The 125,530-nt window shown below is 44.2% G+C and overlaps 6 protein-coding genes and 1 long non-coding RNA gene across 31 annotated transcripts; 5 read left to right on the plus strand and 2 right to left on the minus strand.

The window, feature by feature from the left end:
- The first annotated feature begins 737 nt into the window (after positions 1-737).
- Positions 738-6,925, plus strand: LOC310852270 (olfactory receptor 10Q1-like). 3 transcript variants are annotated; one of them, XM_083755524.1, is made up of 2 exons: positions 738-943; positions 4,609-6,925. In XM_083755524.1, exon 2 carries the CDS (start codon positions 4,620-4,622, stop codon positions 5,577-5,579), a length of 960 nt encoding a protein of 319 aa, XP_083611650.1. In that variant the 5' UTR covers positions 738-943; positions 4,609-4,619; the 3' UTR covers positions 5,580-6,925. The 3 variants fall into 3 exon arrangements, with proteins under 3 accessions (XP_083611650.1, XP_083611651.1, XP_083611649.1); XM_083755525.1 differs by lacking the exon at positions 738-943 and adding an exon at positions 4,242-4,271; XM_083755523.1 differs by lacking the exon at positions 738-943 and adding an exon at positions 4,274-4,316.
- Positions 6,926-11,280: 4,355 nt separating this feature from the next.
- LOC310838777 (olfactory receptor 10Q1-like) lies at positions 11,281-12,441 on the plus strand (the record flags this gene model as incomplete). The annotated part of the gene is made up of 1 exon (XM_083726453.1): positions 11,281-12,441. The coding sequence occupies one exon, from the start codon at positions 11,281-11,283 to the stop codon at positions 12,241-12,243; it is 963 nt and encodes a 320-aa protein (XP_083582579.1). The 3' UTR covers positions 12,244-12,441.
- A 3,870-nt stretch (positions 12,442-16,311) lies between these two features.
- LOC310852247 (olfactory receptor 10W1-like) lies at positions 16,312-17,265 on the plus strand (the record flags this gene model as incomplete). Its single annotated transcript, XM_083755414.1, has 1 exon — positions 16,312-17,265. The coding sequence occupies one exon, from the start codon at positions 16,312-16,314 to the stop codon at positions 17,263-17,265; it is 954 nt and encodes a 317-aa protein (XP_083611540.1).
- Positions 17,266-25,347: 8,082 nt separating this feature from the next.
- On the plus strand, positions 25,348-34,684 carry LOC310852253 (extracellular calcium-sensing receptor-like; the record flags this gene model as incomplete). The annotated part of the gene is made up of 6 exons (XM_083755426.1): positions 25,348-25,466; positions 26,525-26,816; positions 28,890-29,711; positions 31,296-31,517; positions 32,310-32,433; positions 33,753-34,684. 6 exons carry the CDS (start codon positions 25,348-25,350, stop codon positions 34,682-34,684), a joined length of 2,511 nt encoding a protein of 836 aa, XP_083611552.1.
- A 5,129-nt stretch (positions 34,685-39,813) lies between these two features.
- OR6Q1 (olfactory receptor family 6 subfamily Q member 1) lies at positions 39,814-47,073 on the minus strand (the record flags this gene model as incomplete). The annotated part of the gene is made up of 2 exons (XM_083755444.1): positions 45,889-47,073; positions 39,814-40,764 (listed from the first exon to the last, which is right to left on the minus strand). The coding sequence occupies exons 1-2, from the start codon at positions 47,011-47,013 to the stop codon at positions 39,814-39,816; spliced, it is 2,076 nt and encodes a 691-aa protein (XP_083611570.1). The 5' UTR covers positions 47,014-47,073.
- An 8,273-nt stretch (positions 47,074-55,346) lies between these two features.
- On the minus strand, positions 55,347-112,780 carry CTNND1 (catenin delta 1). 22 transcript variants are annotated; one of them, XM_083700616.1, is made up of 21 exons: positions 112,166-112,761; positions 86,406-86,519; positions 83,644-83,954; positions 81,472-81,543; positions 80,820-80,978; positions 79,371-79,903; positions 68,483-68,946; positions 68,205-68,388; positions 67,283-67,400; positions 66,187-66,340; positions 65,808-65,825; positions 64,014-64,082; positions 62,975-63,102; positions 62,207-62,357; positions 61,164-61,356; positions 60,916-61,030; positions 59,880-59,967; positions 59,402-59,449; positions 58,302-58,393; positions 57,820-57,876; positions 55,347-57,543 (listed from the first exon to the last, which is right to left on the minus strand). In XM_083700616.1, the coding sequence occupies exons 3-21, from the start codon at positions 83,836-83,838 to the stop codon at positions 57,535-57,537; spliced, it is 2,847 nt and encodes a 948-aa protein (XP_083556742.1). In that variant the 5' UTR covers positions 83,839-83,954; positions 86,406-86,519; positions 112,166-112,761; the 3' UTR covers positions 55,347-57,534. The 22 variants fall into 22 exon arrangements, with proteins under 22 accessions (XP_083556742.1, XP_083556726.1, XP_083556737.1 ...); XM_083700600.1 differs by having other exon boundaries at positions 55,347-57,546; positions 112,166-112,760; XM_083700611.1 differs by lacking the exon at positions 112,166-112,761 and adding an exon at positions 111,835-111,968 and having other exon boundaries at positions 55,347-57,546.
- Positions 69,161-82,219, plus strand: LOC310826242. Of its 2 annotated transcripts, none has more exons than XR_014555660.1 (3): positions 69,161-69,603; positions 76,865-76,986; positions 81,774-82,219. It is a non-coding gene; the product is annotated as an uncharacterized lncRNA (long non-coding RNA). The 2 variants fall into 2 exon arrangements; XR_014555661.1 differs by lacking the exon at positions 69,161-69,603 and adding an exon at positions 72,950-74,202.
- Positions 112,781-125,530: the final 12,750 nt, after the last annotated feature.

The following is a 125,530-nucleotide window of genomic DNA, read 5'->3' on the forward strand; positions in this document are numbered from 1 at the left end:
ACAGCACAGGAACATATACTGAGGAAATTTCTTACTATTTATAGGCTACCTCTAGTGGTGAACAGATGGCTGGGAAATGTAGTTCATTGTTATCATTCTTTTACGGTGATACCATTATCTCTATCCCTATTCCCACTCCACTTCCAGATGTTGATTCCTTAAATGTATTGTGCTGAATCTATAAGATGCACTTTTTGTGGAATGAGTATGGGGAAAGTGCAAAGATAATGTAGTTTTTAGCTCCCCAAATTTCCTGATATCTATATATTGTTGGGGGATAGAGCACGCTAAAAAATATTCAAGATGGTGTCATTGTCAGCAGGGAAGTTTACAAGCATTAGGTCTACTACAAAAAACTGGTCAATTAGTCATTGAATACCTTGGCTGGGATCAGTCCAAAGTTTGTGACAGTTAGATATTTCCTCTATAGTGGATAAGTACTGTTTGGGACAGGAAGGCTGTAATGAGCTTATCATAAGTTCATTGACCTTTGGGGTTTGTTTGATAAATATATTTGTAACAGAAATTATGAAGAAGTGGGTGATGTTCCCTCTAAACAAAAATCAACAGATATCTGACAACTCTATTGGGGATAATTTGCTTCTTCTGGAAAAAAGCTAAGTGATACCCTGTCTGGAGGATTAGGTGGTGGCAATGCATGGATGGTTGATGTTGCTTTGATTCTGTTGATATTTCAGTGGTGGGAGAAGGTCTCTGCATATCTTTCCACTCTAGCAAATAAACCAGAATACCCTAAGATGCTTTGCTATACTGCATAAGAAATGGTGACAGAGTTGAGTGGGGTGAAAATAACGCTGGACATATCACTCGCTTGCTGATACTTGCCTTCCTTTTTGGGAACCAATATCTCAGCAAAAGGAGATCGCCAGAAGGAGCACTCACTTTTGACTGTCATCCTGTGAGTTTGAAGAAACTTAGTAAGGTAAGAAGAGCCCCTTGCAGGCATAGCCAGTTACAAAGCCAGCTGTTTCCATGTTATTCTTAAACGGGTTACATGCAATCAATCAAATCATGCCTAATCCACTTCTTATCCTTTGCTAAAGGGATGGGAGCCAGTGACCCTCCAGATACTGATAGGTAGCCGTGTTGGTCTGCCATAGTCAAAACAAAAAAAATCCTTCCAGTAGCACCTTAAAGACCAACTAAGTTAGTTCTTGGTATGAGCTTTCGTGTGCATGCACACTTCTTCAGATACACAGATCTTCAGATCTGGAGGAAGATACACTTCCTTCAGATATTGTTAGACTTCAACTTCCCTCAGCCCCAACCAGCATGCAGTTAACAATATCTAAAGAGCCACAGGCTACTCTCCATCCCTGCTTGACAGAACACTCATGAAAAATCATTTACTCAATTGTGCAATGGATAGGGAGGGTGCTGGGGATAAAAGGCTATCCATTATCTTCATGCCCTGCTTGTGAGCTCTCCAAGGTATCTGGTTGGTTATTGTTGGAAACTGAATGTTGGGCCAAATGGACTTTTTCTGGAACCAGAAAGGCAAGTGTTTTTGCACACAATGGTCCTCTCTCTCACTATGCTGATACTCACTGATTGTTCCTGTGGACTGAAAAGTTGGGGGGCGGTTGTACTGCAATTGAGCATGCTTGCTAATGCAGCTTTGCATTAGTGCTGCAGATCTCAGTGAAGTACTACGTATTTATTAATAACATTTTATCATCATGCAAGGTTCTCTCTCCCTCTCCGTTTTACTCTTGCAACAATCTTGTGGAAATCCTTTATGTTCTGTGGGTGGACAGCTGCATCTGGATTCATCTTGTCCCTGTTTAAAGTGCATTATCTGGATTCATCTTGTCCCTGTTTAAAGTGCATTAATTTTATTTATTTATGTTTATTCCATAATTGCTCTGAAGAGATAATATACCTTCTCCCTCTTCCACTCCCAGTGTTATCTAGTAACCTTCATGCCCTGGTAGTGAATTGAACCCAGGTCTAAGGGATTATCCACACTTAGTTTTTGCCCCACTTTTCCCAAGCAGAGGTCTGTGATATAACCTTCAGTGTCTGAGCATTTGGGGGGTCTTTCTTCCCCACAAAACCCCACTTTTTAAAGCTGAATTGGAGGAAACTCAATTTGCATTTTCTGCAGATTGATATTTGCTCTGACTGAGCTTTAAAGAATGGCTTTTTACAGGGTAAGTCCAGAGCAAAAAAAAAAGGGGGGATGCTCAGACACAGAGTTTAAATCATGGACTGTACCTGGAAAGAGCGGAGAAAAGGTAAGTGTGCATATAAGCCCTATATTTACTCTCCAGTCCCCTACACTGCACTGACTCTCACTCTCACTACTTAAGAGGTGAAATATGCAGCCTCTAAAAGCTCTGGCCAAATGGATGAGGGAACTGCAGTCAACAGAAGAGAAACTTAGCAAAACAATGTCCTGAGGGGGCAGCTGTCAGTGTGTTGCAGGAAAAACAGCAGGGAATCTTGTGGTACCATTAAGAATAAAGCATTTTTAATGGCATAGGCTATCTTGGACTCAGAAAAACACTTGATGCATCTGATGCAGTGGGGCATACTCCACAAAAACTTATGCCAGAAGAGTCTTTTTAAAAACACAACAGCACTTGTTAGTTTTACAACCAAAGCAAGCCAGAATGGGCAAAAGGTTTCTTTAGGTGCCTCTTCCACAAATGCCGACTCTCCTTTAATCTATGTTGTATCCATTTTGCACTAGCTATTGGAACTGGGGCCTCTTCCTCTTGTGTCTGTGAGCACACATCTAACTGATTTATTAAAGTAAAAAAGATAAACAGCAGCGTAATATTTTACCACTCTGCACACTCAGGCCGAGTGTATATATCCCACTCTTATACCTGACAGTGAGTGAAGATCTGAAGAGCTGAAGTGCTTTGAGAGAGGCTTTCAGTTCTCAGTGTCCACACATTTCCTTTGTGCCATTGTTGAATCTGGTCAAACAGACTTGGCAAGTTTTTGAAACCTGCTTGCCTGAGGTAAAAGCTGGATAAGTGTATATGTATATGAGCAGTAATTCCTCTTTTGCTCCACCTTCAACTTTATGGAAACAGGGGACCCAATATTTTCACAACTGAAGCATTAAGGGCAGACCAGCAGTGAGAGATACTCTTTAAAAAGCAGCAACATGAGGGGGGACAAGCCCTGCCGGATTGGACCAAAGGGATAATTCATCATCCTGCTTCCCACAGTGGCCAATCACCTATTTACTTAGGGGCAAAGTGTAGGTTGCCCTTTCGCGCTCACCTCTTTTCTGTTTCCAGTCACTCTCCCTGGCCTAGTTGCTCTCCCCCAACCCCACCAATATCAATTATGCTGGACCGGCAGCAGACTCTTAATTCAACACCAGCAAAGGAACAGTGTCTGTCACTGCACCTGAGGCCAACAGGCTATTTTATGTGGCACAGGACAGGCAGTGAGGCATGCACAGCTTGTTAAGTATAATTGTTTAAGGGGACGCGGGTGGCGCTGTGGTCTAAAACCACTGAGCCTCTTGGGCTTGCCAGTCAGAAGGTTGGCGATTCGAATCCCCACAATGGGGTGAGCTCCCGTTGCTCTGTCCCAGCTTCTGCCAGCCTTGCAGTTCAAAAGCACACCAGTGCAAGTAAATAAATAGGTACTGCTGCACCGGAGAGGTAAACGGCGTATCCATGCATTCTGGCTTCCATCACGGTGTCCTGTTGCTCCAGAAGCGGTTTAGTCATGCTGGCCACATGACCCAGAAAGCTGTCTGTGGACAAATGCCGGCTCCCTTGGCCTGAAAGTGATATGAGCGCCACACCCCATAATCGCCTTTGACTGGACTTTAATGTCCACGGGTCCTTTACCTTTTTACCTTTAGCTTCTTACCTTTACCTAATTGTTTAATGTATATTGAAATGGGAAATAAATATATAATGTGCCAGTATTGTATATGGAGTTTCATGACTGGAAATTTCCATTGAAAAGAGCTTACCGGATTAATCATTAATGGGACTGTATCTTTGTAGCTCATTCACAAGGTTTTTAGCTCACAGTCACATGAAAGAGATAGTATTACAGGTCTATGCATATGCTAATCAGCAAGGCAACCATGTTGGGTGTGTGGTTTTTGAGGCTGAGGAAGAGAATGCACGTGTTAATCTCTGTGTTGAGCACAAAGCCTGAGGCTAAAAGAGGCTGCAATGGAGAAGAGACCGGGTTTTGATTTTAGCTCTGAATACAATATATTTGTAATCTAAATTATTATGCCTTATGCTGGAAAGTTATTCTACTAGGTGAATGTAACTTTATTTGTTTTAAGATGTTTGGAGTTAAATTCTGTAAGTAAAGCTTTTGAACAGATTAGAAACTTGCATGCTTTTTTTCAATAAATATTTTATAATTATTAGTAATATTTCATAATGATTCACGGACATTTGCATGGGAGGTATTGTATGGGATCTAAAACCAATTCAGTCTGTATTCATGTGGTATTTACATGGTAAATTAGATGCATAGGAGTGAAAAGTCTGAGGCTGATAATCAAGATTCCAGGTATTTGAATCCCACATGCTCCAGTGAGATAACTATGAATTATGTATTAATGTTTAACCCACTGTTTCTTTTGTACAGTGACTGATGAGATGTATTTGGCACTTGCAAACCAGAGCAACCAATCCATTGCCTATGAGTTTATCTTCCGGGCGTTCTCCACCATTCCTGAGATCCAGGCTCTCCTCTTCACGTTCTTCCTTCTGCTCTATGTCACCATCCTCTTTGGCAATGTCTCCATCATCTGGGTGGCCTGCACAGATCATTCCCTACACGTCCCCATGTATTTCTTCCTGGGCAACCTCTCTTTTCTGGAGATCTGTTACACCACTGTAACAGTGCCTCAACTGCTGTCCAGCATCTTAGATGCCCACAGACCAATCCCAGTTGCAAGCTGCGGCATACAGATGTTCTTCTTTGTTGCACTCGGCAGCACAGACTGTTTCCTGCTGGCTGTCATGGCATATGACCGTTATGTTGCCATTTGCCACCCACTTCGCTACAGCCTCATCATGACCTGGGAGGTATGCACATGGCTCGTGGTTGGCTCACTAATCCTTGCACTTGTGTTGTCATTGGAGCTGACTGTGTTGATCTTCAACTTGCCTTTCTGTGGCCACCAGCCCGAAATCAACCATTTCCTGTGTGACGTGCCACCTGTGTTGCGCCTGGCATGTGCCGACACTCGTGTCCACCAGACTGTGCTGTACAGTGTTGGTGTCATGGTCCTAACTATTCCCTTCATTCTAATATGCATCTCCTACATCTACATTGTGACTGCCATCTTGCGGATCCGCTCAACAACTGGGCGGCAACAGGCCTTCTCCACCTGCTCCTCCCACTTGACAGTGGTGATCATCCAGTATGGGTGCTGCAGCCTTGTCTACCTGCGTCCCAAGACAGATTCGTCAGAGGATGACGACCGCCATCTTGCTCTCATATACACTTTTGTCACTCCACTGCTAAACCCCCTCATCTACAGCCTGAGGAACAAGGATGTTAAGCAGGCTCTAAAGAAGGCCATGGTGGGAACTAATGACTCTCAGGTCTGATTCCTGTTCATATGGGAAATCCAGTACCAAACATTCCATAGAACCATCTACCATGTCTAAGAAACAGGAGGCAGAATGAGGTTATGCAACGAAGGGAAAACGAGCGAGGTCCCAAATAAAGAAGAATGGCAACTTAAGCTGATGGAATATGTGCAGCTTGTGGACTTAACCTATAGAATAAGAGAACAAGAAGAACATACATTCAGAGTGTACACTTGAAAACATTGACAGCATTGAGATAAATTCAACAGTGTAAATAAGTTTTGATGGGTGTAATAATGGAATACTGAATGGTTTAGTTTGTATAAAATATACAGGGATTTATGATATGCAAAATGAACAATGGAAAGAGAAGGGATGTTTAAATGAGTATTCTAAATTGTAAAACAGAAAATTTAATTACATATATAATGACTGCTCTCAGCTGTTCTTACACAATAAATAAGATGAGCAAATTCCGTGCAAAGGGTCATTTGGAAAGGAATTGAAATTAAAATTGCCAGGATCATAATGTCATTACAGTGGTACCTCTGGTTGCGAATGGGATCCATTCTGGAGGCCTGTTCGCAACCTGAAAAGAACGCAACCCACATCTGGGCACACATGAGTCGCAATTCGCCACTTCTGCACATGCGTGTGATGTCATTTTGTGAGCATGTGCGAGTGGTGAAACCCAAAAGTAACCCTTTCCGGTACTTCCGAGTCGTCACAGGACACAACCTGAAAATGCGCAACCAGAAGCAAACATAACATGAGGTATGACTGTATACAGCATTGAGAATGCTCTGTACAGTTTGGTCACTTCACCTCAAATAATGTTCTGAAAATGTTCTGAAACGGGCGACCAAAATGATAATGGAGGTGGAATAACTCCCCTCTGAGGAAAGGTCACAGCATTTGCAGCCTTTCATTTCAGAGTGAGACCTTGTCAACAAAGAACGCTTGTGCTCTGAAATCTTCACCGGTCGCCAATTTGCTCCCGGACCAAGTTCAAGGTGTTACTATTCGTATATAAAGCCCTGAAGAATTTCGGATCAGTTTACCTGCAAGATTGCCTTACCCCATATATGCCCACTCAACCTCTCCAATCTGCAGAACTGGCACTGTTACAGGTGCCAAGTGGTATTTGTTCCACATTAGTAAGAAATAAATCTTTCAACGTGGCATCACCCACATGCTGGAAGTCCTTGCCTATTGACATTAGACGGGCACCATCACTGCACTCTTTTCAGCACCTGCTGAAAACATTTTGGTTTAGATAAGCCTACTCAGATATGTAGAAAGTTGATGTGTCTTCTAATGTTTTTAGTTTATCGCTGATTTAATCTTTTGAATGTTTTAAAGTTTTCCCTTATCTGTTTTTATCAACAATCTTATTCTTTTATTCTTTTTGAGCTTTGAGATTTTCTATGATATGTATACATTTTATGAAATAAAAAAATTAAAAAGAGAAATAACTGTTCCATTAATTATGGAATACCTTGCCTGAGATCTGTCTAAAGTTTGCAACAATTAGCTATTACCTCCATTGTGGGAAAGTTGGGACAGAAAGGTTGTAATGAGCTTATCATAAGTTATTGGCCTTCGGGAGTTTATTTGTTTGTTTAATATACTTCCAACTGTAGGATTCTGAAGTGGAGGCTGATGTTCTCCTAAAACAATGAACAAAAAATATCAGGCAACCCTACTGGGGATAATTCACTTCTTTCAGAGAAAAATAAATAGTACCCTAATTGACTTGAGAATTAGATGGTGACAGGACATGGAAGAAGAGGCTGCTTTGATTCCACTGTAATTTCAGTGAAGGGAGAAGGTTTAAATACCTCTTCCCACCCTAGCACACAAATCAGATTCATGCTAAGTACCATTGCTATTCTGGATTTAAAAATGGACAAAGCTGAGTGGGGCAAAATAATACTGTCCCTCCCGCACACTAATATTTAATGGGACTGCACTTAACTCATTCCTGTTTGGTACCAAAATCCCAAGAAAGGACATTGCAAGTAGGTGCACCGCATCCGACTTTTGACTGTGGTTGTGTGAGTCCGAAGAAACCTAACCAGGTAAGAAGAGATTATGTTACAGATGTAGTCAGTAACAGACAGGTTCTTTCCATGTTGGTCTCAAAGTCAGATTCATGGCTGAACAAGGGTTTGAACCCAGTTTTGAGCCCACCATCCCATCTGGTTCTCACTACAGGGGAGATGAACTATGCAGCCCCCAAAGCTCTGAGGATTGGGAAATAGAAAGCTGAAGTTGAGAGATGAGGAACCTCCCTCTTGTTCAGAACTGTGTTAGTACGTCATGGAGGGGGGGGAACAAAGAGTTTTTTGACACCTTAAAGGATAATAAATTTATCATAAGTTTCGTGGACTCAGGATAACATGGGATGTCTCTGATGAAGTGGTCTGTACTCCATGGAAGCTTATGTCATGATACCTTTGTTACTCTTCAGAGTACCACAAGACTGCTTTCGTTACTTTTTAAAAAGCACAATAGCACTTGTCCATTTCACAGTGGAGAAAGGGTCCATTCCACAAACACTGGCTCTCCCTTACATTGGTTCATTCATTTTTCCAAGGCTTTGGAAACAACATTCTCTTCCTGCAATGTTGTGGAGCTACAAATCCGGCTAGCTTATTAAAGGGAAAAGATGAAGATGAGCAGTAGCCTGGCAACTCACCTTCTGAACATTCGCACCAACAGCATTATGGATGAAGACCTGAAGCTAGAGATAGACAGTGGGAGAAGGGCCATAGCTCAGTGGTAAAACATCTGGTCTGCATGCAGAAGGTCTGCATTCAAACCCTCACATCTCCAGCATGTGGTGGAGAAAGAAGGGACAGTATCAGGCAGAGTCCTATGTTCCTACACTTGGGGTTTTTTTTAGTGCTTTGCGTGAGATACACGTCTCATGGCTGAAATATGAAGGGCAGACCAGCAGAGATGGATAATCTTTCCAAAACCGCAATGTGAGGGAATTTCCTTAAGAACATAAGAAGACCCTTACTGGATGAGACCAAAGGCATCATCCAACATCCTGTTTCCCACAGTGGTCAACCAAACACCTATGGGAAGCCCAGAAGTACCTCTTGCTATTGTGCCCCCAGTGACTGGCATTGGGAGGCCCACTCCTCTGATCCTGAAGACAGCATATCTAGCCATCATCACAAGTAGCAGGCACTGATTGCCTTGACCTCCACGAATTTGTCTAATCCTTTTTCAGTTGGTGACCTTTAGCACACCTAATGGTAGTGATTCCCCTTGTTTGAAAAAACTGTATGAAGTCCTTCCCCCACCCCAACCCGTCCTGAATCTCTTGCTTTTTTGCTTCACTGGATGACCTGGGCAGCTACAATGATGAAGGAGGGAATAATTAAGACTTCTTTCTGGGCTCATTCACACTTCTGTTTGGCCTGTGAATTCTGAGCGTGGGTTGGGGAGGTTTTTATTTCATCCCACTGCTTTCCCTGGGTAGGAAAACCCACAGTTTACTGCTGAATCTAAACAAATGGCAATCAAATTTTCTGCAGATGGATGTTTGTTCTGATTCAGCAATAAACAGTGGGTTTTCCCAGGGAAAGTGACAGGATGGGGAAAAAACAACCTCTCAGACCTGTGCCTAGAATTCACAGGAAAAATGGACATCAGAGAACAAAGGGAAGTGTGGATGAGCCTTAAGTCCACTCTCTCCAGACCAATCACAATTGTATCACACTCGTCCCCCCACCAAAAACCCCCACATCTTTTGCAAATTACTTTTTTTAGCCCAGATACCACAGTAGTAGCAGGATGCCTATATAAAATGAACAGCTTGTGCTGCTGGGGAAATCGTCTGACTATGAGAAAACACCGAGCAAAACTATTCGCTTGTGAGACTAAGGGGAGACTGCTGGCTGCCCTGATTTCTCCCTGTGGTTCTCACTCGTGGACTTGCGTAGTGGAACCAATGCAATGGGTTGCTGCCAGGACTGAAAAAGGAAGGCTGGCCACTTCAGTAATGCCACCAGGGGCTGGGGGTCCTGGTCAATACTGGGTGTGTTGAGATGTCTATTGACCTGAGTTTGGTCGGCAGTGGGGTCACCGCAGTGTGGGACCTGTGCACAAATTAGTTATCAAGATAGGAAGATGATGAAAGGAAATGCAACATGAACACAGGTCTTGAAGTAACTTTACTACATTATCGACTATATTATTACATTCAGTTTTAGGGTCTCAAATCCTGCTTATTAAACAAAGTAGGGATGCAGGTGATTACTACACTGCTGACAACAGCAATTCAGTGTATTATACAAAAATGGAAAAATAAAAATCCCCCTGCCATAACCGACTGGTTAGGGCAAACCTGGCAAACTATCTTAATGATTAAACTTACATAAAAGGGAAATACAACCCCTCCTAGTGGTGCAGCAATAAAACTGCCAGGATATTTGCTAAGCTAAGCAGGGTCCAGTATGGTTTCAAATTGAGAACACATTAATTTATAATATGGGAATTTAATTCAGTGTGTGGTGCATGGGTTCTGTGTTGCAGCCCTCTTGGCCTGAGAGGTTGGACAGCCCTGAGGTAAATGATGATATTTTCCCTCTTAATTTATTCACAGTACTATAGAGGGTTGGGTTTTTTTGTGTTTTGTTTTTTTTTTTGCTATTTTGTCTCTCTCCCCAATCACATGTCATGTTCTTTCTTTCTTCCTTTCTATGCCATTTGCTTTCATTTTATTCTTCACTAGGAAGAATGTTTAATGCATAATGGTTTTGGCTACAAACTATAAAAAATATAACATGAATAAAATTATTTAACATAAAATAAGGCAGGGATAAGGAACCTGTGGCTTTCCATGTGTTGTTGTACCCCAGTTTCCATAACCCCCAGGCAGCATGGCCAACAATCAGGGATGATGGGAGTTGTAGTCCAGCAATATCTGGAGAACTACAAGTTCTGTATTCCTGAAATAAGTGGTGATCATAATGACTTAAGCATTAAGTATGCTGTGAGGGGAAAACACAGATTAATCGCATGATGTTTAAAATAGTACTAATAATTACAAAGCATCTATTTCATATTCATGCAGTGGCATTCTATATTGTTGTTGTTGTTACTTTTATTATTACCTGCCTTTTCCCTAGAACTCAAGGTGTACATATAAAGTATAATAGTTAAAAAGAAATTCAATTATAATCCTATAAAAACAGTATAAGAACAAATTGTTAAAACACAGATAGTAAAAACAACAACAGAACCACACTATTAAAAGCCCTTTCCTTAAAAACAATCATTTCCCCAAAACGTGCTGGAATTGAATATTCTTCACCTGCAGATGGAAGGACAACAAGGAGGGAGCCCGTTTAACTTCTCTAGGAAGGGAGTTCCAAAGTCTGGGAGCCGCCGCCAAAAAAGGTCTTCTCTCTTCTCCTCACTAAGCATGTCTGTGAGGGTGACGGGACTGGAAGAAGGCCTCTCCCAAAGATCTTAGAGCCCGGGCAGGTTCATATGGGAGGATATTGTCCTTCAGACACCCTGCATTTGTGGTGATTGCCACATTTACAGTACAGTGTAACATAGTTGTATGGAGAAAGCAGTGAAACATCTGAGGTTGATAATCATGCCAAGAATTTGAGTACCACACATTCCAGTGAAATAACTGAGAACAGCATATTGATGTTTAACCCACTGTTTCTTTTGTACAGTGACTGATGAGATGTACTTGGCACTTGCGAAACAGAGCAACCAATCCATTGCCTATGAGTTTATCTTCCGGGCATTCTCCACTGTTCCTGAGATCCAGGGTCTCCTCTTCACGTTCTTCCTTCTGCTCTACCTCATCATCCTCTTTGGCAATGTCTCCATCATCTGGGTGGCCTGCACAGATCATTCCCTACACGTCCCCATGTATTTCTTCCTGGGCAACCTCTCTTTTCTGGAGATCTGTTACACCACTGTAACAGTGCCTCAACTGCTGTCCAGCATCTTAGATGCCCATAGACCAATCCCAGTTGCAAATTGTGGCATACAGATGTTCTTCTTTCTGGCACTAGGGGGCACAGACTGTTTCATGTTGGCTGTCATGGCATATGACCGTTACGTTGCCATTTGCCACCCACTTCGCTACAGCCTCATCATGACCTGGCAGATATGCACATGGCTTGTGGTTGGCTCACTAATGCTTGGTATTGTGGTTTCATTGGAGCTGACAGTGCTGATCTTCACCTTGCCTTTCTGTGGCCACCAGCCCGAAATCAACCATTTCCTGTGTGACGTGCCACCTGTGTTGCGCCTGGCGTGTGCCAACACCCATATCCACCAGACTGTGTTGTACAGTGTTGCTGTCACAGTCCTGACTATTCCCTTTATTATAATATGCATCTCCTACATCTACATTGTGACTGCCATCTTGCGGATCCGCTCAACAACTGGGCGGCAACAGGCCTTCTCCACCTGCTCCTCCCACTTGACAGTGGTGATCATCCAGTATGGGTGCTGCAGCCTTGTCTACCTGCGTCCCAAGACAGATTCGTCAGAGGATGACGACCGCCATCTTGCTCTCATATACACTTTTGTCACTCCACTGCTAAACCCCCTCATCTACAGCCTGAGGAACAAGGATGTCAAGCAGGCTCTAAAGAAGGTGATTAGGACCAGAGCTGGAACTAGGGTGGGGTAAGCAGGGTCCTTGCCATGGGTGCCTGATTCAAGAGAGGAGCCACACTGAGAACAAATGTTTTTAGAACTGGGACTTTACCAGAGGCCAGTGGGATTGCTATTATTGACATGTGGGCATGTTTGTAGACCTAATGTTCTCCCTGAACCTCAGGTCATAGCTTTGACCAGCATACACAATAATTGGCGGTGTACAGCAAGATTTACAGGATAAATATAATACCATTAATCACAAAATTGAATAATGATAAAAATGGCTGGTTCGTCTTAAAAGTTTAAACCACAGAACAGGCCTGTTGACAGCATTCCCACGGAGATTCAGCAGGTGTCTCCTACCTGCACTTTACAAAAATGAATACTTTTTTGTTTAGGCAAGCTTTCCTAGATGGAAGTCTCTGCCACAGGTGACCATTTTGCATAGTGTTTGAATTTATTTTCTGTTACTCTTGTGTTGTTTCATCACTGTGTTTTAGTTGGTCCGCTCTATTTTTACATAGCCTTGAGGGAAAGTGATCAATAAATAAAAACAACAGCCACCACAATAATAATACAAACAACTGCTCAATTAGTTTTTGTCTACCTTGGATGGAAGCTTCTTTTCTACTGCTCTGGAAGGTAGAACTTGAACCAATGGATTCAACTTACAAGAAAGGAGATTCTGACTATCAGAAAGAACTTTCTGGTGTATGAGCTGCTCAATAGTGGAATGGTCCCCCTCGGGAGGTTGTGGACTCCAGGGGTGTGGTGGGGGCCCGTGGCACCCCCATGACAGGCTCCCTCAGTTGTCAAGCCATGCCCAGGCTGCGCATTCAGGGCTAGGGCAGCAGCAGGGGCACCTCTTTCTCCTCATGGCCAGCGAAGGGATGTCCACACACCCGCCACCCTTGGGCAGTCGACAGAGAGGGAGGCAGTGGGTGCCACCACCACCGCCCACCAAGGAGAGGCAAGAGGCTCTCGCGGCCTCCTCCTTTGCAAATGGGGTGCCCCTTCGAGCCCCCTTCTCCCTCCCCTCGTCTCCCTTGTCTCTGGCTCAGGCTGCTGAGGTTTGGTCTGTGGTGAGGACTTGGGGCTGGCATGGCCATCCTCCACTCCCCACCCCATCCTGGTGCATGCATACATGCTCCAGGTGCAGAGAACCCACACTACGCCACGTGGACTCTCCTTCATTGGAGGTTCTAAGGCAGAGATTGAATAGCCATCTGTCACTGATGCTTTAGCTGGGGGTCAGACTAAAGGACTGTCAGGAGCTTGTCCTACTCTTGAGTAGGACCCTGGCAGAGACACATGTCTGACTGGCATGTTCCCTCCCTTCTGGTTGATTGTTCGGGAGCTTCAGAAGCTGTCTTCTGCCCGAACATCACTGCGACCGATGCCAACAGACATTGGCACACTTAGGGATCCGTAGAGTCTTCGCAGTTTGTGTAACAGACCTCAGCAACTCAGCATTTGGCTAATCTACTTTATTTACGTACAGTGGTGCCCCGCAAGACGAATGCCTCGCAAGACGAAAAACCCGGTAGACGAAAGGGTTTTCCTTTTTGGAGGCGCTTCGCAAAACGAATTTCCCTATGGGCTTGCTTCGCAAGACGAAGTGTCTTGCGAGTTTTTCCGACTTTTTTTCCCCCCCCCCTTTTTCTAAGCTGCTAAACCGCTTATCTGCTTATCCACTAAGCTGATAAGCTGCTAAAAGCCGCTAAAAGCCGCTAAGCCACTAATAGCGCTAATCCGCTAAGCCGTCAATGGGCTTGCTTCGCAAGACGAAAAAACCGCTAGATGAAGAGAATCGCGGAACGGATTCCTTTCGTCTTGCGAGGCACCACTGTATTAACACACACGGAGCACTGCAACATGGCTCTTTGTCTCTCTAGCATCAGACAGCAAACAACCTGTCTCCATCACTTCCCACTCCATGCAGTAAAAACATACACTGTCATGTGAAAGACAAGAATCCCATGACTACAATCATGGAGCAGGAATTCTAACATTGGCCCCTGGAGTCCCTTCCAGCTCTACAATTCTACAATTCTATTTAACTTGTATGGCATTTAATTAATGTCGTATCAAGAAGACCGATATCTCAAATCTGCAATTTATTCTCTTTGCCATTCCATATTGGTTCACAGGTGAGTAATAATGCTTAGGAGATGTATTATCCTTCCCAATTCAAACAGTAGGCACATCACTTTTTACATGAAAGTGCAAGCAACAGAAGGCACTTATGTAAATGGAAGTCATAACTTAAAACAAAAACCAAAAACAAATGTGATGGCTTAGTTGGTAACCTACACAACCATTTTAGAGCAGTTCCCTAAACGGAGAAGGAAACCATTCGGGTATTTCATGGAGGTAAGTTAGCTGGATCCCATGTGTCACAAGGCAAATATATTAAACTTGATCACTTTGGGGATATCATGGAGGATGCAGTAGGAAAACTTCTTCACCCATAGATCTACAAAGCTTTACAGGCAGGAGGACATATCTGCGCATTGGAAAACCTCCTAGCCTCTCTCTTGAAAGAAAGCACATCACAAGAAGCTTCTCGTTTTAGCAGTGAAAAGAAGGAACCAGTACACCAGCACTGTCCTTCCCAGTTCTGCATCCTGTGGGGGTGAGTTGTGAGCTTTGCAGTAATTCAGTGTGATCCTGCTGCCAAATGCTTACATCATAACCTGCATAGGAAAGTGGGAAAATAGGATTTTTAAAAGAATTTTTATTTATTTAAACAAGAACATGTATTCCAATAACACACAAGGATACAGAAATAAAGAAAAACAATACAGTTGAATTAAAATGTAGCTTACACACACAACGTATAAATTCAGGACATTTTATTCACATTACTTGGAAAAAATTATATAATTGGTGTTGAGGGAGTAGTATTTTTAAACTATATATATATATATATATATATATATATATATATATATATATGCTTTCGTAGCATATATATATATATATATATATATGGTATTGTCATCTAAGTCTTGTGATAGTCTCACTTAAAGCTGAAATGTTATTAAGAATTCCAAATAACAGCATATTTCATAGAGGAGGCATGTGAACATAATTGAAAAGGGATCTTGTTTTGTTTGTCCTCCTAGTATATCTTAATTATTTTTGAGTTAGTTTTTCAGCTTTCACTATGAACCAGATTTGATTATGCCACAACTCCTTATTGAATCCTTCTACATATTTCTTTTTTTCTTGCAATAACCATATTGTCAGCTTAAAAGTACAAAATCAATTCTTCATCCAAACCATCATCACTTAGCCCATCCCATACCACCAGTAATGCTAATGAAGAGATTGGTATCAATTCTTGCTTTGTTATAAAATTGATTTCTAGAAGACCATTTGCCTCTGGGCAAGACTCCCACCATAAGAGAAAATGCATTCCTTTGTGGGGGGGGGGGTTCTTCAATGCTAACATTTCAGGGACAGATTGGGGTTCATGTGTGATAAAATTACCAGTGACTAAATATTACTTTATTCTTGAATCTTCGCTGAGATTGATTTCATATGCACCTTGTTCCATAGTATTTCCCATTTAATTGGCTCAATAGCATAACACAAATCTTATTCCCAACATTTTTGTAATCCTGTTACGTATCTAACTTTGTCAATATTCTCTAAATTTGGGTGATCTGTCAAAAAAAATAATGAAACACATTCTTTACAAATAATTTATATTTAATTTATTTCCTGTTACTCAAATTCTGGATTATAAATATTTAGCAATGAACTACAGTTTATCTCTAAATTTTGAGGGCTAGAAACTGAAGCATAAAACTGGGGCTCCCATTAAGCTCTGATAATCAAAGGACTTGTAATCAAAACACAAAGCTGACCATTACAGTTTATTAATGAAATCATTTGTGCTTGGTATGAACACCTGAGTCCTGGCCTTGATGTTCTCATTAGTCAGTGGACTTGATGTTCTTCCAGGTAGTATGTTTCCTTTCCTGTTGGAGCCTATTTTTCAATATCAGATACATCCAGGCTCTCTAATTAGCACTGGTGCTATCTTATTTTTCATCCTCATTACTCTGTAGAACGGGAGCTAGTCGGTTGGATGCTCCAGGGGAACTGCACTGCAGTGCTGGACTTCATGCTGTTGGCTTTCCCCACCCAGCCAGAGTGTCAGATCTTACTTTTCCTGGGCATCAGCGTGATCTATGCAGCCATAATCACAGGTAACGTACTCATTATGGTAGCTATCTGGGGCAACCCTCACCTACACACTCCCATGTACTTCTTCCTGGGGAATCTCTCTATGGTTGAGCTCTGCTACACAGCAGCTGTAGTCCCACAGATGCTGCTGACCAGCTTGCAGGAGAGGAAGTCCATCACTTTTAGAGGTTGCTGTGCTCAGATGTTCTTCTTCATTGGACTGGGCAGTGCCGACTGCTTCTTACTGGCCATCATGGCATACGACCGCTATCTGGCCATTTGCAAACCCTTATACTATACCCTCATCATGACGCAGCAGCTGTGCATTCAGCTAGTGGCTGCCTCCCTGCTGATTGGTTTCTTGATTTCATTCATGCTGGTGTGGCTGGTCTTCCACCTCCCCTTCTGTGGCGAGCATGGAATTGAACACTTCTTCTGCGATGTGCCACCTGTATCACAGCTCACCAGTAACAAGACCAAGCTCGATGAGGTTGGTGTGTTCCTCACTGGGATTACGGCCATTGCTGTACCCTTCATATTGATCTGCGCCTCTTACCTTTTCATCGCTGTTACAGTGTTGCGGATCCATTCTGCAGACAGTCGCCGAAAAACCATCTCCACTTGCTCCTCCCACTTAGCTGTAGTGGCCCTGCAGTATGGTTGCTGCAGCTTCATGTACCTGCGTCCAAGCTCCAGCTTTTCTCCAAAGCAGGACCAGATGCTATCAATGGTGTACACTCTGGGTACACCGCTACTTAACCCCATCATATACAGCCTGAGGAACAGAGAGATGAAAGTAGCCCTGAGGAAAGTCATCAGACACCAAATCTTCCAAAGGGAATCTGAATGCCACTAAACTTCATGCATTGTGGGCTGGTGGTCACAAGTATGCTTGACCTCTTTCATGGAGAAATCACTTCTAGGCCCCAGAGGAGGACCAACATGTGTTATCTCAGCCAGCCTAAGCAACTTCTGGGTAACTTAGAGCAATATCTTGATGGGTGCTTCCAGACAGAGGCTTAATGATGCAAATGGACCATTCCAATATTGCAAATAGGTTGTTGGCAATTGTCTGTTGTTGTTGTTTTAACTTATCAGATTTCCCCCCAAAAAAGAGTAAATCTGAATTAAAGGGCACTTTGGTGCTGATAATGTCATGTGATCTCTACAAAATACTTAACATGCATGAGCTGTACCCAACCCACAGTTAACACCCATCTGTGTGCTCTCAAGATAGAAATATACTAGGATGAATTTTGTATGCTGGACTAAAAAGGTCTTCAGTCAGATCTAGCAGAACTCAACTTGAATTCAATTAGAAACAAAGAGGCTATCCGTGTGGGCTGCCCCAAGGCAGTAACTGAAAGAGTGTTGAAACCCCACGACACTGCTGTATCCCAATAATAATAATAATAATAATTTATTTGTACCCCACCCATCTGGCTGGGTTTCCCCAGCCACTCTGGGCAGCTTTCAACAGAACATTAAAAACAGAATAAAACTTCAAACATTAAAAACTTTGCTAATCAAGGCTGCCTTCAGATGTCTTCTAAAAGTCAGATAGATGGGAGGGCGTTCCACAGAGCAGGCGCCACTACCGGGAAGGCTCTCTGCCTAGTTCTAAGAAACCTAGAAGATGGTCAGAAGGGGCGACTCATCTGCATATGGTATCCCCCTTCTAGCCAGAGGGCAAAGCACTTCTGTGTGTGAAAAGAACAATAGACTACAGCTGAGACAAAGAGCTTGGTTGGGGGTATACTTGGTTGTAAGTATATAAAAATCTGAGGGCATTGGCTGTCTTTCCTGGAGATCTGCAAGGTTCAGTTCTCTGTCAGAGTGTTTAATCTGTCTGGCTCCACCTGTGCTCAACATGTATATTTGTAACTAAACACAAATATTACAAAATGTCAAATAAATAAGCTTTCAGTGGCCCCCTTCCCAAGTAAACCAAACCCAGATAAAATCTGAACCTTTAGTACTACTCATTGTTCAGGGAAATGGAGTGAACATAACAATCTATCAGTCAGTAGGGCATGATACTCTTAATCTCAGAGTTGTGGATTTGACCCCCATGTTGGGTGAAAGCGTCCTACATTTCATGGGGTTTAGCTAGATTATTCTTGTGGTCCCTTCCAACTCTATGATTCTATGAAAGACACAAAGTTCCCCATTCTGCATTTTCCTCATAAGGCAAGCACATCATTTTTGTTGGTTCAAGAGGGGAAAAAGTAGTATAAAAAATGAGAATTCCTGGATTCTAAGATCCAAGTTTGGGGCATGACTAATTGGCACCTCTGTGTCAATTATAGTGTCTTGTTTGCCCCTTAGGCAAAGCTCTCTCACTAGGCTACTCTCAGCTGAAAATAAAATTGTGTATTTGTGAGTCCTACAGAGCCCATGGGATAGGGTAGGAAAGAAATAGTTATGAATTAGAAGTTATTTAAATTGCTCCCATCAGCAATAGCTTTCTATAGTGAAGATGATCTAGGTCGAAGTGATACGTTTAAGTCAAGAAAACAGTATTAAAGAATTCCCAGGAGCAGCTAAGATTAAAAAACAAACCTATTTGTAGTTCTTTGTTATTATCTTCCTTCACTTCCTACTCACTGCAAAAAGTGCTAATTTAGGTGGAAGGGATGTTGATGTGCAAATGTGGTCTGGGACCACTGGTGAAAAGAAGGATCACATCACATGCAGAGCACCAACAACATATTTCATCCTTATTTACACACATCCAAAAACATCCTGAGAGTTCTGGCAAAATGTGTGGTTACTTCCACTATGGAAGTAATATTGAGCTCTATGGGTGAAGTCAAGCATAGAAGGCAGAGGACAGACTTGCACATTGTGGAAATAGCAGGCAACCTCTGCAGCAAGGGAAGAAGCAATAGCCTTTCCAACTGGCAGCATGACATTTCTTGGGAAGAGATTGGCACTGCAGCTCAACCCGTGCTTAGCAGCACTTCCAACATAACACTTCAGAGATAAGCCTCTGAAAACCCATGTCTTACTTTGCGTACAAGTGTTACTTAAGAATGTTACAGATAGGTAGCCGTGTTGGTCTGCCATAGTCAAAACAAAAAAAATTCCTTCCAGTAGCACCTTAAAGACCAACTAAGTCAGTTCTTGGTATGAGCTTTCGTGTGCATGCACACTTCTTCAGATACACTGAAACAGAAGTTTCCAGACCCTTCTATATAGTGAGAAGGTGGGGAGGGGTATTACTCAGAAGGGTGGTGGGAATGGGTGGTTGGCAGATAGCTGTGATGAGCCTGTTGACGACTCTTAACGACTGCAATAGGTCTTACAGGGAGAAGCAAGGGGTGAGAAGGTGAAAAATGGCTTTGTCATGTATAATGAGATAAGAATCCAAGGTCTTTGTTCAGGCCAGGTTTCTCCATGGTTTTAAGTTTGGTGATAAGTTGTAATTCAGCAGCTTCTCTTTCCAGTCTATAGACTGGAGTCGTTAAGAGTCGTCAACAGGCTCATCACAGCTATCTGCCAACCACCCATTCCCACCACCCTTCTGAGTAATACCCCTCCCCACCTTCTCACTATATAGAAGGGTCTGGAAACTTCTGTTTCAGTGTATCTGAAGAAGTGTGCATGCACACGAAAGCTCATACCAAGAACTGACTTAGTTGGTCTTTAAGATGCTACTGGAAGGAATTTTTTTTGTTTTTACTTAAGAATGGTTATATCTCCATCTGTCTCATTGCAAAGAAAAAGAAAAAAGGAACTCATATAACCTGTGGTTGGTTTCTGAATTCACCTCTGCAGTGATACCAATGTAGATATTGTTTTTAAGTGACACTTTCATACATAACACATATTTAAAGTAATATAAGAAGCCTCTATGAGTGTACTTGGGGAAAACAGAACATATTTCTCTCAAAAGAAAGCACTCCCTGACCAGGGACTTGGCCTTTCTTCTCCTAGGAAATAAGCACTGGAGAAAGACAAGACGCAAGAATCACACAGGATTGGGCCCAAGGGGCACACGTTGAAGTAAGAATAATAAGATGAGATAATAACAGCTATTCTTTTAAATTACAATAATCTCTATGCAAAGGTCTAACTTGTTGAGAAATAGAGGGCTAGAATGGTGCTATAGGGTGCACCATATAACTTCAAAAGAAGTCCTTGAATATTTTCATCTTGAAGTTCAGAGCGGGCAACATTAGCACAAGAGGAGGTGATATGTATAATAAAGTGTTCAGGAAACCTAGGGGTGACAAAAACGTAGGTGTCTGTATAGCAACGGTGCCTTGATGATAAAAGATGTCTTGAATGCAACTGTCTTACCTGTGCCAGGCCAGAATGGTTTACCTGCTAAGCTACTCATGGACACCAATTGTGAAAGTTTCTCTTCAAACTTCCACCTGTTCTGTTTTCATAAATGCCAGCTGCATGCCTATCTCAATCTCAAACCTTGCTCAAGACAGAGGTGACTTCACTGTCCAGGAGCATAATATGGTGCTCTCATGAGCTTCTACTACTATTACATATTTTGCCCCAACATATGACATTTTACACACATCCTTTCCTATGTCACTTCTTTATTTTCTTGTATACTTAATTTTCGTTCTCGCTTTCCTAAATAAATTTTACTTTCAGCTTTTCCCTTCGTTATTACTGAATCTCATGGCAACCTTTCTACCTTCTATGTACACATCTAGGGATGAGCAACAAGTTCAATTCAGTTAACATTTAAAGGTGAAGCTATGTCATCTGCGTGCTCCAAAAACCATACAAGAACCAAAACACCCTTCAAAATTCAAATTTCTCTGAATTTTGCAGTGCAGTTCCCCAGCCAAATAATGTGTCCCAAAATGCATAGACTGGGATAGAATGCCCTCAAAACAGACATATTTTGTTGAAAATAACATACAAGAATGCATTATTTTAGGCCTTGCAAAAATGTGCTTGTTCAGCCATATTTAATACAAGCAGGTGTGTATTAGGAGAAGGTTGCGCAAAGATGCTGTTGAATTTTCATGAGGACTTTACAAACACATAGGAATAGGGTGGTCAACTGAACTGCATGGTTGCATCCAGTGCCACTTCAATCAAGTCTGAATTGAGAAAACCAGCTGTGAAGGATATATAGTATTCCACTCACTAATATAATGAGCACCAAGGGAAAGCTGGGCCCGGCATGAATACAGGAATACCACTACTTACATGCATTCCACTCACGTTCCACTGCATTTATGTGAGTTGCTGTGAAATAAATAAATTGGCCTTACCTCAGGATTGCTGCCCAAGCAAGGGAAGGCAGCCTTTGATTGACCAGTGACACGGGCCAGGAGGTGCCTTCTCCCTGCCTCCACCACACGTTTGCGCCCCCATCCTGGCACCAGTTCTGCTGGGTGCCCTTCTTGGCCCTCGCCCTCTGGGGCCAGCCACCACCACCATGTGCACTCGCTGCCCTCAGGTAGGCAGACAGGCAGGCTCAGGGCAGGACAGTCAGCATCCCCAAGCAATTTCCGGGGTTTGTGTCAGGCTTCAGGGAATTGGCTTCCTCCCCCGTGGCAGTAGATAGGCAGAACAAAGGAAAAGGAGTCTTCTTACCAGTTAGAAACTTTAATAATCCCAGCAAGAGAACAAAGAACACATCTCCTAGACATGGTGGTGCTCCCAATTAAGGATCCCATCCCCTTAGGTAAAGGGACCCCTGACCTTTAGGTCCAGTCGTGGCCGACTCTGGGGTTGCGGCGCTCATCTCGCTTTATTGGCCGAGGGAGCTGGTGTACAGCTTCCGGATCATGTGGCCAGCAGGACTAAGCAGCTTCTGCAAAACAGAGCAGCGCACGGAAATGGTGTTTACCTTCCCGCCAGAGCAGTACCTATTTATCTACTTGCACTTTGACGTGCTTTCGAACTGCTAGGTTGGCAGGAGCTGGGACCAAGCAACAGGAGCTCACCCCGCCGCGGGGATTCGAACCGCTGACTTTCTGATCGGCAAGTCCTAGGCTCTGTGGTTTAACCCACAGCGCCACCCGCGTCCCCTTACGTCCCTATTAATGTACCTCATTTCTATGTCTTGCAATCGGAGCTTATACCCTCTGTGCTTTGTGTGCTTTCTGTTCTGTCACTTTCTGAGCTCTTCTTGACCTTGGGGAGGGTGGAGGAATGCTTTCCAGAGACAGTGAATCTGTTAAGCCTCTCTCTTCCAGTGTTTCTTCTCCGAGCTGTTCCACATCCAGTATTTCCCAGCTTCTGCCTTCTGGACTATGTCCCTCTGCAAACCACTGTTCCCTGACAGTCTCTCTCTCTATTCCCCATGTGCCCCCAAACCAGTCCATTATTACTATCCTAATGCTAAAGATATACCCCAATGCTAATGACATTTTTAAATTAATACATTTTATAATTTGATGGTGTGGTAAGAATTTACTTCTACACCACCTTGTTCTTACCTAGATGAGGGAATGCCTTTATATAAGACACAGAACCAACAGAATAACAACCATTTCAGCATCCTGTAGGAACCTGGTTTACTAGAGCTATTGCAGTAGGACACCATTGCCAATCAGCTACTCAGCTGCTAGTTAGAAGGGCGAGCTGTGATTTCCTTTTCTCCTTTTCAGATCCTGATGGCCGTCTGTGATTATTATAAAACACAACCAGGTATAAATAGCAGCCTTGTACCCGCATTGCTTGGGAATTCTAGGAAAATAAAAAATTAGTGCAGATCTGCCATCTTGTTTTTTTTTTAAAAAAGGCACCCAGTTGTATCCAAGCATAAGCAAAAGCCTGCTCCTTAATCTCATGAACTGTGAAGCAAAATTTTGTTAAAATCACTGCAGTTTTTAAAGGTGCGGTCTGCTATCTTGATTCAAAATGGCACCCAGTTGTATCCAAACCTGCTCCTTGATCTCAGGAACCATCATGCAAAAGTTGTCTTTGATATCTTTTTTTTTAATAATATATTTATTAGCAGTTTTTTAATTTAGTTACAGTTCCAATAAACAATACAATATAACATATCTTTTAACATAGTCTTCTTAACTTCTTTGGACTCCCTCACATCTCCCGCTCCTGCGTTCCTAGCCAAGAAAATTTTTCCAGCAAATTTATCCCCTTATTTCGATTCTTATTATCTAATTTTCCAATATTATATCTCTAATTTTTGATATCCTTTATTCAAATCTTAAAGAATTAAATATAACTTAAAATTTTTCCAAAAATTTGTCTTTTCTGAAATTTAACTTATCTTCATATATCACTTCCTCTATCTCAATGGTGCCCAGTTGTTTATATTCTAGCATCCTCCTTAACATTCATATAATTTACAATATTTTTGTAGATAAATCTTAAATTTCTTCCAGTCTTCTTCCAACGTCTCTTCTCCCAGGTCTCAGATTCTGCCAGTCATTTCAGCCAATTCCATATACTCTGTCAGTTGCATCTGCCATTCTTCCAGCGTGGGTAGATCTTGGGTTTTCCAATGCTTAGCGACGAGTATCCTTGCTGCTGTTGTTGCGTACATAAAAAATGTTCGGTCCTTCTTTAACACCTTCTGGCCGACAATACCCAAAAGGAAGGCCTCTGGTTTCTTAGGGAAGGTATACTTAAATACCTTTTTCAGCTCATTATATATCATTTCCCAGAAAACCTTCACTCTAGGGCAGGTCCACCAGAGGTGAAAGAATGTTCCTTCATTTTCCTTACACTTCCAACATTTGTTGTCAGACAAGTGGTATATTTTTGCAAGTTTGACTGGGGTCATATACCATCTATATATCATTTTCATAACATTTTCTCTCAAAGCATTGCATGCAGTGAAATTCAGCCCAGTAGTCCACAACCTCTCCCAGTCTTCAAACATGATGTTATAACCAATGTCCTGTGCCCACTTTATCATAGCCGATTTGACCGTTTCATCTTGTGTATTCCATTTTAACAGCAAGTTATACATTCTAGAAAGTACCTTAGTCTTAGGCTCGAGTAGTTCAGTTTCTAACTTTGATTTTTCCACCTGGAATCCTAACTTTTTGTCAAGTTTAAAAACTTCTTTGATCTGAGTGTAATGCAACCAGTCTCGCACTTTATCTTTCATTTTCTCCTGACTCTGCAATTTCAAATTATCTCCATCTTTTTCTAAAATTTCCCAATACTTCGGCCATTTGGCCTCCATATTGAGTCTTTTCCGGGCCTTAGCTTCCAATGGTGAAAGCCACCTTGGAGTTTTACTTTCCAATAAGTCTTTGTATTTTGTCCAGACATTAAACACGAAAGTTGTCTTTGATATCTTAAGAGGTATTCAAATGCAGAGCAAACAAACAGTTTTCCAAATATATAGTAAATAGAGGAAGATTGACTCAAAGTTATAATTAGTTTGGGAGGGGGGTATATAGATATATAATTAGTTTAATTATAGACTTTTCATTGATTATGCTATGCCCCAAAGAGGTAAGTTTGATGTTTTGGAAGAAGTTGCTTTCGTAAAGAAGCACAGAAGAAATACAATATCCTGGAGACATATATGTACTATATGTCATGACTGTGTTCACTGCACACTTTGAACACAGGAATCAAGGGTAATGTACGAAGAAGGACACACATAGCGCAACAAAGAAGTTAATTGAATTCACTATCCAGAGACTGGGTATTTCCTCTCTGTGTGCCTTCTTGTGGAAAGCTCAGCTATTATCTTCAAGGAAGGCCAGTGCGCTCAGCTTTTATGAAGCTTCTCAGTGGACCGATGATCAACAACTGAGAGAGGATTTGCTCACCTTGTGTAGCATTTCAAGGGGAGCACAGACCTGGCCTCCATGTGGAACACTTTCTCCCAGTGCTGATCCTATACACTGCCATCCACTGGAAAATGAATACCATAGGCTTCCTTGCACTCGCTTTTACTGTTCTGCTCTGGGAAGCTTCTTCAGTAAACAACAAATGGCTTAAAGGCCACCCTCAGATGTCTGCTGCCATGCCAGATTTCTCAGTTCAAGGAGATGTGGTAATTGGGGTAGTCTCCCCTGTCCATGCAAGTGTGCACTCCACAATAACACATCTCAAAAGTCTGCCACAGGCAGCTAGCTGCAAGGGGTAAGTCTCACTTCCAATACATTTCTTAAGATGGAGGAAATTAACGGATATAAAGAAGAATTAATGGGAGAAAAACCTGTAGCTATTACAAAAAGTAAAGGAAACACTGCTTCTACTGCCAGAAAGACTAAGGCTGCAATCCAATGCATGCTTGTCTGAGAGCAGTTCCCATTGAATTCAGTGGGTCTTACTTCTGAGTAATCAGGTTATGCTGTAAGATTACATTTATGTCTCAGTCTAAGAATGGGATGGGGAACCTGTTGTTGGACTATAACTCCCATCATCCATGTCCCTGACGATTGGCTATGCTGACTGGGGGCGATGGTATTTGGAGTCTAACAACATATGGAGGGCCAGAGAGCACTTTAGTGCTCTAAGGTGACCTTTGTAGGAGCTATCCCATTTTATCTTCAAAGCAGCTCTGTGAAGGTTTAGGCTGAGGGTCTCATCCAGACTGCCTTTTGGGTTGCATTGCCATTTGTGGTAGTGTGGGATTTTTTTGGAGAAAGCATGGGGACAAAACAAAGAAAAACAATCCTCAGTCATGGAGCTTTAAAGTTTGGACCTGTGCCTAGAAATGCAGCACAAATAAGATGTCTGGATGAGCCTTGTGACTGGCCCAAGTCACAGATGAACTGGGAGTATAATGCAGGCTACTTTGTCAAAGTCCAACACTTGGTCCAATACACTCGACATTCTCCACACACGTCATTATGCTGGCTATCATTAACCTTAGAGCTCAAATTGAGGTTCTAGAAAGTGACTTTTTGTGCTCCCTTTCTTCAGCTTGGACGGGAGTCTCAGAGCAGGAGCATTATAACTGCACACTGCACACATGAGTAAGCTCGCCCATGCCTTCTCTCAAACATTTTCTCATTTGAAAGGGAGAAAGTCACAAGTTTACTAGGATCAAATTCATGCTAGACCTATAGAAGGAGGTTGCATTGAAGAATAATTCTTGTGCTTAAATGACCATTTCTTCTGTGGGGGGTGGGGTGGATCTTCTGATAAACATCTGCTCAGAGAAATACCAACTGTGCTCAAAACTTCCTTTTCAGATTCCGCATTCGGTTTTTCCAGCACACTCTGGCCATTCTCTTTGCCCTTTCAGAAGCAAATAAGGACCCCGGCTTAGTACAGAATATCACCCTGGGCCTCCAGCTTTATGACTCATGCATCTCACCAGCCAAAGCACTGAAAGGTGCCCTTTCTTTTTTATCAGGCCCACAAGAACTGGTGCCAAACTTCAGCTGCAGCTCTCGGCCTTTGCTTCTCGGTATCATTGGCGCAATGACTTCCCCAGAGTCAGAGCCCATAGCACATGTGCTTTCCCTCTACAGAGTCCCTCAGGTAAGCAGCGTACCTAGGAAGATCAATTATATATCCTGCTAGATGGTCTCAGTTTACAAAAAGTAATCAAATGGGTTTGACAGGGTAATTGTAAGAATTGCTGTAGACATATAGAATCATAGAATCATAGAGTTAGAAGAGACCACAAGGGCCATCGAGTCCAACCCCCTGCCAAGCGGGAAACACCATCAGAGCACTCCTGACATATGGTTGTCAAGCCTCTGCTTAAAGACCTCCATATACACATGCACACACATTTGTGTGCTTCCCCAGCTTTCATTCTGTCTCTACAGCTGGAATGTGTTAAGTTAGCAGGAAGTTTTGTCTGATAGAGACCTTGGACTTTCTTATCAAAATCTTCTTCCAACTTCAAAATGAAATCTCCATCTCTCATTCTAAGAACTGGGAAAGTGTCCTTGCTAACTAATTTCATCATACCCTGGGTGCTAAATATAAGGAACATTTCGTCAGTACTGTCTGTGGCACAGGTGGAGGCTGCTGAGCTGCTCAGGGTACTCCAACTCTTAATTCCAAGCTCTCTGAACATCTCCACGCTCTGGTCAGCAGAGAGAGAGAGAGGGAAGATACTGGCAACTCACACAGTTGAACAGAGAATGTAAATAAAGCAACTCAGTGCTGCAGGAATTACTGGATGAATGGAAACAGAAGACAGATTTCAGCTGGCCAGCCTTGGCTTCTGTATTATGGTGCTTCCTGGTTATGTAGGGATGCAGATGACAGATTTTTAAGAAGTTTGTTAGGTGTACCATGCTGCAATCTATATACCTGCCTGTCTGTAATGTCAGTCAACATAATATTGTTACCTGATGCTGTCCTAGTATAGCTGCTGACATGTTTCATCCTAAATGTGTGCAACGCAGTTCTATTAATATTTACTCAGAAGGCTCACAGAATTCAAGGGGAGCTCCTTCCTCAGTAGTTGTGCTTAGGAGTGCAACTTAACAGCTTAATCCTTTGACTTATTTTGCTAGCATCTAACATTCCCAACCTATTTTTCCTCTAACTTCATCAAGTTCCTTCTCCATCTTTGCAGTCACTATACAATATTTATTCTTCCTTTTACATCTCTCCTACTTATCTTCTTTCAATTTTCTTTTTCACCCTCTTCATTCTCCTGGAACTTAATAATCTTATACAAACCCCATCTTCTGTCAGGCTTTTCCCATACCCATCTACCGGTATTTTAACACTTTATTAATGTCATTACGTTCCCTTTGACTTTACATTACATGCAAACACAGATAACAGAGCACAAGCAGGAGGGGGAAAAGTAGTGGGCAGGAAAATGATTAAGAATATTCTCTCTCTCTCTCTCTCTCTCTCTCTCTCTCTCTCTCATACACACACACACACACACACACTTTCCTGCTCCAAAACAATTTTCCTAAAGAACGAAAGAAGAGGGAGAAGGCTTGGTGGATTCCATTGCATATCTGTGTGTGTAATGTGTAGTTCAGCTCTGATATTTGCACTGCTTTCATCTCAACACTTTTAAAAAAACTGCTGGGAAGTTTCCTTTTTCAAAAGTGCTACTTTTTGTCATCTTACTTTCTTTTGACTCAGTGCTTTATATTCTGTTTTCCCTTTCTCTAACTCTGTAGCCTCTACTTTTCTCAGCCATCATATCTCCTTTGAGGAAGGACAGTGCCCATTTGCTCCATGTGCCATATTTACCTACTGTAGTCACTTAGCAACACAAGAATCTGCCTTATATTGTGTCAGACCATTGGTCCATATAGCTCAGTATTGTCAACAATGACTGGAGTTGCCTGGAATTAAAAGTGGGACCTTCTGCAGGCAAAGCAGATGCTCTACCACTGAGCTACATGGAAACATTATTCATTTTATTACTGGGAATGATGGTGATGTTCAACTACTGTGTATCTCCTTTCCTTGTGCAGTCTTTAAAAACACTGTTATGAAAAGGATGCTTTATTAAAAATCCATGACAGAATGGCAAGTTATGACAGATAGGTCTGAAGAGAGCAGGCAGTAAGGAATAAGGTACAAAATACTGAAAGAGAATCAATGATTCCCTCTTTTATCCCTCAGATCAGCCATGGTTCTCAAGATCCCAAGTTTTCTGACCACTTCCATTTCCCATCATTCCTTCGCACCGTGCCTTCCAGCGACCACCAGCCCTCTATGCTCTGCCAGCTTCTGCAGCACTTCAACTGGACATGGGTGGGTGTGGTGAGTTTTGGCAGCGATGCTGCTCAGATGGAGACTGTTTTGAAGAAGGAGTTGGGACAGACAGGAGGCTGCCTTGCCCTGTCCAAAACAATCCATGACCCCTATTCCCGGCTGGAGATGATTGCAGCTGCTAGGGACATTGGGAACTCACTAGCAAGTGTTTTCGTGTGCCACTGCTACAACATCCACTTCCAGCTGCTTGCTGGGGCTCTACAAGCACAGAACGTTACCGGTAAGACGTGGATCTTGACAACGAGCCTTGCTGTGATCCCAGAAATGTTCACCAAGGAGGCGTTACAGCTCCTGAATGGGAGCCTGGATCTGAGGATTCATTCGGATAAAATCTCAAGTTTTGATCATTTCCTGACCACACTTAGCCCTGCTGCTTATCCCAACAGCCATTTGGTGAAAGTGCTCTGGCAAAATCTGTTTGACTGTGTTTGGCCAGGTTTAGAAAAAACTGATGGAAAAAACACCCCCCGACTCTGCACTGGGGTAGAGCATGTGGGTGCCAGCCACTTGCTCCTCTTCGATCTAGAGAATTGGGCTGCCACATATCAGGCCTATCTTGCAGCCAGGGCCTTCATCACAGCCTACCACAACATGATCTCCTGCATATGGGACAAAGGACCCTTCACCCATGGAAGGTGTGCCACAACGAAGAATTTCCAGCCATGGCAAGTGAGTCAGTTGTTCCTCTCCTTGTCCAGACTCAGTTGCTGCTTGTGTAGAGTTAAGCAGAACTGGGTTCTAGGTTGGAAGAACTTTAGAAGTCTTAAATGTCCTAAAAGTTACAAGAAAACATTGCTAGCAAGGAGCAATATTCTTGGCAGAGTCAGGGCCAGAGAGAGGACATGGGGCAAGAACTCGAACCAAGCCACCCTGCCCACTTAGTGGAAATGTCCAACACATGCACACTGGGATCAGCTATAATATAACCGGAGAGAAAACCAGTCCATCCATCCATTCCACTTGTCTCAGTTAGATATCTTCCTATCCAGTCTGCACCACTTAATACAGCTCAGGACTGGGATCTTCCATATGGATGAGTGCAACATATGCCCAGATCTTAAGGTGGCTTCGGGTTGGGCCATTTGACTTTTCCATGCTGCACCAATAAATCTCATATTGAGGGATCAGGAAGCAGAAGGGAGAAAGAACTCCAAGGCCACTGGTTCTTACTGAGTGACTTGGGTAAACCAAGCAACTTCCAGACGTGTAGAAGTTACATGTGCTTCAATCTGTTTTTAGCCCACTGTTGATTTTAATTAGTTTTGAATGTTTTTAAAATACCTGTTTTTGACTGTCTTTTATTAATAATTTTATTTCCCCGCTTTTATTGTGTAAACTGCTTTGATGCTCTATTACAATCAAGTAGCGTATAACTGTTGTTAAGTAAATAAATGGTAAGCCACACCTGATTGATACTAGAGTTGTGTGAAAATGGCCTTCTGAAATCCTCCAGCCTGTTTATCAGTTTCTAGAGATCTCCATAACCCCTGCCCGCCACCTGACCTGGGTTGACTTGGGGAACATCCAATCAGGATTCAGCCTCAAATCAGTTAGGGTCTTCAGAAACCTATATGGTAGGAAGCAGGGAGAAGGAAGGAGGTGCTGTGTCTCCTTCTCCTCCTCCGGACCACACTGCAGAAAACAGGAGACTTCTGGGTCCTACTTTGCCAATGTAACCTGCAGGGAATGTGATGGCAAGGCAGACCCCTTCAGCTAGTAGGATTACACCCTTGGTGGGTGCCTCCTGCAATACCATTGTTCCAAAATGGGTGGCAATATCTTCAGAGGTGTCCAAACTGGTGAAGTTTGAGATGTTTTGGTCCAACGTATTGACTCAGCACCTGAATTCCAAATGTAAACCAAAACAGGTGCCTGCATCTTGGGAATAACCATGTCAAATTTGGCAACAATATCTCAAGAGGTGTTCAGATGAATAGAAAACAGATGGGCAGAAAGACAAACCACTTTCTAAAATATATAGTAGGATAAAAAACATGTAATGCTTTCCCTGTAGGAAAACACATTTCTGTTGGTTCCCTGATGCCTGTTCCTGTCAAGACTATTTAATGTTTCGTGTTTTACTATGTTTTCATATGTGCTGTGAGTCTCCCAGAGTGGATGGGGAAGAGTATAAATAATAAAATTATTATTATTATCATCATCTTCTGAATTAATCAGGTTATTTAAGCAAACACACACACAATCAGCTTCATATAGAAACAGCCACTTCTTCCCTTTCTCCTGATATTTTAGGTCCATCATTACCTAAAGAATATCAACTTTACCTCTTCATCAGAGGAGATTTTTTTCAAGAATGGCGAGATTCCAGCTACATTTGATATTATGAACTTGCAGATTTTGCCCAATGGCTCTTACACGGCTGAAAAAGTTGGAGTTCTTCGTTCCAGACCTCAGCTGAGGAAAGAGCTTCTGATTCATGACAATGGCATTAGGTGGGCAGGGGGCCTTGCTCAGGTAAGTTCCTTACTTGTATTGACCCTCTCCCTATCTCCCTTCTCTAATGAGGTAACATCAGGCCTAGAAATTATGGAGCAAACAAAAGCATTTCTGCTTACTAGGCAGACTGTTCTCCCTTCTCCACCCTGCATGTTCTGTTTGAGGGGGTTCTCTTTGTGGGATGGGTTTTAATGGGCAGGAAAGGGTATGTTAATTGCAATTTATCCCTCCAGGCTCCTACAGAGGTTGATCAGAGTTTTAAAATCCTACCCTTGCCAACAAAAACTTAAAGCTTAGAAATTAGGCTGTAAAACCTTGTTTTGAGCAAGTCCAGCTTCAAACCAAAGGCATCCCCCTTCTTACCCCACATAATAAATAATAAGGCAGCAACTTGGGAAATAAGTTTAAAAATATGATTTACTTACTTTATAATCATGCATTGGTTGACACTTGATAAGGTTTGATTTATTACTATGTTGATTGACTGAGTGATTGAATCTAATGGCAAAGTGGCTGAGAAGGCTGGAGGAAGGCTGCTTTATATTCCCACAGAGCAGACCCAAGTGAAGCCTACAAGCTGAGTTGGGTCTGCCTCCTGTAAATGGCCTTTCCCTGTAGCCTGCCTATGATAGGCCAATTTGTGGGCAGGCTTGAATCCATAGCTCTAGCCAGTGAGGAAGGCTTGCTGACCTCCCCTGCCAGCCATGCACTGATCCATCATCTGATCTTGTCATGTGAGACAGTGTCGGTCCCGCAATGTCACTGCACCTGGGGAAGGTAAGCAGTCTTCCATTTCCTTTTTCCTCCTAGGTGCCTCTTTCAATCTGTTCAGAAAGCTGCCTGCCTGGATATAGGAAGCTGCCTTTGCAGGGGAAGCCACACTGCTGCTACAGCTGTCTGCAGTGCCCCCATGGTCAGTTTGCCAGTGGAACAGGTAAACACCACTTTAAGAGACATTGGGTTTTCAATGGCTGATGATTACCACTGGGCGGGCACCCTCCCCAGTCACATCCCCACCCCAAGTACCCAAGACAGTAACAAGATGCATCCATTAGAGGTCACACTCTGGACAGCAGTGGTAAAAAGGACCACTTCTTATATATGGGACAATGTCCTATATCTGGCCCAGGCCCAAGAGAAGGCTTCTGATGCAGGGGCAGGAACATGTAGCCTTCTAGATATTCTGGATGCCAACCTAACAAACCCAGCCAGTAGAGCCAATTATCAGGAATTGTGGAAGTTGTAATCCAACAAAATCTGGAGGATCACATGTTCCCTACCCCTTCTTTCAGACTGGCACAGAAGGCATTATTTTGCTCACGGTGCTGCTTTTCCACATCAAAGTCCTACAGTGACAGGACCAGCAAAACGGCACATGGTGCAAGTTTCCTTTTGAGGGGGGCTGCTTTCTCCCCACTGGATTTCCACTAAAGCAATGGGTCTTAATGCTTATAACAGATGTGGGCAACACTCCTGAATTGTTTCCAGCACCAGTTAACCGGGGAGGCATGCAAGGGGCTCAGAGATTGTGATTGTGTATGCGTGTGTGAAGCACAGGCTGTATACACATGAAAGTGTGTGTGCAGGCTGGGGAGGGGGAAGAGGCACACTGGCCCCACCCACAGCTAGATCTAGTCCTGCCCATAACTGGCATGCAACCCTGACCCACTGCCACATGCAGCCAAAAATGTGCCTTATAGGAAATGAAGGCTCCCTCACCAAGTCCTTCTGAGTGGCGGAGGCGGCAAGTAACTAAATTACCAATGCGATCACTGTAGCCACTGCATGACTCTATCCCCAATATTATTGTGTGTGATTGCCATGCCCTCAAACAGAGGTGGGAGAACATGTGGCCCTCCAGATGTTACTGGGCAACAGCTTCCATTCACCTCAGTATGACCAATGATCAGGGATGCTGTGGGTTGTAGCCAATCAGCATCTGCAGGGCCACAGACAATGGTGGAGGAAGAGGAGTGCAGGGGGAGTGCACCGCCCCCAGCAATGTGCTCCTGGTGGGGTGCCATCGCAGCTGCCCCCCCCACCTGTGCTGGGTGCCACACCCCCACAGGCTGTGTGCTACGCCCCCGGGACGCACGCCAGCCTCGCCCCTGCCTGCTCTTTGCCCCCCGGTGCCGGAGCATGAAGCTCCGCCACTGGTCACAGATTCTCCATCCCTGCCTTTAAAAGAAAACCTGTCTTATTTAATACACCAGAACAGTGAACACCCCTGTTCTGCATGCTCCTCCCTTCCAGACAGTGCCACCTGTTGGGAGTGCCTTCCAGGACAATGGCCCAATGAGCAGCAAGACAGATGCATCCCAACCATCGTTGACTTCTTGTCCTACACGGAAACTTTGGGTGTGGTGCTGGCAACCTGCAGTTCCTTGTTCTTCTTGCTCTCGCTGTCAGTCTTGGGTATCTTCATACAGCATCACCACACCCCAGTTGTCAAGGCCAACAACCGCAAGCTCAGCTACCTCCTCTTGACCTCCCTGGCTCTCTGCTTCCTCTGCCCTCTGATGTACCTTGGGCACCCATCCCAGCTCACTTGTTCCTTCCGCCAGGCTGCCTTTGGCCTGGTCTTTGCCATTTGCCTCTCTGCAACCCTGGCCAAGACGGTGACTGTGGTGATGGCCTTCGGAGCTTCTAAGCCTGGCAGCTGCCTCCAGAAGTGGGTGGGTTACAAGCTCCCTGGCGCCATCACTCTGGGCTGCTCCCTTGTCCAAGCTGCTGTATGTGTCTGCTGGATAACGGTTTGCCCCCCATTCCCATCACAGAACCCACTACATGGGGGACCTCTCGTGACCCTGGAGTGTGACAAAGGCTCAGTTGAGTTTTTCTACACCATGCTGGGGTACCTGGGCTTTCTAGCCGCCATTAGCTTAGGGGTGGCCTTCGCAGCCCGCCGGCTGCCAACAGCTTTCAACGAGGCCCAGCACATTGCCATCAGCATGCTGGTCTTCACTTTCGTCTGGGTCTCCTTTGTGCCCTCGTATCTCAGTGCCACAGGGAAGTACACGGTGGCCGTGGAGATCTTCGCCATCCTGGCTTCTGGAGCTGGTTTGCTGGCTTGCCTCTTTTTCCCCAAATGCTACATCATTATCTTGCACCCTCAGAAGAATAACAGGGACCACCTTATGGGCAGACAACTTCCACGCAAAGGAGACTTTGCTTATGCTCCATGAGCTACAAATGGACAGCATGTACCGGTATATTTAGGAAAAGCGTTTCTGACCCACTTTTCTGTTTATCTACACCAGGCCTGGGGAGCCAGAAAGAGCCCCTTGTAAAGAGCACAACACCTAGAAGCACCGATGGTCAGCTGATCTCTGCTTCAGAAGCCCCTGTTGGCCCAGCCCAGCGATCTTTTTACCTGTCCACACTTGATGTCATGTATGACATCAGCTGTAGAGGCAAGTGAGCATGTCTTGGCAAAAAAAAGGGGGGGACCTAGTGTTTAGGGAAGCTTTTGTTATTTAAAAAAATAATTTTTATTAACAGGCCAATCACATCACATTATCCAAATCACATTAGTTCCAAATTATATAGCCAAAGTTTAAATTTTGTTGGGGGTACCCATAAATCAAGCTCCGCACAAGTCCAAAACTCCGAACGAGTCCAAACATCACTTATATTACTGCTTTAATTAGACAGTTCTATCCAGTTCAATCCAGATAGTCCTTTATTACTTTCTTTCTCTTCTTGTTGTTATCGTATATTCCTTTCTTTGCGTTCTCTGCTAATTTTCACAAGCAGATTGAAAACAGGCATCCTCTGAGTGGGTTTTTTAAAAAAAAAATATTTATTAAAGTTTTCAATAGTAATACAATAAAAATCAAAAGGAAAAAAGAAAAGAAAAATAACAAAAATACAAAAATGAAAATAATTAAAAGCACACAAAATTTCCATTACTTATTTCCATTAACTTATTTCCTGGGCCTCCTTATACCTCCCTTTTTTGTATTCCAATTCAAATTGTTAGTTCAGCAAATCCTTATCAATAAATTTTAACCTAATTCTAAACCTTATTTTCCATATTCTCTTAAGGCATTACAGCTGGAAACCACTTAGTTTCTATCCAACATCATTCTAACATTCATTAATTTTGCAATATTTCTGTAAGTAATCTTTAAATTTCTTCCAATCTTCTTCCGCCGACTCTTCTCCCTGGTCTTGGATTCTGCCAGTCATTTCTGTCAATCCCATATAGTCCATCACCTTCATCTGCCATTCTTCCAGAGTGGGTAGATCCTGTGTCTACCAGTACTTTGCAATGAGTATTCTTGCTACTGTTGTAGCATACATAAAGAAAGTTCTGTCCTTCTTTGGCACCAATTGGCCGACCATGCCCAGGAGAAAGGCCTCTGGTTTCTTCAGAAAGGTATATTTAAATACCTTTTTCATTTCATTATATATCATTTCCCAGAAAGCCTTAATCCTTGGGCACGTCCACCAAAGGTGAAAGAATGTACCTTCATTTTCTTTGCATTTCCAACATTTATTATCGGGCAAATGATAAATTTTTGCAAGCTTGACTGGGGTCATGTACCACCTGTAAATCATTTTCATAATATTCTCTCTTAAGGCATTACATGCCATAAACTTCATACCTGTGGTCCATAACTGTTCCCAGTCAGCAAACATAATGTTATGTCCAACATCTTGTGCCCATTTGATCATAGCAGATTTCACCGTTTCATCCTGAGTGTTCCATTTCAGCAGCAAGTTATACATCTTTGACAAAATCTTAGTTTTAGGTTCTAACAACTCTGTTTCTAATTTTGATTTTTCCACCTGGAAGCCAATTTTCTTGTCCAATTTATATGCCTCCATTATCTGGTAATAATGAAGCCAATCTCGCACTTTATTTTTTAATTTCTCAAAACTCTGCAGTTTCAATCTATCTTCTTCTTGTTCCAAAATTTCCCAATACTTTGGCCATTTGGCCTCCATATTGAGCTTTTTCTGAGGTTTTGCTTCCATTGGTGACAACCACCTTGGGGTTTTATTTTCCAATAAATCCTTATATCTTATCCAAACATTAAACAATGCTTTTCTGACAATATGGTTTTTAAATGCTTTATGAGCTTTAACCTTGTCGTACCACAAATATGCATGCCAGCCAAAAACATTATTAAAACCTTCTAAATCCAGAATGTCTGTGTTCTCAAGAAGCAACCATTCTTTCAGCCAATAAAATGCGGCTGATTCATAATAAAGTTTAAGGTCTGGCAGGGCAAATCCACCTCTTTCTTTTGCGTCAGTTAATATCTTAAATTTTATTCTGGGCTTCTTGCCCTGTCAGACAAATCTAGAAATATCTTTCTGCCACTTCTTGAAACAGTCCATCTTATCCACAATTTGCAGAGTTTGAAACAAAAACAACATTCTAGGCAATACATTCATTTTTATAGCTGCAATTCGACCCAACAAGGAAAGCTTCAAATTTGACCAAATTTCTAAATCTTTTTTCACCTCTGAGTGGGATTTGTACTCTTCAAAGATCATATCGCTCAGGGACAGGCTCTGTTCAACGCTTCCATAAAAAAAAATTAATCTTCGGTCTGTCCTTTACTTTTCTCAGGCTTGCCAAATAAATCAAAAGAATCAGGAGGCTCTGTCAGGTCAAGCTTGCGTTCCAACATTCCTTCTCTTTCGAACGATCCTGATTCTCCTCCCCCTGTCCTTCTTTCTCCGGCAAGCCTGTCTTGGCGAGACGCCATTTTTAAACTGCGTCATAAAAAATTTCCTCTTTCTCACCGTTCACCAATCCTCTCTCCTGTTATAATCCATCCCACACAGTTCTTGAATTCCTGCTTGTGATTAATAAAAACGCAACGATCTTATTTCTTTCTGGGGTGAAGGGTTATTAATATCACATTGTGCAAAGAAAAAAAAAATTTTCCTCCACCCCACCCTTCATTCCAAACATACAGTCTCCTAGTGGTGATTCATCAGAAGATTTACTTATCCATCCGTCACTCCCAGTCACAGAGATCCATTAATCAGCAGTCTTATCTCTCGAACATTACTTGATGTATGTGCTTCAGCTTCATTCCAATCATGTTTCCAATTATAATTCCGAGCTGAAGCTAACCAGCATGCGCTAATTGGAATTGGCGTCAGGAAGATCTGACTTCACCGAGGGCTCGTGCCAAGTGTTCGGCACCCCCATCTCTCGGATCAGGGGGTGCATTGTGAACACCGCTGGCAAGGCAGCGCCCCCCCCCATCTCCTGAGGGGGTAGGAAGACTGCATACTTCCCATAGCAGCCCCTTAATTACCTCGTATGGGTCAGAGAGATGTTATTGTCGGCCATCTTCCAACGCGCAACCTGGTGGCCCCGTTTAGGGAAGCTTTTAATGTTTGACAAACTATTGTATTTTAATATTTTGCTCGAAGCTGCCCAGAGTGGCTGGGGAAACCCAGCCAGATGGGCAGGGTATAAATAAATTATTATTATTATTATTATTATTAGTGGGCCACATGGGAGGAGGGGCCTTGGTTCTCAGCCAGGAGATTTCTCACTGGTGATCTACACCCAAGGCAGCTTACAAGCAGGGCGGGATTTAGGTTTGATGGGACCCTAAGAGCTACTGAAGGTAATGGGGCCCTTTATATGTCCAGCTATCCTTTGTCAACAACAAATTGTCACTGTTTTTTGTGTTGAATATATGCTATATGGTAATTTATGGACCTAATAGGTATCTAAAGCCATTTGCACATAACAAAATATGTATTTTATCAAAGTAATTGTTGAACGGAAATACAATTAAGGAGTAGTATATTAATAGTGAAATAATTATTAAGCTCTAACGTAAAATGATTTTTTATTCATAACAAACTGAATAATGCAAACACATTGGCATTTGGCAATAACAAAAGTTCCTTCAAAAATCAGCAAACCAGTGATATTTTAGGGAGCAGGCTAGCAGGCGGGGCCCATTACTTACATCATAGGAGCCTGCACAACACAAAACACTGTTGCTGTATGTAGGTTTTATTCCATTTGTTTTTTCTTATATTTTGCAAATGTACATCCAGATGTTTTTTTCTTTAATATTTTTTGGGGGCCCCAAGAGAGTGGGGCCCTAAGCTATAGCTTGTTTAGCTTATACCTTAATCCAGCACTGCTTACAAAATCAACAATTAAACTACAAACAATGAGCATACTAAAAATTAAAGGTGACATTCAATTAAATGAGTCCTGGCAACAAAAGCCCTGCACAAAGACTTCTGCTTATGCAACAGGGCTTTCTCTTCTCTCCTCCCTCTGCACCCCTTGAAATTGGCTGGGAGTGGGTCCAGGATAAGCCCAGAACAACACACAGTGGGAGGAGAGAGGGGGCCATTGAATCAGGCAAGCAGAAATGGAAAGAAGGGAAGAGTGCAATGTTGAATTCCACTCTAAGCAGTTCGTAGTGGCGGGGACAGCAGCACATAAATGCACAAATATCTTAGGGGAAAAGAATGGAGTTCTCATCTTCTTTGGACTGTTTCCACTCCTTTTTGAGCGGGGTTCATGTGGAAAGGAGCAGAACTCCTTCCACCAATACCCAGTATAATAAAAGTGTTTTCACAGGGACTTCATGGCTTACCGTGCCCCGTGCTGAAAGGGAGGAAATGCTGCCATGTACGTAAATATATTCTTGTTAAACTTAAATTGTATTAATGTTTAAATGTCCAAACTGAAAACCAGGTCTAGTCAGTAAGATGTAGGGCTAAGAAAGCTGTATTGTCAGCGGTTTCACAGATACATGCCTTTCTCTGGGAAGGGATTTACTTATTTAGATTTCTAGGACTGTTATATCACTCCTCAGAGCAAGCAGCAATGGAGCTGAAGTGACAGAGAAGAATGTGATGTAGTGTTGATAGGAGTTCAGTACAGCTATTTTTGTTTAATCAGTTGAAATATCATTAACTGTTATTTTGATACAGATGTATGGATTTTTTAATTTTATTTTTAATATTAGCTGTTGTACATTTTCTTCAGAAAATAAAATGGGAGGGGCATAAATATACAGTTAAATTTCTCCCTGCCCATAACTCTAGAACAGATTCGCATTTGGATCAGTTACCGTGCCAACAGCAATCTTGCACCAACAGCAATTCTGTAAGATAGTTTTCCATCTACAAAAATTCCAACCCAAGGTTAAAAGGTGACAGCTTATCTGTGATCCCTCAGCTAAACTGGGATTGGAACAAGAAGAGTGGAGCAAAGGGAGCTATTAAGGATGGTTCTCCGGTAGATAGGAATGGCTTATGGTGCAAAATATCCCTCCAACCCCCCAGAAGAAATCAGGTTGTGTTCTTGTCACGTTGCAAGCTGCTTTGTCTTGGAAATAACCCTGTATAAGGCGCCCTTCACTTCTGCATTCCGTAGGCTATAGATGAGAGGGTTGAGCACAGGGGTGACTATTGCATAAAACACTGACACCACCTTGTTGAGGTTGATCGATGAGGCCACCTTAGTACGTACATACATGAAGAAGAGTGTCCCATAGAAGATGGACACCACTGTCAGGTGGGCAGTACACGTGGAAAAGGCACGGCGGCGCCCTCCAACGGAATGAATCTTCAGCACTGTGGAGATAATGCGGACATACGATACTACAATGACAACAGAGGAAACCAGGAGCACCATCAGCGAGACCAGGAAGTCAACTGTCTCCTTCAGGGAGACATCAGTGCATGAGAGGATGATGAGTGGAGAAGCATCACAGAAGAAGTGGTCTATAACATTGGGGCCACAGAAAGTCAACTGGGACATGAAGTAGATGGGCAGTGCTGGGGTGATGAACCCCACTAGCCACGAGCCAGCAGCCAGAAGCATGCAAGCATCTCGGCCTACCATCTCCTGGTAACGCAGAGGCACACAAATAGCCACATAGCGGTCATAGGCCATGGCTGCCAGCAAGAAGCACTCAGTGCTGCCCAAGAAGGTAAAGAGGTAAAGTTGGGCCAAACAGGCAGAATAGGAGATAATTCGACCACCAGGAGATCCAAAGCTGGCCAGCATCTTGGGCACAGTGAGGGAGGTGTACCACATGTCCAGGCATGAAAGGTGGAGGAGGAAGAAATACATGGGGGTGTGCAAGCGCCTTTCTGTTGCCACCACCAGGACCAGGATGGCATTTTCGGTCAGGGTCAGCAAATACATGACCAGGAAGAAGGCAAAAAGAGGCAGGCGCCCCTCATTGATGCCTGTGAAGCCCACCAAGACAAACTCTTCCACAAGGGTCCAGTTCTCATGTTGAGGCTGCATCTAAGAGGACTGGCACAGCATTGTTAGGCTATTGTGCCCCATGGATAAAAACAGAAGGTTAATTCTAAACATTCAGATCTTGTATAGATATTATTTTTAAAATAAGGTATATTCTGTCTCTCTTTCACACACACACATCATTTATTTTCTCTCTGTTTTTCTAAGCCCCCTTTGCACCAAGAAGTGACCAAGGCAATGTGGCTAAAGAGCCAATGTGGATCAAGTATGTAGCACATGGAACAACCAACAGCTGCTAACCAATCAACAGCCACTAGCCATTATCCCTTTGTTCTACCTGCTGAGAAATGCAAGTGGAGAGGGCGTTCAGCACTGTTGTGCTCAGGCCTTCCTACAGGCTTCCCATAGGCATCTGGCCGACCGTTGTGAGAACCAAATGCTGGACTAGATGGGCTTTTAGTCTGATCCAGCATTGCTCTCCTTATGCTAAACAGAAGCTCTGCCACTGAGCTAATGTTAAGTCCTTGTGTTAACTCTGGGCCACTTACAACAACCCCGTAGTAAGGATTAAAACTAAGGGAACAATCCAAGTGATCTATGGACGCTTCTCTGAAAGCTTTTCTGCACAACAACGGTGGGGTCTTAGAAAATGGAGGTTCCTATTCTCACAAGGTTAAAGGGAATTATTCCTATAGACTTTAAATCACCCCTAAGAATGGGATGACTTCCAGACTGTCATTATTATGCAGGAGGAATTCAAGACATACTACAAAGTTAGGTTTGGATTCAAGTTCTCTGTCATCCTAGCACAACAAAGAGGGTCACGCACATTCTAGGGTTCTGTTATGGCAGAAGTCAGTCATCTGATGGTTTATTTGTAGCACCTTTGGTGTAAAGTGAGATCCATTAACAGGATAATCCTACACATGTCTACTCACGGTTGAAGTCAATGGGGCTCACTCCCAGGAAACCAGTTATAGGATTCAAGACACAATCTTACTTTGTTTCATGGGCTCACTTCGTAGCCATTAATGGTGTGCAGCTGGTATGGGGAAGCAGTGGACCTCCAAATGTTGCTGTACTTTAACTCCCATCATACCTGAGCATTGGCTGTGCTGGCTGAGGCTGATGGGGGGTTGGAGTCCAATAGTGTCTGGAGGGTCAAAGGCTCCCCACTCCTTGCCTCAAGCAACTCTCCCCTAGCCAGAGCTCATGGATAACTTTTTCAAGTTACAGTAGGAAAAAATGTCTAAATCTAAGGGCTGATTCATATGGAAACAAGTGGGGGAAAGATGTGTGCTCCTCATCCCAAGGGGCAAAACTGATCTAGATGTAAGGTAGAATAATCAGAGAGCTGTATGGCCAGTAAGAATGCATTTTGAGTTCAGAAAGTGCAATCCCCGCCTCCAAACACACACATATCCAAATCAGCTCTAAAGAAGGCTGGGCGGATGCTTTCTTTTCCAGCATGGACAATTCAGTCTGGCTCAAGCTAATAACCCCAGAACACAGCATGAAAAAAGCATGTCAAAGGGATCTGGAATCATCTGAGAAGGCAACAGTGCTTATCAAGCAAGCTTGATTGAAACATAATAGCTGTGAATGCACCATTGTTGCCTTGAGGTGGCGGGGGGGGGGGCAGTGGTGGTTAGATTAAATGGATTGGTACCTTCCAACCCATAGGTTATGTGATATTATATTTTTTCTGCTTTTGATTGTCCACACTCTGCAAAAATTAATTCCAGCCCTTTGTCAATGTGACTGATGACAGGCATGTGTTTTTCCCTATACCCAAAGCATCAGTAACCCATAGGTTGTGAATATGACCTCATCAAGGTCAAGTACTTAATAAGGTTGACAGGTGTTTCAGGGATGGGTATACCTAAAAACTACGTGTTCTTATTAGCAGTCAATTGTATGTATGAGATTTCAGTGGGATAGATGATATTCTCATGTTTAGCTGACTTTGAAGACTAGGAAGACATACCCTTGGTTTTCCTCATTCCTGTCTAATGCACAGTTTCAGGTGACCTTCTCCTAAGCATTTGGATGTTCCCCATACCCATTTTCGGGGGCAGTGTCCAGTGGCCAAGTGGACTAATTCAATGGACTTCCATTTAGTGGCCACAACACACCCAACCAGGTCTTAAAATCAAGAGTCCAGAAGAAGCTGGACCACAGACTTCATTCAGTGTGGCAGTTCTTTAAAAGCAGTTGCCCTAGAGTACTCACCATCTATGCTTCTAAAGACAAAGTTGTCCAGCTCTGCTTGTCTTTAAATTCTCCTTGTATAGTGAAGAGATACTGCTTGGGATGGTCTCTCCTCCTTAGATCATATCACTTCCTCACAGTCATGCTTGCTGGATGACTCTAAACCCCCAGGAAGAACTGCCCTCTAAAAATGACTCACAATATAGTTGCATGAACCTTCTTCTTACTGCAACACCAGGGAATGGACTCTCTAATGAGTAGCTAGGGAACACCAAGGCACATAGGTGAGACACGTGTGTGTGTGTTTGCAAAGTTCTGGTATTTTTTAAATAAAAATAAACATCTGCAGATGGAGCTCAAAGTACAAAGCAGCAGATGTGTATTGTAGAGAGCACGTCTTTTATGCCCAGTCATTAGCACTATGCAGTGATTTTTCTTCCAAATCCATTATTATTATTATTATTATTATTATTATTATTATTATTTATTTTTATTCCTTTATTATTATTTTCTTCCAAATCTTTTATTATTTTATTCACATAATATACATTCCTTACAACAAACAACTCCAAAATAAACAGACAACTCCAAAATAAAATCGTATGTAACAAAACCATAATTCTCATGTTTTCATTTACACTGATCTCCTCTCCGATACCTTTACTTGATATTTCTTGCTGCTTGCTGCTTTTCTTATGGAATCTTTATAAAATTTAAATCTCTTAAATCCTATACCAATCTTTAACAATTTCAATTAATCCCTTCACCTCCCTCCCCCACAGCCCAGTACCTCCCTCCACCCGGGTGCAATCTTCTTTACCTACTATTATTTTTGTTATTGTTGCGTTATTCACTTTATTTTCCATCCTTAATATATTATTATCCTATCTCCTTGTGCCTTTAAAACTTTTGCATATTAATTATTAAGCTCCAGCACTGACTTTTTTCATGTATTCCTTAACGCATTCCCACTCTTTATTAATTTTTTGATTAGAGTAGCCTCTAATTGATGCTGTTAATTTTGCCATCTCCGCGAATTCAAGAAATTTGGTTCTCCATTCTAATAATCCTGGTATTTTATCAGTGTTTTTCATTGTTCTACAGAAAGCTCCAAGCCTTTGACTCAAAAAGATGAGTGCATAGGAATTTACAGTCAGATCATTGGTCCACCCACCCCAGCATTGCCTACTTTGACCAGCAGTAGCCCTTGATGATTTCAGGCAGATCTCTCTCTCAGCCTGCTTTGGAAAAGCTTTGGAAGTGGGATATGCCAGGAATTGAATCTTGGATCCTTGTGCATGCACTGAGCTAAATTGTTCACTGTACATTTGACAACTAGCAGCTGAATGTGTGAACTGACTCAGTCAAAAAGCAGCACACTAGGCAGAAGTCTGGGTATCATATCTACAGTGGCTGATTCACCCTTGCATGTCCCCATTTGATGCTAAAGTGAATGAATGTGGATTTGTGAATTGACCCAAAGCATGCTCCCAACTTCTTTTTAACCTTTGATGGGGCTTCTCGTGGAAGCAAGTGAAGCCATATTCTACAATGGCAGGCAAAAACAAGCCATTCAGAGGCACTAACCAGAGTGATCTGGATGGACAATGCTTTCCAACCACAAGCTGACAACAAAAATAAAGACCCTGAGCATGGGCACAACCCAGTTAAAAGGGTCAGGGAGAAAGTTATGGGGTGAAGACTTCACTCTGGCAACCATTAATTCACCTTATTGCCATGAGTTTAAAGAACATCACATTTCACCTCCATTACAGGAGCTAAGAAAGGAATGGAAATAGACATGGGGTCCCTGTGGTTGACCCAGGACTAAAGTGATCCCTGCATTGGGATTAGAAATCAAAATTCCAGCTTCTCCTTATAAAATATGGTGGCTACAAATGACCACTTATGCCAGGTATGACATGTGTACCCCACTCTCACCAAGTGGGAAGCCAGTTCCGACAGCATCCAGACTAGAGATGGGAAGGCCTGGGGGGAAACCAGAAAAATGGGGTGGGGACCTGGTTCCCCCCCCCATTTTCCCAGTTTTTTTCCAGGCCTTCCCATCTCTAATCCAGACACAATGTGAGAAAAATACTACCAGCAGTTGTACGAAATTTGCCAAATACTACAGAGAACCAGCTCATGACTGTAGTCATCCATAGCCACCTTGCAAGCTAAGTTCCGTGATCAGCAGAAACAAGTGCTGCTTCTGGTGGAATTTACCACTTCAGGTGGCAGAGGATAGTACTGTATGACTGAATATAAAGAAAACTCCAGAGAAGAGAAAATGGGCATGCCTGCAAGAAGACTATGATAGAACCCTTCTCCCTGATAAGGTGTGTGTGTGTATGTGTTCATGGTGGTGAGGCTATGCATGGGAGAACATTCAAATGTGTGGTTTCTACATGCTGAAGTGCAAAGGCAACAGCAGCTGCTTCTCTTGAATGTGTATTTCAAATTCTCAGCTCTAATATTTTTCACTCAGTCATGCTCACCATCACTTCTAGTATTCTGTCCTAATAGTTGGACTGTTCTGCTTGGAGCATTTATCATGCCCATGTGGAACACCTAGCAAATGTTGGCTCAGGGTTACTGTAATGTAAATATATCAGAAAATGACAGTTGCATAGATAAGAAATGTCCTGAACTTTGGAAAGATCTCGCTAACCTGGCTTTAGTGCATGAGGTTTTTTATGTCTGTCACTGAAAGAATAATGGACCCCGACAACAAAAGACCCCTGCAAACAAGTGCTCAGCACAAATTGTGTGTTGATAATATATTGCTTGTAATTATTTTTAGATGACTCTTTTGGGATGCCGCCATGTCCTTGAAATGTAGTTTTAATATAAACTAAAATGCATTTAACAAATACCTGTCTTTTTACAAAATTCTCAGTGCAAATTCACAGCAAAGCACAAACAACTTGAGTATGCCGAGGTTCATGACAATACAATAAGGGCAGTTCTCTGTGTGTTCTTCAGACATGTGTTCTTTACTCGGCTGAGGACTTTTCCCAAGGCTTTTTTCACATCTTTGTTCCTGAGGGTATAGATGATGGGATTCAGCACTGGGGTGATGACAGTATAGAACACAGATACCACTTTTTCCAGTTCAGAAGTCTGACCGGAATGTGGACAGAGGTACATGAAGATGACAGTGCTGTAGAAGATGGTGACCACCGTGAGATGGCTGGCACATGTGGAAAAGGTCTTGTGCCTTCCAGAAGCAGATGGGAGATCCAAGATGGTAGAAACAATCAGGGTATAAGAAGTCAAAGTCAGGAGAAAGGACACAAGCACAATCACTGCAGAGACAAGAAAGACCATTGTGTCAGCCATGAAGGTGTCTCCAGTCGATAAGTTAATTAAGGGGCTTGTGTCACAGAAGAAGTGGTTGATCTGGTTGCTGCCATTGAAGGGGAGCTGGGAGATGAAGGCTATGGGCAAGAAGGGGGTCAGGAAGCCCCCCAGCCAGCAACTGCAGGCTAGGCAAGCACAGACACAGCTGTTCATGAGCACAGGATACTGCAGTGGCTGGCAAATGGCTAAGTACCTGTCATAGGCCATAATAGCCAAGAGGAAAAATTCTGTGGTACCAAGCGAGAAGAAGAAATACATCTGGGTGATGCAAGCCTGCAAGGAGATGGCTTGGGGGCCATTGAGAAAGTCCCCCAGCAGCTGGGGAACTGTGACTGAGGTGTAGCACATCTCTAGGAATGAGAAATTGCTCAGGAAGAAGTACATGGGGACATGTAGAGCCACATCCATATTTGAGAGGAAAATGATCAAGGCATTGCCAAGGAGAATGAAGAGGTAGACTACCAAGAAACTGATGAACAGCAGGATCTGGAACTCCTGGAATCCAGAGAAGCCCAGTAGAATGAATTCAGGGGCCGAGGTGTTGTTCAGCATAGTCTTGGTGTTGCATGTACAGCCAGCATCAAAAACAGGAGGAGGGGGAGAGAAACAGACAAAGATGTGTTGGTGATAAAGAGATACCAAATGGAAAATCCCAACATTTGCTGTTCTAAGGACATCTGAGTCCACTTTCATTATCTTTGGTTTGAACAAAGCCATAATTCTGTCTCATGATGATACAAGTAAGTTTCAGGTTTCATTCATAGACATTTACATATACTGAAGCAAACCCGATTTGGCTTTTTGGTCATTTAGGATGTGTAACGGACATTGTATATTTTTTCCAAAATCACAATTCACCCTATTATTGACGTTTTTCCAAGGATGGGTTAAGCCTGGTTGTAGTGACTCACAAAGTGGACAAGTGTTGAATCATTCACAAAACCTATTCAACAGCATTTTGAAACCACCGGGATATAGTTATGTGAATCACCTTCTGAGATTGGTTCAACAATTCAAAATCTTACTTTGGTGGAACCCAAGTTCCTAATAGGCACGACTCAATCAAGCCTCCATCTCCAACCTCTTAGTTGGAGTATTAGCATGGTCGCAGTGGAAGTTGCCTTATATTGAGTCAGACCATCTTCCCCTCTAGCTCAGTTTTGTCTACACTGACTGGAAGTGGTTCTTCAGAGTTTCAGGAAGGATTACCAGTATCTTGCAGCCCTACTTGGAGATACTGGGGAAAGAAACTCCTATTGCTCCTTGTCGAACAGAAATTATTCCTTCCCCAGTCTTGACATTTGATTTCAAGTTGCAAGACTTCACAGAGAGAACTTAACCTCCTGCCCCTCATGTCTTGAAGAATCAAAGCATAAACAAAATATTAAAAGGTACTATATTCTTTTCCATGAACTACATTGATAAAAGTATGAGACAAAACAATATTAATCAGAAAACTAAAAAGAAGATGGGACACCAGTTAAAAAACCATTGCAACTGCTCAATTATTTATTTATTTATTTGTTTTTCCAATTTTATTTTTTTCAGCTGTCCTTGGAAGGAGAGAGAAAATCCAACACCTGAGGAGAGTTTATGCTTTTGGTCCTAGGGACCCTTAGTTATATTTTCTTTGTCCTAAGAAAGACAGAAAAATATATGAGGCTGAAGAAACTGAAATGTGGCAATTAGTCAACAGAATTGTGTAAAAGACCCTGGGTGGAGTGTAAGAAAAATCTGGGACAGCATATACTTTTAAAACAATATATAAAGAAAACCAGGAGGGATAGCTCTGATAAGCAACAAATAGCGTAGTTGCCTTTTGTTCATGCAACATTCACGGGCAACATTTAATGGGAATTAGTTCTTGTACAATCCATTGAAACTACAAATTAAGTTAATTAAGATTCACTTAATATTCAGATAGTTAAAAGCTGGAGTCATCACTCATTTTCTTGAAGACTTTATTTGGGAGAGGACCATAGCTTGGTGACAGAGCACATGCTGTGCATGTAGAAGTCTAGGACTCAATTCCTGACATCTGGGAACAACTCCTGCCTGAAGCCCACTGCCAGTCAGCAAAAACAATATTGAGCTACATGAACTCGTAATTTGATTCATTATAAAGGCAACTTCCTGTTTTGCTCAGTAAAGCATATTGCTGCAACCCAAAGCAGAATCAAGCCCAGTAAATAATATTTGTAGATGTGCTTAACTCTGTAAGATCGTGAACAGAAAAACAAATATTCCGGTGTCACACTCAGTGGGGATCTAAACATAATATGTAACTTTGTTAAAGGAATGCAAATGAGAAGAGGGATCAAATCATCTTAAAGATGGAACCATATTCTTTTCCGTGTATATAACATAAACTACATTGATAAAAGTACGAGACAAAACAATATTAATCAGAAAACTACAATTTGGAAGTCAATCCAACTCCATCTTCTGTATTAATCCATGCTTGATTCAATGGCTAACCTTTCCAGAACAAATGCAAGCAGATTCTTCTATGTTATACAATGCACACTTACACCATATTTTGTTCTGATCATCTGAGTCAAAGAAAGAACATAAGCCTGGAATGCCAAATGAAAGTGAAATTCAAATGATACAAACAAAAGTTGATAACAGCATTCTGCTGCTGAAGCACATTACACATGTGTTCCTAATACACATGCTTATTCCTATAGCATCTCTTTTCAGAAATTGTCTTTGGTTTTGTCAATTACCAGGAGTGGTATTGGGAGCTAACCAATTTCTGCAGGTAGACACAGGCTTGGGTAGCCATGGGAAAGGACAGAAAAATGTTAACTTCCCTGCCTTTAAATTTCAGGCAACCATTTTTGGGTGTCATGGAAGGAGTGTGAATTATTAGGCTTTTAATTTTTTATCATTATATTTTCAATCACAGGAAAACCAGTCTTCAGTACTATGTACACATGACTTTACATGGGGAAAGTGTTTGCATGTTTCTGCCTCCCACAGCAAAATGCCTTGAAAGGCTCTGATAAGAAATAAAACTAAGCTTGTGTCCTCATAGCAAACTGGGATCAGAGAGGAGAGAATACATACCTTAAATCACAAGGCCAATCTTGCAGTCACTGAGATGTAGTCTCTGCAGAAATAAAGCACAAAACCCCTTCCTCTACTTACCAGCCAAGCTGACTTCAGGTCAAGAGCAAGGAATCAGTCAAAATGGTTTTTCTCCTGTTTTACTGCGGGCTGTTTGCATGCAGAGAAGGATTCTGCTTACAGACTCCATGAGCCCAATCCTTAAGTAGAATCAGGATCTAGCTTGACAAAAACTGGCCCACTCAGCTTTTCTTTTCTAACTGCTCAGAGCATCAGTCACACGCCACAAATTACAACCCCCAAGACCTGACTATGCATAGCTATGCCTTTGGCCATCTCAGCAGGCAAACTGAACAGGGGAGCTGCTGGCTTTATATAAGATCAGCTGGGGGGCCAAGAGATTCACACTTTGTTTCTTATGGGTGAAAGATTCACAGCCCAATTATCCCTTGATGAGCTACTTGGAAAACAGATCAGGCATTTAAGTATAAAAAATTCTGGAGTAGAGAGACGTCACTTTATAAGGGCACCTGAGGCCTTTGAATCCTCTTGAGAGAGTGACATTTCTATAGGGACTGATCCAGATGATTGGCTGCTGCACCTACACAACTCTGGTATTCAACAGACAAACTGCAGCCCAGTGGGATCCCACTGTGGAAAGTGGTTCTCCTGCAGCAGCAGGTGTCTGTGTCGGTGGAAAGGGGCATGCAGGGAAGACAGAAATTGGTGATCTTCAAACTCCTCACTAGGCTCACTGTCAATCCATTCATATGTATAATAAATGCAGGCTACACCAGCAAGATGAGCAATAGCTAGTTTAACTTCTTGGTTTCTGTTACACAGTTTTTAGCATACCTTTGCCTTTTGGCCACTAGGTGGCAACCACATAAATATTACAAGATGATCTGCAAACCGTCTCAGTCCTCCATAATCAGCCTGGGGTGACCCTAATGAAGAGGCTGGTCTTGCCTGTCTTAAGGAGGACAAACCATCTGGGGGGGAGGCCTTCTGTTATAGGCCTTGTGTGCAGGCTCCCCTGAAGGCTGCAAACATGCAGGGAAATTCCTGTGGGGAGAATTAAATAGGTCTTAGAATCGTAGAAATGTAGAGTTGGAAAGAACCATGAAGGTCATCTTGTTCCACCCCCTGCAATGCAGGGAGCTTCTGCCGAAGTTGGGCTCAAATTTAAGACCCTGAGATTAAGAGAGTCATGCTCTACGGACTAAGCTATATGAATCCTTGTGGGCCCACCTGTGTGGGTGAGCAACAAAATTAACCAGCTGGGTACTTGGATTCAAAATGTGGAGCATTATGCACTCTCCTACAGAGAGAACGCCCCAGTAGCAGAGTTAAGCTGTAGTATAATGTTAGGAAGGGACGCGGGTGGCGCTGTGGGTAAAACCTCAGCGCCTAGGACTTGCCGATCGCATGGTCGGCGGTTCGAATCCCCGTGGCGGGGTGCGCTCCCGTCGTTCGGTCCCAGCGCCTGCCAACCTAGCAGTTCGAAAGCACCTCCGGGTGCAAGTAGATAAATAGGGACCGCTTACCAGCGGGAAGGTAAACGGCGTTCCGTGTGCTGCACTGGTTTGCTAGATGCAGCTTGTCACACTGGCCACGTGACCCGGAAGTGTCTGCGGACAGAGCTGGCTCCCGGCCTATAGAGTGAGATGAGCGCACAACCCTAGAGTCTGTCAAGACTGGCCCATACGGGCAGGGGTACCTTTACCTTTATAATGTTAGGAATATAGGTTGTTGCACCATTTTTATTCTGTTTAGCTGCACACAGCAGCTGACCACATTCTACTCCTCCTGCAATCAGCAGACTACACACTGCTAAGTTTAAAATGCCTTACTTACAGATTCAAGGTCTCAATAATGCATTGTACCATGCAGCAGCAAGGCTAATACAGGCATATAACACTCTTGGGTAGAAAGTACAGAATAGAGTTCCAAGCATGTGCTATAAGTTTGGGAGCAAGCTTACACATGTCCATATTGTTGCATGATAGAGACTTCACTTTCTCCCTCTCCAGAAGAGAGGGGTGTGTGACCTAACCAAGTCTATTTAGCAATATAACTCTGTGGTCCTTTACCCCTTCATGCACTAACTAGCCCTATGCTTGCTAGTTGTATTTTTTTGCAATTTCCTACCCATCCTGAATGCTGCATACCATTGCTGCCCTTCAACAGGATGGACAGATAGAGGTTGGTCCAGTCTCTTTCCACCCCACAACCCACCCACCCCACACTATGCAGTTGCTGGCACGCATTGAAGGGCCCTTAGTGAAGTTATTGTCTTCCTATGCTCCTTTCCTCTTTCTACACAGTGATCATCACAGTGATAAACTCCAGGACCTTGTTTACTGAAGAAACAAAAACTTAACAAGTCCCCCGAGTAATAATCTGGGTTCTGAGTAATAATCATCCAAGTAATCATCTGGAGAAATGCCCCCATCCCATTTTCAATTCTGAGATGTGGAAAGGATGTACATGGTCCTGTTTTCTCTCTTTCAGTGAATAGAAAGAAATTAGACACCACCTCTGTAGTTTTATGCATGATATTTTCTGATATAACAATACCACCACACTGTGGCCCGACGATGGAGATACAATTATTGCTTCCATAGTGCAATGCCTCCCTTATGACCTTGGTGGTCTTAGTTCTGATCATGCTTTGGGTAGATTGAAAGTCATGGAAATGGAACAACAGAGTGAAGGAGGAATATGGCTCACTGATTTACACAGGGGGGCATACATTTCCAAAAAGAAAATGTTCCTGATGTGAAAGGATATTGATATGAGAAAGTGGATAGCTCAAAGTTGGTTCTTCTTTTTTTTTAAGGGGAAAAAGGGAAAGCAGGGATCTACCTAAGTAGTTCTGAAATAAATATTCATCTTTTCACAGACTTTTGAAAACAGTAACAAAGACCATAAAGCACTTTCTGAACTGCTTTGTGTATTTAAATAAGAGGGTAGATATTATTCCTTACTGGCACTATCCAATATAGAGGTTTTTATACTTTTAATATTTGCTTTTATATTGTTACACACATAAATCATCCATCCATGCATGCAGCAGTAATACAGGGAAAAAATAATGTAACAAAAAACAATATGCATAGGAGTATTGCGCCAGAGGGTATATGATAAAAAGGGCCACAAGTTCATGATAAAACACAGGACAACAGTCAGATATTAAAATAATAGGTGCCTTGGTGATAAGTCCAGACTAATCACATAATGCAAAAAAGGAGCCAAATTGATGCAAGAGCAGTGTGCTCTCCTCTAAGAGCACAGTGGCTTTGTGTTAATTTTCCAGCTAGTGCCATGAACCGTCCTGAGAGCTACTGATGAAGAGCGGTATAAAAATTTTTAAAAATAAAAGAACCACCCACCAGCACCTTACAATCAACTTGGTGAACAATTCCCAGTCCTGTGGCAGCTAGTAGAAAATGAATTATATCTTTGCATGACAGCCCAGATGTAGACCTTGAGCCCTGGGTCCAAAAAACCCCCACCTATCTGGTTCAGAATAGCAGTGATATCTTGAAAGATTCTTTGTCAGAATCTTTGCCAGTATCCTGGAACACCACATATGATACTCTGTGCTCAAATGGTCACATTCACACCAACACAATAGATTCAAAGTGGTGTTTTATACTGTTTTATTTGCTTTTTGGTAAGTCAATTTGAGTTTCAATTTTGTAAAAACAACAACTAATTAGGGCCAGCCCACCCATTAGGCAAGGTGAAGTGACCACCTGAGGTAACAGGATCCACCTGGGCAGCAGATCCCAATGTTGATATTTCTTCCCCACTTGTTCCTGATGTAGATCTTCCTTCACTCCTCCTTCCCTGGCAGGGAGGGGGACCGCCATTTGGGGGCCTGCCTCAGGTGCCAAAATATTTTGGGCCAGCCCTGCAACTAATAAATATAATAAATAATAGATGCTTCATGTCACATCAATATGTACATACATGTATCACTGCAGCAGTGGTTTTTCTTTTCCAGGGCACTGCTTCACACACAATGTAATCCTAATTAATACACTTTTGATGGTACTATTCCTGTAGAATCTGCAGTGAAAGTTCTCTATGCTTCTGGGACATTCCATCTGGATTTTCACATATCTGGTGGGTCGCCTCCAGATACCTAAAAGGTTAGGACCTTTTACATCTGCAGCGGAACTACTACTTCGCTGAGAAAAGAGGACATCCACCCAAGTATCATTCTTAGAGTGCATTACTGAATCCTAGGAGGTAATTTTAAAAAAAGCATTTATCCAAATTTGATCCCACTTATGTTCTTCAATCTGACATTTGAAGTCACCCTCCCAGGATATCCTAAGACCTTAGGAGGAGCCCATTGCCTGGCTTGTAAATACAGTGGTACCTCGGGTTACAGACGCTTCAGGTTACAGACACTTCAGGTTACAGACTTCGCTAACGCAGAAATAGTACCTCAGGTTAAGAACTTTGCTTCAGGATGAGAACAGAAATTGTGCGGCGGCAGTGGGAGGCCCCATTAGCTAAAGTGGTACCTCAGGTTAAGAACAGTTTCAGGTTAAGAACAGACCTAACCCGAGGTACCACTGTATTGAATATCAAGCCTTTAAGAATTCATATATTTGAGCAGTTAAGGATCCAAAAGTTTAGAGAACATAAACAATCCCCCTGACAAACTAAAGATTTAGCAAATGTTGTAAACTGAATTGATGGAATACATTTATGTGCTTTATTTCCAATTATTTAGGAGGTGTATTGTGAAGTGGGCAAACAAACCAGCCCTCTCATGTTAAAAGTTCTCATCTCCACTACAGAAACAGCAAGCGGGAAGAAACAAGATTTCTTCGCTGATCCCTCTTCTCCTAGCTTGGTTTCTTAATTGGCTTTTCGCCCCATCATAGGTTCATTGCTTTTGATCTCAAACCTCTGCCTTTTTCCCCCTCTGGTTGCAAGAGACAGCAAATGTTGGCAAAACTCCTGTTTTCATCTTTTGAAGAACTAAACAAAACTCCAATTCATTGTTTTCATTCAAACGAGGCTTCTCTTTCTGTGTTTTTCATGTTCATATTATCCATCAAAGTTGCAGCATCTGTTGGGGGGGGGGGGAATGGTGGCAAGGAAGGAAGGGAGGAAACACTGGTTTTCAGAAGCTTGGACCTTCCATTGCATTTCATGGCAAGTGGGCAGTCAGTGGGCTTTCTCTAGTGATCCTGCAATACTGCTGCCCCTTCAGTTTGTATTATTGGGGGCAGCAAGAATGTCAATAGCCAGTCAATGGAAATCTTTTTCACCTCCCTCGGTTGTTTGGCTTGGTAGAGTCTGAGGTATAGCTCTCTCTGAGAATCTCACATATTTTAAAAAGTTAAGTAACTAGAGACAGAACATAGACCACTAATGGTCCAATTAAGTTTGTGGAGAAGATATATTTTAGCATACTGAGATAAAGTGATTTCTTGATGTTGCTTGTGATGATAAAAGATGCATGAATTAATATAAGGTATTGTTTTCCATTTTCTTCCCTTCCCTGTAATCCATCCTAGTATTTCTCTTTCCCCCACCCTTTGAATCAGTATGTTTGATGTTACAGTAGTTGTATTTTGTCTTTAATTTAAAAATTAATAGTTTATTTTTTTAAAAAAACAAACCTCCTAACTCTTGGCTCAGAGGGAAGAAGAACAAGGCACTCTCAAAACAGGAAATCATCCTACTGACAAGTTTGCTGGGTAGGTTTAAAAGTTTAGTTTGTTGCAACGTAGATGGAGGTGGACGATTCCCACTATACTGTGGATGGCCTGTGTAAAATCTTCACTGGGAAGACATTTCAGGGTCTCTGGTTAACTTTATAGGTACAATTCACCTGAAGAAGCCTGACTGACTCTTGCCAAGTGAATCCAGTCTGATTTGGTGAATATTCATCTGCAGCACATATGTAGACAATAAATGACAGTCTCAACAATATTTGGAGAAGGCAATTCCATTTTAACAAATACACACTTTAAAACTTTATTTATATAAAAATCATTTCACTTTAAAAGCATTACAGAGTGAGCACAGGACTCAAGGAACAGCAGGATGTTCCCCTCCCCCCGGGGTGCAAAGGAAAAGCAAAACAAAAGAAGTCAGTGAATTATTAGTCCCTCTTACAGCATTGAATTGGTCAGTGGGGAAGGGGCTTTTTTTGGTTCATCTGGAAATAAAAAAGGAAATAGTGTTTTACATTAGAAAAAGTCAAGTGACTCCTCCCTCAGAAGGCTGATTTGCATGTTTGATCCCTCCCACTCCCCCCAAAAAGGAAAGAAAAACTGGGATAGGAGCATATCAGAGGCACCGAAAAATCTTCCACTTTAGGCCTTCCCCCACCCCCTCTTGTGCAATGTGGATTGTTAGTGTGGAGAGAATCCCAGGAGTTGAGGGCAACAGAGTTCCTTCCAGTTACTAAGCAGAGGCAGAGCTTGGGAGGCTGGGAGGGAGGAGGGAGGGATATGCTGCAGTCATCTTCCGTAGAAAAAAAGAAAGGTGGGAGTCACCAATATGGTGCCCAGAGCTAGTCACTATTGTCCCCTTTACTGCTGCTTTGCAGATTAGGACAAAGATTGTAAGCAGACCCTCTAAGTTCCTCTTGCTCCCCCAAACAGGTGAGCTATTAAGGTGCACAGCGTAACCCTCGCCTAACCATGCTTTCACACCTCTCCCCAACCCATGAGCCCTTTAGGTGGTTGACAGATTCATTCCTAATCTCTCTCACTCAACTAGGATGCACCACGGCAATTACAATTAGGATTCTGGTTCTAGTTCGGGGGGGGGGGAGAGGGAGGGAGGGAGAGAGAGAGAGAGAGAGAGAGAGAGAGAGAGAGAGAGAGAGAGAGAGAGAGAAGAAGAAGAAGAAGAAGCAGGAGCGCAACTCTGTGCCAAAATATCCATCTCCCCAGCCCAAGCCCTTTTGCCTTTCTCACACAAAACTACCAAGGGCACAAAGCTTTTTCACAGTGGCGAAGAAAGGCACGTGTACATAGTGACAGATTTAAGAGTTTTCATTCCCCTGCCTGCATGGGAGGATTTGGGCAATATTTACAGACAAGTCTTCCCTCCCTCACAAACTTTCCACATCACCCAGCTTCCCAACTTCAACAGCCTTCTGCACTTTTTGCAGCCCAACCCAGGCACCCACTGCTTAAGCCAAAACTACCCACCGGCAACCCCAAAACCAGAGACAGCCAATGTGGTTCCCCTGCTCTCGACAGCCAACATCACTGCTTCTAGGTAGGGAGACTTCCGTCCCTTTCACCAACTTTCACTTAACATACTCTGGTCCGATTCCACCTTTCCCTCAACCCCCCTGCACCCCAAATTGCTCTTCTCCCACAAATAAATAGCTTCCTAGGCGCTGATTTAATCCCTCTCAGATTAAAACTACCAAGAAGCAAGAAAACGGGAGGAAACAGATGCAAACCCACACATTCTTCCTCAGCCTATGAGGATACAGAGGGCTGTCATCTCAAAGAGATATTCTTTAAGGCCATCTTGCACCCAGATGGCAGTCACCCACAAGCTGTCCCTCCTTTGTCATCCCCTCCCCCTTCCCTCCCTCCCAAGCCACCACCACTACCACCACCAGGAATGTTCCAGTACTTCCAGCATCCTTTGTTGCAAGAAAAAAAAAAGAATCACACACAAAAATATATTCTATAGGCTAAGAGAAGGAGGAGACTGGTCCTCTGAGTTCTTCTCCATGGAGAGAGAAGACACTGCATTTAAGAAAACAAAAAAAAACCTAGTTCCAGTATGGTAGGTTTTCAGCTGAGATCCATCTGCACCACGGGGCTTCCATCATCTGCTGCAGATGAGAAGCTTGTAATTTTAGAGTGTTCTGCCTTAGTCGCTTGAGTGAGATCCATCGGGAGTATTTGGTCTTCAGGAATTGCTGCACTTTTGAAAAATACAGACAAAAAGTAGTGTCCAGGGAATTGGATGGGCGCAGCCATCTACAGGGAGGTGTGAGGCCCTGTGGGCTCAGGCGGGGCCAGTCATTTGGCGCTGGGTGGCTGGACTTGTGTGCCCAAGAGATTTTTTTAAAAAGAGAGAGAGTCAGTCCATTTCACCACAAAGTGTTATACAAAGTATGTTATAAACCCAAAACAGAGAAGGCAGATGGTGGCAGCTCTAGATCTTCTGCTGTGGAGAGAGACAAGAAAGCCAAGGTTAACATAGCCACAAGTCCAACGGCAACAAGGAGAAGATTTATATAGAGCAAGCAGGCATGGAATCAAGCAAGCCAAACTCCAAGTGTCCTCAGTGAGGCAGGTCTCTGAAAAGTGGATTGTTAAGCAGCGTCCCAGATTTTGCCCCTGCGAATGCTTGATTTATTGATTTGAGGAACAGGCCAGATTTTCCTCTCCCCTGCTTTTGGATACAGAAGCAGAAGAGCACCAAAGCCACGGGACATACCATAGGAGGATAAAGCAACGCATCACTCTCCGCATAGGATTCCTGCCCTTCCTCCTGCTGTAGACACACACATTGTTAGTAAGGACGGGTTGTTATGTAGGAAGGGGAGAAAAGGGAGCAAGAAGTCTAACTGAGAAGTCACTGGGGAAAATGAAAGAGAGGCTGAGTTGAAGGTGTGAATAGTCAACAAAGACATGGGTTAGGTGTTTAGTTAACAATTCTGCAGGCCCCAAAAAAACATTGGTGGGGGGCGGGAATGGTTTGTACCAACACTATTCCCAGTGCATTATTCAGTTCTGGAAATCCTTGGCTTTCTAAGCTTTGAGAGTTTTTTCTCTTTAAACCTGTCAAGGGATATATAAACTACAAAATAAGCTTGGACAGCAAGCTTCTCTTGTTCACTCCCCAACTTTTTTGCTACCCGTGCCCAGAAACACCTATGCCCCAGAGGTCTCCCTCAATGGGCATATCCCAGTCTTTACCATCAGTGGGGCTCCCTTCATAGATTCCATTTCTTCTCCAGATCGTTCCAATGTCCTATTATGGTCCCGCTCGTTCAGTGTAGAGTAATTGTCTGAAATGAAGAGGAAGGCTTGATATGAGGAAACGTCACATGGGCCCAAGGTAAGCAAGGACACACTCTTCCCTTCCTCTGCGTCAAGAGTCAATTTACATTTCCCCAGCCAGCCAGGGAACAAGCATCATCTTCTCCTTCTTTGCTGATTTACAGATGAGAAGTCGTGTGCACACAGAGCACTGACCATCATTCCCTCTGCATTCTTCTCTTCACTCGGTATTCTCCCTACTAGCTAGCTCAATGGAACTGGGGGGGAAAGAGGACTCACCACAATGCTGCCTAGCCCTGGGACACCCTAGAGTGCAATAAGCCCGCTAATTTAAGGGAGACATATGCCAGCCTTAGTTTCTGGAAAAGCTGTGTCAACCTGAAGATAACGAGAATGTATTAGCTGTAAGCATCTAGAGGGGAAAGATGAATCCTGTTTCATTTTGGAAAGGCTAGAAGGGATCTATCATTGGCTGATTGCCTACATAAAAGCAAGGCTATCTCCCTAATGCACTTACCTACTGCATTTTATTAGCAGGATGCAAGCGCACTGAAGCCAGAGAAACTATACTCAACTTACCTTACCAGTAACAGCACTGGTTGTGCTTTATTCTTAGCAAAACTGGACTTCCAGCTACTAAGTGGCAGGAGGATTAGCTACCTCTGTGGGGTTGATGGACAGCGCTGGCAAGGACCTAGCAGAGCATCTGCACAGCTGGACTGGCTATGCATTGGTGTGTTCACACGTACAGGACTGAGTTAGATGACAAAGCACTTGTGGCCCACTAGGTTTTGGAGACAGGTTTGGAACACTGCACAGCTATACACAGAAGGGTGCTGGAGTATATCCAGCAGTAATGAATGAATGAATGAATGAGTCATCCAGCCAGTCAGTCAGTCAGTCAATCAATCAATCAATCAATCAATCAATCAATCAATCAATCAATCTCTTAACCCCCCCCCCCCTCTCTCTCTCTCTCTCACACACACACACACACACCACTGAATCTCCCATACCTGGTCCAATGTTGCCCATTTGGATCTCCTCTCGAGAAGATTTCTTGTCTGCACAGAATATAAAAATCAGCGCAGTTAGCAACAAAGTCCTTGCTCCTTGTTTTGACTAATGTGGGGCTTGTCTTATCTATAGCGGCATTAAGAGTAAGCCATTCAATTAAGGTCACAGCAGAAGTTTCCCACCAGCAGAAAACCTGCTGGCAATTTTGGTCATTCCCTTTCACTATGCTAGAAATACTGATTAGGGGCAAATATTAATATTCTTAAATTCCTTCTACAGATTGCAACTTTCGACAGTTTTGAATGATGATGTTTTGTGTTGCTGCAACACTGAGCCACTCTTTCAAAAAACAAATGCATTCACTCTTTTTTATCTTCCTCTTTGACTAATGGGCTCTTGCTGCAGCTCAGTGATAATGAAGAGTGTCTTAAACAAAATAAATATCATGTTAAAAGTTACAACTAATCTTGCACTTACCTCCTTTTTGGTTCTTATCAATGAGGGGCAAGGTGCTGTCATCAAAGGAGTTGCCACCCTGGCTTCGAGTACTGTTACTCCGGTTCACCTGAAAAGAAGGAACCAGCTGGTATATTTAAGCTGCCATTAGTGCTGATGTTCCTAGCTACCTAAGTATTTCCTCAGCACTTCAATGCATAGGCTGCCATCCATGGGGGCTTTAGGTGCACCCCAACACAACACAAACACGCCCATTAAAGAGGACAGGGCTGCAGAAACAAGCTTTCGCAGGTGTTGAATGCAGCCTGCCCTGAGAACCTAGGCCTTCAACTGAAAGGCTGGATTCACCCTTTGCTCTTTTGACACAGTGTGGTGTAGAGGTGAGAATGCTGGACGAGGGAGGAATCCATTTTGAACGGATTTGTACATAATTTTGGCAGTTCTGACTTCATCAAGCTTTCCTCTTACACTGGAGCACCCTTGTGCATCAAGCACCTGAACCCAGTCCAATAAATTATATGCAAAATTATACAAAAGAAACAACATTGCACGATGTCAAGTGTTCGATTGGGGGAAGCATTTCTGCTTGCCAGTCGAAATGACACTCCCTCTCCTCCCCCACATGGTGTTCTGGGGGCTCCCCTGACCTCTCCAGTGTCAATTTGGAGGACATATGGGGACACCCCGTTGCAAAAGCCTTTCTGCTGATGGGGGGCTCATTTGTTGAAACCCACCGTCACACGTATAAAAGTCAAAACACACGTTGTGCTATATTTCTGCGGCATAATTTTATATGTTAATATAACTGTATTTGTATAGTTATATGCAGTGCTGTATTTTTTCTCTTTAGGTGCTGGTTACTTTAGGAATCCTAGAGTGTACGTCTGTACACATATTAAGACTGTGCATAACATGCTAGAATTGTTTCTTTTTTTAGTGGAACTGAAGTGGGGAGAACTCTCTTCTTGGCGAGTAAGGCGGGGATTAGGGGAAAAAATCCATGTGGATAAGCTCAACATTTTCAGAAAATTCCACCCCTGGTTTAACTCCCAGATACCTGGAAGTCAGACTTCTTCCATCCTTCCTTCTCCAGTGGCTTCCGCAATTCCTTATACCCCCAGATTGTCTGCAGTACAAGAGCAGCTGCTCTGATTTCTCTCTCTGAGCGGTTCCTAGGAGGAGAGAACATAAGATTATTACAAAAGAACAAACAGCCCAGCCCATAAGCTTCCTAAGAGAAGGATGGGGGGGTGTAGAAATCTGTGCAGGCACCCTCTACTTAACCCCCTTGGGAGCTGCACCCACCCAGATTTATTGATCAGAACCAGTTTCTCAATGCCTTGCGTCTCCCGCAGTTTCTTGGCTGCTTCCAAGTTATCCAGAATGACCTCATTTATGGTATTTAACACAGAGACCACAGTATCTTCAGAGAGGTTCTTAGCCGGCGTTTGCTGTCCCCCTGGCAAATTCTTCACTAAACTGGGGATGGCATGCTTGCCTAGGAAAGGGAGAAGATCAGAGTTGGTTAGAGGGAAAAAGGAACAATATAAACAGAAGTGATCAGAAGACAGAAGCAGAATTTCCCAACAGACTCTTAGACCTCGAAGGCTCTCCTACCATGAAACTGATATAAGGCACAGGCTGAATATAGCGGAGAGGGAGGATTCTGTTCTCAGCTGATCAAGGGAATGCAACTGTCAGAACTTCATTCATTCACCCAGCAGAGCAAGTTGCCAGCCAAGCCTCATTTAGCTAGGTGACAGGAGAAGCCATAACAAAATGCTAGTGCTCTTGTTGGGACTACAACTCCCATCAACCCTTACTTTGGAGCCATGTTGTTTGTTGTAGACGGAAATTGAAGTTTATATAAATAGATATATACTGGAGAAGCCTAGAAACCCTCAAAACACTTGAACCTTGCATCACTTTATGCCAGTTTCCCCAAATCTGGTGCCCTCTAGAGGCTGTTGGATGGACTCCAACTCCCAGGACCCCTAAACTTGGCCATGCTGACTGGGGCTGATGGAGGGCACCAGGTTGGCAAAGGCTTTTCTCGCCAACCTCCACCTTACAATATTCTACTATGATTCTTGATCAATAATGATCACAAACCCACAAACAATTATCCTACTGCCTATGGGCACAGGGACCCTGACCACCAGTGCGTTCCCTGGCACTGAGCATCTTTCAAGAAGCAGCATGAGTTGTGTTTGGCTTGGCTGATTCTTGGCATAACTCAGCTAGCATGTGTTTTGGAAAGGATCCCCCCCCCCCCGAAGTGTTACCCACACCCAACTGCTGAAACAGGACAAAAAATCCACCAAAGACCCTTTCCTTCCTGCTCTCACCTATCAGCTCTTTGTTACGGGAATCCACAGCCAGGTTGCGCAGGGCTCCAGACGCAGCTTTCACTACACGCTCGCTGTCATAAGTCAGCAGGTCCGCAATGGCAGAGAGGCCTTTCTCCTGGCGCAACGCAGAGCGGATGTACCGACCATACTGCAAAGAGAGAAAATACAAGACACTTGGCTTAGTGAAAGAGCTACATGAGAAGCTATTAGATCTACCCAAGAAGTGGGCTCCATACCCAGGAATAATTTTATTTTTCCTGAACAAAATGCCCCTGGCCTTACCTCTGCGTTCCCACAACATTAGTACAGTGAGAGCTCAGTTTCCTTAGGACTTTTCCCATAGCAAAAGTCCACAGTCAATCCAATGCGGAGACCAGCTGTTTGTTTTTATAGTTAACACCCAGCTTGCCAAATGCCTTCTTAACCACAATGTTGACTTCACTATTCCACTCCGGAAATTCCCCATCAGGCCGAGACTACAGCCTAGACATGAAAAGCTATCCAAGGGATCCGTGAATGGACGGTCCTTGCAGCCATGAAAGGAGCACAGAGAACATTGCCAGGGACTTCCATGGCTGCTGCCTCCTAAACTGGACCTGCCTGTCCTGTTCAACATGCGCAGGGATGCTAGGAGGGACCAGATGGGACTCCTGCTCACTTATGCACAATGAGGCCTCTCTGCTTTGCCCGCAGATAGGTCTTTTTTAATTAAAGAAGAAGGCGGATCCCAGTTAGCAGTCCCTGCCTCTCGGGTGGCCCACTCACCGTCCAACGCCCAGCACACAAATTCTGGATGGCTCCTGCTGAAGCTTCTAAGATAGCTTGAGTTTTGCTTTCCTTCAACAGGGAAATATATATGCGGACAATTTCCGGCTGGAAGAGGAGCTCATAACCTAGCAAAACGGCAGAGAAGGAAATTTCACGTCAAGCCTACCAAGCTCCCTTTTAGGTACCCCACACCAGGAACAAAGGAAGCTGCCTTATGCACTTGGGCTTATTTAGTTCAGTGCTCTGAACACTGGTCATGACTCCAGGACCTTCTGCACAAGAAGAAGATGGTTACCACTGAGCTGTAACTCTTCCCCAAAGAGCTCCTCACAATATGGGTGGTGGCCTGGGGGGGGGGGAATAGCAGTGCCCCCTTGGTAAGAAAAAATAAAAAACCCTCCCCGTGGCAGAACTGCCTGGTGCCAACACTGCCTAGCACTAAAATGATGGCAAATATGTATTATTTTCCCCTTAGCATCATACTGTATTTTATTTATTTTTATAATTTTATTTATTTATTTTTAATATTTATATTTAATTTAATATTATTTATATGTTTTATATAAATATAAATATGTTTTGCCAACTGATCTAGACACTCTGCTGGATCAATGCTATTCAGTCATCTTTCAGATAAGGAAACTGCAGCCACAGAGCAAGAATGGCTATTTTCCCAGCACACCTGCGTGCCACACCTTTGCTGAGAAGTTCAAGAATCTCCCACCTTCACCCAAACCCTGTGCACATCTCATGTCCTTTGCCTGCATTAAAGGCTGATCATGTGGGAGCTCACACAACAAGATACCACACAGGAGAAGTAGTTAAAACAAATTTACTCCGCCCCCCCCATCCAAAAGTGAGAAAGGGGTACCTTTAAGAAGCTGCCTTAAACCAGATCAGACTTTTATCCATCTAGTTCTGTGTTGTCTATTCTGACTAGCTGTGGCTACTCAGCGTCTCAAGCAGGGAGGCTTCCCTACTATGGGAAATCAGACAAGCCATTGCCCTTGCCCAGAAAAAGGGTAAGAAACATTACCTTTTGCAGGGGTTGGTCTTTTGGGGAAGTCTACGATATCGGTAGAAGGATCCTCTGCCGGTTTTTTACCTTGTAGGGAGGGAAACCCAAACAAACAATATTAGGAAAAGGAACTGGAGAGAGGGAGAATTTCCAAAAGCTCTTCATCACCAACACACTGACCCCCGTACTGTTGGCAATAACTGGCAGTGGATCTCCAGTCACAGAGTCTTTGTGCAGTACTGCCACCAGAGATCCTTTGACTGAAGGCTGGGGAACCCGCGGTCCTCCCTAGGTTGCTGGCCTCCAGTTCTCATGATCCCTGAGCACTGGGCACGCTGGCTGGGACTGACGGGAGCTGGAGTCCAGCAGCAACCAGAGGGTCGGTCATTGGCCTGATCCAGCAGGCTCTACTTCTGCTCTTCCCACCCCCATCCCACCCTTGCTTTAACTGGAGATTCCAGGAATGAATTAACGGATGCAATCTATTCTAAACAATTTACTAACATTTGACTGAACTAAGTACATTGTATATGCGAGGAATGCTTCCTGTGGGGTGGGCGCATAGGGGAATTGTTTGTTATATGTATTTTTAGAAACTGAAAGAAGAATTTTTAAAAATCAGGATTTCTACCACTGAACTATGGTCCCACTCTACCCCACTCTACTCAATTCAAAACTGCCAAGGCTAGAGAAGCACACAGACTAGCAGCCCTGCACAGCTGTCAAGCAAAACAGGCCTGACTTCTTGCTGTTCCGCACTAACCACGCCACACCAGCATTGAGATTGGGGCCGGTGCTCTCCTGCCTCAGGCAGCTGTTGCACCACACGCCCTGCTCTGGCACTTTCACCACCCGCACCCAGGAAACATGCAGCATGCAAGTCAATGCAATGTCTTTGGTTAGGGTCCAAGAGGGAGGTTTTCTTGGGAGGCGATACAAGCTGAGCATAATAATGCACAGCTGGCATTCTCCCAATCTGCACCATCTACTCTGTTCAAGAGCCGTGTTTTTTTCCAAGTTAACTATTGCAGGGTGGGGGAGGAGTGAATGTTGCAAAGACCAGGAGTGGCACAAGTAAGCAGGAAAGGAAAACAAGCACAGCAGGAAACAGAGAATTAAGGAAAGGGCTCCTCTCGCTGCAGAAGTCAGGCGCAACGACAAGGAGGTTACTTAGCTGCTTTTTCCATGGGCATTATTATCTCTCCCCACCCTCTGACATCTCATGATTTCATGTCTCAAAGAGAAAAGGTCAGTTCACACGGAGAGATTACACTCAGCTGAGAATTACAGCCAAGCGACAGCTTTCTGACAGGCACCCATGTACAATACATGCATCTCCAAACATGCTTTGTCACATTCACATTTTGCGCTTGCATCTGAAAAGGTGTGGCACAGGGGAGACCAGCCTGTGACTCTCTAGAAGTTGCTGGACCCCTGGTTCCCACCATTCTTGACTCCTGGGCTATGCTGGTTGGGCCTGACAGGACCCGGTAAACCAGAAATAGCTGGATGCCTACAAGATTCCCCATCACAAGCAGCTTTGATGCTAGTCCTCTCTGCACCCAGTGCTCCTTGCCTTGAAGGGAGTTCTTAGGTGCGCCCCCAGCAGAATGCAAAACTATGAACTCAGCATTGTCAAGGGCAACGAATTCTTCAAGCACAGAACAGTACTGTGTGCTTGTGCTACTGGTCAGGTTTGGCCACAGCCACAAGGAGGGCAGAGGAAAGCTTTGGAAGGAGCTTGCAAAATCACATGTTTTATAGAAACAAGCAAGTCCCACCCCCGCCCCCCAGGAAAAAAGCTCAACTCACCTCTCGAGAACCACTCGTCTTTGGGCGGAGGAGGAGGAGAGGGGAGAAGGGAGGCAAGAGAGTAGAGATGCCAGCAGGATTCACAGGCCATTTGGAAGGAAAGCAAAAGAGAAGGGGAAAGAGGCCACAAATTAGTCGAAAACCCCCATCCATCACCTTGATTGACACACCAAAAAGACCAGTCATCAGGCCTTGAGAGACAAAAGAGCAGGAGAGCCAGGAAAAGTTACTGCAGCTGTAGAACGCTTCAGTGGAAAAGCAGCAGCTTGTCCTTACAAGGCCAAGGACAACTTAAGCAGCACTCAGAAACATCTCTCCCTGCCGTCCTCCAGCCCGACCCCGTCTATGCAAGGCTGGGCAGGGAACAAGGCAATCCTACCTTTGCCCTTTTTGGCACCAAAGCAGCTGGCTGCATGGGGACCGGTGTTGTTGGCCGCATTGAGGGGCACTTCCTGGTAACGCTCTGCGTGGGGGATCTCACGGTGCACCTGGTAGGACAGGTTCCTCAGGAGGCAAACGCAGTTCTCCACAAGCTGGCAAAAGACAGACAGTTCCTCAAGATGGGCATCAAGGTCACAGAAATTCAAGAGGTCGGGAATTGCGTGCACAAGAATAAGCAAGTACAAGAAAGGTGGAAAAGCAGGAGCTCTGGTAGGGTTCTGCACCTTGGGACAAAAATTTGGGGGCATCTGACAGCAGCAACACATTCAGGCTGTGAGGAGCCAATATGCCCTCTCCTCACTGATGGGCACTGACAGCAAGCCCTATCAAGATTAGATGCACCAAGGTGTTGCCTGTTGGGAACTGCCTAGTGCAACTGAGAGGGGCCACCATCTGTGAGCCCCACATTGTCTATTTGCAGGTGTTGTCTGAATCCAAGCTGTGCCTGCAAACAGACTTCAAAGGGGCCTCCTGTAATCACCAGCCAGCTGCTTACAACAGTCCAGTGGAGTTTTGTCAAAGCCGGCTTGCTGGAGCGGGATTAATGATCTGGCCCACCAGCTGATCCAGCTCCCTGTCCTGATGTAAAAGGCATCAGCTGGGGAGAGGTGGGGAGAGACAAGCTGCCTTAGTGCATCTGTGAAACAACCCAGAGACCCAAGTGGAATACCACTTTGTGAAGCGGCAGCTCCCTACAAGAGGGCAGGTGGGGCAAACATTATGCCCAACTTTACAAGGGTGGATCTGGGGTGGGGAAGAGAAAACAGATACATCCATGTGCTTTATTGGGAATCTCCTCTTTATAAAATGGGAGAAATGTTCCTGGTATGGGTGAAAATTAAAGACTCTCCGACTCAGGCCCTGTAACGCCTCTCATAACCACCCAGATGCCGCTCCTCATTCTCTTAGAAAAGGGAGAAATCAGAAGACAGGCAAACATAGCACATTGCATTTGGTGCAGAAGAATCTCTCCCTACCCCCAGAAGGGCAAGTGGCAACTAGAATAGGGCTACCTTCTCCCACACTCCCTTTACCTTGCTGTCTAAATCTTTCTGGCCAATCTCTGCTTGGACAATGTAGATGAGGGCATCCACTAGCCCATCACACTCCCGCAACTTTCGGCGGGCTTCACTCCTCTCCGAGCTGACATTTCTACAAAAAGAGAAAAAGAAACATTAGAAAGATGGAGACACTATCAGGTAGTGACTGTTAAAGCCTGTCTGCTTTCCTGTGCTTAAATTTAGGCCACATTTTCACTCTCAAGTCTGTGCTGGGTTTGTGTGGAGATTTCAAGCCTCTGGTGGGAACCGTCAAACATCATGGCAGAAGCCTTTTCCAGCCTTTTCCTCATACAACCTGCTACACCGTCCTAATCAGGCTGATTGTAGACCTCATGGGCTATCTATTTCAGCTCCAACACTGCCTCTCTGACTGTCACCCAATTTTCTGCTGCTGCAGCAGCAAAAAGAAAACCAAAAAAACACAAGGCAGCCAGGAAGACCAACAACTTCATCTTGTTCCTTCTCTGTGTGGCCCATCTTTTAGCCCAGCCAGAATTAGGGGGCAGACACCAGAGTACATTGCTCCGATGACCTGCAGTCAGGAATTCAAGATTAAGGCAAAGCAGGAGTTCTTTGGTCTTCTCAAGTTATAGCATCTCCAGTTTATTAGAAGGCACCAATCTCAGCTCCAAGAGTCCAGTCTAAATGGTTCATCTCACTTCTACCAAAGCCTCCTCCCAATAAGCTGGCAAACATCAGGCTTGCCTTACGTCTGCTAAGAACAGGGCCTTTTGTGTGGTGGCATCCAACTTTGGAATGTGCTCGCCGTGAACATCAGCCAGGCACCTACAGCAGGGTCACTCAGGTGTCTGCTTAAAGTTCACATGCAGATCAACGGCCTCCAGCACACGGAGCACGCAGGTGTGCCTGGAGGTGCAGGGCAGCCCCAGCTTACCTAAGGCAGCCAATGGTGTTGGTGAGCACCGACTCCCACTCTATGTGGCGGGGTTTCGAGTCCTCGCTGGGCTCCCTCTCCCATCCAGAGTGTGGGATGATGACCTCATCCGTGAGGGCATGTAAGGCATTGTCCACAATGGCCATTTTTATTGAGTCGTGAGAGGACAGGTTCCAGAGTGTTCCTGCGCCAAGAGAAAGAGTTTGCCTGGTCAAGGAGTGCCTGGAAGAGCTCTGATGCCTCCACCCCCACCTTCCCTCCCAAGGCCCAGAAATTACCTGTGATGACCTCGGTGAGGTCCATGTCGCGTGCCTTCCTTAGCAGCCGCACCAGAGCAGGGACACCGTCGCAGTTCTTGATGGCGATCTTGTTGTCCTGGTCCCGGCCGTAGGAGATGTTCTTCAGGGCCCCGCATGCCCCGTAGTGCACCTCCTTCTTGGGGTGGTCCAGCAGCTCCACCAGCACCGGAATGCCCTTCATCTTGCGCACCTCCGTCTTCACCTTGTCGTTGCGGTAGCACAGGTGCTGCAGGTAGGCCGCGGCGTTGGACTTCACCGCATCCAGGCGGAAGCCCAGCATGGCGATCACCTCGGGGAGCTCGGGCTGGCGCCAGTTGGGCGGGGGCGGGCCCCCTTTCTGCAGGCTATCCATGCTGGCTAGGCTGCCCCTCTCGTGCTGGGCCAGGGGGGCCCAGTAGTACTGGTCTCTAGCCAAATCATCCACCAACATGTCCTCGTAACTCCTGCAAAGGAGGGAGGAAGAGAAGCAAGTTACTTTCAGGATCCGTCAGTCATCCAAAGCAGCTGAACTGCCACAGACAGGAACCAGGCTGGTCTGCCTATCTACAGAAGAGACCTGTGGGACAAGGCTTGAGAAGGGGTTCCACCATCACCAACCACCTGTTTAAATTTCTTGGTCAGATAAGGTAACGGAGGGACCCAGTCATGCCATGCTGCCATGCTAAAAGCTGAAAGTGTGGCCCAAAAACCTGTGCCCGAACAGCCAATCCTCTAGCACAGCCTTTCTCAACCTGTGGATCGCCAGATGTTGTTGAACTACAACTCCCATCACCCATAGCTAGCAAGGCCAGAGCTCAGGGATGATGGGAGTTGTAGTCCAACAACATCTGGGGACCCACAGGTTGAGAACCGCTGCAAGGAACAGGTGGTGGCAGAACTTCCTAGTATAACCAAGTAAGAAGGCCCTCTTTCCCTGCATCACCTTGACTTTCCTTTCTTGTTCAAGTTTTCAGATACGTAGGTGACCACAAGCTCTCGAGGTAAAGCACCCAAGTGCTGGGATTGTCTTGAAATTAGAAGCAGACAATAACAATGACAGCAGCTTACACTAGCGGCTTAAGCTGGGCCCAGGAAGAAATGGTTGTTGTTCTTAAAGAGAGGTGAGCAGGTTCCCAGGTAGTTTTGTCACTGGGGATTTTTCCAGCACCTTTCGCCTCCTTTAAGTTATAGACACTTCGTGTATGTTACTGCAGCCTGGCCACCAGAGGGCAACTTGGCACCATCTGTGTCAAACCGCAGGCATTGCATTTTGTAGGTCATCCAACCTGCTCCTGCCCCAAACACACCCAAGATTCAGAAGAAGACTTCCAGTGCTTTATTCAGCCAGGCCTTCCGCTTTGCAATACTTCCAGTGTGCAGTAATTAAGCCAGGCAGACACTCCCGTTAGATTAGATGTTGAGATTTCAAGGACACCAAATTCTGACATGGCACAACTGAGCTACCACACACCCAAGCTGAACACACTCAAGATCTGCTTAGGAGCAAATGACTGCAAATGCCTCTGGAGGTCTTACATTTCATGCAGGGTGCTGGCTTAACTCCCCAAGATCCCTTCTAAATATAAAAGCAAGACCTGCACTGCAAACTTGGCTCAGCCATGAGATTCCCAACCTGTCCCAGTCACCCTCTTAAGAGACACCCTGTACCCTGGACAGTGTGACTGAAGCAATAGAAGGTGGGAGGGAGGAGAGAGAAAGAGAAAAGTGGCTAGGTGAAGGTAGGGAAGGGATGAGAGAGAGTGGTAGAAAAGGTCTCGGGACTATTTTTAACATCCTCAAGGAAAGCATAAGTCCCTTTCATCATGGTGCTACAAGGACAAAATGGTTACAGGGGTCTGTAGCATCAGGATACCTTTTTTCACAAACTATTCACATGGCATGAATGGATGCAAGGTCTGTAACATGCAGGAAAACCGATGCTTCCACTGCCTTAAAGGAACAGAACCCTTGCCTCCTCATGGAAATGTAGTCCCTCTAACACTTGGTTTTCCTGTTAATGGATGCATTTGGGGCCTATATAACTCAGTATACAAGCACAGGAGACAGGACAAGACTCGATACCAAGAGCACTTCAGCTTTTGCAATAGTAATATAAAAAGCTTTCAGGCCCTCACAGTCATGGAAGAAGCTTAAACACTGTCCAAGGAAGGTTTTTAGGTAAAGATGGAGATGGCCAAGGATCCCCCGACCCTGAGATCAGCCTCACAGGTTTAATGTTCCAGGTGGCTCCACATTCCTTTAAAACATTCTTACTGCTGGAAACAGAACTGCACAAGGAGGACCCAGGAAGTCTCACCAGGAACCGATCTCCCACTTTGGGAGCAGAGTTGTGTGTGGCTGGTTAAGCTGTGCTCCATCTCTCCAATCGGTAAAGCATGCAAAGCTTTCCCAACCCCATTTAAATCCTCAGCACCAAATCCCTGGGTCCTTATCTATATCCATATGCAATGCATAGTTCTAAAAGCAAGTAAGCCCACACTGTAGATACCCAAACCAAGCGTGCACAAAGAAAGCAATGTCAAGATTACCCAACTTCCTCCCCCCCCCAAAAAAAATATTCTATCCTGGACACCCACACACCAAGTTGATGGTGATGATGATTACTCATCCAAGACCAAACTCAGGACTTGTTTTGCTTTTGCCAAACTACCCCAATGCTTTGCAACCTGAAAGGAGACAACAAGATGTGCATCTTCGCAGACTCCCTCAGAAATGGGGTCCAGTAGAAACCCCCAGCCCACCCTGCTTTCAGGGTGTAAACACACACAGTGCATCTCCAACACCTGTCATTTGTGCCCACACAGATGCACTGCCAAGGACGTACACCTAAAGCCTCCTCCACCCACTGCCTGGAGTGGTTTTGCACACATGAATGTTGGGCCAAAGGGGGACTAATGGGAAGAGCTCCTTCCTTTGCAGCTTCCTTGCTGAATCAACTTAGGGGGGGGCCACCGCTTAGTAGCAAAGCGCAGATTTCACACTAGTGGTCTGGTCCAGGACTGGGGAGCCTCCCAAGGGACAAGGAATTATATCTGCATAGTGGAGCTGTCATGCTTTACACGTATACGGTCTCTCAAGATCAGGCTCTGGCGCCTGTGGTTAAGAAAAGAAAAGGAAGTGGGTAGCAGCAGCAACTTTGGGAGAGATGCTTGTGCAAGACCAATTAGAGCTGATGATGGACAACACCAGAGTAGCTGGGAAACCAGCCCAAGTCAGAGGAAGGCACTTCTTCATAACCTCAGCATACTGCCTGATCTCCATACCCAAGCCTTGGCCAGGAATGGGATCCTGACAGAGTGGTCCCAAAGCTGGAATGGAGGAAGCAAGTGGTCCCATGGGGTGAAAGAGGCAACCGAGGATTGTGTGGCCCCAAGGAATGCCACCTTAAATCATGGGGAGGGCAGAAGGCATAGCCTTCATTTTCATCTTCAAATATTCAAGCAGACATTCTGGGGGGTGGGGGGTGGGACTGCTTGTATGATCAAATTTCCATGTTTTTAAGACACAGGTGGAAAACCTGCAAAATGCAGACAGCACCTCCCACCCAAAAAAGTGGAGAGAAAAAGAGACAATAGGGAGGGAGGGAGGGAGAGAGGGAGGGAGGGAGAGAGGGATAAAGAAAGAATTCTCTCCACTGCTAGTATTCAGCTCCTAACTACTTTCCCACCAAATAAATGTGTTCCTCTGCTCTAAAAATGTTGCTCTGCCCAGCTAATAAGAAGCCAATTCCCTAGTCATGGTTTGCTCTGATTCAAAGTTAAATGCCTGAATGAGAGTGGACAGGTTTCAAGATTCACCTGCTCTTTAAGCAGAGATGGGAATAATCCAGAAAGCAACTAGGTTTTAGTCAGTGAACACTGCAGCTTTGGAAAGGCAGAGCCCCTACTTTCATTAGTTTTAAACAGATTGGTTGCTGAAAAATTTATTTTCCTCCACTTTGTTTTAAAGTGATTTGTGATTTAACACTGTTGCTTTGGTTTTATTTTGTTGTTTCTATTATTATGTGTGCTTTTAAAAAATCCTGTAAGCTGCCTCAGAGAACTCTGATTATTGGGTGGCCTATAAATTGCAAGCACAAATTAGGGGGGACGACCCATCCCTTAGCAGGCAACATGATTTCAGATTCCATATCCATATCTGTAGCAAACATATTCTTGTCAAGCTGGCTTGTGGTTAAATGTTCTTGCTGCATCTCATGTCACATTTTTAAAAAACACCAAGAACATAGTTGAAGTCACATTTGCAGGGCATGATGCACATATTGTGGAACTTATGTTCAAGCAAGACAAATTTGAGTTAGCCCACTAATTTAGCTGTAATGAGAGCTGAAAGGGTGACTTCTGACTCCTTAATGCAGGCATAGGCAAATTCGGCCCTCCAGATGTTTTGGGGACTACAACTCCCATCATCCCTGACCCTGGTCCTGTTAGGTAGGGATGATGGGAGTTGTAGTCCCAAAACATTTGGCGGGCCACCGAGTTTGCCTATGCCTGCCTTAATGCCTCACTTCCAATTTTTCAGCATTTTAACAGCCTGTATTCTATGAGGAAGCTGCTTTTTTTATTTTTGTTTTAAAGTGCATTAAGCTTTTGCTTTCATAGCTTCTCACAAGCGATTCCTCAGGAGCTGCATGATGCCCAGCCCAGTTCCAAAGCACTGCTTCAGACGGGTGGTTTTCAGCGTATATTTTGTAGGAAACCCATCAAGGAAATTTGCTATGGCAAAGCAATGAAGCTTCCATCTAAGGCGGGGCCTCCCATTACCTCCCTTTCTTGTATGGCCATTGTTGCATGGGGTTCATTCAACAGTGAACATTCAGAACAATAGCACAGCCTGAAAGGCCTGGCCAGTGGCCTACATAAACAGAGAAGGCACCCTAATATCCACTGAAACACAAAAGGACAGGCAAATACCAGCTCCTTATCAGACAAGTCAGTGTGGAAATAAGCCCCTGAAGGAAGGAAGTTTGAAGACCACTGTGCACCAGACTGCAAGTGTCCAAGCTGCCTTCTGGAGGGAAAGTGCCGTTGACTTGGCAGTTGCTTTCCAGCTTGAAAACGTGTTCATACAAGACAGTCACATAGCTCTGGGTTATTTTTGAAACCACAAATACTGTTCCCTACATGCCCTAATCTCTTAGATCACAGAGCATACAAGAGACACTCGTCCAAGCTTTAACCCCTCCCTTCTCACTGCAAGGGATTCAAACTGGGGCTCTTCAAAAGGCAACACTTGGGCCTGGCAGCTGTTCTGGGAAACTTCATCAAAACCGTCATATCGTCTCAAAGCAGCAAACCAACCCGTACCGACTTTCCGTGTGAAAATACGAGAGCACGGGGTGGGGGGCGAGGGAATCAATCCTCTACAGTGGCTTACTGTCAGACCACATCACCTCCTGGTGTTTTTCGTGCATGCCTCAGAAGTTTAGCAGAATGCTCGCAAGTGGGTCTCCTGACCTTCATGGCAGATTACTGAGCTAGAGGACACTGAACATACTAAAAGGCTGTTGAGGCCTTTCTTCGCAAGGGCAAGCTGTCAAGTCACAATGGTTAAAAAAAAAAGTAGTAAAGTTCAGTTCCTTACTCAGAACAAGTAAAGATGTTATCTGGCTAGTTACCATCATAGGAAAGAGAATGGACAACAGACACGCACACACAGCTCAACACAGGAGGTGGCAGCACAAGGAGAGAGCTCAGTCGGTAAAGCATGAGACACTTACCGTATTTTTCGCCCTATAGGACACACTTTTCCCCCTCCAAAAATGAAGGGGAAATGTGTGTGCGTCCTATGGGGTGAATGCAGGCTTTCGCTGAAGCCTGGAGAGCGAGGGGGGTCGGTGCGCACCAACCCCTCTCGCTCCCCAGGCTTCAGGAAGCTATCCACTAGCCGTGGGAGACGCAGCTCTCAAAGTCGCGCGGCTCTCCCACGGCTAGCGGAGAGCTTGCCAGCACCCAGAAGCTTGGGGCGAGCTGAGCTCAGCACGCCCCAAGCTTCAGGCTTCGCGCAGCGCTCCACTAGCCGTGGGGTGCTTCCCCCGCCCCAGCCCTGCACCTGGGGAGGGGGGAATAATATTTTTTTCTTTATTCCCCCTCCAAAAAAAACTAGGTGCATCCTATGGGGTGAAAAATACAGTAATCTCAGGGTTGTGGGTTTGAGTCCCATGCTGGGCAAAAGATTCCTGCATTGCATGGGGTTGGACTAGATGACGGGGTATAAATAATAAAATTTATTATTATTATTATTATTATTATTATTATTACTATTATTATTACTACCCTCGCAACCCCTTTCAACTCTACAATTCCATGGATTCCACAGAGCCAGTGTAGCAGAGTGGTTTGAGTACTGGACTAGAACCTAGGAGACCAGGGTTCAAATCCACAATCAGTGTTGAAGCTCAATGAACATACCTTTGCTCAGGCACTCTCTCAGACTGACCGACCTCACACGGTTGTCATGAGGATAAAGATGTGGAAAGGGAAAGAACCATGTATATATACCACCTTCAGCTTCTCGAAGGAAAGGTGGAAAAAATAATAAATATAAATAATAAATAGTTTATTCAACCTTTATTTGCTTGCACAAAGCACAGCAATTTCAGAACTGGCAGTTAAACTCCACGCTTGGAAATTCTACTGGAGCAGCTTTTATGCATCAATGTTAACTGTGCAGGTCACAGGTCAGAACAATACAGCACAGGAAGGAGCCGCTTTTCTATAATCATGTGAGCAAGTCGCTTAATTGGTCACTCCTCTGGCTAAACTTAAGATGCCACAAGCATTATCAGCAAAAAAAAGCCTGAGGTTATGGGCATTTTAAGCAGTCCTGAGTTTTCAGGCATTATTTTTGTTATTAAATTTGTATCCCGCCTTTCCACCAAATCATGCTCAAAACAGCATCAAAACATCCCTTTATTGCTCCTGACGAACTCATGAAACAGAAACATTTCCACGGAAAACAAAACACTGCACCATCATCACCTGTCTAGCAAGAGCAGTCCAAACTGGGATGGGGTAGGACTGCAGCTGCTCTGAAGTAATTTGAGAATCCTCAGGAGATCCTGAACACAGATCTCCTATGCGTTCTTGGAGATCTTGTTTATCTGTTGAGAAGCCAAAACTGGATGAAGTTGTCCACTGGGCCCAAGCAGCAGGTTTTGCAGAATTTCAGCCTCCCCTAACCCACCCTGCCCTGATGCGTCCTGGGCAATACATCCATTGTTAACATTCATGAAGTCAGTCGGGCAAGAGAAGCCATCACTCTGCTCCATCAAAAACCTGCAGAGTTTAGAAGCTGTGCAGGTCAGGCAGAAGACACCACTTCTCCCCTTCTAGGCCTCAGTTCTGCAGCCAAAAGCTACCACAACCGATTAATGACAAAGTCACCTACTTCAGGGCAAAAAAAAATCCTTCCAGTAGCACCTTAAAGACCAACTAAGTTAGTTCTTGGTTGGAGCTTTCGTGTGCATGCACACTTCTTCAGATACACTGAAACAGAAGTTTCCAGACCCTTCTATATAGTGAGAAGGTGGGGAGGGGTATTACTCAGAAGGGTGGTGGGAATGGGTGATTGGCAGATAGCTGTGATGAGCCCGTTGACGACTCTTAACGACTGCAATAGGTCTTACAGGAAAAAGCAAGGGGTGAAAAGGTGAAAAATGGCTTTGTCATGTATAATGAGATAAGAATCCAAGGTCTTTGTTCAGGCCAGGTTTCTCCATGGTTTTAAGTTTGGTGATAAGTTGCAATTCAGCAGCTTCTCTTTCCAGTCTATTTCTGAAATTCCTTTGTAGTAAAACAGCTACTTTGAGATCTTGTATAGAATGTCCTGGGAGATTGAAGTGTTCTCCTACTGGTTTCTCTGTCTTGTGATTCCTGATGTCTGATTTATGTCCGTTTATTCTTTGGCGTAAGGTCGGGCCTGTTTGTCCAATATAGAGAGCTGAAGGACACTGTTGGCATTTGATGGCATACACAATGTTAGACGATGAGCAATTAATTATCACCAAACTTAAAACCATGGAGAGTCCTGGTCTGAACAATACTGAGTAATACCCCTCCCCACCTTCTCACTATATAGAAGGGTCTGGAAACTTCTGTTTCAGTGTATCTGAAGAAGTGTGCATGCACACGAAAGCTCATACCAAGAACTAACTTAGTTGGTCTTTAAGGTGCTACTGGAAGGAATTTTTTTTTTGTTTTGACTATGGCAGACCAACACGGCTACCTATCTGTAACCTACTTCAGGGGTTAGTCAAGGTGGTCAAAATTCTTCCTCTCTGACAGCAATGTCAACCAGCAAAGGAGTATTAGACAAGATAGTCATTTTACATACCTTTAATCCATGTACTTTAATCTGCAGAATACTGTATACAGTGGAAGGGGGTGAACAGAACTGAAATTGTGCTGAGGATGAATACTCTGGGTCAACACTGAGCGAAGGACAGGCAGAGACAGAAACTGACACGAAGCAGCAGAAGACAGGTAGGAAACTACAGAAGAGGAATGGAAACTATGCCGTGGAGTTTGCGACTATTCAGCTCCACTTTGCCAAAAGCCTGAACTTTTAACAACCCTCTTTCTATCTGAATAGCTAAGATAAATTATCAACCCTGTGTCTCCACAACAAATCAGGGTATTTAAGTCTGGGTGGTTGGGATGCGGGGGTTTTTCAATGGAAGTTGATATTCGCAAGATCATACTACACCAAAGCAAGGGGACAGGCCTTTACTGTGGGATCAGTGCTTCTCACACATAGAAGTTTTTCGCAGCATCCACACAATGCCAGTGTCATCAGCCTACTATAATCTGAATCTCCACCCCATTTACCCTTTCTGGGGGATTTGCCCTTTCTGGGTGAAATCAATTTTTAAAAAAATGTTGCCATTGACCTATTTGTAGCCTTAACCCCCCATCTGAAAACACCCATTTGACTGTAAACCTATGCCACCATTAGGCAAACAAGAAAAGAGAAGGTTATGTCTGGGGTTCCCCATGCAGCACTTGCAGACATCGGAACACACAACTCTTGGTGCCCATCTGGCAACTGCAACCACTACCTACTTTGTTGTTGTTCCTATTTTTTTACACTTCAGCAGCAGCAGCAGCTGCACTGGCTGGAAAGAGAGCTGCCGGCCGCCAGCTGCCCCACCTCTCGCTTTCCATTTCCCAGAACACCTTTGGGTCCCATGTAAGCCCAGAGGCATTATTCACTGGAAAGAAAGAAAGATGATGCAGCAGCCTTCTTCTGAAACTTCTCAGGGGAAAAACGCCACTGCCTGCTAAATCTCTGAGATTGGAGAGTGGGCGGCAGATTCCTTTTTTTTAGGTTGATACAAGAGAAAGCAAGCATGAATGTGTCAACTTTTTAAAAATCTGTTTGAGGGTATTTTGCCTGCTCTTTGGGTGTGTGTCTCCGAGGGGGGGTGTATGTGCATGCGTCTGCTTTATTTGTTTTGGGGGGCATGTTGGCCATTTTACATGTTTTAGGTTTTTTTGTTTGTGGTGGGTAAGTTCTGGCTGTTTTTCCTGTGTGAAATGATGATGATGATATTTATTTCTACCCTGCCCATCTGGCTGGGTTTCCCCAGCTGCTCTGGGCAGCTCCCAACAGAGTATCAAAACATAAGAAAACATCAAACATTAAAAACTTCCCTAAACAGGGCTGCCTTCAGATATCTTCTAAAAGTCAGATAGTTGTTTATTTCTTGGACATCTGATGGGAGGGCGTTCCACAGGGCGGGCGCCACAACTGAAAAGGCCCTCTGTCTGGTTCCCTGTAACCTCACTTCTCGCTGCCAGAAGGCCCTCGGAGCTGGACCTCAGTGTCCGGGGTGAACAATGCAAGTGGAGACACTCCTTCAGGTATACTGGGTATTTTGTGGTGACCATGACAGTTTTAGATTTCCAAATGTGACCCCAGGCCACACACAAAAAACCTGGTAAGCCCTAGGTTTATCTATTTATTTAGTAAGATTTGTACACCATGCAAGTATTTGAATCTTGATACAGAGCCCTGAAGCCCCTGGCTCTACACCTGTGAACCAATCACTGCTACCTGTATGCGCAACAGAAAAAATGCTGTTCATACAGTCAGGGTCTTCTTGGCAATGGAAAGCATGAACCCACAGCTGTGCAACTGCAAGGCTCATTTTCATGCTGCAGTGACAACAGGATTCACTGTCACAACGGGAAGGAATGAAGAGTACCTCATAGTACCGGCATCAGAGATGCCATCTTATTATAGTTAGGCCTTATCTAGCACCTTAGTGAGACTCCTCATACACACACTCAAGAATTCTTCACAAGAGTCCTGCAGAGCTAGCTTAGTATCATCCCCACATTGAAGGTGGAGGATACTGCAGAGCAGGACTAATGGAGTGGCTTGCTTATGATCACTTAGCACATGGCAAGAGGTAACATGTGAATGGGGACTTTTCACCCAGAAAATAGCCATCAGGCTGAGCTCTCAATATACTTCATCTTGAGGCCAAAAAGACCACAAGTTCCTTACAATTATCACCACACATTCAGCGGCACATTTTTGGAAGGTTTACTGGAAAGAACATTTTCAGCCTTTTCCCTTTTAACTGAAGGGACAAAAGCAGATGAGCAGAGTCCTCTAGAAAAATTCTGCTCACCCCTGAATCCCAAGGCCAAGTCTGTACAACTCTAAATCTCGCTTTAGAGACTGCATTGTCACTCGGAACGACAGCAGTGTCTCAAAGAGCTATGGTAAAAGCATGTCTTCACCATGTTTCTCAAGAATGAGCGCATGTCCACCCCTCCAGCGTCGCTTTAACAGATTCTATATCATGGCAGAATCATTGCGACCATCTGCCCTAGAATGCCAAGCAGAATGCTCCTACCTGAGTCTCTGGCGGGGATCGGAGGGAGTCCCAGTCCGCCTGGCAGTACCATAGTCTGGCATGGTGCCGTAATCAAGGTCATCGTATCCCATGCTGCGCTGGTCGTCCTCCAACCCATAAGGCTCTGGGTGGAAGCGGTTCAAGTCCATGTTGCTTCCCCCTACCCGCACCTGCGGCTGAGGCCCATAGACATCCTGCCGACTGGGGGCCCGGTAGCCGTCCATGGAGGGGCGGTAGCGCTCGTCGATGCGCGTCACGCGGGACAGGCTGCCATAGTTGTGCTCGCTGCCGTGGTAGCTGTCCTCGTACGGGCGGCCGTAGCCGTCTGGGTAGTGGTAGTTTCGTGGGAGGGTAGCTGTGCCCGGCTGGCTCATGTAGGCCCCAGGGCCGCCATTGGTGTTTTTCCTGAAGTTCCTATCCATGGTCTGGATGTAGTTGTTGGGGACTGGAGAGCCATCCACAGGCAGCCCATCGGGGCCAACAGGAACTTGCTGCACTGTGCGCGTGGTCATGGTCTTCACAACCTTCTTCACCTACACAACAGTAACGGGAGCTGTTAGGCATCTGCCAGCGCCTTTGACCCCAAAGTAGTCAGTGCCAAGCTGGAATCACTGATTTCTTTGTGGTATTTCCCCATTACTTCCACATGGTCTTGCTCTTCTTACCCTCCGTGGCTCTTGTTCTGGGCCGTCTTTCTAGACGGCGGGGTAGCTAATGTGGCACCCTCCAGATGCTGGACTACAACTCCCATCATCCTTTGCCATTAGCCATGATGTAAGCGGGAAGCTCAACACCACATGGTGGTACACCTTTCATAAACCTTTGCAGGTGCTTGCAAAACTTGTGCACTGCAGGCGAGTTAAGTCCAACCCTAAATGTTTTCTTGCTGAGAGAACTGGCAGAGCTGCAGTTCTCAGAATCCTGCTTCTGGGACACTTTGGTTAAGCACAATGCAATATTGCCCATTGGTTAAGCCTGGCTAAGCTATTAGGAGCTGGTGGCAGAATCACATGCTCCCTCCTTCCTGCCCAGCTTATATCCTGCTCCTCTGTTAAAATGGTGAGTTCTGTCTGCTGTCTACATCACCACCAATAAACATGAATGGCAGTTAGGTTAGACAGGTTGAATTCATGCTCCCAGAAATGAGGGAGGGGAGCGAGTGCAATCCTGCAGGCCTCCCTCTACTGGTGAATTAAGTTGCCTTCACTGTGCCTGCATAGACTTTTGGGGATAACAAACGAAGCAGCGAAAACTACTTTAGATCACTGCATAGAGGCAGCTGCCACTAATGGAAATTTAAAACACCGCTTGTTTGGGTGCTCTAAGCCCCAGCGGTTCTTTGCTGTCGAGTGTCTGGTACACACAAGCCTAATCTCTTCCCAACCCAGCTACTAAATAAGGGGCACATTTCACAATATCAGAACCTGCAATTATTCTCAAGCCTCTCACCGTGGTCTCTGTACGGCGAGTTTTCCCATCATCAGAGGTCTCCACCGAAATAACTGACATGGCACCCTCGGGATCCTCCTCCATAGTGTAAGTCTCTTCCACAATCTGTCCTGGGTCTTGCATCCTGGGAATGGTGCTGTATATGAGGTGACTGTGGTCCTAAGGAGACGGAGATACAGATCAGCAGCAGCCCAATTCTGCCCAGACAATTCTCCACACTTCCCATAAGCCAGGCACAACCTGCCAAGTTCCCTTTAATACCCAGTCTCTCTCTCTCAGGAAGCGCATACACAAAAAGGGGTTTTTTTCTCTTTAGACATTGCTATTTAAGGCTTTTGAACCCAAGTTCCAGTTCAAACCACAGTAAATTCATGCAACAAAATAGGACGTCAACCACTGAGTGGCTTTCCATTCAACGCAAGAGTAGGAGAGAAAGTGACTCAGACTTCCTCTCCACGTGCATAACAGTTTCTCAACATTTTATGGAGGAAAAATGTAGGCCCATCCCACCCACCACAGGCTACAGATTGGAGAACCTCAAAGAATCCAGCCCAAATTTTCACATCAGGTTAGATCCCCTTGAAAAAAGCAACAACACCTTCAGCAAACTAGTGCCACCTGCCAGAAAGAAGTTTTCAGTTCCGTTCTTTACCTGTGGTCCGTTGAGTTTCAGTTCAGAGAATTTCTGTCTCTCCAGGTCAGCATTGCCCAAGAAACGGCCGTTCTGTAAAAGAAAATAGTGGTGCATTTGTGTCCACAATCAGGGGAAATAAGGGGGGGCGGGGGAGTGGAAGTCACCTGTGGCAATTGAGCAAGTTCAGCCCTGGTTGAGTTTCTGGCTCACCATAAAGTGAAGAAGCTAGAAGGCTGGTCTGGCGCAATTAGCAAGTAACACGATACATATAGGTTGCAGAGTGTTAGGTAGCTCCTTAAGAGGTTTATGCTTCCTCACAGGTGGAGAGAGAAACGGACAAGTTCTCCTGTCCATCTATGAAACCCTATGCAGGGAGAGAATGCAGCATCCCAGAGAGAACTAAAAAAGACTGCATGCTGCCACAACCCAAAAGGCACCAAGAGCTCTTAACTAAGGTAGCTAACTAAAGCACATGGAAGATCACCTTGAGAAAACAGTTCAGAGACTGGGAAAAGCAGCCCATGGCCACAACAGCTCAAAAGTCTCAAGTCCCATCTCCATCCTACAAAAAGAACGAGGGTGACCCATCTCAGCAGACCTCTCCCCTCCAGAGTGAAAAGGAATTAAATGCAGGATCTTCCAAGTAGAGCACTCAAGTTCAACACCACCTTGCAGACCCCTGCAGCTCTGTTCTTGTGTGCATCCCAAACAGTTTCCATCCCTGTTGGGGCAGAATTTCTGAACTAAACAGGACTCAAAATAGCAACCGCAAGCTTAATAAGTATCCTTTGGCGCTGTCTACTTCCTCAACCCTACCCCTGAGGTTGAGAAGTACAAAACGCAAATAGCTATCAGTAATCAAACAGAAAGGGAAAGGCAAGATGAGCTTGGCTTAAAAGCCTCAAAAAAAAGTCATCTGGGGGTTTTCTCCACATCTACCCGAGACATTTCCTTCATGCTACTTCATCCTGGTGTGTCTGAATTTGAGGGCACCTTGCTATGAAAGAACGAGGGTTGCCATTATGAGCAGCTAGGGCAAGGAAGTTTTGATTGTTCTACAGCAGCTTAAATGAAGAACTCTGGCTTATTATTATTTTTTACACCAAGATCCCCATAACCAGGATGTTCTCTAGAAAGCACTACAGCAGCTAACTCCACTTCTTTGCTGGGCATCCCGTTACACAGATACACACTCTGAACCATCAGTAATCAATACAAGCACACACTGGCCCACTTCAAGCCTAACATTAAGGCAAACCATGAGGGAATGGGTTTGGGGGTACTCTGGGCAAAAATCACAGCTGGTTTGCTCCTGTCCTGCTGCTGATACCCAGAGTTAAGCCATGGTTTGGCCTAGCATTACATCAAACCACAAGTTGTAGCCAAGGTTTGTTTATGACTTACCACGCATGGCTCATCTGGAGTGAGGTAAACCATGAGCCTGGTCTTGAAGGTCCCAATAAGCCAAGCCATGGCTTAGTTCTTAGTACTGTGGCAGTAGGACTAGAATAGATGTGAAGTGGCCGCACGTTCTGCTCTGAGTACCTGCAGGCTCACTCATCCACACTTCAATGTGTTTGGGCTTAGTGTTATAGGTGAACCAGACTTCTAAGTATGGTATGATATACTACTGGTCTTCAGGAGTTAAAATGGGAATAGGGAGGAGAGAATGAGAGTTGGAAGGGACCCTGGGGCTTAACTAGTCCAACCCTCTACAATGGAGGAATTACAGCTAAAGAATCCCTGACAGATGGCCAGCCAACCTCTGCTTAGAAGCCTCCAATGAAAGGAGAGTCCACCACTTTCCATGAGGTGGACTCCTATAAAGGAGGGTATGTCTCCCAAGGAGAAGCACTTCAGTTTCTCCTTCAACATGGACGGTGGTTTTTATTTCATATGACACTAGGCACTGTGAAAGCAAAATCTAGCCACTCACTCAACATTGGTTGCTCAACCTCTCCATGACACCACTTCCTAAACAGAGCTGTTGTCTAGGGTTAGCCGCTGAACAGGCACTGGCCCGTAGACCCAGCTATGCAAAGTGCAGAATGTCATAGCCCTTGGGCCCAGTTGCCCCGCAAACCATCCCCGACAGAAGCCACACTACCAAGGCGGCACTCCAGCAGGCACCACTTGAGTCCAGAAGCCAACAAGCATCCTGCTTGCCCACCTCACCTGAGGTGATTTTACCTGGTGCCGGCGGGTGAGGGTGCCGTTGGCCATGGTCTGGCTGGCATCCTGCGGGGAGACGCGGACGCGCTCCAGCTGTGCAGAGACATGGCGCCGCTCCTCCTCCAGTGCCCGCGTCAGCTTCTCAAACTGCGCCTCCTGCTCTTTGACGGAGGCAAGTATACTGGCAGTCGACTCCACTTCCGAGTCATCCATGGTTGTGAAGGCCCCGCACGGGGGGAGGGCGGGTGCAAGGCAGGGAGATGCCACGGGGTTGGAGGGAACGGACGTCACACAGAAAAGGGGGCTGGAGGGGAGAAGGGAGCCCCTCACTTCGCACACAAGGGTTGGGGAGAAAGTAAGAAGAGAAAGATTTAGGTCACAGAAGAGAGAATTTGTTGCGTTGATTAAAAAAAATTTAAACTTGGGGAAAGACCAGAGTTTTGCTTCATTTTCCCCTCCCACAAATCAACAGAGCAGGAGGAGGAGACGACAAATTTTCTCCCTCCTAGCCTCCCCAAGGCAAACAAGTGCAAAAGGAAATTCGATTCACAAGGGTGCTTCTTCAGGAGAGAAGTGGCCATGGCAAATTATGTTTCATGGCTTCTTTTCTGCAGGCTCTTGCCAAAAGTGCAGGCCAGATTCTGGGAAGGATAGGCCCAGGTTTCTGGCACCCACAGAAGTTTGAGGGACAGTTTTAATGGTAATACTCAGGATTTTAACCAGTGGTCCTACTGGGAGTGCCTATGATTTCCCTCTAGGCTGACTATGGCCTTTTCTATACTTCCCCTGCAATTTAGCTCACTTGCTCCCAACAAATCCCTCACGTTATGTGGACGGTGTACCCTTCTAACATGAAGCACTTGGTTGAATCCCACTCTGAGCAGGAAACAACAAGCAGGAGAAAGGAGATTAGTTTGTGGGTTATTTAGAAGCTACCTGGTATATGTTGCCTTTGCAAGCTTAGCTTTGTGTGCCTTTTAATGCATAGGCGAGGGAACAGGAGTTTGGTCTATGTCTCCAGCACTAACGTTTTTCCTGTAATGCAAGACTGGTCCAAATAGCCCTGGCTTTTAAACACAGAGCAACCATTTGTTAATCCTCAGGAGTGACACTCTCAGTAGTGCCACACGCTCCCAAGATTTGTCTCATATCTACTAAGACCAGGACTTGTTCAGTGTGGCGGCACAAACCCTTGGAATGCACCCCCAATGAACATCAGTCAGGCACCTACGGTATTGGCATTTAGGAGCCTGCTTAAAAGCTCATCTGCTCATCCAGGCTTTCCCCTGGGAAATGATCCAATTATGTATTTGAGGTATTAAGCTGATCTTCTGGTTTGTGATGCATTTTGTATTGGTTTTTTGAATGTAGTTTTACTGCTCATCTTATGCTGCCCACTGCCATGGCTTTTTCCCTTAATGTTGGCAGAATAGATTTTTTTGCAAATAAATCTTAGTGATCCCTCAATACTGCCCTATTAATCCTGACGAGGTCGTCGCAAGAGCCGCCTCATATTTAACATGTGGCCTTTTGATATGGCTGCAATTTCCAAATTCCACTGCATCAGCACTTACAGATCTGACTGGCCTGTCTAGAGCCCAGGTCCTTGTCTCCTAAACAGGAAACTGCCTGTCAATTATGTTCTTGTGCATTCCTGTCAGGGTGCAATAGCCTTTAATTCCTCAATGTCATGTCACAGCTGGGAACAAGAAGTTAAGTTCCATCTTCCCCAACCAGGTGCCCTCCAGATGTTTTTGGACTACAGTTCCCATCAACCCCAATTGTTGGCCATGCTAGTTGGGGCTAATGGCAGTTGTAGTCCAAAACATCTGGAAGGCACCAAGCTGGGGGAGGCCAAGTTCGGTTGCTTTGTGACCTACCAACACAGTGATTATATATTGGGCAGAAAGATACCAAGAGCCAGCACCAGAAAGGTGGGCAGAGAAGGATGAAACTCATTCTCATTTTTCCAAAGCTCCAGTGTTAATGGCTTTTTCAAACACATGGTAGGAAACAGCAACATTCCATATAATACATCTATGTGTACATATAATATGTCTGGCCATATGCGGTTGTCAAATGCTCATCAACAATACACATCTAGAACGTTGCTACCACCATGGAGACAGCAGAGCTCTGTCTTATCTGGTTAAATCTGCCCAAGGTATTTTGAGGACACAGCGTGCATTTCCTTGGCTGCAGCATTACATATGTGAATGGCATTTAAGCAGTAAAGGGTTGGGAAGCAGTACAGCCTCTTAAAACCCTCAAACTTATTTTACAGCGAAATCTATCTCCAAAGTGCAAGATATTCCTTCAAGCCATTTCCCTCCAAGAGCTGTTTCCTTTACCACCTTTTATCAGCTGAAAACCACAGGTGTGGAGCTACAGGCTTTAATGTGGTTGTCAGCAATCGTTTCATGGCTAACAAGATGGGAAAGGGGAGCAAAGTGTTCTGCAAATCATATGCCACTGTGCTAGAGAACAGGGCACTGGCATAGGCCCAGCAGGAATGTCTTGAGACAGAATCTACTTAATAAATCCATAAAGCTGTGTTTGACTTTTAAAGCAACCCGTGCACAAAAGTGTGGTTGGAATTGGGGAGGCAGGAGGGAGTTAATGCCCACATTTGTACTCTACCTGGGGGCTTTTGATCTCCTTACCATGGGAGGAAATTCAAAAAATTTTAAATGGTCAGTTCAAGAGAAAAATAGAGCCCGCCACCCATAATGGAAGAGAACAAAATTACATTTAAGATTGATTTTTCACACCATACACACCTGTGAAGGAAGGCCGGTCTGAACTGATTGGCTAAGGCACAGCTTGGTCTAAGTGCAGAAAATCATGGAAGAAGAAGCCCAGCCACCAACAGCAAGGAAGCAGGAGGGAAAAGGCTGCAGAGACAGCAGAAAGGGGATTCAATATATGTGTGATTTTAAAAAATAAAAAAGGAACAAAGCACAAGAGGCATGTAAAGAAGGATCTATAATCAAACCAGTATTTATTCATTTAAAAAAACAACAACAAAACACTGTACCTATCTTCCACACCCCTCTAGATACTTTGGACTACAACTCGCTGGCTGGAGTTGGAAAAGACTACAATGAACCATTCCACCATTTCTCCCAAAGTGGAATTACAAGTGGTTTACAAAAGCACTTCTTAAAATGGAATGGTCACATTAACTGGTACAGCACTGCTACAATGGAAAAGAAAGCTCAGGTTTGCCCAACTGGATTACAGGGAATAAATGTGGTTTAGGATTTTTAAGGAGATTTCTGGCTCACAAGGTAACCTTCCAAAGGACAGCTAACAAGGCACACAGAAATTGGGAAAACACAAATAGAACTATTCTGCACACAGGTTGCCAACTCAGTGGGCCAACTAGTATTAAGATCTTGGTACTCTATGACTGACGGAAGGTAGATACAGAGCAAACAGCTTCCTCCAGCACTTAACATCCCACCTCAGGAAAGCCTTGCCCAAGCACGTCAGAATTGTATATTTTTTTAAAAAAGAAAAAATCCCAGGGGGTGGGGAAATCAAGGTAGGGACGGCCTGCTTGGACTAGTCTGGCCTCCAAGACAGCTCTCGCCTCAACCCACTTTCCCACGGTGCTGGTGACACACAACACCAGGCCCTAGACATGATTTACATACAAGGCCATGGGCACTAACAATCTGAGGCAGGGGGGATCTCTTTGGAGAGATTTATAATAGTGCAAAGAAAAGCAGCACAATCCCATGACCATTATCTGGAACACACAAACTGTATTTTGCAGTCATCCAACAGCTCCACTCACATCTTTGCCCAAGTCTTTCTTGCCCACTAAACAGTCCTATGCACACGCCCCAATGTGAAATTAAAATCCAAAAAAGCACTGTTGCTCCATTAACTGGATGCTACAATTAAGCAGGCAGGCAAGAGATGCACCTCATTAGTCATTTACTGGTAGCATCCAGAAAAAGTAGCCTTTCTAGAAGACCATCAGTTACGGAAATGTGGTTAGCGAGAACATGAGGAACAAGTTTGTGTAATCGCCATTAGATTTATTCAGCCTTAAATGCTTTGTGCTGAATGGCTGCAGTTCCTGAATATGCAGATGTTATGCTTTCAGAAGAAATTTAGATGCGAACTTGTGTCACAACACTCTGGGCTACAACAAGAGGACACACCACTTCTCATTGAGTCATATTTTTAGTCACATGTTAGGAATTGCTTATTTGACAACTGAACTTTTTTCACTTCGGTTCAGACATCTTGGCACCAGTTGGACTTTGACCCAGAGGAGATTGTTAGTTTGCTTTAAACAGTTTAGTGCTTTGCCATCCCATGGCCTCCACCCTATAATCTTTCTCTGCAGTTGCGCAGCGAGGATGCACCCAAGGCCTGGAAGAGTCCGAGAAACGCTCCCGTTTTTTCTTTCTAGGGCTGCTGTCGAAAATCTTCTGGCAATGGCTATAGTAAAATATGCATGGATGTATGATATGTGAAATGAACCATGGAAAGAGAAGAAGGGAAGTCACTGGGTATTTTGAAGTTTGTAAAATGTTTATTTGAAATAGTGAAATTGAAAATTTAATAACAAATATTATTTAAAAAAAAGAAAATCTTCTGGGCAGTCCCAAGCCCACTTCAAGTACATCATCAGCATCCCACTGTATAACTAACATCCCCAAGTGGAGCAAGCAGTGGTCCCAGTAGATGCCATCCGATGGAGGAGGCTGACTTACCCCTTTCCCCACAAAGGTTGCTTGGATTCAAATCTACCCTCTACAGTGGTACAAAGGTTCTTGAACTTAATCTGTTCCGAGAGTCTGTTTGACTCCCGAAACCATTCGAAAACCAAGGTACGGCTTTTGATTGGCTGCAGGAGCTTCCTGCACTCAAGCAGAAGTGGCGTTGGATGTGCGGCTTCCGAAAAACATTCACAAACCGGAACACTTACTTCCGGGTTTGTGGCATTCGGGAGCCAATTTGTTTGACAACTAAGCCGTTCGGGAATCAAGGTACCATTGTACTATACAGTGGTACCTCTGGTTACATACTTAATTCGTTCCGGAGGTCCGTTCTTAACCTGAAACTGTTCTTAACCTGAAGCACCACTTTAGCTAATGGGGCCTCCCACTGCCGCCGCGCGATTTCTGTTCTCACCCTGAAGCAAAGTTCTTAACCCGAGGTACTATTTCTGGGTTAGCGGAGTCTGTAACCTGAAGCGTATGTAACCCGAGGTACCACTGTACACTATTTCATCACAAGAGCGAGATGCCTAGACATTCCCAGAGTCTCCTCAATGTACTTTAAAATAGAAACACCTCAAGCCTGAAACATACAGACCTGGTTCACCAGTTCATGCCTTAGTATGAATATGTGAGCCAAGAGAGGTCCTGGAGAGACCATAGCTGCTGGACTCCTTCCCCTGTCCTCCAACTGACATGCTACCCAGAGCCAAGCTATGGCTTGCTATTGCATCACATCTGAACCCAGGCTTGTGGTTTGTCTCACTCCAGACAAATGAGTTTATAAATTGGGTCTGGTTATGGTTTAGTGTTCCATGTGAACTGAGCCACTGAGCAGAAAACCCTTCTGAGAGCTAGGCTATTATCTACGAGAGAGATAATTTTAGTATACCAAGCAAGTACTGCTGCCTCTTAAATAAAGGGAGGAAGGGGGGGGGGAGGAAAAGGGAAAGGGAAACCATGTCTTATTGACAGCCTTTCACAACCCGGTGCACTTCAGATGGTTTGGTCTGCAGCTCTCCATGCTCCATTTTATAAGCCAACTGCATTACCCAATATTGATGCTAGGGATTTGGCCCATGGAAGTGCAGTGAGCACTGTGTTAAGTTAAGTAATAACACCTACTTTCCCTGTGTCTAGACAGCAACCGTGTGTGAATTCAACAAGCAAACACATTCTGCCTAGGGTCTGGCATACTCTGCGCTACGAAGAAAGAAGTCTGCTAGCATATTTTGCTTGTTTTGCGATCTGGGTTGGTGAGTGGAGAGCACTGCTCCACCAGCCAGATGTGGGCCATGGTTCTCTCCTTAGTACTCAAATAAATGTACCTTACAGAACCTGACAAACACTCTGATAAAAGGTTGGAAACTCAGGATTCCTTTAAGAAAGGGAACCTCAGCTCCTTCCCCCTTTTTATCTCGCTCTTGACAAATCATACATGATGTTTCCCCTGCCTGTTTAATGCAAAATATATTTATACAGCATTATCAAGTGTTCAGGGCAGTATTAGAAAACGGGATATATAAGCTAGGTGCCGAATGGCTCCTGAAACCAAGATTTCAGTCGCCAAAATGCTTGCCAACTCAGAGTTCATGCTGCTGATTCCTTCCTATGCCTCGGAAAGAGCAGTGTGGTGTCATTCTCCAGGACCACACCCATGTGTCATGATCCTCAAGCCTCACTTCTGGCTGGGATGAGCATATGTCCCCCCAAAACCCAGGTTGGTTGTGGCTCTGCCTCCGCAGCTGTTTAGCCAGTGTGTGCTTTTCTATGTAACAAAGACTTTTGAACACAGTGAGGACGAAGATATTTCTCCTTGCTTGCTGCTGTGTTTCCACTCAACTGATAGAAAAGCATCAAATTCATCTTGCACTGCAAAAGGTCAACATGAAATTTATGTCAGAACTGACCAGCTGGCTCAAAGATCCATCTATTCCAGAGGTCTATTTATTACCCCAGGCAGACGGACATGCCCATAGGTAGGATCTGAAAGAGATGGCCTTTTTGTTCAACAAAGCATCTGTAGCCACTAATACACAAACTATTAGCCACAGAACAAGTTGCCGCTAATACATGGAACACAGTGCTTGCAACCATCACATGTAATTGTGATTACAACCATTACTGCACAGACACAGAACTCCTCCACAAACTTCTCTGAATCTCTCCCTCTCCCTCTCTCTCTCATACACACACCCACACCCACCCACACCCTGACTATCTCTCCCACCCAGAAGAATTGCAAAAGTTGTTTGCAAGGCTGTCATGGCCCAGTACAAACACACCTGGACAACTCACATTCTAACTCGCACTTAGATGCTACACTGGACTTCTGGGACCAAAAGCAGCCTGAAAGGCAAGGTACCATTGAAATTATCAGAGATGGGACTGGTCAGAGAGACAATAAATGAAGCACCCCAAAGCAGACATTGCAGTTTAAAATGACAAAACAAGTGTTTCCACCAACAGACACGCTCTCCTCACATAATGCTCTGCCAGATATTCAGCTGACTGGAACTTGTATAATGCTGCTTGAAAGGGCAAGTGTTCACTGTAACAAATGGACTTCTGATCAGATGCTCCATACATGAGAGAAACTGCAAGTTCTCAGGGTTTGGTTCACCAAAGCCCCAAGGGCTGGAAGCCTGGTATATATACTTCTGGGTTTGCCTTTTTGCTTTGATGCTTTCATACACAACAACTCAAGGCCATGTTCTGAATTCAGCAAAGTGCATTCATGCTAGCATATTCACAAGTCTGATCCCACAACACCAGAGGATCATGTGAAGTTTCTAGTACCTTCAAGAGTTAAAAGCCATGCAACCCCCAAGCTGGACTACTTACTTTCTAGATCTCTAAATACAGTTCAAGTTGTAGTTGGAAACTATGAACAGCTGCAGACATTGCATTAAAGGCAAATGCAAACATGAATACTTATTGCTGCCTCTCCTACCCATAAATGCACTCCCCCCCCCCCTGCCCTGCTATGAGCCCTAGCAAAACACATACGGCATGTGTACACAGGTAGGATTTCTGTGAACTCACGCATCCTGCAGAGGCCAATGCCCAAAGTTAAACATTTCTGTGGGCTCCATTTGCAAGGAGGCTCACTTCCTCCACACAGGCTAATGAACAAAATGCATGCAAGCCAAGATGAAATCTGAGCAAACTCAGAAGCCTTCCTACTACATCCTTCCCAAATGGGATCGGCTCTAGACATTTCCTGGGCTAGTTCACTCTCTTATTATGGGCCTCATGTAAATAAATGTAAATTGCTGCTCAAGAAGCCCTGATCTGATTTCTAGAGCTTAACTGTGGCTATCTGGCACAACAAGAAGCGCAACCGATATTAGATATTTTGTGACGATTTAGAACAACTCATTAACTCACCATTCCTAATAGGTGCTCTAGGAGCTCTTTTGGCATCCTACCTGCTTGTGGGAGAACTGGAAAAGCTAGTTGTTGCGGTTCCTAAATCCATGTAAGGACTGCAGCTACCTTGGAGAAGAAACTTGCCTTGGGAGATGAGCCAGTTCCAGAGGAGGAGTTGCCCCCATGCAAGTACTTTTCAAACCACCCACATATAAACAATAACACAGGAAGAGCAACTTGATACATGCTCCCTGTCCCCTAAAAGTAGTAAGGCACACTATCAAAAGGCAGGTTTATGTTTTCCCTAGGGTCCTTCCCTCCACTTTCCAAATCTATTGCCCAAGTGCCAGAATATACATCGTCACCTCTTTAAAACAAATGCACTTAAGTATGGTCAGTTTTATTTTTATTTTTATGGGGGGGGGGGGAGCAGCAGGAGGAAGGCTTGATCCAGAACATACTCCAATCTAGATTGGGACTCGATGAAAATCATTGCACCTATGGTTGCCTTTTCACTGCTGAAACTGCCAGCTTAAAAAGTGGCCAGGTTAAGCGCACTTACCTGAACAGGTATTTTGTGCTCCAGTGTGCTGTGTAATTGGGATAACTAACATAGCATGCAAGGCAGTTACTTGGCCTAGAACCCATTAGAAAGTGGGAGACAGTTCCCTACCACCACCTAAAAGGCATACAAAACCTAGCAATCTGAAAGCACGTCATTGCAAGTAGATAAACAGGCAGTGGGAAGGTAAACGGCATTTCCATGTGCTCTGACATCCGTCACGGGGTTCTGTTGCCCCAGAAGCGGTTTAGTCATGCTGGCCACATGACCTGGAAAGTTGTCTGTGGACAAACACCGGCTCCCTTGGCCCAAAAGCGAGATGAGCACCACACCCCATAGTCACCTTTGACTGGACTTAACCGTCCAGGGGTCCTTTACCTTTTACCTAACACTCATGGATGCTGATACAGCTATGAACACACAGTAGTAGAGTTCCCAAGTGCCTCACAACCCAGAAAGCAAACTATCAACCAGCATTTTCTTACTACTTCAGGTATGCAAGGCCTTAGGGAGGTGTCTCCACCCCAATCATTCAGCGTGAACACTGAGCTCCAGCTCTGAGGGCCTTCTCAGTTGCACTCAAACACTGGAACACCCTCCCGTCAGATGACTTTTAGAAGACATCTGAAGGTAGCCGTGGATAGAGAAGTGTTTAATGTTTGATTATTTTACTGTGGCTTTATAATTTGTTGGAAGCCGCCCAGAGTGGCTGGTGCAATCCAGCCACATGGGCAGCATATAAATGTTGCCGCTGCACGTCAGCTGAGACAGAGCCATAGCTCAGTGGTAGAGCATCTGCTTTACTTGCAGGAGGTCCCAGGTTCAGGTTAGGGCAGGCCTTAAATCCCAGGCAGTTGCTGCCAGCCAGTGTTGACAATACTGAGCTAGATGAACTATTGGCCTGACTCAGTACAAAACAGCTTCCTACGTCCCTAATTATATTTGCCATTCAAGGCCTGTTTATCCAAGCAGGATAACTCTCATCATCCCTCACTACTGGCCAGGGCTGATGCAGGCACAACATCTGGATGGCCATAGATTCAGCTTAAATAAAGCTCCAAAGGCGTAACCCTAATCATTTCAAAAACTTGGGCCTAACACTGCCCTCTTAATGAAAGGATGTATCTTAACTGGAGGAGGGAAAAGAGAGGAAGCAGTGGGAGGTTAGCACATGCAACAGACATTTAAAGAGGCACCACAATTTGGTCCCAAAATGTTTGTATCCAAAAGAAACAGCACTGGCACAAAATAATTAAGCCAGATGCATATATATAAGATAAGCTGGTTCTGCTTTCAACTGCTAAAAGGTTGCTAAAATATAGAATTTCTTGCAGTCTTCTACTTCAGAACACATTCCTCAGATTATTATCTTTCAACAAGCATACCAAAGTCTTTATCCCAGGTAGTATCTGTCCTGGATTGGAATTGTTTTGCTGTATGCGGTAGTTTTAAACTGTTTTTATAATTATAATTATAAAATAATTATAATTGTTGTTGTTTAAACTGTGTTTATATGCAGTTGTTTTATCTGTTATGTTATACACACACACACACACACACACACACACACAACCCCATCACATATAGAAAGATACAGAGAGAATGGGGGAATATGAATTGCTTCAAGAGAGCAATCCAAAATTGTAATAAAATAATCTTCCCAGATGGTGACATGTTTGACAATTGTCAGCAATCCCTGCACACCTTCTCCAGCCCCTCCTATAACTTGATACTGTACTTAAAACATGACACTCGTCCAAGACAACAGGAGTCCCCTGTCTTCAAAACAACTGCAGAACACTCCCCATATACGGGCATTAAATAACTGTTTTACAGGCATTAAGTAACTCTATTTTGCAATATTCAGCTTTTGTGGGCTAACAGCTCTCTACATCAACCTTTGCCAACCTGGGGCATTCCATGTTTTTGGAATACAACTTCCATTATCCTCAACCAGCACAACTCTCAATGTCTCCCCAGTTCCAAAGACAGAAACTAACAGGAAGAGCTTGCTCAACCCCGGCAACAAAGTGAAGAAGCTTTACTTTCTAGTAATTCCCCAAGTAGAAGTATTTGATTTTTCAAAATACCGTATTTTTTGCTCTATAAGACTCACTTTTTCCCTCCTAAAAAGTAAGGGGAAATGTGCGCGCATCTTATGGAGCTAATACAGGCTGTGCAGCTATCCCAGAAGCCAGAACAGCAAGAGGGATCACTGCTTTCACTGCGCAGTGACCCCTCTTGCTGTTCTGGCTTCTGAGATTCAGAATATTTTTTTTGTTTTCCTCCTCCAAAAACTAGGTCGTCTTGTGGTCTGATGCGTCTTATAGAGCGAAAAATACGGTAGCCATTTCTGAAGCCACCATTAAAAATAAATAGTGAGGAAAGAGAAAGAAGTCAGGAAGAGATCCCAAAAGATCCTGAATTAAAAAGGGGGATAGAAGTATGGCTAGCAGCTCACCATCACCAGTTATGGGTAGGAATACAAAACCACACTCTGATCATGCATAAATGGACACATTCAGGAAACACATCATTCAGTAGCACTTCGCGACTTTCCTCCCAAGTTCTTGCACTCACAAGACAGAATACAGGAAGTGGTTTTAAATCAAGTCAAGCCATTGGTCAATCTAGTTCAGTATTGTCTCCATCAGTGGTGAGGAACCTATGGCCCTCTGGATGTTGTTGGGACTACAACTTCCATCATCCCTGATCTTGGCCATGCTGCCTGTGGCTGATGGGAACGAGGTGTTCATCTTGAAAGCTACTGGCTTACATTGACTGGAACCAAGCTCTCCAGGCCAGGGTTTCAGGAAGGGGCTTTGCTCAACTCTATCTGGAGATGCCAACCACTGGACCTGGAACTTCTGCATGTAAGGAATGTGCTCAGCTATTGCTTCCCCTGCAACATAGAAACACACACACACACACACACACACACACACACACGTGGAAGAGGGAAGAAGTTGCAAGAAGACTAAACAAACTCTTTCCTGGTAAGCATTGTTGAAAAACACACCTCCATTTTTCTTCTTTCTCCACTTTCAATCATGTTCTTCATAAGACTTCTTTATGCTTTTACTTTTAAAAAAGGCGTACACCTGAAAATGGGACGTATGAACGCTAGCCACCTTAGTCATTGCCAAACTTGGATGTGTTGCCCCACATGTCCCAAATGCCCCTTACTCTTCCAATAGCCTTCCTCTTTTTATTCACTGAACCCCTTTGCTTTGACACATGGACCCTTCTCAAGACCCACTTCTTTGTTAAAGTTTTTCCTAGCTTGAAGGTCAACTTCTAGTTAGCATCTTAGCTCCTTCCTGCACTGCTGAGCTCCCTCTAACCCATGTGGTCAATTCTCCATGCATCCATGACCTTTCACCTCACAGCACCTTGTCACTGCACACTGCCAGAGGCACAGGGCAGAGGTGTCGGCCAGTACGTTAGCTCTGCCTATCAGTATTTTTAATATCACTACTACCACCACCACACCAGGTCCCAGGGAGGGGTTTCCACAATCTAAAGTTAAAACGGTATAATGAATTACAGTCCCAGGACTAGATGCTGCCAGATGCTGGACGTCCTCAGCCCCCTCTCACATTTCTGCCAGAGTTAGAAACATGACTCTATCCAAAGTCACAAAGCTAGAAAATTGCTCTAGCAGGACAACAGAGATTCTGCACGTGATCAGGAGCAGGCACGCCATGGACTTGCTGGCATGTGCCTATACCCTGGATACAGGTGGGGCTTGGTGAATCTTTTAACCACGAATTTAATCAGCAGCCATAGTTATAACCCTTAAGAGAGAGAAGGATGGACATCAATGTGGGGTGGGAATCAGGAAGCTTGGTAAACTCTAACTTGTGCAGGTGTGGGTTGAGAATGACACCCAATGGTCAAGGGGTCAGGATGCCCCCTTCCCTAAATTAGCAGAAGGAAAAGGTACCGGTTGTGCATAGCTTCCATACACTTGAATTTATATGCCCCAGACACCTTTTCCTTGGTGGGTGAGAGTTTTACAGCAGCGTACCTTTGGATCCTGATAGCATTTAAGTTAACAGCAGCATCTGTTCCACTTGGCAAGTAGTCCAGTGGCCAGGAAGGAAGCGAAACACTCACACACTTACTTGTAATACAGCACTCAAAAAGAGAGGCCAGGGGAAAACTGTAACAAGACTGGGGTTTTAGTGACCGCCTTGACATTTTTTTTGCAAACTGGAGGATTTCAAAACAGAGGGCAAAAGCTCCAGGTCTGTGTTTCGTTCACCTGTTTCTCATTCTGGGATTTGCTCTCCCTGCTCCTACGCCGAGAATGTTTTGCTTTTACTGGAAAGGCATCTGTCTTTGCCAAGCATAGAGCAAAAGCCCCATGCGATAGCTTTGTTCATTACTCAGCATGGACTTTGAACAGTTGCCACTCCCTGCGCAAGCAAGTTCCTTGTTCATGAAGAATGCAAAGGACACCATACACCCTTACAGGCAGGCATAGTCCCTTTCCAAAGGCGGCCTGAGTTTCTTCCACCCCCCTCCCCTCCGCCAGCTAGACTTTTGCAACAAAGCTTGGGCTGGCTGCACTTAGGGCGCGTCCCTCACCAATTAGAACTGGCCCAGGGCAGAAAGGCAGAGCTTCACCCCCAACATGTGTCACACACACACAAGACTGGTTTAACTAGTTGATTTGATCTCACTTCAAGAGACTCACCTGGCTCCCTATCCCTACACACAGCCGCCCCCTGCAACCCCTCCAGGGATGTAGATTACATGCCTAACTAATCAGGACCCTAGTGTCCCAGGCTTATACTCACCATTGCCTCACCTGGCCATATAAGGGGAAAGCTGAGCAGCTCCAGGAGAGGCAGATAGGAAAGCAGTGATAAGGGTGTGGAAAGGAAGGGCTGACTTTGGAGGCCCCTCAAGAGAATGAGCGGAAGACATGAGATCAAGCGGGAGGGAAGGGAGTAAATCCATCTACTGAAGGCTCCGACATGCCTCAAGGACAGTTCGAAACACAATTCCATAATGAGGATAAATACATTTTATGCATGGGAAAGCAGCAGTTAAACAAAGGGGGGGGGGAACTAGCTTTAGGATTAGCTGAGTGTGGGGCATAAACAGAGATCAAATGAGAGATCAAAACTCTAAGACCTATAGAATCAGAGTTGGGACCATAGGAGTCATCTAGTCCAACCAACCCCCTGCAGTGTAGGTATATTTTACCCAACGTGGGGCTCAAACCGACAACCCCCTTGTGGTTTCAGTGCAGATCCATGTCTGTAACAGGAGCTGGCTCCTTTCCCTTTTCTGGAAGCTCAAGTTAACTTGGGGGAAATGTACAAAACCAGCTACAACACAGTTTTTGGGATGGGCTGGAGGAGCAGAAGAGTCCAACTCCATGAAGCAACAGCGAAGCACACACCAAGAAACATGAGCCCTGGCCTGCTCAGACCAAGGTTACACCCCACATCTGACAGGAAGGGAGCAGCAGTTCTGAGGTGGAGGGAGGAGGGGAGGGAGCATGGAGCATACACACAACAGGAAAGGAAATGGTGCCGAGTCGGCAGCAGAACAGAGGGAAGGGATTGTTCCAGTGGTATGCCAGCAATCTGACTGCAGGGCAGCTGTCCTTCTGGGCAGTCAAAGGAGGGTTTTGTGCGTCCCTGTTTGAGGGTTGCCTCACTGGTAAACGTCATGAATCTATGAACTAGAAAGATGTAGGAAAAGTGAGGTGTCCGCTCCCCATTTCTGAACAGCTTGTATCCACAGTCCCAGATAGCCAAGAATAGTGGTACCACCCACATTCCATCTGTGTTCAACAGGTAAGTTACAGAGGACCGCTGTCAACATGCACCAGTGTGGCATGACTAGTCATGGGTTAGCTGCTAGCAGGATAACTGGCTAAGAGGCTGCAATGAGGAGGAATGGAGACTACAGACAGGTCACAATTAAGACAGCACAATAACTCTTGAGGCCACCAAGATCACACATTTTGGAGCCAGCCAAGCAACACCTGCCCATCTAATTAGTGAAGTCAGGACATTAGTGGTATGGGTGGATCCACAAGGACTGATCCCGGGGGTAAAGGGAAAAGTGCACACAAACATAGCACCAGAGACCACCCATTTCTGGTGACAAAGCAGCATAAGAACAGAAGCACGCAATGGGAGCATGCTGGACCAGCCCTATGGCCCATCTAGTCCAGCATCTTGTTCTCACAGTGGCCAGTCAGATGTCCACATGCAAGCTGGACCTGAGCACACCACCACTCTGGCCACCTGTGATCCCTTGCCACTGGTATTCAGAGGCATAGTCCTTCTGACAATGGGGGCAGAACATAGCCATTGTGGCTGGTAGTCACTGCTAGTCTTATCCTCAATGGATTTGCCTCATCCATCCTCTTTTAAAGCCATCCACGCCAATGGCCACCACCGCCTCCTGTAGGAGCAGGTTCCATAATTTAACCATGTGCTGCATGAGGAAGTGTTTGCTTTGTTTCTGTCCTGAATCTTCCAACATTCAGCTTCATTGGATGTCCACAAGCTCTAGTGTTATGCAGGGAGGTCTAGGCACCAAACTCATATGCCAGGTGTATGCCTCTTTCTCAGCAGGTTGGCTTTGTTCCCAGACTACTCACTGACAAAACCCTTAGTTGTTTTCCTGGCTCCCTTCTCCTGCTCCTTTCATTGCACTAGTGCTACAAACAACTTCATAGTGTGTGTGTGTGTGCGCGCGCGCGCACACACACACACAAACACACACACACTGCATCTCCTTTGGGGTGGGAGGAGAAGCAACATGCCAGAAGACTGACCACTGGGAGTCTGTGCTGCAGGCTTGCTCACTCCCCCCCCCCCCCTAGAATGGCTATAACTCTGGGCTACTTTGCAGGTGAGTATAACCCACATTCTTTTAGCAGCATATCAATACCCCCACAGTGCGGGTACAATAATGATAAACTTTACCTGTACTTGGAGAATAATTTTTAAAAAATGTTTTCCAACATTAATCATTTTAGGTTTATTAAATATGGTCAAGATCAGCTCCTGTCTTTGCTGCTACTTTTCATACAGACACATTTCTGACCTATCAAAGTTATTCTAGTCTGCATTTCCAAATTATTTTCTGTCCGCCAATCACTTTTCCACAAAGGAAGATGAAAAGAGCTTAGAAATGAACCAGGAAGTTCCTTCTCCAGATAATGGGTGAATCATTCTAGACTTCTTTCTGCCTTGCTTTCCTAAATGTCAGTCACTGCTATGACATCATTCATTAGCAAAACACCACTTCAAAGGCAGGACCAGGCAAGTTTCTTGCAAAGGGAATGGACAGTATAATGCTCTCACCTTTTGTCCAATATTTTTGGATTATACAGGGGCTAGGGCATAAGTAATAAAAATCAGGAAAGTTGGAAATTTGGGGTTATGGTTCATCATGGAGAGGAGGGAAATGTACTCCCTCAAAGACACCTAGGATCAGTGGATTAATTACGGTTCACAAAGTATACAGCCCCACAGCTGCTAAAACTATAGAAGATGCTTGCGCAAGTACAACTATTCATTGGGCCTTTGGGTACTTGTTAACTTGAAAAACCTAAACCAAGCACCACACTAGTCATCAATGTAACTGTGGCTGATTGGGGAGTGGCATTTCTATACCTGAAGGTGGTACAGGAATGACTGCATATATCTGAGCTAGGAGTGCTTCACTGCTGCCTTAAATCAGATTATTACTAGTATTTATCAGCAGCACTGGTAGGATACATATCTGTGACAGATGCATGCATCTACCAGAAGAACCAAGCGTTGTACACACTGCCTGTGTCCAACGTGCACTGGGAGCTCACATAATTTAATTTACGTATACACAGCCACAGAAGAAACAGACCAACCAAGATATGTCATCTCATACAAGTTCTATTTTCCTCCCCCTGAGAGGGAGGGGACAGATCTATGGATGAGGCAGTCAGTCAGGAAGAATTCAACGCTCCCAGCCTCCAAGCACAGGAGCTTTGCAAGTTGGGAGTTGAAAAATCTTTCGCAACACAAAAGGCCACTTTTCCCCCTCTGTGGGAATTTGCAGCTGAGCTCTGGGGACAAAGGGATTTCACAGGCACATACACAGACATCTCCCTTCTCTACGCGCCCCCCCAACCACCACCTCCCCTCCAGCTTCCCCATTTCCTGTCACAGTAGCACCAGACCTCAGGCTCAGAAACAAACAAACACAGAGTACTGGATTCTGGGAAACGGGCCAGAGCATTCCAGGGCAGCCTGGCCACCAATCAGGAGCAAGAGCTCCCACTTTACCCAGCAGTGCTCCTTATCATGTTAGAGGAAAAACAACCCTTCCTGGCTCCCCCCTCCTTCCCCACCCCAACCCCCACCCACCCCGCCAAAGCCAAGGCAGGATTTGACTGAAGAGGCGGCCGCTTGGCTCGAAGGGGCTGAAGCTTCAAGGATGTAGGGGAGAATGTGGAAGGAGAGAGGGAGGAGGAGAAGAACTGGTAATTACCAAGTTGGCCATTTTGCTACAAGAACGCCGCAACCAGCCATACGGCAACTCCTGGCTCAGCATTACCTATAAAAGCACAAAGCAACGTGGTGATAACATTCCACGTCGACAAACCAGCCAAGATTCCCTGTACAATCACTTCGAGGCTCGCATGCGTGATCCTCGGTGGGATCAAAACAGTCCCTTTGTTATAAAGGTACCTCAAAAACTCATTTGCAGGTGTTCCGTTCCAGCATTACTCTGCTTCAAAAAACATTCAGGGAGAAAAGCCAGCTAGTTTTCAATTACAGCCTTACGGCAAATAGAATCTTGGCGTTCTTCGAGATAAGGCCCTGCCTATCAGCTGCACAGGAGCAAAGTCCTCTGCAGACAGCAACATTCGCCAGGAGGAATCATAGCCTGGCCTGGATACTGTCTGCAGGAAGCAGCCCCTAGGGAGCGGTCCGATGGCCAACGCCCAGCTGACTAAATTTTGCATGCTCTTTTCATGCCAAGAAGGGAAAGGTAGCTAGCACACCTACCTAGGCTTTCTGCATTAACTTTGGAGATAAAAGCTTCTTTTCTTCCTCCCTATTTCACCTCAGCCAGAGGCTAGTTTGGCCTAAGGCACAGAGCATCACAACACTATATGGAGAGTTTCTGCCGAAGCACCCAGTACCAACTTTGCAGGAAACTCTGCATGTTTGAGATGGGAGCAGCTGCCGACTGTGCTCCTGGCACCCCCAACAAAAGGCTGCCTGCCCTGGTGTCCCAGTTCCAGCTACAAAAGCAGCGTCTGAAACCCCAAAACTGCTATCCTCCCTGCACCTAGCACAACAGAAGATAATTCTTAGGCCAAATGCCTATGTACACAAGGGAGCTTAAAACAAACATATACTTATGCAGGCTGGCTGCCATGCCTCAAACTCTGCATCGCAAGCATGCTTTTACCCATGGGGCACAAGCACGAGCTCTCTCAGCAAACCTGACATTCAGCCCTTTAATGCTGGTGCTTGAACAGAGTGACAACCAAGTGAAGAAAAGTGTTTGTTCTCAGGTGCCCAAATGTTTGCGGCTGCCTCAGAGAAATTCAAGATACATGGCATAGGTCCATTTTCATAGCCCAGGAATGCAGCCCCACAATTTCCAGCAACAGCCAAGATGATTTTTTTTTGTGGAGGACCAATGGCTACTAGCAACTGCAGCTATGACTGCCTCCGGTGTCGGGGGCAGGATGCTTCTGAATACCATTTGCTGGGAATCACAAGTGGGGAAGAACACTGTTATGCTCAGGCCCTTATTGCAGGTTTCCCCACAGGCCTCCATCTGGCTGGCCACTGTGAGAACAGGATGTTGGACTGGATGGGCCTTTGGTCTGACCCAGCAGGGCACTTGTGGAGTTGTGGAGGCTTGGTCTCAACCAAGGCACTGGATGAAGGAAATGCCTCCTTCAGTGCCCTGCAAATGGTTGCACTAGGAACTGTGTCATCAGCTGGCTAAGCTACATCTCAGGAAGCAAAGGAGACAATGAATGTTGACTGCAAAAATAAATCAAGCTAGTAACTGATCTGAAGATGTAGGCTACATTAAGGGACAGCTTAACTTTTGAGAAAACCCTTTCTGCAGGAGCCTGCATCTTTTCCATTCGGGAATTCCTCAGAGCTAATAATTTCTTCAGTCGTAATAGTTACACAGAAAGCCTTGAGAACTGCAACAATCTTATCTGGAAATGTTGGTGGGGGGGCTATGCGGGCTTCCAATAGTTCTGAGTTAGTCCTTTACTGTACTGTTTGAAAAAAGCTTTTAACAAATCTACACACAAAAACCCTCACATCCTTTCAATGCTCTGTGCTCTGTCACCTGTTTCTCCCCAAATGTCAGTGGTATGAAAGTCTCCATCTTGTATGATTGGGACTCTAAAGGAAAAAAGTAGAAAAAATAGATCATCAACAACCCAATTCTGATGGCAGAATGTGAGTTTCCTTGCCTCAGAACCCGGTGCCCCCTTAAAATACACATGGTTAATGTGTGCATGCCACAATGAGATACCGAATCCATCTTCTTGAAAATTTCAGCTTTCAATTAAAGAAAAAGCACAGAAGCAAGCTTCTAACCCTTATTGTTGTGGAGGTAAGTATGAAAGCATTTGGGGGGGGCTTTGTGAAAGCTTGCAAAACAAGACTGTTGTTGACTAGGATTTCCAGTGATTGGAGGAAGGGTTTTCTGGGTCCCTCGTAAACTTTGCACTAGTCATTGTATTCACCTTTTCCGCACAGGACTTGGATTGTTAAAACAAGCTCCATGCCTAGGCAGAATACACAGCCCTAACAGGGATGCTTGAGTCATCTTCTCCTTTCTTTATTTCACAAGCCCCACCTTGTAACGTCCCTATTCTCATAGACTGGATCATTGTGAGAGAGCAACATAAGAAGCTGCTCTTTACCAGGTCTGACTATTTGCCCATCAAGCCTAATACTGGTATACTATTGCTGACAGCAGCTCTTCAGCATCTCGGGCAGAGATGCCTTCCATCACCTGCTACCTGATCTTTCAACTAAACTGGAGGTGTGTGTGCCAGGGGTTGAACCTGGGGTTTTCTGCATGCAAAGCATGTGCTCTACCACTGGGTTATGGCCCCTCCCCACTTACATGTCACAGGGGCAGGGCATACCCCTATCATGACGGTGCTGCATTATGTCCTAGGGGTGATCAAAGACACACAGCATTCAAAGACACTCAGGCCCCAACTAACCCACAGAGCAAAACTCAAAAAAGCCCCTGTGTCATAGCACAGGTGGTCCAGGCCATTTCCTCTTTCTCCAACCTGTATGCAAGATCAAAGCAATGTACAACAACGTGCAAACAACCTGGTAAGTTTGGCTAGCAAACAGGAAGAGTGTGGGCACAGATCTGGAATAACAAGTGCTGCAGGTCTGTTCTTTTGGTACATGCCACACGGCTGCACAAGAGCAGGATCAAATGTTGCATGACGCCAAACTGCTGTGGGTGTGGGCTCTGGGCAACTTCATATTCAGGCACTCAAAACTGTTAGCTAGAGTAGATATGATCTGCAGCACTGCCCCTGTTACTGCCATCATCCCACTCTGTTGTTGTTGTTGCTGTTGTTGACAAAAGTCTTGCAGACACGGCGCACTCTCTCCCATAGGAAAAAAAAGAGGCTGGCCTTTGCAGTAACACCTACACACAACTACTAATAGAAGCATCCATTTCTCAGGACAGAAATCTTTTCTTTACTCTGTGGGGGGCACAGGACAAAGAGACGCATTACCTTCCACCTAGCAGGCACTGAACAATTTTAGGGAATAAAAATGTAATCTCACTATATAGCATGGCCACTCTTCACAAGCTTTAAGCATTTGATTTAATTCTGTTCTCAGGCTTTGATGGGAGGCCTCCTGTGGGGTGGGGGCAGGGGGGACAATTTCACTTTTCCAGGTCAGAAAAATCCGGCTATTTATTAAATCTGAAGGATCAAGCTAGAGGACATGTCACCGATGCAAGACACACATTTCACAGGAATCCCCCCTGCCTAGCAGATTAAGTCACTCAGTCCTCAGTTCACTACAGAAATAGGTGTTCATTACAGCACTGGTGATGTTTTGGAGACATATCCGTTGCAGCATTTTGAGCAGGAGAAAGGATTATGCATCCCTTGAATCCCTCATATACACACACAGCACCCTGTGTTTTCCACTCAGCTACATCTGCATCCCACTGCAAATTTCACATACTAGTCTTGGCCCAAACCAGATACACAAAGCCCAGCAAAACAGGAAACTAGCTACAGTTGAAATTTGGTGGCTTAAAACTAAAGAGACATAGAGCTACTCATTTAGTTGGTGGAGAAGTGGGAGGAAACATCAACGTCATGCAAAAAGCTTTCAAAGCAAGCCCTTTTGTTGTTCAGGCAGAAAGGAAGGAAGCAAACAAGGATTTCCTGGTCAGACAGGAAATGACATTGTGTTTAGAAACTTGCAGGAAAGAGAAGGCAAGTTTGCCTAGTGAACACTAAATTTTGCCTTGCCTGAAAGGAGCAAGGGTGCAGGACGATGATTCTGAGGGAGCACAGCACTGACACCCAGACTTATTCCCTAAAGGATTCCTAATCTATGCTTTTCTTTTACAGCTGTGGAACAGTTGCCTCCTTTAACAACTGCAGACTCACTCATACTCTCTGTTCCTCCTGCCAACCAGGGACACAAAGCTGAGCATTTACCTCCTGATGTTCCCTCTTTGAACATATTCATTTTACCTCCTCCCCACACCTCACTAGCTAAACACCAGAATGCTGTCACTCACACCTAGACCACAGGAACACCTGTTAAGTTACTCTTTGACTTGAGCACATCAAAGCTCAATCCTACTACCTGGCAAGTGACAGACACTATATATGGCGATATGCCTTCCTTAGATTGGGACACCAATGCACTAAAGGTTCCTAACAGTGAGAACATTTTCGGAACTCCCCTCCTATAGATGACTCAGATGTATAATACCTAGAAGCTGCTTATGACATTATGAGAAATCAGCTCTGTTATTTTCACAGCTACTACAGATAACAGTTGTGAGTTAGCCAGGCACCCTCTCATACCCAGACACATTACTCAATGTGGAAGAAATCTGATGTGACATTTCCTGTGTGCCAATGACTGATAGGCCCACTCAAGGAGGGCATCAGCAAGTAAAGGGCAATGACAACTAGCACAGTGGGTCCCACACATTTTTTCCCACAGATCACCCAAAAATTGCTAAAGGTCCTGGCAGACCACTTCTATCTATCTATCTATCTATCTATCTATCTATCTATCTATCTATCTATCTATCATCTATCTATTTAATGCCTTTTGCAGCAATTGTAAAGCTCGCGATGCTGTACAATTTTCAAAACTGTATTTTTATCTTTTACATTATATTTTATTGCATTACAAGTTCCATTCCATAGAATTCAAATGGTTAAGTGCTCTTCACAGAACCATGCTGCTGGCTAGTTGAATGAAGCTTGTGGGCCAGTTTGGGAACCCCTGGACAAGCAGACATAGGAGGGGGGAAATCAAAGGAGGTGGGTAGAAAACAGATGGATTATGAAAGCAGATCATTTCAACTCTTCTGGACGGGAGTGGCTCAAACAAGACATTCAGGCCAACTAGAAGCAAGTAGCACAGGCTTCTCCGTCACCTAGACAAAACCAGCTTGCTTGATTCGTAAGCAAGGCAGTGGCAGCAGTGCATGCAACAACATGTTCAGAAAAAATGTATGTACTACTCTAGAGGGCAGGGAAAGGGGCGTGCCGATTAACATGCAGACAGGACTGTGCCGAATTGCCCTTCCATTAAAGGAGGCTGGTTTCAACCATGGGAGGAGTAGGGGGTTGCTGATTTGAAAATATTTCCAAGGCCTGCAACTCACTAATGTTGCAATACAGCTGGTCTCCGGGTATATTAAGCAAGAGTTTCCCCCCAGCAGGAATTTGGAAGGGTGGGAGGGGAGGAGAAGGGGAGTGGGGAAGCAAGAGACCCTATTCAGTTTAGCTTGCGGGTCACTGTAAAAATCCTGTATGTAAAAAGAGGAAGACCCCCCCTGCCCCCCAAAGGTAATGGTCTCAACTTTTGCCCTCTTCATGTCAAATGACAGTAATATCTATAAAGAAGATGGGCACAATCATGTTTTCTGCCACCTTGGCTCTTGGGCTGTTTGACCCATTATAGGCCAGCAAACCCAGCTTTGCCACCTGACAGGGAGCCGCTGCCAACCCTGGTGCTCCTCTCAGCCTTTCTGTACTTTCCAGATGTGTGTATTGCACACGTTATATTTTTATGCATGAATCGGCTCTTAATCCGTATGTCATGGGGTCAGAACCAAACCTTAAAAGTCTGTGACAACATTGGAATTCAACCAGTCACAAAGGGTTAGCCATCGGCCAATCAAACACAGCATCAGAAAGCTCAGCATGGCATATTTCACCGCAGAACTCTCATCATCCCCAACCATTGGCTGTGCTGACTGGGGTTGATGGGAATCCAACATCATCTGAAGGGCCACAGGCTCTGCCCCTGCTGCCATGTTCTATAGGTTGTTAGGACTTTTGTTTTTACTTGTGGAGAATGCAGCAGCAGCAGAACTGTCTGGCAAGCCACACTCTGTGTTTGGCTGTGTTTGGAGATTGTGGGTGCTGGCAGTAGCTGTAAGTTGAAGAACTGCAGAAGGGTGTGTCACGAGGACTTGCTTCTACTTAGCCACAAGAACAGCCAAAGCTGCACTTAAGAGAAAGGCCAGGAGATTGGCTTCTAATGGGAATATACATCATCAGCAGAATCATCCCGGTGTTACAAAGTCAGTTTGAGCAAGTCTGTTTCCATAACATCACATGCACCTTCCCTACATTTGCCCTGAAACTAGGTTTCAGGAAAATCAAGAGGGAGAACTAATGGTTTCGCTGTCAGTAGTAGTTTGTTCCTTCCAGCATCACCATTCCACTTGTCTTGTCTCCCCAGACCTGTCTCAGAGTTCCAGCTATAAGAAGTGAAGCCAGAAGGCAGCACTTACAAGTCCATACTGGGAATACAATATCCACAAAACTCCCACTGTCCTCTGTTCCCCACCCAGAATGTCCAAAGGCCAAGTCAACTACATGGATGAGCTAAAGTCTCACTTGAGAATGACAGATGAGAGATTTTGCAACGGAACTAACATGTGCCAGCCTGTCAGAATATGTTGCAGAGCAGGACAAATAGGTAAAAATAAAATTTCAAAAATCTTCAAGTGTGCTTTTACAAAAGAGATAAGTATGCAATTCTTAACTACAGGTTTGGCTGATAAAAGGTATTTCTTATGCATTCTATGGCCATCCCCATTTCTCACACAGCCAAAGAGCTAACGGGGATGTGGGGACAGCAGAAGTGTATCTGAAGGAGCATGCAAGTTACAATTTTGACCAGACGGAGAAGGGGGACATAAGACACCCAAGGAACAAATAAATGGAAGTTAAGGATAACAAGGCATGAATGCAAGCAGGCTCTCTTCCGTAATTCACCCGATGCTTTCTGAATGTCCTGCCCACTTTCTTCTTCTTAGTTCTTGTGGTTGCATACAGCCCACAAAATAGGAAACGCTACTAGAGGGTAAAGCCACCATGGTTGGTACTTCCCTAAGTCAGACAGCTGTGGCTCATGCTTTGATGACTCAGGTAATGGCAACCACCAGATCTATTCCACAAGCTCCCCTCCTGTCACTAAACCCAGAATAGCTCTAAAAGCAACTCAGAAGCCCCTTGATTAGCCAACACCCCAGCAAGTCCTACTTCATCATGGAGGAATGTGCAAGCATCACTAGTATTGTCACCATCCCTTAATGACCTCCATGACATTATAGGATTTCAGCTCCAGATCTCCAGTTTTAGTATACAGATATCCGGATAAGATTAACAGCAGTCAGTGGGTGTATTTATAAGAAGCAAAGGGTTTCCAAATTCTTTTGAATCTGAAGACCATTCATTAACTACCGTCTTTCATCAGGCAGAACACTTACGAATAAAACCACCACTCTACACCACTTAACCTTCCCTTCTACCTAAAGTAGAACCTAGCAGAGGATGATCTCCCAACCAAACATTCTTACAAGCTATCAAGACAAACTCAGTTTTGAGCTATGTGGAAGCAAGTGCTTCAATTGCAAAATCCTAAGGCAAGAACAAAGACAGCCAAGTTCACACAGTTCATGTTACAGAATCATGAACCATTCACTCCATTCTCCCTGTTTGCCAGTCCAACCCACCCTGCTCCTACTACCCACTGCTCCTGCTGGCAACAATATCACAGTAACTCATTAAACCTATCTGGCCTTCCAACTACTGATATCAGCAGCTGCACAGATAACACTGTTCAATTCATGTGGGGGGGAAGCCATTTTAACCTGCAGACTTTCAATACACTCTCCTTTTCCATTTACAGACAGTTTGCAAGTCATTTTATCAAAGGGACACTTGCTTTCCACATGTATAAATAATTAGCTTGGCAAATTTCAGATTCAAGGACAAGTATAAAAATAAGTAGAAGTCCACCAAGGCCCTTTGCCAGCATTTCAGAAACAACAAACATCATTGTGGATGAGATCTTTCTACCATGCAACTAGCCGCACACCCAAAACTCAGCAGCTGCAAGATTTCCAAGCTTGCCACTTCCTCACTTAAGCCCACTTCAAGATTTAAGCAAATGAAAAACTGCAGAAGCCATCCCAGCCAGGTCTGCCACTTCTCAAAAATGAAAGTTAGGAGCACTATATGCAGATATAAATATAGAATATCCCCATCTAGAGCCAATATGAGGAGAGGAACCAAGTGTGGTATGGCAAGTTCCGCTGCTATTGCCTGTTCCTGTTCAACCCTGTCCCCCACTTTACCACTGAGCTGTCAAGACACATTTGTTCTGCCTTGCATCACTGTCCTCTCTCAAATTTTCAACCTTGCTTGCTAAGCACAGAAGCCTGTCCCCAGCCCATTCCAGATTACTATAGGCTTGATGAGAGTAACACAAGGTGTGCAAAACCAGTAGTGCAGCTAAAATCTAAGATGCACAAGCCTGATGCTCCTTTTATCAGGGATGGGGAACCAGTGACCCTTCAAATGTTGATGGGACTCAATACTCCCACCAGACCAGCAAATGCTCAGGGATAATGGAAATTGTACTCCAGCAATATTTGGAAGGTCACAGCTTCCCCACAATCTCCAGATTGTGGCCCTCTATGGCAGCACCATGTTTATCATGCTGCATCCCTCCCTTTCTGAAAGGAGCTCTAGATGGCACATATGGGGTTATTCAATGTTATTATATTCACAACAGCCCTGCAAGGTATCTCAAGCAGAGATTAAGCATGCAGTTCTTGACTACAAATATAGCTAACAGATGACACTTCTTGTGGATTTTATAACCAGGGGACCTTTTGGCTAAGTAACACAGAACTACCTTATTCACATGCAACACTGTCCACTACAATATAGTCCTAAAAAGCCTTAGCTCAGGAAGTTAAGGTTTATTATGACTTTCTCTTAAGGTGGGAGCTGCAGCTGCCTTTCTACCATCAACTTACTGCTGGCCTTTGAGAAGTCATGCTTCTCTTTAAAATGGAGGTGAGGGAAATTCCCCTCAGCATGTGCTCAGCCTAGTACACTGCCCCACCCCAGAGTGCAAGCAAGCAGTCTGCAACTCAGGTACCAGAGTGCTGAACTTTGCTTCCTCAAAAGGCGGCCATGAGCTTTACAGAGTACTCATATGTGTTTAGGTGCTACTTTTCTGAAAGGGTTTCATGTTCCCACCGAGTCATCCACTAGGCTGGCCAGAAACATTTCTGGACTCAGTCCATACAGGTGCAGAAAAGGAGTCAATGAGTTTTCAATGGTTCAGTCTATTTACTCCATTCAGATGGAGCTTAGGTGACACCCCACCACCTGCCAAATTGTCCCTCCCCACCACCCCAAAGGAACCACCTCAAAAAGCATGAGGGCTAAGCTATATAGGATCCATCTCCACTGCCACGAGAAACCTTCGCTAGTCTGTTCACGAGCTTCTCTCTCCCAAAGCCTGGACTATAAAAAAGATCAGTGGCTGCTCACCTCTCCAGGAAATGTATATTCAGCCCAAGTGGTACTACCACAAAGCAAAAGGGGAAGAGAGATAGTGGCAAGAGCCCCATAACTACCAGTCCTTTGATATTAAGGCATTTCTCTGTAGATCTCAAGGGAGGCAGGGAGAGTGCCTGCACTCTGCCAATCCCATACTTCCTTTGTACTGGAGGACAGGACAATCTCTTCTTCACTGCACGCATTTGTTCTCACTGGCAGAAAGCCAGGATTTCTAACATTTTAGATATATATTATTGTGTTATAGGGCGACTTCTGAACTCACAAGCTGCCCTGTCTTGTTTTGTTAGACCCAAACACAGAAAGCCCCTCCCTGCTCCTTTTTGAAGTGTCTTTGTGTTCGGGCCTCACAGAGAGTGAGCTTTCTTAAGGGCTTGGTGGCCAAGGCAGGTTACTACTGTACTGCAATTCCACTGGATTCTCTACCTCAGAGGACCCGGACAAGCAACAGCAGAAGAAACAAAATGGCACAGATCGGACAGTACAGGAACTCAACCAACTCTCTCCGACAGCTGCATTGTGAATTGCTCCTCCTTTTGCTATTCTATCCACTCAGCACAATACGGGTATGGTGGTCTGTGAAAATTGCTTTTGGATGTTAGCATCTTTGTCTGGGATCCACATCCTCCACAAGATCCAGAATCCAGAGCATGCTTTCCCCAGGAATCCCCCTTTGAACTCCTGTCTTGAATAATAAGAAATCCAAAATACAATTACAAGTTCTATGGGGGGGGCAGGTATTCACACATCCCAGATCAGCGCACTTTTCTAGAGTTAACAGAGGCACATCTCTGCCCAAAAGAAGCCTAAAATTCAACAATGGGAGAGGACAGTAGGAAAAACAAGAGAGGGGATGGATGAAAGAATCAGATAAATGTGGGAGCAAATGCAGTTAAGTTTCTTACAAAGATTTCAGGGTACAGCTAACCAAGATCCTGAATGCCGCTGGTACTTCTGACTGGTGGGAGACCCATCCTAATGAAATTTAAGGCTAAGCATCAGCTGGTTTCATGAGCATTCCTGCTTTTATACAGACGCCCCCAAATATTTTAACGATTTAGGGAATTAGTAGTAAAAAAAAAAAGTTCGCAAGTCGCCAGAAGGTTAGCCGACGAAAAGGCTTCAGCGTTTTTAAAATATCTCAACCCTTTAAAACAAAGGCAAGGTTGCTTAGACCAGTAGATAAAAATCCAGTTACCTCTCAATGCCCGATGGCAAAAGGCCCACTCCCCACTCCCTGAAAGGCGGAGGCTAGCAGCCCCTACTTTAAAAAAAGAAAAAACGAAGGACTTTTGCGTCCTTCTACCCGAAGAGTCGAGTTCCGAGCGGCTCACTAGGGAGTCCGTTTCGAAGCAGCCTCTGGAGAACAAGAGAAAGAGGCCCCCACCCAAACGCACCTGGGGAGAAGCAAAATGGGATCCACCCAGCCCGGTGCCTTTCGGAGCGCGCTTGACACGGGAGCCGCGAGGGAGAGCGACGCGCGCGGCCCAACTCCTCTCTCTCTCTCCTCTCTTCCGAAGCGGCACCTTGGGAAACCGGGGGGGGGGGGGCCTCCTTCCCCAGGAACTCCCCTCACATTCCTCTCCTTCAGTCGCCACAAGAAAGGGAGGGGGAGGAGAAAGGGGGGAGCCAGCAGCCCTCCAATGCACACCACCCTCCACACAATACAAAAGTTTTTCTTCGAGGGAGGGAGGGGAGAGGTGCTTTTATTGTAATGCACCGCCTTACCTTTGTCTTTTTTGCCCCCCGCACTCTCCCCTTCGGGAATCGCGCAGCCCCTCTCTCGAATGCTAACTAAGCAAGTTTTACTTCTTCCCTTCTTACAGGTTTTTGTTGTTTTGTTTTTTAAAAAAAGAGGCGTGTGGCGGGGAGGGGGGGCTGGAGAGAAGAGGCAGGCTTTTCTTTTCTCGCGTCCGTGAGAGTCGCCGCCGACCCAAGTGCTCCTCAGTTTCCTCCTCTGATCATTCAGCTTGACAACTTCGTGTAGAGACTGCACGGGACCAGACGCCTTTTTGTCCCGCTGCAAATGCAAGGCAGAGGGCGTGCGGGAGGGGGAAATAATAAAAAAAGCGTGCCGTTTCCTAACAAAAGCACTAAAGATTCCAAGAATAAAATCTCAAAGGGAGCTTTTATATATATATAAAAACACCAGCAGCAGCGCGCGCACACACAAAAGGCGACAAAAAAAAAAAACCGAGGAGCGCTGCAGCGATCTCCTGCTCCTCCTCCTCCTTTTCCTGCGGGACCTTTTCTCTCGCTTTTTCTTTCGCCCTCCCCCCCCTCGCTCAGCTCCAACACCTAAAATGGAAGTTGCACCCAGCCGACGGCAAAGGAGGCTGGGCGGTGACAAACGGTGCGCTCCAGCCCAGCCCCTTTTTCCCTAAGTGATGTCAGCTTCTGCACGGCTCCAATGGGAGGCAGGCATCAATCAGGGAGCCGAGGCTATCCAATAGGAAACTCCATTGTAGAATTTCTTTTTTAAAAAAAAAGAGAGGAGAGGAGATACAGACAAAAAAAGGGGGGGAACCGCATAAGAAGGGAAAACAAGGAAATATTGCTTAAAATAATAAACAAAGCCAGGTTTCCATTAAAAGAGGCAGGAACGCTCTCCATCCCTTTACATTACAAGGATGCGCTCAGATTGCAATTCAACATGCAAAACTTCCGCTGGCGGCAATGGAGGAAGATTCCCGGGACCGAAGTCAATTTTTAATTATTTGCGTTTCCTGTCTTCGGCGAGCTTTCTCAGCGCCTTTACACTTCGGTCCTAGGCGTGCTTACTCGGAAGTAATTCCGATGAATTGATCGCTAGGAAGCATCGCCACTGAATTGCAGCCACCTCTCGTGAGGCTAAACGTTGACTGAGGCGGCGATCCCGCTGGAGTTCGACGGGACTTGTTTCCTTGTACTGTAAAGTGCGCCTAGGACTGCAGCCTTATTTGTTCTTGTGGGCGCTTTCCTTGCACTTTGCATGCAAGCGCTCCATCTCCGGAAGGGAGGAGACGGGCACTACCTATAACAAAAGGAATGCAGTTTCCAATCCTACCTTGGTTATATTAGGACTCCTTTGAAACGCACATGGCCAGATAATCAAGTCTTACTTGGCAGCATTGTTAATTGACATCAACTGACAGAAATTTACTCTCGTTTCCCCCCCCCCGCCGCCCCTTTTTCTGTGGTAAATCAGCTTCTTTGTCTCTTTTATTGGCCTGTGTTTGGAATTTACACAATACAATACAATACAATGCGTGCTTTGATTTCTTTTTTATTGTGTCTCCAGTACAGTACTGCCGTCCTAAACATGCGTGAAGCTTGGTTCTGTGCCGGCTAACTCAAAAATCAATCCCACTAAATTTAATCATAAGGCAAGATAGAAATGCTTGGAGTAATGCAAGGAATTCACAGAATTGCACCCCTGTTAGGAAATATTCTGCTGAAATTAATGGGATTACTGCTGCTGAGTAAGGATGGACTGGAACATTTTGCAAGGTGCAATAGCAGAAGAAACAGACATGTCATTATAAATGTTGTCATAGTCTCTTCAACATCACTGAAAATCATATGCTGGTCATAAGTATGTAAACTGCCTTGAAATTCTCAGTCATTTCTCGTTTTTACACATGAGATGACCTCTGATGAGATCCAAAGGCTCTTTCACAGTATTGATGGTTTGCTGCTGGTCCACCTCATCTGCCATTTTTCAAAGCCATATTATAAATGTAACAATTACAGTTAAGACTGAAAATTAGGCTGCACAATGAGACTTCTGAATAAATATATTTAGCATTACACTGTTAAAGGTCCATCATACACATCAGGGATAACAAAAAAAAAAAAATGGTTGAGGGCTTCATTCCTTCTCCAGACCATATTCTGGCAGTGGGCATAGCCCAGGATGAAGTTCTCAGTTATCCAGTCCAGAACAAAGGGTACCCTGTTTCAGTCTCTACCATGACCAACTTAGATTAGAATATTTATTTTATGCAGCTCAACTCAGAAGTTAGCAATACTGGGTTTGATGAGGTTACTCTCAAATAATATGAAAATATATTTATAATAGGTCAATACAGCTACTATTCCAGAAAACATATTTTCTCCAAGCCATACACAACCAGGATTCTATACGTTGTTTTTACATGTGTGGTTAACAAAAATGCACACCAAAAATATTCACAAAAATAATTGTTTTTTTGTAAATGCTTAATAAATGCAATATGGGATAAATTCCTGTTTTTCAGTGGTTTAAGGATAAGTTTAGGATTTGTAATCAGAGATCCATCTATCATGTACAATTTATAGCAAAGGTTGGACATCCATCTGTCATGGATGCTTTAGCTGAGATGCCTGCATTGCAGGGGGTTGGACTAGATGACCCTTGGGGTCTCTTCCAACTCTACAATTCTGATTCTAAGAATTGTTATAAAGCTTATTTTATATCTAACCAAAAGGTATACCTTTCTGAGCTTTCCCTGTATTCTGCCAAGTACGGTATATACCGTAATAATGACACACACTCAGTGCAAGCTCAGTGTCAGCCCCTAAATCAGTGATGGGGAACATGCAGCCCGATGTTGGGACTACAACTGCCATCATCCTTGGCCATTAGCTGGTACTGATGGGAACTGGAGTGCAACAACATTTGCAATGCCACAGATTCCACACCCTTGCCCTGCACCAGAGAGGAGTAAAAATGTGACGAGTGCCATATTAGATTGAAACAATCTCTGGGCAGACAGTGAGTGTGTCTTTCACAAAACGAAAAGTGCACAGCACTTGTATGTTTGACATTCAGTGCTTTAAAAAAAATCAGGGAAATTCTGCACATGCTCAGAGTCAATTGATCTAAGGTGTCAGCATGTTTGAAAAGAAAGGATGGCAGTCTTAATTATCTACATTTGAACATGCTTTTAGACACTCTATTGAGACTTTAAAAATCTATATGGTTAGGAGTGATTAAAAAGGGGGGGTGTTGTTCTGTTATTTTAATATCAATTTAAGGTACACAGAAGATTGCTGTGCACTCATATGGCCAGAGTCTACATAGGTTAATGGCACTGCAAGAGAAAGCGATCATTATTATGGAGTAATTAATATAGAAAAAATAAAGTGGATGATGATATAACATGGAAAATAATGGTACTTTCCCACATAGTACCCAATTAGTGTTCAGACTGTTCATTATGATCTGATCATCTGACCAAAGTTTCCTACAGATACGTACTGCAATAATAACTCAAAACCCTCACTGATTTGTTACTTGTAGTTTTGGCCAACTTTGCAGAGAGTTAACAAAATCAGCAGGAGCTTTCATGCTGGGTTATATTCATTTGGGTTAGATCTAGATAAGCCATTTAAATATGGACAATCAAGTTGATACCACCTGTTAGGTGTTAAACTGATTCTACTTTTTCAACACTATGCGGTAAGTACAGGTTTATCAATGCCAGTGTTTCTCAAACAGTGGACTGCTTCCTGGCTATGAAAACAGTATCAGAAAGCTGGAAAACTTCCTCAAACTTCACAGTGAGCAATTGGTATAGCTGTGTTTGGTGCCTTGCTCTCTCTGAGAAACAAACACATAGCATCAGGCACACATACTCACACAGTGGGACCCACCAGGGGCCTTAGGCCACTTTCAGGAGGGCCTCAAGGTCACAGCTTGCTTAGTGCCCCCTCACTGGCCTGCCCCAGCCCCATAGCCGATGGGATGGACCAGCAGCTCCTTGCATGCTGAGTCAAGGTGGTCTGAGTTCTGAGGGGGAGGAGGAAGGAAGGTCTCTCTTCTCTGAGGGGAAAGGGCCAGAGGAGGTGTAGAAGCAAATTAGAAAGTGATAGGGAAAGTTAAACAAACCATCTGGGGATAGAAGCAAAAGGAGATAGCAGAAGAAAGCTGTTACAGGAAGGAAAAAAGTGAATGAGAAAGGACACAGGGAAGGGCTGAAAGAAACTGACAGTTTTAGATGGCTGCGGATTAAGGTATAAATTGAGTACAGTGGTACCTTGGGTTAAGAACTTAATTCATTCCGGAGGTCTGTTCTTAACCTGAACTTAATTCATTCCGGAGGTCTGTTCTTAACCTGAAACTGTTCTTGACCTGAGGTACCACTTTAGCTAATGGGGTCTCCCGCTGCTGCCGTGCGATTTCTGTTCTCATCCTGAAGCAAAGTTCTTAACCCGAGGTACTATTTCTGGGTTAGCGGAGTCTGTAACCTGAAGGGTCTGTAACCTGAAGCATCTGTAACCCAAGGTACCACTGTATGGGAGAAGAAATCACAGAAGATTGGTAAAAACACTTTGAGAGAGCCACTTAGAGCCTTGGACACAGCAAATTCTGCCTAAAATAGGGAGTAAAATCCCAAAGAAAAATCCATACCCGCTGCCTTGTGGGACATCTTCGGGAGAAGAAAAGGCTAAGGAGGAAACCATGCTCAAATCCGGAGTGGAGTTCCTAAGATGTTTTGATGGTGTCTTGTACACTTCCTTCCGGCAATCCCTGCAGCCAAGTTGGTGCCAAATGTATTGCTCTACTTTCCTTCCCCAAGAAGCCAGAAGCATTCCTGCTACCTATAATAGGACAGGAAATTCCAAATAAAGTAAAAAAAAAAAAAAAACCCTCTTCCTTTACACAACAGCAGCAGCAAGACTCTAAAATTTGGAAGGAGAGGAAAATCCCTACCGAAAACCAGTGATAATAGAATAAAGTACCGTATGTAGATTTGGCCATGATGACGGCCAAAATAAGAAATACAAAGAGAAAAATAGTATTAAGTGGGAACAACTAGAGGCGTATTTAAAAAGAAGCGGTATAAATATAAATTTACAAGTAGGGTTAAACATATGAACACCAGTATACATCACAAAAAGTGAAAGATAAGAGGAGGGAAGGATTGGAAAGCTTTAGGAGTTGCAACAAAACAACACATACAAAAAATGTATTGCTCTACTTTCCTTTGGACCAAATCAGCAAGTCCAAGAGGGGGCTCTTGTTGTCTGGGCAGCCCAGGACTCACATAGAAGTCACCATATCTTCAGAGAAAATGTCTATACTTAACTTGAGGAAAGCTAAGCTATGGAACTCCTTGCCACAGGGAGGCTGTTATAGCAAAGAATTTAGCAATTTCCAAAGATATCAATAGAAAAAGCTGCAAGCTGAATAGGACAGCCTCTGCCTCCATCTTACCACCATTTTTTGATTGGCTCTGCTCCCAGACCACAGTTTTGTATCTCCCGCCTGGTAACCAATGTCCCCACTGTGGAAGGACGTGTGGATCCAGAATTGGCCTCCACAGTCACTTACAGACTCATTGTTAAAACCATGTTTACGGAAGACAATCTTACTCTGCTACAAGTGATCGCCAAAGAAGAAAAGAAAGAAGAAGAAGAAGAAGGGCCTCAGTAATCTCAAGTGATCTCAAGCAGGCCCTCAGGGTAGAAAGTCTGAGAACCCCTGATGTAATATTTCAATTACCTGGCAGGGTACGTGAAACATCTCCTCAGGGACAATTGCTTGACCGGATTCCTCAGTGATTGACAATTTGCATATAGCCACAACACACTTTGCATGGCAAATATAAATAAGCATGTGGCAATTATCCTTCTTTATTCAAAGGTCAGCACATCTTTAATCCAAAAGAATGTTAAGTATGTGCACTCCAGGATAATTCACTTACTAATCGAAACATGTCCAAAGGCACAGGTTACACCGCACAAGTTACCCTAAGATAACCGCAACACACATTTACCTGGTATTACAATATTATTATTATTTTTGGACCATAAAGAAGGCTGATCGCCGAAGAATTGATTCTTTTGAATTATGGTGCTGGAGGAGACTCTTGAGAGTCCCATGGACTGCAAGAAGATCAAACGCATCCATTCTTAAGGAAATTAGCCCTGAGTGCTCACTGGAAGGACAGATCGTGAAGCTGAGGCTCCAATACTTTGGCCACCTCATGAGAAGAGAAGACTCCCTGGAAAAGACCCTGATGTTGGGAAAGATGGAGGGCACAAGGAGAAGGGGACGACAGAGAACGAGATGGTTGGACAGTGTTCTCGAAGCTACAAACATGAGTCTGACCAAACTGCGGGAGGCAGTGGAAGACAGGAGTGCCTGGCGTGCTCTGGTCCATGGGGTCATGAAGAGTCGGACACGACTAAACGACTAAACAACAACAACAATAGCCTAATTGCTGTTTAACTAATATTGGGAGAAAAGGCTACAAGAGAACTGAGACGTAGGAAGGGCTCTGAAGGATATCTGGTCCACTCACTTTTCATTTTTTCAACATAAACCATTTGTGTTAATCTGGTTAGCATTTCCTATGCAGATCATAGTTTCTTCTTATTATAGGAGACTGAAAGGGTTCTGTGGAGAAGCTGATCGCAACAATAGTCATGATGCATTGCAATCATTCCCCACAAGGATTGCCTGAAACGCCACATTATGCAAGTATTAAGTGTCGGGGAAGAGCCTCTGCGCATGCATACACACACACACACACACACACACACACACACACACACACACACACAGCAGATCTAGCCCCTGTAAGCATCCTCCATAAGGTAAGAGTAAGTAAACAGGGAAATTTGCAAACCTAACCTAACAGCTGTTGCCTGGTAGGTACCTAGCAATATTTTCCCTTCTTCTTTCATGTTCCTTCTTTTGAGTCATCAACAAAGAGGTTTCTTCAAAGTTCCTATCACAGCTGCTTGCACACAACAAGCAAGCATTTTTTAAAAATCAATTTTATACTTAGCGTATTCATATATTACTTTCATTGCAATCTTACAGACCACTTAAAGCAAGTAATTTCAGAACAGCTGGGGAAATATATGTGCAAAATTAAAAATGCAGCCTGCTTTATTCTCTTCAATATAAGAGTGATATTAACACTAATCTGTATTTCCCTTGTTACTCAGTGTAATAGTAGTAATTGATAAATAGCAAAAAAAAAAAGCAGCCAGTGAATTTGGTGCTGATTGTGCAGAAATGTAATAGCCCAGGACAAGAATGTGAGAAACATATTCAAAGCTTTGGTTGGAGTTTCTCAGCTAGTCATATTATATGAGGTAGAAACCACAACAGCATACGAATAGAAAATACGAGTACAAAATGAGCAACTTTTGTTCTTTCTTAAATAAAACTATTCACATGACATAAACACCCCCATAAATCACAGCCATAAAACATAAATGTTCAAGGCATATGTATTACAGTATATCAAACTTCACTTGGTGACACCTACAAGAAATAATAAAACATTCATATAGTCTTGGCAATATTGCACTTTATATTTTAACTGTGCTCTATGGGCATTTGCCAGACATTGCAAAAATAGGCACCAATTTATTTTCCCCATTGTCCTTGACTTCAAATCAGTCAGCTTTCTAGCACAGAAAGTGTAAGCATTATAAGCAACATTAGTGATCCTCAGAGTAGACCCGTTGAAATCAATGGCCTTGACATCTGCTCTAGGTATGGATGTATACACATTATGGTTTATTTTGGTTCCAGGGTGCTCCCACTGCCTGAAGCAGAATATGCAATATATTAGCCACAATCCATATCTATCCTGTAGTTCATTGGGAAATACTGCTGTTTGGTGTGTTTTGCCTCAAACCAACTTCCGTCCAATTTGAAAACGCAAGACATGGTTAACCTGAGTTGTGTATGGTTCAAATAGCCACCGAGCATGTGCAGATGGCAGTTTCCTTGAGTAGGAGTTTGCTGCAGGTAGAAGCTGCAGGCATGGGGGTGGGAGGAACCAGGCGATGAGCAGCAAGTGAAAGCCCACTCCCCACTCTCTGATGTGTACACCAAGTGCAAATGTGATTTGAAAGGCAGCAGGGGAAAATAATGTGCACATAGCCTAGGACAAAGGCAGATAACATGATATATCTACACACACACACACCCCTAGTAACTCAGAAAAGTTGTTGAGTTTTTTTGGCAACGTTTTTGCAGAGAGAGAGAGAGAGAGAGAGAGAGAGAGAGAAACTTTTGAGCAATTTTTAAGGAAAACCACCCAATATGACACTGCTGACATGGGCTGCCATACATCCAGATTTCCCAGACATTTCAGCAATTTCAACCCACAAACTGATTCCGATGGCCGATTCCCATCTATGTCCAGGAAATTCCAGACGTATGGCAACCCTAGACCTTTTACCTGCATTTGGGCAATAGAATTCAGCAGTGCTTTGGGGGGGGGGCACAGGACGCAGGGGTACACATACCCCTAGATTTTTTGTGAATCTTTGTACTTTTGTCCATTTACTGTATTTATTTTTCTCAATTTGAACTATCAAATGGTGACTTTCTGGAGTCAAAATGACAGTACCCCTAAACATTTTTTTAAGGAAAGAAGCACTGGGATTCGGACAGGTAGTGCAATAACAGACAGTGCTGTGTGTCCTGAGCAGAAAATGAGCCTGTCCTTTTTCCTGGGCTGAGGTAATTAAGAATTATTCCTCACAAATTAATACAATGGTGGGCGTTCACTCTTATCACATCAGAAGGAAGCAATGACACTGCTTTCTGTGGCAGCAAAAACAAAAATACTGCTAGGCAACCCCAGTTGAAGCAGCAGGATATTTGGGGCAGCTTCTTGTACCTTTTCCTCCAAACCTTGTGTCCTTTACTTAATTTTGAAACTTAGTTGGTTAAGGCATAAATCAGGTGTAGTAATGTTCCTTAAAAGTGAAGGTTTAAGACATTGTTTCTCTGAGCAACTGTTTGGGTTGCTTAGGCAGTGAGGCTGGTTGTGAATAGAGGGGAAATCCAGTTCCCTGGGCACCCCTCCAATCTCTCCACAATAGAAATGGTGGACACCAAAGGATGATGTAAGCCACTTTGTTCTCTTAGTTCTCTATGTTGTGCTCAGCTGTGCTGGAAATGATGTTTGAGTGTTAATTAGGGTTTATACATGTCAGTTTTTCCGTGCTGGACTTACTGGTTATCACTGGTTATATTCTAAACAACATGTAAGGCTTCAAGCTCTTTTTGGAAACTGTGCCTTCTGTAGTTGCTTGGTCATGAGTAGAAGCAACACTGAATAGAGGCACATTTTGTAGTTAGGTATCTCTGATTTTTGTATGGTTTTTGTTTGTGGTTTTACTTATGATGACTGTAATCTGCTTTGCTTTTTTATGAGTAGCAGTATATAAATATTTTGTTATAAATGAATACATCAGTTTTTAATATTATTATTTCAACACACACTGGATATTGTGCCAATGTCATAGTCATGAATTTCTCAAACCATCTTAATGAAGCTTTGTCTTGTTTTATATTTCCTAGTACCATGACATATCTGAAGCACAATGACTATGTATATGGGGAAACAGACAGAAGCATCTTCTTCTTTTAAGTATCACTCCAGCAGCTCAGAAAAACAGGAAACATCATCAAGTTTGCAAACTTTCTTACTGTGAAATTTCAATTTTTTATTACTTGTTTAGTTTCTGAGAGCAGGGGGAGTGAAGCGGCATGGCTACATCTATTGTTACCATATGTTTCTTATTGTTATTTACAGAAAATATACCTAGCTTGTTATAATTCTTTGCTGTGTAGAATAAACTTTGTCCCAACAGATTGTGATGCTTGCATTCTCCAAAACCGGATTAGGAGTATATAATATTGGTAATACAGAGTGGGTTCAATAGTTAGTAGCCCATATTTCTCAGATACCTATCTGTGTACATATATAGAATAATAGAATGGGGTGAAAGGGACCCCAAGGCTCATATATTTTACACTGGTTGCTGCGGCCTTGACAAATAATCAGAATTCTCCAAGGCAGTGCATTCAGTGATCACGTGAAACTGTGGCTGCAACATCTAGCTACATTTTGGACATAATCAAATCATAACAACGGGTTGTATCTAACTAAGTTATACTCAGAGTAGACTCACTGAAATGAAAGGGCCTAATTTGTCCATGCCCATGATTATCAGCAGATCTACTTTGAGTAGAACTAACATTGATTACAACTTAATGTATTGCAATCACCAGGCTACAGTTAAACTTGGGGTGGCTATAGATGACCTTTTACCAAGTAGTCAAATGGGAATACCGTCACCTGTCCATGCACTGAGACAATGGCAGCTGATCAGGAGTGTGTGGCACTGAAAGTTTGCTAAAATTCCTTTCACCACATCGCCGCCAGATGCCAAAGATTGGCTCCCTGCATGACTGAATACTACACACACTGCATACAAGCCACTACCATATGGCAAACAGCTTTATCCCATAATATATCCAGACGGACTAGTTAGCTAGTCGTTTTGCTCTGGGACACATGCTACAGTTTTGTGGTTACTTTCATAGAATTTAAGTTGCCCAGCTTGGCTTTCCATCATGTACCGTACCCACTTTGAGACCCGTATAACTGTTACGAATCAAAAATCAATCGTGGTGGCACAGTTCACCTTTCTACCTTTATGAGAAAACAGTCAAACTATGTAGCAACCACTAATGGCCATAAAGAATTTAGATGACAATGTTCCGCAATCCTTACCTCAGGGGGTAACCAATAAGGAAGTGCGCCACCTTTTGGATCATCTGTGCCACTTCAGCACATAGTTTTCCTCATTTGAGTGTTGACTTTGTCCATACTTAACCTTTGGAATCAGAGACACTCTTAGGTACATACAAAATGTACACGTCAGTGCAGATATATAAGGTCAGATGAGCAACCAGATTTGTTGCAAGCGCTTACTACAGGCACAGTGGAAGTGTGTGATATGAAGAATCAACATTCTCCTGGTGAGAAAAGAGTGCTCATAAATTTGAGGAGACTGTTCTAGTTATGAGCACACAAGGTAGCTTAAACTACTAATTAAGTAGGAAAAATCGTATGATCTGCTCTTGTATCTTCGCTAGGCAGAAATCAACAGGTGAAGCTGTTCGCAGCATAAATATCTAGGGCCTGAGGTGGCCCTGGTTTACAAAGCCCTGTACAGCTTTGGACTAGGATATCTGAAAAGGATATATACCCCTTATATAGCCAGCCAATAGAATGCCTTCCTATGATATATCAAACAGGTGCCATCTTTGCTGTCTTCTGTCTTTTCAATGGCTGTTGTATCGCTTCACCAATCATTCTTTATTGATTGTCAAAGACCAGACAGCAAAATTAACAACAAAGCAATATATACTACATCAGCACCAAGGGGTGGACACAGTACATGAAATTGAAAATTCCCTCTATTTGCATTAAAAATAGCACTTCTCAATGGCTGTTGAAGACCTTCCTTTCCCAGCAAGCCTTTTAAGTGGAGATTTTTTTTAACCCAGTCTGCATCCGAATTTAAATGTTGTTGTTTTTAAATTGCTAGATCACTTCAGTGTATTTTAAGTCAAGTGATTCATATATGTGTATATACCAGTATATAACCACTTGCTAATGCCTACGTTTCAAACAGCAGTTAAACACAGTTACAGAGGAAGATGAGAAACCAGAAAGCTCTAGGCATCACTATGCAGTGGTTTGTTTGTTTTTTGCCAATGGTATACTCTGGTACAGAGTATCACTTTCTTTTTTTATAGCAGAGATGTGGACCACCCATCAAATCATCTGATGAAATCCCGACAACAGGTGATTGACATTTGAGTGGTGGAGGAAGATAGCAAGCAGAATTGAACTCTCCATGCATCACCTGATGGGCAGAGAGTTCACTGTCAGTGTCATTTGCTGCAGTTTTGGGGTGAATGAGTTCCCTGCAGGGGATTCCCTCATGCACTCAAAATGAGCAGAATTGAACCTTTCACTCACCAGCTGATGGGCAGACTGCTCAGTCCTGTTTTCCGCAGGCTTTAAGCACGTGAATCAGACTTTGGGTGCTGGCACCTCTTTCTTTATTTCTTATTTTTTTTCAAAAATCACATCTGAAGTCTTCTATCTTCTAGCTTCTTCCTGTTCCATTTGGACTAAAATGTTTCCTATTTCTTTTGAGGTCTGAGCTTTGTTAACACTGCAATCGGATTGTGTATTGCTGGCTATTTCTGAGTATAACCACCTCTGGTATATTCCCACGGGGAAGCCATAAAAGGGATGTGATAGTGTGAGTTGCTTGGCTCTCATGCTGTTGACTCATGGAGCTGCTGTTATGAATACTTTAACACATGTCCAGATTGCAGGCCACCTCTTCCTTCTTTCAAAACTTTCCAAATATATGGTTAAATCAGGATGCGATATTGAGCACATACACCCTTGCATAATACCGTAATGCATGAAAAGATGTGTGAGTCACTTCTACTTTCTCTATCACCCTTCCTTGTAATTTGCAAGCTGGCCTTTATGATGGCTGACCTTTTGAAAACAGGGAAGGGGAACCCATAGCCCTCCAAGATGGTTTTGGATTGCAACTCCTATCAGCCCCTGCCAGCATAGCTAATGGGCAGGGATGATGGGAGCTGTAGCCTAGAAACATTTAAAGGGCCACAGGTTTCCTAGCCCGGTATGATAATCTAAGTCAGGCTTCCTCAACCTCGGCCCTCCAGATGTTTCTGGCCTACAACTCCCATGTTCCCTTGCTAGCAGGATCAGTGGTCAGGGATGATGGGAATTGTAGTCTCAAAACATCTGGAGGGCTGAGGTTGAGGAAGCCTGATCTAAGTGTAGCCTATACTCTGTCTGCTCTGATTTCACTGCCATTTTTGTAATGTGAGGCAGCAGAAAGTAAATATCACTGAATGATGTAAACATGCATGTATTAACATATTAATACGTATTAACATATTTTTACCCTGTACCTGCTATTCCAAAATATCTTCAAGATGGCTAAGGACAATATCAATAAAAATAAGTAATATTAAAAAATATTATACAATAAATATATCCAGCATCTCAAAACATAACTGAGTATGTGACATAAACCTAAACAGTGACATAAGCATAACTAGGGAATGAAACCATATTGGTTATTCTGGAATACCACACACAGAAGAGTCTGGATTTTTATTCATTTTATTTCACGTTTTCAGGTCATAATATAAAGCAGGGGAGAGGGACATTATATATTAGATGAGATGAGAAGTAAAGCAAAATTAATTAAGCATAAATCAGTGAGAATCAATTTCATTAAAAC

This window comes from Podarcis gaigeae (genome assembly GCF_964106915.1).
Source record: "Podarcis gaigeae genome assembly, chromosome: 1".
In the NCBI taxonomy this organism is placed as follows: domain Eukaryota; kingdom Metazoa; phylum Chordata; class Lepidosauria; order Squamata; family Lacertidae; genus Podarcis; species Podarcis gaigeae.

Bases quoted from the DNA above. Each gene is read 5' to 3' on its own strand.
- CTNND1 (XM_083700615.1), bottom strand. From the start codon at position 83,838: ATGGATGACTCGGAAGTGGAGTCGACTGCCAGTATACTTGCCTCCGTC. The intron at 80,979-81,471 runs GTAAAGAACGGA...CCGTCTCCTTAG, and splicing joins TGAAACTCAACGGACCACAG to GACCACAGTCACCTCATATA. The intron at 61,357-62,206 runs GTGAGAGCAGGA...TCCCTTTCCTAG, and splicing joins CCGTAACAAAGAGCTGATAG to GCAAGCATGCCATCCCCAGT.